Source organism: Meriones unguiculatus, chromosome 2 (assembly GCF_030254825.1).
Source record: "Meriones unguiculatus strain TT.TT164.6M chromosome 2, Bangor_MerUng_6.1, whole genome shotgun sequence".
NCBI lineage: Eukaryota > Metazoa > Chordata > Mammalia > Rodentia > Muridae > Meriones > Meriones unguiculatus.
In genome coordinates this window covers 12,012,258-12,144,112 of record NC_083350.1, presented here as the reverse complement: position 1 = coordinate 12,144,112, position 131,855 = coordinate 12,012,258, and the positions used below count along the sequence as shown (strand labels likewise).

Below are 131,855 nucleotides of genomic sequence, written 5' to 3'. Positions count from 1 at the left end.
GCCAGGTTTTCTGTAACCTTCAAATCATATTGTTAGTGCAGAAGGGCCAGTCTAACACATGTTCATGTGTGCATTCATTCATGTGTGCATTCATCTCTGTGAGTTCGAGGCCAGCCTGGTATACAGAGGGAGTTCCAGGACACTCAACTCCGACTATCTTCCAGACCTGGGAAATACCAGGACATTTGGAATTTGCAGTCTAAGAAGAATAACTCAAAACAATAAAATGAACTAAATCTTTCTTTTTGATATTAGTGTTGTGATCACTCAGAGAAAGGAAGATCACTGTCATAAGGAACAAAGTCTCTGACCCAACCGGCAAAGCTGGACTTAAAGTATAGCCAGGATTCCAGGGTGCTGCTGGGCTAGTGGGTCAGTGTCAGTGCAGTTGTGTAGCATGAGCACACCCAAAGAAAGACAAATCCAACTGGGCAACTGTGGCACATGCTTGTAACCCCAGCACTGGGGAGGCAGGCAGAGGTGGGTGGATCTCTGGCAGTTCCAGGCCAGCCTGATGTACAGAGGGAGTTCCAGGATAGTCAGAGTTACACAGAGAAACCCTGTTTTAACACCCACCCCTAAAAAAGAAGAACAAGAATCCAAACACAAACTGTTCCAGGCCTTTCCACAACGAACTGTCAAATTCATTTGTGTTCCTTCTATTTTTTGCCAAATCTAAGCTCTATGCCAAAATGAAGGTTGGAGGGGCAACCCAAACTGGAGGGTCCTGCCATGAACAGCAGGAAGCTTGCTTCTCCCCTGACAGGTTCTCTCTTTTCTCATGCAGCCCTTTTCCTTCTTGGCAGGGTGTTTTCACAGCCGGAAACCCTCAGATGATGGTGACCTGGAAGAGCCGGCAAAGGCAAGGAAGCTGACTGTCTTCCTGAAAGAGATTGCCCCTGGCTAACTTGGGGTGGGGATGCTCAGTCATTGCCAAGGCCAAGCTCTCTGCCAATGCCGGTCAGGCTAGCGGCAGAGGAGATATCACACCTCTGGTTTCACACCAACCCACTGGCAAGTCGCTACCCCAGCTCTGCTTCTGTGGTATCCCAAGCCAACAGCTCTGTTTCTTCCCTCCTGTCCCCATTTGGCTTTTCCCTCCTCTCTTCTCTTTGACCCCTGGTTGCCCCGTGTACTGCAGACTCTCTGGCTGTGTCTATGTAGAGACAAGGGTCTTCCAGGTCGCCATGCTTGGAAGCAATGAGAGGCCTCCATGTGATACTCAGGGAGGCCTGGTCTCTGTGACGGGAGGAGGAGGTAGCAAAGACAAGTAGGCTGTAGAGAGGACAGAGGTGCCTGTGGCTTTCAAGAGTCCCTGTGGGACAAAAATAATATAACAGTCTCTGCTATTCTTCCCTATAACCCCTGGTCCCCTGGTGGTAGGCCTGAGGCTAGCTGGCCACTTAGCCTTCAGATCTAGAGGTATCCAGCCTGACCTGCCCAGGCCTGCTGTGCTTGTTTCTGGGCAGGCCTTCCTCCGCAGCTGGCTGAATGTTATCTGTGCCATCCTCTCCCCTCTGGCCCTCAATTCCGGAACAACGGAAAGATTCATCAGTTAGCCCAGGCCTTTGGTCTCCAACTGGAAGCCCCTCTCCATTGTGCCTGGCTTGCCACAGGCCACAGTAAAGATGGCCACCATTCTGATTCAGGAATGACAAAACACTCCCCAAACTGGTGAGGAAAGATAGAGTGGATTCTGGGTCAGTTCATGATCTGTTTCTGCTTTCTGTGTGTGTGTGTGTGTGTATGTGTGTGTGTTAGGAGTGGGAGGGTGGAGCGGCATTTCAGGGAATAACTAGATATTCAGAATTCCTCTACAGTGGTTAATAATGTAGTACTCCAATTCATCCATATAAGAAATGTCACAATGATACATGTATCCACCTATCTTTCATCTATCTACCTTCTTGCCTATCTATCATCTATTTTTTTTTCCTTCCTATCTACCTACCTACTTAAATTGAGCAATCTATTCATCTATCTATCTGTAGTCTGTCTATTGTCTAGCTCTAAAGCTGGGAAAAGAACAATGCAGACTCTCACACACTCTCACACCTAGTTACCCTTGGTTCCTTCTGCCCAAGTCCCCAACACTCCGAGTCTGCAGCCTGGTAGTAACCTACAAGTGGGAGGGGTGGAGAAGAAGGCACTGGGAAACACAATGGAAAGACCAAATGCTGTCCTGCCACTCGTCCACGTAAGCAACACCTCATGGACTGCTGCTTGAGAGGCAAATGCCGTGCTAGGTGCATTGGGCCAGTCACCACTCATGAGAACTGGCTGCAGGGTTATAGACAGGCAAGCTCTGAAATGAGGATCAGTGCCAGCTGCTCCTCCCCAGCCACTCTTGTATCAAGCAAGTCATTTTTTTCCTTCCAAAAGAGGCAGGCCAGCTGGGCTGGAGAGATGGATCTGCATGAGGGTACATACTGGTCTTCCAGGGGGCCTAAAATCAGTTCTCAGCACCCACATCAGGCAGCTCATAACTGTAACTCCAGCTCCAGGACATCACATACCCTCTTCTAGCCTCCCTGGAAATCCATGTCCATACACAGAACACATAAATGAAAATAAAACCTTCTTCTTTCTGTTTATTTTTTGGTTTTTTGTTTGTTTGAGACTGGGTCTCACTATATAGTCCCAGCCGTCCTGGAGCTCTTTATATAGACCAGGCTACACTCCAGGCACCATCAAAAGTCACAAGCTCACCTGACATTAGGCTACCGGAAGCTTTTCTAGTGTCTGTAGTCTTTGCTCTGCAGCAACTGTCCTGAAAACTAACACAACTGCTTAGAGAGAGGGAACTGAGGTCAAAGAGATCCAGAGTGCAGCTAAGACCTCTGCAGGGGTTCCAAGCATCTGATACAAGGTGTGCTCCTGTTTGTACTTGTCCTGTCTAAGCTCAGCTTAAGGTCTGGGCCATAGGAGGTTATGATCAGAATGCAAGCATGAATAAATTAACAGCTGAAGAACTGGAAGACAAGAAATGCTTTTAAAAGATATAAGTGAAGAGAAACTCTTGAAACAATAGAGCAAGTGAACTCGGCATTGGCCTGAGGCGGCTGCCAGGCTTGAGCTCTGGCACCTGGCCCCATTCTCCAGGGATCTTTAAAGGCCATCTTAGGCTCCTTCCTCTCCTTCATCCCCATATCAAATTAGTTTCCAAGTTCTCTTGTTTCTCCTTTTTTTCCATCGCAGTGGCCGCATCCTGGCCTAGGTTCTTATCGCTTGGGGCCAGTCTGGACTCTGGCTGGCTGTGGTGAGCACAAAGCCTGCCAGGCAGCAACAAGGCCAGCTTACTGCAAAACGGTGCTGACTCTAAGTTTGTTCCCTCCCCGTTTGCAGCTCAGGTCTTCCCCTTTATCAGCTGCCGTCATATGTACCCCAGCTCCCCCTGTACCTCAGCCCCCTCCTGTGCCCTGTGCCAGCTCCTGGCTTGGCCAACCAGTCCCTGTGTGCTCAGGCTTTCTCTATCACTGCCCCTTCCCCCAGCCCCTTCCTAGAGTTTCAATTAACTAGCTGCCCATAGATTGCAGCAAATTTACTGTCCCCGAAATAGAAGTGGCCCATAACGAGGCTTAATGAGATCATCCCCCAAGGAATTTAATAAGGGACAATCCCTTTAGCTAGGCAGATGAGAGTTTAGCTATGTGTATGAAGGAGTGTTGGGGGAGGGGAGGTAGAGGGCTCCTGGGGTGAGTGGGTGGTCAGAGTGGGGGTGGGGGTGTTAGGGAGGGTAGGACTGACAGTCAGGGAGGTGGGATGCAAGGAGACATGGCAGTTGCCTGGGTGGGGAAACACAGAAGCACGGCCTTGTGGCTTCAGAAGCTTGCCAGGAGCCAACAGGAAATCTGACTCCAGTCCTCGCTCTGCTGCTCCAGAGGGCCCAGGTCAGTTCAAGAGGACAAGTCCAAGAGCTTCCAAAGCCTTGAGATGAGGCTCTCAAGCTGTGACCTTTTCCCTTTCCTAAGTTTGATGGACCTACTGTCTAGCACCATGGAACTTGCCTTCCAAGCAGGGAAAAGAGAATGTTTCTTTTTTTTCCTGCTCTTGAAAACAGACTCCCTCTGCAGCCAAGGAGCCAAGCCAGCTGCAGTCAGTGGCCAGCCTAGCAGACTGGTGGAGAGGCACCCAGCTGTCTGCATTTCCTCTGCCTGTGCATTAGCCACTTCAGCACCACGGCTCTTGGGTCACAACAGTCCCCTCTGCCCTTTCAGGACCCCCCAACACACACACACACACACACACACACACACAGCAGTGGTTTTCAACCTTCCCAATGCTATAAACCTTTGATATAGTTTATTTTCATTGCTACTTTATAACTGTAATCTGGCTACTGTCATGAATCATAATGTAAATGTGTGTGTTTTCCAGATGGCATTGGGCAACCCCTATGAAAGGGTCACGACCCACAGGTTGAGAACCCCTGTACTAGAGCCCTCAGCCCCTGGGCAGTACAGGTTCTCTGCAAAAGTTGAAGCCTGAAAGCCCTCCAGCCACGACCTAGACCAGTCATCTCCCTGATATACAGGTGAGCAGCTGGAACCTGGGGAGGTTAAAGGGCATTCCTGGCTCCTAGCTCCCAGGCTGCATAGCAATTGCCCCATCTAGCAGATTAAGCCCAAAGTCCCTCAGCTAAGTTTCTGGAGTGGAAGAGCCATGCCAGTGCCAGTTGGCACTGCCTTTAGCTCTCAAAAGCTGAGATCGAGGTGTAGAGACAGGGCTGCAGCTTAGGTGTCATGGGCACTCAGCTGAGGAAAGACACAGCCCCACCCCACGATTCCTTGGGCTGGTGGTCAGCTGGAGGTAATCAAAGATAAAGGCTGCCCACGAGTCCTCAACCACCTCCCATCAGTCTTCTTACAACTTAGCAGGAAGTGGCAGATCTATATTAGCAAGATTGTTCATAGGGCCAGAACAAATATGAGACAGACAGATCTAAAGCCAGCATGGTGGCAGCTCATTCTCATTGCCAACTTGACTGGATTAGTGAGGTTTACCTTGGCTGTGTCTCCGAGGGCAATTCCAGAAAGGACTGGCTGGGAGGAGACCTGCCCTGAGCTTGGGCAGGCTGTAGCATCCTCTAAGTGGGATCCTACTGTGAATAAAGGTGATGGAAGCTAGCGGAGTGCCTACACTTCCTTTCTGCTTCCTGAACTGCCCAGATGTGAACAGCATCTTCATATCCCAGTGCCACAGCTAACACAGCGTACAGCTACCCTCCATCAAGGTGCCTTCCCTACCACAGTGAAGTGTAGCCTCGACTGGGAGCCAACATGAGCTTTTCTTCCCTTCAGTCGCTTCCTGTCAGTACTTGGTTACCTCAGCAAGAAACTTAGCTAACACACATGCCTCTCTAGTCCCCACATTTTGGACCAGGAGAGCCTGAACGATGTGGGAAATCCTGTCTTACAAACAAAAACAAAACAGATACGAGGTCTACCAGGAGACTAGGTTAGCATTTGTGTGATTATGGAGGCTGCCTGCACTACAGTCCACATCCAAAGACCTTGGAACCAAATCTTAGCTTGAAGGTGAAGACCGGAGAACCTATGGGGACACAGCTTAAAGGCTAGAGATCCTGGAGTTCTGGACAGTTCATGGCAGGAGATAAGCATCCCAGCAGAGGGAGAGAGAGAATATATATATGTGTGTGTGTGTGTGTGTGTGTGTGTGTGTCCTTTCCACTTCTCTAGGAATGTCTTCACAGTAACTCTGAGTTCTCTAGGTACTTAATCCAGCCCAGCTGATTTCTAAACTGAACCATCAAAAGAAAGGCATCACTGAGCCTTAGGGCTACCTTGGAATCTACCCATCACACCTGTCATCTCATGGATGGACAATGGCCAAGGTAAGACAGAGAGCCTGATTTCATAATAGGAACAAGTTCCCAGGGCCAGCTCTGTTTCAAAATTCAGAATGTTTCAGACTCTAGAAAGCAGGTACTTGAACTATCAACTCTAATGTCCCACTGAGCTCAGGGTCAGCACCAGTCATTAAAAGTGTCAGTGGCCGGATTGTTCAAGTCTGCTCCAGTGGGTTTTTGTTTTTTTCTCTTGTGGTGTTGAGCATGGGACTTAAGGCCTCTAAGTGCTACATTAGTCTTTCCTTTATCGCTGAGCTTTCCCCGAAGTTCTCAAGACAAATAAATCCAGGTCAGGCCAAGTTCTGATGAGTTATGAAACTCTTCGGGGTTTGAGAGTCCTGGGAACTTTGGGCATTCCAGTAAGGGGGCATGAAAATGTCGTGTGCTCAGAGTGTTCTTGCCATAGGCCAGACGTAGGCCAAGGACCTGCCGTCTCAGTTCCAAGACAGATACAGTTCTGCTATGTCAACCATTTTCCTGCCTGTGTCTCCTCTCTTCCCTTCTCACTCCAGTGGGCTCTGAGCTCATGAGCATGGAAGAAAGAGGAGGCTGCAGGGATCCTGAATCTCTATGTTATATTTTCATCATCATCATCATTGTCATCATTGTCATCATTATAATTATCACTATGCTGCTCTGACTGACCTAGAATTTGCCATGGAGTCTAAGCTAGTCTTGAACTCACAGAGATCTGCTTGTCTATTCTCTCTTTATGTTTTTGTGGTCCATAGGATTGAACCTAGGCCCTAACACATGGTAGGCAAGGACTCTACCACTTACCTACCCCAGCTTGCTTATTTACTTTTAAAAAATGTTTGGACTAGGGGCTGGAGAGATGGCTCAGAGACTAGGAGCACTGGCTGCTCTTCCAGAGGTCCTGAGTTCAACTCCCAGCAACCACATGGTGGCTCACAGCCATCTATAATGAGATCTGGTGCCCTCTTCTTGTGTGCAGGCAGAACACTATAAATAATAAAGAAATAAATCTTTAAAAAATGTTTGGACTAGCATACAACTTATATAATACATAATGACATTTTCATATGTATATATAGTGGATTTTAATTATATTCACCCTCGCTGCCCTCTCTTACCCCTGTCCTGTTCTTCCGCTGTTGCCCTTTCTCTTCCATCTCCTACTTCTTCTAATTTCATGTCTTTTTTCCCCCCTAGTTAGTCTAACTAGGTTTGCTCACAAGAGCACAGGCAACTTATTAGTGTCTACCTCGCTAAAGGAAAAGACTCTCCCAGCAACCACTGAGTACCTATGAATCCATAAAGGAGGCTTCTCATGAGCCCCACCCCACGTCAGAACGTTTAAAGGTCCAGTCTTTCACAGGTGACAGGCAGGTCATCAGCTGCTGAGAGAGCAAGACTGCCATCCTGTGCTTGGAACGCAGTGCTCCTCAGCGTTCTGCTCCTACTCTGGCTCTTACGTTCTTTCTGCCATCTCTTCTACGATTTTCCTAAGCCTTAGAGAGGGTACTTTTTATTTTCCATTTTGAAACAGGTTGCCATTAAACCATCCAGGCTGGCCTTGAACTCCAGAGCCTCCTGCCTCAGCCTCTGAGCTGCCATGCCTGGCTCTGCCTCTCTCTTGCTTGTATTTTCCCAAAGCTGCCCAAGCCCTATACTCAGAGAATGTCAGGCTTTGGCAAAAACACTTTAGAAACAAACATCAACCAAAAAAAAAAAAAAAAACTAAACAGAAAGGACACTGGAAGTGGATGTCCTAGCCCAGGCTGGGTAGAAGGCTAGGCTTGTGGGCTACCAAGGCACCAGAGGCAAAGGCTCTGTTTAAACAGACTGAAATTTGGCCACATGGCAAAATTTATCCCCTTCAGTGGAGGGAAAGGGCATCCTGGCTGGGGCCACGCCTGGATGTGCTGCCAGCTAGCCTTTTCGCTGTAGCTAGAGCCAGTCTGTTTCTCCGTAGCCATTGCTTAAACAGCTGTTGCTCAAATGCTCTTGACTGACTCTCCAGTGTGAACTTGACAGGCAGCATGTCTGCCGATGCTCTAGGTACCAGCGCCCATAGGTTCCGTGCAGCTAACATCCCCAGGGCAAGGGCAGCAGGGGGGTGGGGCGGTGGATTGGGAAACTGTGACCTAGTTTGTTTCAACTGGCATCAGGTTCCATTGTTATCCTCCATTAGGGACCAGAGCTTCATGGTAAACTGGCAAAATCCCAGGCCTCTAGTAGAACAATAGATTGGTTGCTGGACTTGTATCACTGCTAGATTATGCCTCTTCCCCACATATCTACCCAGAGCATTTTCTGGACTGAGTTTGCCTTTTTTTTTTTCCTCCTCCTCCTCCTCCTCTTTGTTTAGAAGCATTTTAAACTTATGACCGCCCTCTGGTGTCTGAAATCATGTATGCCACTGCCCATGCCTTGGATCCCAGAAAGGGAGTATCATGAACCTGAAAACTGGAAGTTCCTTAAGTGTGTGGTAACAATCTTTTGTGTTTACTGGCATGAGAGTCAGACTTCAGTAGATAATTCGTGGGGTCATTTCAGGTTCACGTTTTCTGGGGTTAGGGGATGTTTCGTTTGAGCCAGTGTCTTATCTTAGCGCCTTGCAGAGTGCTGGCATGACAATAACCGCTCAGAGATGTCGACTCAATGACTGAATAAATGTCTGAATGAACTGGCCCCTTCAAGGGCGTGACACACTCCACTCATTTTCACCTTGTTTTTCTGTCTCTCCACAGATTTTTTTTTCTAGAAGGTATTTGAAAAAGATCTACATTTATTTTTTTTAATTGTCTAATTTAGACTAGATTAGTTTCTTTAATATGATGGAACCAGGCTCAAAGCAAAACTTACTTGGCAGAGTACTTTGTGCTTACCTCGGGAGCATTAGGCTCTTGCCTTTGGCAGATCTATGTCCCAGGAACAGCTACATGTTCTTGCTATATAATCCCACAATCCACTCACTGGCTGTGAAGACTGTGCCCTCTTGAGCGATCTGGAGAGATGGCTCAGCTGCTAAGGGTCCCCACTGCAGCAGATGCAGAGGTCTTGGTTCATGGCCCCATGTTGGCCAGCTCACAACCGTCTGCTCCTTTGTGGGTTCTTCTTTCTTCCACCTTCTCCATCCCTTTTTCTTCAACCCTTTCAACTCCCTAACACTAAACAGGAGATTTAAAAAAGAAAAAAGAAAAAGAGGATAGAGTGGAAAGAGATCCCTGAATAAAGTCAGTGGTGGAAAGGGGGCAATGTTATCATTAGACTTCTTCCTGCTGATTAGGGCTATGAAGTTTCTTAGAGCAAGTTTAATCTTAGTTGTCAGGATATCTAATTTTTCTTGTTGTTTCTTCTTTGTGCATGACTACTTAGCAATGCCCCTTGGGACCCTAGCATTTACATACCCTCTGAAAAGTCCCCAGAATTCCAAACATCACACAATCAGGAAACTATCTGCACCTGAAAAAATCACAACACAACCGTGATAGAGCATAAGGTAAATTATAGTCAGCTGCTGAAGCAGACCCATATCTCCACACCTGGGATTAAAACAAAAACATGTTCTTCCACTATGTCTGTGTGTTTTGTTTTGTTTTTAAGAAACCAAAACTCCAAAATTATCACTACACACAACCATGTTTAACTCCAGCCCCAGGTGAGCTGAAGCCTCTGGCCTTTGAGGGAACCTGCACACACATGCATATACTTACACACAGACACACACTCATACATACAACTAAAAATAATAAAAAATAAATCTAAGCTATGCATATTGGTGCACATCTTTAATCCTGGCACTTGGGAAGCAGAAGGAAGCAGGTCTCTGTGAATTCTAGGCCAGCCTGGTCTATATAGTAAGTTCCAGGACAGCTGGAGCTACATAGATTCTCAAAAAAAAAAAATCTAAGAAAGAAAAAATAGTGGTATAATAGCAACTACAAAATGTACATTTTTTTACATTTATTTATTTAGTACTTTTTAGTTTTCAAGGCAGTGTTTCTCTGTGAAGCCCTGGCTGTCATGTTGACCAGGCTGGCCTCAAACTCACGGAGATCCACCTGCCTCTGCCTCCCAAGTGATAGGATTAAAGGCGTGTGCCACTGCTGCCCAGCTCCGCTGTTTTGTTTTTGTTTTTCTTTGTGGTATGGAGTGCTATTTTAAGACAGAGTGTCTCACTCTAAGCCAAGATGACCTGGAACTCAAGGTGGCTCTCTTGCTGGGGTATTCTGAGGGCTAAGATCACAGTACCACCACACCTGACTGTTCTAAAAAAATTTAAGTAACAATGCTGAGGATTTATGAGGATGTGGGGCTGAGCAAAGTAGACATTACTACAGTCATTTTGGAAAACATATGGAAACTTCTGTGTTAACATACCAACAATTTTATTCTTAAATGTATACATATGTATACAAAATGATATAAATGATAATGTATGGTCGTTCACATGAGGGCTCTGCATGTGCAGATTCTACCGACCACGGGAAACATCTGTATTCACCTCTACAGGCTTTCCCCTTCTCATTCTCTATACAGTACAGTATAACCACTATTTTCACTGTATTGGATATTATAAACAAATAATCTAAAAGATATAAAGGCCAGGCATGGTGGTGTATGTGTTTAACCTCAGCACTTGGGAGACGGAGGCAAGTGGATCTCTGTGAGTTCTGGAACAGCCAGTGCTACACAGTAAGACCCTGTCTCAAAAAATAAATAAATATAAATGAATAAATGTGATTTAAAGTACATGAGAGGTATAGAGTTTATGAGAAATATAGACCCTATATTTCAAATGCAATTACCTTTGGAGAAGTGACAATATATAATGTTACTAGCTCATGCTGAGTAATCAATAGTTCTCAATACATTTCAGTTATATATGTGTGTTGTTTGTTTTACTTTGTATTGTTTTTGTTGAATGAGGGTCCCTGTAGCCCTGGCTGGTCTTGAATTTAATATTCATGTAACTGAAGATGACTTTGAACTCCTGATCATCCTGCTTCCACTTTTCTAGTGCTGGGATTACAGAACTGTGCCCAGAGGAAATTTTATATACTTAACAATAAATTGATACTCCAACCAAGGTACATTCATGGATATAACCTAGAACCCCTGGTCAAATGTAGCCCATGGAGATCAGTATCCAAGTGTGCTCCCTAATAAGGGGAACAGAGACTGTCTTTGACATGAACTCAGTGGCCGCCTCTTTGTCCACCCACCCTGAGGGAGGAGCAGCCTTGCCAGGCCACAGAGGAGGACATTGCAGCCAGTCCTGATGAGCCCTGATAAGCTAGGATCCGATGGAATCAGAGGTGAACCTCCTTTATTGTTGGACTTGGAGAGGGGGACGAGAAGAGATGAAGGAGGGAGGGTGGGGTTGGAAGGGAAAGAGGGAGGGAGCTACAGCTGGGATACAAAGCAAATAAAATGTAATTAATGTAAAAAAATAAAATTTAATTAAAAATAATTTAAAAATAAATTTATGTGTATGGTAGTTTTCTAAAAACTTTTTATGTATAGGTATATCTTACCCGTGTATATGTGGGTAATACAACATGCATGTAGTGCCCAAGAGGCCAAAAGGGATAGATAGGTCCCTGGGACTGGAGTTACAGACAGCTCTTAGTTGTCATGTGAGTGCTGGAAACTGAACATGGGTCTTCCGTGTGTGTATAATAAAATGTAATATCAATAAGCCAAGTCTGCTGATATACAAGACATTTGCACCATGTAAAAGGCATGTTTTACATAGCTTGCAAAACTAAGATTTAGCCTAGGCAGTCTCATAATCTCTGACTTTATAAGCTGCCTCTCTGAGATTGAGGGAAAATTCTTATTTATCTTTATAACCCCACCATACTATGCTTGGTGGGTATTAAGATACGAGCCCATGAGCAGTGAAGAAGGCCTTGCAGCTATGGGGTCCGACACCCGAGAGTCCCCTGCAGTCTTTACAGTCACACTGCGGGCAGCATAAGGATGCGTCTCTGTGCTCTGTGTTGAACATGCTAAGAATCTGGATGCTAGAGAGAAAGAGAGAGAGAGCAGTCCCCCTCCCTGCACTGTGGAGGCAATCTGTCAGCCCACAGCTGCCGCTGCAGAGCTTAAAGAAAGCTGAACATGTGGGAGCCGAGTGCCGAGAGATGAGCCTAAAAATACACACCTGCACAATGAGAGAGAAAGCAGGCTGCCATCAGAAGGGAGGCCTACATCATGCTCCCAAATAAGGATGGCAGATTGGCCTCTCGGTGGTGTCGCATCCAACCCACAATGTCAGCAGCCCAGGCACAGGGCCACAGCCAGCTGAGGGGAAGCCACCTCTCACGCGCTTCTGTGATAATCCACAAGAAAAAGCTCCCCTGGCAACCAAGGCCATCCAACACTGTCTTGCTCCTGAAATAGTAGCAGACACACCATCCCAGCAATGTTTCTCACTCATGCCTCACCTCTCAGCCAGCATCCAGCTTCCAGGGCCAGGGGGAGCAGCAGTATCAATATTCTAAGATCATCTCGGGCTATCTGCTAAGTTTGAGGCCAACCACGTTTACATGAGACCCTGTCCCAGAAAAGCAGAAAACAACAAACAGGACCATATGCAGTTTATGTTCCTGACGTGAGCAATTGTATGTACTGTGCATTATCAGGATAACTAGAGAAATCTGAGCATGGATCATAGAACAATAATATTTTATTAATATTACATTCTATGAATGTGGTTGTTTTACTGTGCTTACAAATGTTTGTTTTTAGGGGATGGATCTGGAAGTATCAGGAGGAAACCAGTCAGACATATAGTGTAGGGTCAGGCATGGAGACAAAAAACAGAGACCCCTCACACCACCTCCCCTGCACGTAGAACTGAGTTCATAGCAGAGAACAGTGCTTCATATCCTTTATTTATCTGTTTGCTTCTTTAAAAAAACAAAACAAAACAAAAAAAACCATTACTTTGGGAGGCAGAGGCAGACAGATCTTTGTGAGTTCAAGGCCTACGAAGTGAGCCAGGAAAGGCAAAGCCAAGGCTACACAGAGAAACAAAAAAACAGAGACCCCTCACACCACCTCCCCTGCACGTAGAACTGAGTTCATAGCAGAGAACAGTGCTTCATATCCTTTCTTTTATTTATCTGCTTGCTTCTTTAAAAAAACAAAACAAACAAAAAAAAACCATTTACTTTGGGAGGCAGAGGCAGACAGATCTTTGTGAGTTCAAGGCCAGCCTGGCCTACGAAGTGAGCCGGGAAAGGCAAAGCCAAGGCTACACAGAGAAACACTGTCTCAAACAAACAAACAAACAAACAAAAAACCAAAGCAAACAAAACATTTATTTATTTATTTATTTATTTATTTATCTATCTATTTATTTATTTGTGTCCGGGTGTACACATGCTGCATCGTGCATATGGAAGCCAGGGAACAGTGTGCAGGAGTTGGTTTTCTCCATCCACTATGGGGGTTGCCAGAACTGAATTCAGACTGTCCAGCTTGGCAGCAAGTGCCTTCCTTCACCCATTGAGTCCTCTCACCATCTGTGGTGGTTTGAAAGCGAATGAATATATTAGGACGCTCGGTCCCTAGGTGGTGGAACTGTTTTGGGAAGGATTTGGAGGTGTGGCCTTTTTGGAAGAGGTGTGCCACTAAGGGTGAGCTTTGAGGTTTTAAAGACTCACGCAATTCCTAGTTCTCTCTCTCTCTGCCTCTTACGGATCACCATGTGAGCTCTCAGCTGTTCCTGCTGCCATGCTTTTGCTCCATCATCACACTCTCTAACCCTCTGGAACTGCAACTCAGTTAAGCACTTACTTTTACAAATTGCTTTGGTTGTTATGTCCCTTTCACAGTGACAGAAAAGAACACAGTGGAGGGCTGGAGAGATGGCTCAGCAGTTAAGAGCAATGGTTGCTCTTCCAGAGGTCTTGAGTTCAATTCCCAGCACCCACATGGTGGCTCACAACCATCTATACTGGGAACCGATGCCTTCTTGTGGGGTGGAGATATACATGAAGACAAAGCACTCATATACATAAAATTCCTAAAAAAAAATAATTGTTAAAAAATATTTTAAAAGGGGCTGGGGAGGTGGGAGGTGACTGCTCTTCCAGAGGACCTGCGTTCAAATCCCAGCACCCACATGGCAGCTCACAACTGTCTGTACATAGGCATACATGCAGGCAAAACACCAATGCACATAAATAAAGTCAATAAAAAATAAAAATGTTTAAAAAAATGGTTTAAAAAAACTTAGAAAAAAGAAAAGAGAACATAGCAATAGAAAAAAGTAGAGAAGCTGGTACAAGGAATGGGCTATTTTTATGCGAGGCCTAGTCATGCTGGATCTCCTTAGAGGAGGAGAAGACTTTTGGGATGTCGTACTAGGAAAGCAGTGGATGCTATAATCAGACATGGCATATGGAAGACAGTATGCTGAGGGACAGGGAATCTGCAGGGAAACTCAAGAGGTTTTGGAGGGTGACAACACCAGCAGCGGAGCCAGGGACTAGTCCTGTGATATGTAAGACAGTGGCAGCTTTCTGCCCAGTCCTACGAATTTGCCTGAGGCAAAACTGAAAAGCAGTGGACTAATTTCTTTGGTGAAGGAGATTTCAAGACAGTCTATGCATAGCTCTACTGCATGGCTATTCATAATTGCACTTATGTAGGTCTACAATAAAGAAGAGCAAGTGGAGCAAAATGTAAAGTTTGAGGAGGGGGAAAGAAAAAAGAGTACCTGGAAATGTAATGTTGGAGCCAAGGTTTGTGCTTAAAAAAAAACAAAAAACAAGGGATCAGGGTGAGGCCTGGTCTGCAATACTACTAATTGCTGAGTAGTATTCCATTGTGTAAATGTACCACAATTTCTATACTGAGCCCTCAATTGAGGGACATCTTGGTTGTTTCCACTTCTGGCAAGATTGCACCCAGACAATCACAGAGTTTGTGAAAGCAAAAAGCCTAAGGAATTTAGACCAGCAAGGAGCAACAGCAAAGGAAAGCAGCTGCACATGTGACTCGAGGGGGCAGGCTCCGTCCCAAGGAGGCCAAGCTTGGCAGTGCTGTTGGCACACAGAGTAAGGGAGCTGTGGGATCACCTGAGGTTGAGGAGAGCCACTGAGGCAAGTGTGTGGCTGAAGAATCCCTGCAGGGAGGCCTGAGAAGCCACTGGGTAAAGCTAGGAAGGTGAAGTCTGTATTACACTGGAGACCCCAAGATGTTACACCTGCCAGAGCCATGGGTTTTCTGCTAAGGAGAACTGCGTGCAGGAAGCGGAACTTGCCCGAGATTCAGAGTTAGCTTGCAGGCAGCAGGCTGCTGGAAGGGTGCAGCCTTCTAAGCCCTTGGGTGTCAGACAGGATTTGAAATTTGAACTACTGTGTTTTGGTCTTGCTTTGGTCCAATACTTCTTCCCTTTGCTCCAATTCAATGTAGTGTACCTTTTGATTGGTTAGGAAATTGCAATTAATAAATTGCCTTGGCGGGGGTGGGGGGAGTGGAGAGACGGGTCAGTGGTTAAGAGCACTGTCTGGTCTTCCAGAGGTCAATTACCAACAATCAGTGGTGGGTGGCTCACAACCATTTATAATGTATCTGATGCCCTCTTCTGGCATGCAGGTGTATATGCAGCACTCATATACACAAAAATAAATACTAAAAAAGAAAGATTGCCTTGGAATTCAGAAGAGATTTGGGCTTTTAAACAGTGGGGACTGTGAAAGGCTACAGGGACTTTTGAAGTTGGACTAAGGGCATTTTACATTGTAATATATGACTAGCCTGTGTGGGCCAGGAAGAGGAATGTGGTGTTTTGAATGAGAATGGCTCCTATAGGCTCACATGTTTGAATAATTGGTCCCCAGATCTGGGAAGGTTTGGGACGTGTGGCCTTGAAGGAGGTGTGTCACTGAGGGCAGGCTTAGAGGCTTCAAAACACTCACGACATTCCCAGTATTCTTTCTGCCTCCTTCTTACAGATCAAGACATGAGCTCTCAGCTGTTTCTGCCACCATACTTTTGCTCTGCCATCACGGACTCTTAACACTCTAAAACCATTAGTCCAACTAAACGCTTTTATAAGTTGCCTTAGTCATGGCATTTTGCCACAGCAATAGAAAAGAACCACTACACAAAGGCAGAGTGAGAACCTGGAGGCAGGAGCTGATGCAGAGGCCTTGGAGGAAGCTGTTTGCTTACTGGCTTCTTCTCCATGGCTTGCTCAGCTTCTTCATACATCCTTAGTTTTAGATAACCCTACCATCCACCCCTACTCAAACCTGTAATCCCTTCTATTTCCATGTGTGTTCCACTAGCCCTTCTTCACTAAAGACCTCTCCCAGGCCCTTTTTAGCTTCTTGACCTCCACAAACACTCCAACTTAGACACACAAATCTAAAAGTTCAAAGATAGGATCTATAGATGCAAGAGAGCATGAAGCTGTCTTTCTGCTAACCATCAAGTGTTTCCTAGCAAGCTCTTAGCACTGGACTTGTAGGAAGAGAAGATAAAGTCTGGAGCAGAAGCCACCACAGCATGCTACAGAGACAAAGGCCATGCTAGATCACTAAAGCACACATTCCCTTACTTGCATTTTTTAGTATTATTTAATTTTATTCTTTGTGCACTGGTATGTAGGTGTCAGAATCCATGGAACTGGAGTTATAGATAGTTGTGAGCTGCCACGTGGGTGCTGGGAATTAAACTGGGGTCCTTTGGAAGAGCAGACAGTGCTCTTAACCACTGAGCCATCTCTTCAGGGTCCCCTTACTTGCATTTTTAATAGTCTTTGTTGTTGTAGTTTTGGAGTGAAGCCTATTTTGTTTTAGATAGGGTCTCAGGACATAGCCTGGGTTGGTTTTCAACTCTCAATCCTCCTGCTTTTGCAGCAGTGATTATAGATATGTGCCTCTAAACTCAGCCTTTTTTAATAGATTAATTATTGTGTTTACAATGTTCTGCCTGCATGTACACCTGCACACCAGAAGAAGGCACCAGATCTCATTATAGATGGTTGTGAACCACTGTGTGGTTGCTGGGAATTGAACGCAGGACCTCTGAAAGAGCAAGCAGTGCTCTTAACCTCTAAGCCATCTCTCCAGCCCTCCCACTGCAACTTTTGAAAATCAATTATCAATTAAACTATACACTCGAAATTGTCCCCATCACCTTTTCTTTTAGTGTGTTACTTCTCTGTATAGATCTTGCTCAGAACTTTGCTCAGATTTGGGGATGGCTTTGAGATCTCCCTGGGTAAACTATAGTCTAGATTTCCTCTTTGTTTACAGTTAGAGAGCGATTCTGCATGAGTTGAAAAATAGATAGCAGGGCAGGCACTTGATAACACATCTTCTCCCAGGTACTCAGGCAAGCATTTGCCAGTCACCATCTCACATGTGTTTAACATTCCACATGGGGTCTGCTCTGGCGTAGGCCAATACAGCTGAACTTCACACTCTGCCCATGGCTCAAGCAGTGCTAGACACTCTAAGAGCCCAGTTAATGCATCTAATAATGCTTTCAGCCCATCTCTGAGGGAAGTCAGGGCAGGAATTAAGCAGGAACTTGGAGGCAGGAGCTGAAGCAGAGACCATGGAGAAATGTTGCTCACTAGCTTGTTCAGCTTGCATTTACACAACCTAGCACCATGTGGCCAGGGGTGGCAGGACCCACAGTGGGCAGGGCCTCACATCATTAATCATGAGAACTGCCTAATGTGATGAAATGACTCTAGCTTGCATCAAATTGAGAAAAACCAGCAGACACGCACACCATGTTGAGACTGAACATGCAGCTTCTACAATCTAGTTACACTCCCAGGTTAGTGTCTTGTTTTTAAACTTTTATATAGGTCTCTGATCCTAATATACGGCATGAAATATAAATTTAGCATCATATGCTGTATTATTCCTTTTTCTGCCACTGGCTTAAAGATCTATTTTTTTTTCATAGGCTAAACATATTAACATCTGGAGAAAGGCCGCTTTATCTGCTGATCAGGAATAGAGGCAGAACCCTAGAGAAAGAAGCAGGTAGAGAAACTGGAACCACAGAAGATTGACCTAGTCAGTGAGTCTGCAGGAGAGCTGTCATGATGGTCACATAAGAAACTACTGGAGGGTTCCTTTCTTTCTTTTTTATGTATATGAGCATTTTGCCCACATGTATGTCTGTGTACATGTGTGCCTGGTGGTTGCAGATGAAAGAAGATGGTGTCAAATCCCTGGAACTAGAGTTATGGATGTTTCTGAGCCACTATATGGGTGCTGAGAATCAAACCTAGGTCTTCTGCAAGAGTAAAAAGTGCTCAAACTGCTGAGCCATCTCTCTAGCCCTTGCCCACTTTTCAAAAGATTTTTTTTTTTTGGGGTCTGGATTTTTTTTTTTTAAGATTTATTATTATGTATATAATGTTCTGTCTGTATATACACCTGCATGCCAGAAGAGGGCACCAGATCTCATTATATAGATGGTTGTGAGCCACCATGTGGTTGCTGGGAATTGAACTCAGGACCTCTGGAAGAGCAGCCAGTGCTTCTAACCTCTGAGCCATCTCCCCAAACCCCAATTTAATTTAATTTTTATTTTATGTGCATTAGGGTAAAGGTGTCAGATCCGTTACAGACAGTTGTGAGCTGGGTGCTGGGAATTGAACCTGGATCCTTTGGAAGAGCAGTCAGAGCTCTTTACCACTGAGCCATCTCTCCAGCCCTTTTCAAAAGATTCTTAACTGTCAGGTACACAGTAAGTAACAGGTAACAGTGTTTTTTCATATGAAAACTGTATTTAGGCCAAAAATATAAATGCATGACCAAAAACTGTTATTTTATCAATATGATATTATTATCTTCACTAAGAACAGTCATTTACTTCTTGGGAAAAGGATGTCTACTTGGCTGTAGTCACAGTTCCATCATTTCTACTTTCTTTGTAAGTTCAGCTTCAATGGCATCCTAGAGGAAAGAAATAAGCCATTAAGTGAAGACATGAAAGAGATGTCATCAACTCCTACTAATATTTAAAGAGAAGTAGAAAAGGAAAGTATTAAATATTTTATTTATTTATTTTTTGTGACTAGGGATCAAATTGAGGAACTTAAGTATGCTAACCCAAGCCCTCTACTGCTGAGCTGCATTGCCATCCCTATGTGTGTGCGTATGTGTGTGTGCCCATATATGTGTGCACATGTGTGTGCAAGTGTGTCTGAGAAATTGAAGTATACCAGCCAAGCCATCTACTGCTAAGCTACCCTGCCAGTCCTTGTGTGTGGATGTGTACTTATGTTTGTGTGTGTAGTTTTGTCTGGGTACAGTTTTCAGAGAGAGAGCCTCACTATGTAGCTTTAGCTAGCCTCAAACATGCAGTAATCCTCCTGCCTTGGCCTTCTGAGTACTGATTTTTTGAGACACTGTGTACTCCCAAGCAGTTGTATTTAATCATTCAACACAGCTTAGAAATCTTATTACCTCAATTTAATAATTGCTAATTTAAAAAGAAAAATTGAAGTAAGAAAACTGGGAGCTACTTACTAATTCTCTCTTTGCCTCTTCAATTTTCACTTGAGCAAGAGATGGATTCTTATAAAGAAAAACAAAACAAAGAAGGGGTCATTTTTTTTTTTTAAAGATTCATTTATCTATTATGTATAGTGTTCTGTCCGCATGTCTACCTTCGCACCAGAAGAGGGCACCAGATCTCACTATAGATGGTTGCGAACCACCATGTGGTTGCTGGGAATTAAACTCAGGACCTTTGGGAAGAACAGCCAGTGTTCTGAACCTCTGAGTCATCTCTCCAGCCCGGAATGGGCCATGTTTTGATGAATAGTTACATAGAGGCTCTAGTTGGGATGCTGCTGATGCTATCTGGGGAGGCTCTGGACCCTTCAGGAGGAAGAAGCCACTATGGGTGAACCTCTGAAGTTATAGCCTTGATTTAGTTTAGGCTTCTATTACTGTGATGAAACACCATAACCAAAAATGAAGTTGGGGACAAAAAGATTTATTCAGCTCACACTTCCATAGTGCCATTCATCATCAAAAGTCAGGACAGCAGCTCAAACAGAGCAGAACCCTAGAGGCAGAGCCTATGAAGGAGTGCAGTTTACTGGCTTGCTCCCCATGGCCTGCTCAGCCTCCTCCCATGGGCTAGTCCCTCCCCCATTAATCACTAATTAAGAAAATGCCTTACAGGCCCGATATAGTGGCTCATGCCTGTAATCCCAGCACTCAGGGAGGCAGAGGCAGGCAGATTTCTTTGAGTTTGAGGCCAGCCTGGTCTCCAAACCAAATCTAGGACAGCCAAGGCTACACAAAGAAACCCTGTTTCAAAATAAATAAATAAAATAAAATGCCTTACAGCTGAATCTTTTTTTTTTTCCCCAGAGACAGGGTTTCTTTGTATAGACCCCACTGTCCTGAAATTTGCTCTGCCTCCCAAGTTCTGGGATTCAAGGTGTACACCACCACAGCCTGGCTTATAGTGGAATTGTACAGAAGCATTTTCTCAACTGAGGTCCCCTCCTCTCGGGTAAACTCTAGCTTGTGTGAAACTGACATAAAACTACCCAGCACAAGCCTGGTCCCTAGTTTCTAGGTTGGTCCCTGCTTCCAGGTCTGCCATGGCATACTGACTCATTCTGCCTGCCTTTCCCACCACTATAGCTGAAACTATGCAAATGAGTCTTTGCTCCCTTAAGTTGTTTCTGTGAGGTGCCATGATTATAGTGATACAAAACAAATACAGAAAGAGGTTCACTCAAAGAGGACAGCCACTTCACAGTACAAGTCCTTCAAAAGACAAGGAAAGTTGGAGAGAGTACCCAGCATGCATACAATCCTGAAACTTACCAACAACTATTTGGGGACGAAGGTGTTAAAACAGGATCTTGGAAGGCTAGATGGTTGGTTTACTAAGTCATGGGACTTGCTCCCAAACCCCAGTAAGAGAACCAGCTTCTAGCCTCCATGTGTACTGTGGCACCCACACCCAAAATGAATAACCAGAGTTATGGTTACAGACATGGCCACCATGCCAAGCCTGCCGCCGACTTTATTTTTCTCTTATTCTTTTGGTGTTCTGGCACAAGATTTCATTCTGTCACCCGAGCTGTCTTAGAACAGTGATCGTTCTGCCTCGGCCTCTCAAATGTTTGAGTTACAAATTTGAGTCTCCACTCTCCATTCTGTCACTGATTTCACACCATTGAAACACAAACCCACTACGTCACTCCAGGAAACCCACACAATTACCGGCATTAAATCTAAATAGGACTCCAATTTCTTCTTCAGAGGTATAGTCTGTTGTTTTAGTTCCAATAGTTTCTGGAAATGCAAAGAGAGTTATAAAAAATAGCCACAAAACACCTACACAGTGGTCATTACTGAAATAAAATAAAGCATTACTATTTAGGTATTTACTTATTTGTGGTGCTGCTTGGCAAGGGATCTGTCACTGAGCTAAAGAATCAAACAACTTCATATAGATCACCTCATTTCTAATAGAAGCAATACTTTTCAAAAAATGTTTAAAGTAAGAATACTGTAATCCTACTTCTTTAGTATAAGACAATAGAAGCTAGCAAGATGGTACAGGGGTAAAAACACAGCCAAGCCTGGTAAAGTATGGTTTTTAATTTTATTTTATTTTACTTTAGGGTATAAATTTTTGGCTTGCTTGTACCTTTTGTACGTGCTTACACAGAGCAGAATGGGGCAATGAATCCCCTGAACCTGGCATTCCAGATGGTAGTGGATGGCCATGCAGTGCTGGGGGACAACCAGGGTCCTCTGCAAGATTGCAAGTGTCCTAGCCACAAAGCCATCGCTCCAGCCTGTTGTTTTTAAAGTTTATTTTATGTGTGTGGAGCTCATGGATGACAGAAGCTAGACAAGCAGCTCGGGAGTCCCCAAGCTCATCATATCACCTGTGAATCCTGTCCACACTCACATGTGTGGAAAAGATGGGTGCCACGTATAAGGGTTTGAATGCCTGACTTGACTCTGGAGCTGCTGCTCAGTAGTTGCATAACCTTAGGCAAGTTACAGATCTTCCCTGCAGTCCCTCATCTCGAGAGAGGACTAATAATATGGGAACTGCTTGTCTCTGTCATCTTCATTCCCCAGTGCTGGGTAACAGACATGTGCAGCCACACCCAGCTCTTATATGGCTGCCAGAAGTCCAAACTGAGGTAAGCACTTTCCCAACAACTGAGCCGTCCCCTCAGCCTGGGACCTGCACTGTTACCGTACATCTGAGACACAGCAGCAGAGGTCCCTCCACACCTGTAGCCCCTGGATCTTAGACTTTGTAGCCTTCAGATTCATGAACCAAATCAACTCCTATTTTTGACTGCTCATAAATGATCCAGTCTGTGGAAATCTGTTACAGCAGCAGAGGACAGGCTAGGACAAGAAGCTTACCTCTGAAAGTGCCACTAGTGACCGGTGAGACAGAGACGCATCCATGCCTCTGGCTGAAAGCTGCTCCTACAGTATGAGAAAGAGAGTCCGGCTGAAAGATCACCTTGAAGGTAACCACCATGAAAATTCTTTTAACATGTAATGAAGAATAGCTACAGATCACAAACTAAAAAGCACACATGCATCTAAGCTAGTTTATGTTACTGGGAATCCCATCTAGACTCACATGTGGGAGTGTAAGTACAAGGGTTTGAATGCCTGACTCTAAACATGGAGCTGCTGCTCAGCAGTTACGTAACCTTGGCAGTTAGATATTCCCTGCACTGTCCTCATCTACGGAGAGGACTGGCAATGCTTCCCACTGCAAGGACAAAGGTCTAAGAGCAGCTACACACAGGTCTTCATACACACCTCTGCAGCTTTGATTCCAAACCTGAACTCCGCTGCCTTTGCCTTCAGGAAGTCCATGTTCTGAAGACGACTGTCAACTTTGGTCCTTTCTGCAGACAGATGCAGCTCTGCCTTCTTGACATCTCTTCCAAAAGTAAAATTAAAGCATATTTTTCTTCTCAGTAAACGATTATTTGAAAAACAAGAAAATAAACTCGCTCTTTTGGGATTCAGCTCTGGCTTAGCCAGTGTAGAAGAGCTACTTGCCAGCTATTCCATCACAAGTTTACATCCAGACTACAAGGCATTCTTCAGGGCACTGCCCCTTCCATGTTGCCATGTGGGACTTTTCTCAATGAACACAAAATAACGTTAACATTAACCTATAACAATTACTCTTAGACAAACTAAAGCTGCTTTTCAAAAAAGTGATTTACTATATCCTAAGAACCTCTCCACTGTATGTGACATGACACAGTGCCTGACACACACATTTTCATTATTTGTTGAATACATCCGATATTACCAAATTATTCTGCATTTACATCAACACTGACCACTGGCTCTAATCTCTGGGGCAATAAGAACCTAAAGGCTCAGAGCATCAAAGAGAAACATTAAAGCTGTAGTAAAAAAGCATACCAAAATATGGACTTTATATGGTAGTTTGTGAGTTAAGATTTTTAAAAATTATAAAACCCCACATTTTTACTATTGCAACTACAAAGGACGATAAATTGTATAAAGTAAAATGTGAAAGTCTGCACCTAAGCACATCATGAGTTGTTCAGGCAGCCATGGACTTCTGCTGCTCCTGCCTCAGCCTTCCAGCAACTGGGATTATGGGTCTGTGCCATCATGCCCCACTTGACCAGGTCCTACTGAGGTTACTTTATAGTTCAAAATGGCAACATTTCAACTCACTCTCGTAGACGTTTTTCTAACACTAATGTTGCAGTCAGACTCTTTTCAAGTTTTCCCAATTCAAGCTTGATTTCTTCACTTTTGGATTTGGTACGGAAAAGGTCAGAGGTCAAATCATTCACTGCAGGGATAAAACTGAAAGAGGAACTTGGTCACGCAGATAGGCCCAGAACACGCACAGCCTAGAGTCAATCTTCTCTACAGGGTCTACATAATCACCCTGTTCCATCCTTACACTGCTGTCGCCTGCTGTTAGCACCGCCTGAAAACTCCCATTCCCTCAAAAGTTAGGTAGGGTGTGACGGCACACACCTTTTTCCCCAAGACTAAGAGGGGCAGGCAGATCGCCAAGAATCCCGGTCTATATAGTGAGTAGTGACTTCAAGGCTAACCAGGGATACATAATGAGACCCTGTTTTAACCAAACAAAAACTCTAAAAACCAAACAAACAAAAAACCCCAAACTTGTGACTTTTGTAGTCTTACAGTGCAGCTGTTACACTATGGTAGAATTCTCTCCATTGTCGTCCTCTCTCATTTGACTAAGCAGTTACTCTCTTTGAAGGTCATGTCTGCTTCCCTATACAATTATATTTGGTGCCTGTAGGACTGATTTGGTCTACACTGCTGCTGCCGTGTGGTCTCTATGTTCTTACAACACTGTTCTTCAAGCATTATATAAATCTCAAACAAACTTTATACTGGCAGTTATGCGCAGTGTTGTGTTCTTTTCTGATCATGGTCAGTTGCAGTAATAATCCTGGCTGAGAAATGACCACCAACAGTTGTCATGTGGACTTTGGAGCCAGATTTGCTTAGGCTCCCAACTCTGAAGAAGTTATTTAACCTTCACTCCCTGAGCTTCTGTTCCCTCTGGGGACTGGTGGAATTACGTCATTATATAGGTGTCTATCTAAAACAATGAGTATCCTTACCTTATTCAGTGTTGCACACAAACAAGATTTACCATGCTCAACCAAATCACTTAACCTACTACTTTTCCTGTTTGTTTATTTCTTGGGGGAAGATTCTCATACAGTCCGTACTGGCCTCAAACTCCCTAAGATGCAGAAGATGATGCCCTTGACCTTCTGATCCTCTGCCTCCACCTCCTGGGTGCTGGACTTATTACAGGTATATACCCACACATGCAGTTTCCAGCTAGTCCAGTTTGCTCTATAGTTATGTGATAAACACCAGGACCAAAAGCAACATAGAAAGGGGTTTATTGAGCTGGGTGATGGTGGTGCACGCCTTTAATCCCAGCACTCAGGAGGCAGAGGCAGGTTGATCTCTGTGAGTTCGAGGCCAGCCTGGTCTACAAAGTGAGTTCTAGGACAGCTAGGACTGTACACAGAGAAACCCTGTCTCATAAAAACAAAACGAAACAAGGGTTTATTTCATCTTGCAGGTCACAATACATCACTGAGAGCAGTCGGGGCAGAAACAATACTACTTACTTACTGGCTCCACCTCTCTGGCTTCTGCTCAGCTAGCTTTCTTATACAGCCATGACTACCCACCCTTGGTACTGCTGAGCTAACTAGAATTCAGCACACAAACACAAACCAACAAACAACAAAAAAAGTATACCCAAACCAACCAACCTAACAACCAACCAAACGACCAAACAAACAAATTCCTTCAACACTCTTGTATTTGTTGCTAATCTTTTATGCAGAATCACTGTGAGAACCAAAAGATCCTATGTCAAGGCCTTACAGAACATTCCCCTGTGGGAACAGACCAAAAGCATTACAATAATTACCTTGCTATTGAAGTATCCTTCGTTTCCAGGGCTACTGCACTGTCGACCAATGCATTCAGAAACCTGGAACCAGTGTTAGACAGATTAGCGGGGGAAAAATTCACACTCTCCATGAGGAAGTCTTGAAGACGTTTGGCTGAAATGATAAAAGAATTTCATGATATCTTAGATGTTTTGTCCTTTTTGGTTTTTAAACTTTTATTTTATATATATATATATATATATATATATGCATATATATATGTATGTATATATATATGTATGTATGTATGTATGTATATATATATTTTTGTTTTGTTTTGTTTGTTCAAGATTTATTTTGAGCCAGGTATGGTGGAACATACCTTTAATCCCAGCACTCCAGAGGCAGGGGCATGTGTATCTCTGATTTTTTTCAATTTAAATTTATTTTTATAATTTTTTATAATTTATTCACTTTACATCCCCATTGTAGCTTCCTCCCTCATCTCTTCCAGGTCTTACCCTCTCTGATTTCAAGGCTAACTTGGTCTACAGAGAGTTCCAGGACAGCCATGGCTACATACACACAAAAAACACTATCTGTGTGTGTGTGGGGGGGCAAACCAAATAATTAACTTATCTGTAATTATGTGTATATGTATGAGCATGTATACTTTGGGTACAGGTGCTCATAGAGGCCAGAGGCATAGAAACCCCTGGAGTTGGAGTTATAGGCAGTTGTAAAGCATCCAATGGGGTCGTTGGAAACCAACTTGTTCAATCTAAACAAAAGTAGAAACCATGAGAGGTTCCTATGGTGATGGAATTACTCTGCTCTCCACTGTGGGAGTATTCTAGACTGTTCAGATGGCTCACCAAGCCAGGCAGTGGTGGCACATGCCTTTAATCCAGCAGAGGCAGGAGGATTGTGTGAGTTTGAGGCCAGCCTAATCTACAGAGCTAATTCCAGGACAGCCAGAACTACACACACAAACAAAAAAAGTCTCAAAAACAAATAAACAAAAAAACATGGCTCATCAAACAGATTCCATGCTAATTTTAAAAGACACTATTGGAAAAAGTATATATGCATTAGAATTAAATATAACTGTACTATATTCAAAACATCATATACGGTCTGGAGAGACATCAAGCTCTTGAGACAAGATCTCTCTATGTAGCCCTGGTTGTCCTGGAATTCTATCTAGGCTAGGCTAGACTTGAACACATAGAGATCCACCTGTGTCAGTTTCCCCAGTGCTGGAATTAAAGGTGTGTGGCACTGTGCCCAGTTAGAGCACTTGCTCTTGCAGAGGACACAGCTCCTGGGATCCACATAGTGGTTTATAATCACACCTAACTCCAGTTCCAGGGGATCCAACACACTCTTCTGACCTCTACAAACACCAGGAGCACACAGAGTATATATACACACTTGTAGGCAAAACACTCGTACACAAAAAATAAATCTACATTTAAAAATTATATACAGCAAATGTCCCTGACTTGGCTAAACATAGGGCAAGTAGATCTTGCTTCCTCTGCTGTACTGTCATCCTCAAAAGTTTCTTATTTTGTTCAGGCAGAATGAGCAGAAATTTACTATGGAAAAATAAGACAGAACCCTTGAGTGGGAGGGCTTCCCCAGAAGGCATATCTCAGATGTACCACTGTTCTTACTCTTCACTTTCTCATACTACTTATGACTAACAAGAAAGAGGAGAAAGAAAAAAAAAACTTGTTTGAGACAGTCTTGCTATGTGATCCAAATTGACACTGCAGTCTCCTACTTCAGCCTTCTGAATGCTGGGATTACAAACGTGCACCACCACGCTTGGCTTAGCAGAACATTTTAAAGCAAGTCCTCGATATATAGCCTGTGGTGATTTGTCCAAGTCTCACACTTCATGGCTGCCACCTTTGGTGTCCCCCAAGCTATGTGAGGGGAAGAACTGCAAGTATCTTTTACGTTAGGCTAAGAGGCTTTTTGTTTTGTTTTGTTTTGTTGAACTCACAGATACCCTCCTGCCTCTGCTGGGATTAAAGGCATTCCTCTCCCAAGCCTTAACCCTGCAAATTTAATTATCTTTTAGGTTTCACTGTTTTAAGAAGACATGCTATACTGAAATTTCTAACTTGGAAGTTGTTATAACAGAAGAGAATCTAATTTGTCTAAAAGAGAATAATGATAATAATATACTTGTAGTATAGACTAAAACACTAACATTTTAGTGTTATAAAAGTTAGTTACTTCTACCTTTTTCAAAGCTTTAGGCGTCAACTCACCTTCTGATTCATATTCACTGGCTTTCTGTTTTAAGTCCTCTATTACCAGGTGGATGTCCCTGTCCCGAACCCTGTTGCGTTCTGAAAGGTGATATAAAATTTCTGTCGTCCGTGGGTTCACCTCATATGGTGGAATGGGATGGTCTCCAAATATTTTTTTCAACCACGCAGCAACCTTGCCATTAAAAAGTAAGCCTTGTTATAATAGCATCCGACAAACTGAGTGCTCCGCAGCAAACTAAACGTTTTCTGTGACTATTCAGGTGTCTTGCTGATTCACATCCTGACTTGTCAACAGTGAGCAGGCAAATGAAAAGTCTAAATTACCAAAGAACATCACTCTTCCCCAAAGCTGCAAACGAAGCACTGGCAAAAACAAACAACAAAAAGAACCTGCCTCACTTGGAAGGTCTTAATAATCGAACGTGAAAGCATCATAGACCGATTATTAGCACACGGTCTGAAAAGCTAGTCGTCCCCAACACACCCTAAACCCCGCCAGTGCTAGAAGGGTTCCGGACTTCAGTCTGGCTGCAGCCCAATGGTTTACATTCTTCACATTCTAGACTGAAGCAGCAGTGAATAAAGGAGGTTGGCCTGCAAGGTGGGTTTGTGTTCGGAATCCCACCCCAGCCCGAGGCCAGAAGCTCCAAACAGCGGCTGGGACACCAGGGGAAGGGAGGGCACAGCCTTCTCAGGGGGGTCCGGCCCCGCAAAGGGTCTCAAGGCCGCACCATGAGGTCGGGGCAGAAACAGCAGGGACAGCAAGCGCGGAGACCGGCCGGTGCGCGGCCCCGGGAAAGCTAAGCGAGTTCCCGACCCAGCTCCGGGTGTCACCTGCGATCCTCTATCTTCCGGCGCTGCCATGGCCGCCGCTCCCGCCAGCTCACTCTCAAAGCCTCGCGGGGAACGCCCAGGCTCCGCCCTCTCACCGTTGGGCCCACCCCTCTGGGCCGAGAATTCTGGGAGTTGTGGTTTTTACTCATTCCAGGACAATGAACCCGTGCTGCTCTAAGAGCCTGGTTTTGCTGCATAACCTGGCCCTGAGCCCTCTGTGTTACAATCATCAAAATGAGAAGAGCTCCTAGAAACAAGCTGGGATTTTTTTTTTTAATTTCTTATATTTCTCGCTTGAGCCAAGTTGTCTTAAAAAAATACCTGCAACTTTGAGTTTTTAGTCGGCAGATAGTGTTGATTCCACATTGATTGCATAAATCTAATAATTTCTTTCATGGACATTATGGCACACGCTTGTAATCCTAGCACTAGGAAGGCCGAGACAGGAGGATTGCCAAGATCTCAAGGCCAGCCTCTGTTATACAGTGATACTGTAAGTTTCATATCATCCTGAGCTATGGCTTTAGAGTGTCATAAACAAACACACTCAAAAAAACTCTCAGGGATTGGACTCTATAATTGGGAGTAGGGTGAGGGCTTGCCTGAAGAAATTGAGGAAGTCCTGGGCTGGATCCCCAGCAGAGCACACACTGTATGTGGTAGCATACACTTGTAATTCCAGAACTTGGGAGGTAGAGGCAGGAGGACCAGAAATGTAAAGCCATCTTCAACTTTGAGGCAACCAGAGTTACATAAGACCTAACTCAAAAACAACACAAAATTAACTTTCTATTCTACTCTGGCATAGGAGCTGCAGCAATCTTTTTGTTATTGTTGTTTTGTTTTTCAAGACAGGGTTTCTCTGTGTGTAGCCCTGGCTGTCTGGAATCACTCTGTAGTGTAGACCAGGCTGGTCTTGAACACACAAAGATCAGCTTGCCCCCAGAGCACGTTAGCACTGAGATTAAAGGCGTGTGCCACCACTGCCCAGCCAACTGCAGCAATCTCAACATTAGTTTCTGCTGTCAAGGGTTTAAATGTCCTCAGGATTTACTTATTTAAGTTTTATTACATTTTAATATGTGTGGGGATAGGGTGGGGATGTCAAAGCACAACTTTCAGAAATAGATTCTCCCCTTCTACCACATGGATCCCTGGATCAGACTTAAAGATGAAACTTGGGATCCAGACTTGAAAGCAAGCACCTTTGCCTGTCGAGCCATCTCTTTGGGATTTCTCATGTAGCCCAAGGAGGCCTCACTGTTGCTATGTATCAGAGAATGACTTTGAACTCCTGGTATGTCTTCCTCTTTATCCCATTACCTCCTGTCATGCTGCGATTACAGACCTTATACCACCATGTTCATCGTTAGAAGAATGTTTTCAGTGGTTAATAGGCTACATAATGAGACCTTGTCTCAAAAAAAAAGAAAAGAAAATTAAAGATGATTGACAGCATCTGTCTGTTGTGCCTTTCTTCTGATTCAGTTATTGCCATCTCTAAAGCTCTGACTTCCCTCCAGCACTCTGCATTTTACAGTATGAGGAATTCTTTACATTTATACATCAATGCCTGGTTTGCTATGCTTTTATATTTTTGTTCAGTGATCATTCCTCATGCCTACCTTGTTCTTTGAGACAAGGTCTCTCACCAGGACCTGGAGCTGGCCATTAGTTTGGCTGGTTGGCCAGTGAGCCACAGGAACTTTTCTGCCCTTGCTTCCTTGGCCCTGGGATTCAGGTGAGACCCATGACTGGCTTTTTTACCTGGGTGCTGAGAAACAAACGTGGATTGTTATTACAAATCCTCTGAAACTGGTGAACGTATTGTTTTTTTCTGCTTTCACATTAAAACACACAGGCTAAATGACTTGGCCCAGGTTAGGTAGTACAGCTAGAATTTGACCATCATGTCTGGCTCCACCTGGGAGTTTCACTGTCCAGGCAACACAACCTCATGGAAGCACCTATAGTATACTATGAGACTAATGAAGCAGATAGGCCAAAGAAGGATTCTTGCATTCAACTTTCTAGTATATGTGATCTATTTATTTGTTTGTTTGTTTTTATTTTTTATGTGCATCGGTGTTTTGCCACATGTGTGTCTGTGTGAGGGTGTCAGATCATGGCATTGTGAGCTGCCATGTAGGTACTGGGAATTGAACCCGCGTCCTCTGAAAGAGCAGTCAGTGCTCTTAACCACTGAGCCATCTCTCCAGCTCCATTGACAAGATTTCATTTTCTAAACTGTATGGACATTTTAAATGCCACTGGGCACAGTGGCACGAGCACGGGCTGAGGAAGGAGGGTATGGCTTCGAAGTGAGCCTGGGATACACAGCCTGACAGAGGAGAAAGCTCAAGATCTGCCTAGGCTCCGAGAGAGGTCACAGCTAAAGGTCAAAAGAAGTAAAAAGGAGCTTGGAGATAGAGTACAATGACAGAGTGCTTGTCAAGCATTCCAGAAGCCCTAGGCTCAGTCCCCAGTACCACCAGGGAAGAAAATAAGACAACTGATAAATATAATAATGGAGGGCTGGAGAAATAGCTCTGAGGCTAAGAGCACTGGCTGCTCTTCCAAAGGTCCTGAATTCAATTCCCAGCAACACTTGGTGGCTCATGACCATCTATAAAAAGATCTGGTGTCCTCTTTGGCATGCAGCTGTACATGCAGACAGAACACTATACATAATAAACAACTCTTAAAAAAATCAATATAATCAACGTTTCTAGCAGCCCAGCACTGTAGTTTGTGATGTCATCATGTGTTTTCTTTTCAGTGCTGGAGACTTGAGCCTAGGAATGTAGATGGCAGGCAAGCATTCTGTTAAGCTACTTTCAAAGCCTCCCTCCTTTATTCTTTGTGTGTGTATGCACACAAGTGAGTATGTACATGTCCACGTTCATGGGCTAATGGGTGCTTATGGACATATGAAAGTCAACCACAGTTATCTGTTGAATGAATGATTAATATTTAATATTGATTCATATAATTATTAAGGCAACAGTTATTCCTTAACTTGCATTTTATAAATAAAAGACACAACACCCTGTTAGATTTTGTTTGTTTGTTTGTTTTTCAAGACAGGGTTTCTCTGTGTAACAGTCCTGGCTGTCCTGACTTGCTTTATAGACGAGGCTGTCCTTGAATTTACAGAGATAATCCTGCCTCTGCCTCCTGAGCACTGAGGTTACAAGTGTGCACCAGCACCTCCTGGCTAACCTGTTAGATTTCTGATAAGACTTAATGCTCTGGGGCTGGGCAGGTATTATTAACCCTCTACGCTATCTTGTCTATGTCTCAGCCACAATCCCCATAAATACTTGTACATGTTTTCCATTTGGGCCGCTTCTCTCCATCATGCCAATCCTCAGAGCAAGCTCCTCCCAGCCACATGCTTCTAGTTCACGCTAACCCATGGTGACCTGCCCCTTCTTCTTCTTTCTCTTCTCCTCATGATCTCTCCCAGAACCTTGGCTCCTCCCTAGCCCAGGAGTAGGTAACTTTATTTGCCAACCAGGGACAGTTTGGCAGGTAAGGTTTACACCATGTCATTTTGGATAAGTGAGACTTTCCTTGTAAGGATCTTGGGGAGGGGCAAACAATTAACATTTGATACATAATAGCTCCAGATCAGCCCCAACAGTTATTCCTCAGGAGATGCCTACCACGTTCTCTGAGACAAGGTCTCTCGCCAGGACCTGGAGCTGGCCAATTAGTTTGGCTGGTTGACTGGTGAGCCACAGGAACCTGCGTGACCCTGCTTCCTCAACACTGGAATTAAATTGTGTGCCACCATGACTGATCATTGTAGTTACATGTCTATCAGTTTACCTAACGAGTTTTTATTTGTTTGGTTTTGTTTTTGTGACAGTTTCACATAGCTCAAGCTGTTCTCAAACTTAGTTTGGGGCTGAAGATAACTTTAAACTCTTGATCTTCCTGCCTCCCTCCACCTCCCAAATGCTTGCATTGAAAGTATGTTTTCAGCTTCTTCCTTACTCTTTTTGTTTCAAACATATCTCTGCTCAGGAAGTAAAATTTCAGGTAAGCTGGTACACCCCAGAATGTGGTTTGCCAGTAGCAAACAGAGGCAGTAGTCAGGTGGGAGCAGGGGCCTCTGGTGTAACAGGCCTTGATACGGGGACCCTTAACCCTGTGTTACAGTTTTTGTATAGAAATCTTTCTTCAGATGCTGCCCTTCTCTTTCTGTCCTGGCTACGCTCTTCACTTTACTTGGGGATTACCAGCATCTGCCACCACAGGTGGCTGTTGTGTAGGGGTCCCAGGAGTGACGGTGCTGGCATACTGGTAGTCTGGGTGGCTGTTTTTTGACTGATGGTCCTTTTGTACAAAGCAGCCAGTGCAGCCTGAAAGAGACCAACAGCACACGGTTAGGAGTCAATTGCTCTGTCTGCCTCAATTGTTGTTTATTTAGAGGAAAATTACCTTCAGAAGAGGTGCTTACAATACGAACTTTAAGAATGTATCACTAGGGGGGATGGAAAGATGGCTCAGAGCTTAAGAGCACAGTCTGCTCTTCCAGAGGTCCTGAGTTCAAATTCACAGCAACCACATGGTGGCTCACTGCCATCTATGAGATCTGGTGCCTTCTTCTGGTGTGCAGGTGTTATTGTCCCAGTATTCAGAAGGCTGGAGCTGGTTTCAAAAAAACTCAAAGTGAATAAGCAAAATAAATAAATAAATAAAATAAAAAAATTAATATTTATAATAATACTAATAGTGACTTTAATTCTTATTGCATTTATTTGGTGAGTATATGTGTTTCAGAGAAAGAAAGAGATAGAGAGAGAGAGAGAAAATGAATTATTTCCATTTTACTCCAAGACAAAGTATAACGGAATCCCCAGGGTCACAAAATCAGTTGTTGGCAGAAGAAAATCTGAGCCTTATCTGAACCTGAGTGGTGCTTTTTGATTTTGGACCGTGCTCTGCAGGTTTGTCAACCATTCTCCTGAAACTCCTGGTGATGGCTAGAATTTAGGAACCTATGTAATTTAAACAGGATTCTTCCTACTGCCCTCCCCGACCGGGGAATTAAACCAAAGCCTTCTGCACCTTAAGCAGGTACTCTACTATTGAGATTTGTTTTCAGCCCCTTTACTGATTGGTTGATTGACAAGCTCTTGCTTTTACCAGGCTGGCCTTGAATTTTGTTCATATTCATTCTTTAAATTCCCCATCTGGCTAGCTGGGATTACAGGCCTGAGCCCTCAGGCCCAGCTTCCCTGAAAAGATTCGTTTAGATCAAAGAACTTCAATTTTTTCATTTGTGCTGTCAAATCTCTTATAATATTTGGGTACTTGCGTTGGAGAGATGGATCAAAGATTAAGAGCAGTAAGCTGCTCTACTAAGAGGACCCAGGTTTGATTCCCAGCACCCACATGGTGGCTAAGAACCATCTTGTAACTCAAGTTCCAAAAGATCTTAGAGCTTCTCTGAAGTCACCAGGTATACGTGGTGCAGGGACATACATGCAAAGAAAACATCTAACTACATAATGAAATAAAACTTTCTAATTCAAGAAAAAATTTAGATATTAAAACCCAAATCGGGGTCAGTAAGATGGCCCAGTGGTTAAAGTGCTTGTACGCCAACGCCAACCCTGACCTGAGTTTGTTTTTCAGGATCCACATACGGTGGAAGGAGAGGACTGGCCTCTGGGCTGCACAAGTATGACTTGGCACACACACATACACATCACACACACTAATAGTAACAGGCACTTTAAATAGCTTCGAATTGTTCTCAGGACCTGAAGACTAACCCCTCTTGGGTGGGTGACTGCGCAGGAGTTCCACCGACCCGGACTGCCAGAGCATTGCAGGGTCACCCCACCGGCACTATTAATCCTGCTCACAATCTAAGCAGTCGGCCACAGGGTTGACGCCCACTTCAGGGACATTTCTCCTCTGGTTCTGCTACTCACGTGGTCGCCCAGGACAACCTCAAGGTCGATTCAACAGAGCAAAAATAAAAATGATGAATGCAAGGAGGAGGCTGGAAACAACTGATTCGTTCACTTTTAGTTCTAAATTTAAAAAGAAGAGTTATTATTACTTTTTTTAATAACCATTAAAAAAAAAAAGATTTGCGTCCGGAGGTGAGGGAGGGGGCGGTACTTCCGGGTCAGGTGGGCTGGCTGCCTTGACCTTCCTCCGCGCTCGGCCATTTTGTGCCAGTCGTCCGGAGGCTGCGGCTGCAGAGGAGCTCCCGGAGAAGCTGCAAGGATGCTGTCCGTGCGCGTCGCCGCGGCCGTGGCCCGGGCCCTCCCTCGACGGGCGGGACTGGTGAGCCGGGACGGGCAAGGCGGGCGCGGGCGCGGGCGCCGGCTCTCTGTGGAGCGCTGCGGGGCTGTGCGCTTCGGGGCTGGGGCGGACGGCGCCATCTTGCACCGTGGCTGCTCGGCTGCGCGGAGGGGCACTTCTGCAGGCCTTCGGAGCGCGGTGGTGCAGGGATCCGTGACCTCGGCGTTGCTGTGCAAAGGGGCTTTCCGAGGATCTGGTTTTGGGGTGGGGGCCGGCCTAGGGTCAAGGTCAGGGTTTGTGAGCGCTGCCTGTCTGGCCTGCTCAGAGGCTTGTTCCTGGGGTCTGGCTCCGCTGAAGGTCAAAGGAGCTGTCAGCAGCTTTGCAGGAGCGTGAGGAGAACTTGACATTGCATGAAGGTCAGCGGGCCCGAGCTTTTCACCTGTGCTCGGAGGTCAGTTCAAGGGGAATAAATGAAAGTGACCCTTTGAGTCGTCGGCTAGTTACTCGGTGCTGAATACGGAAAAGATCGTGAAATATCGCGCGGTGCGGAAACAGTTCGTGTGGTTTACACCGTCAACGACGGTGAAAAATTTGTAAATGGACTACATTAGGCATAAGACCTCGAGGTTCTTGGATATTTTAAAAGATTTTGTCCTTGAGTTGAGTTGTCTGCCTCATGTTTAAAGAGCTGTAAAATAGACCATAAAGTCGGGAAGTATCCCTGACAGTGTCCTTACTAATGATCTCCCATGATGCTGAGAATAACTCTTAAAAACAAAAAAAAAAAAGTACGACCTTTAAGTCCTATGTAAGTATTTTACCTTTTCATTATAAAAGCAATCTGGATTTAAAAGGCGAAATAATATACTGCTCTCCAACACTGGCAGTTTTCTGTTGGGGAAAAACATGTTAAGAAAAGATTTGTATTGGTTCCCATGAAAAACTAGCAGATTCAAAGCAAAATCACAGTGTCCGAAGTAGAAAGAAAAATTACAGGGGTCCAGGTTCCACTTTACTGCTGGATTTGGTCCACAGTGGGGGGAAAAAATGTATTTTCTAAACTAGCTGCAGCATTGATTTGCTCACCCAGTATCTGTTTGCCTGAAAAAAAAAGGAAGAAAAATAGGAACAATACTGAAGTTCTTCCCATTAGGTATCGGTTATCTTACTGATGTTTCCACAACTCGGTTGAAAAATAACATCAAAACAGTAATGCCTAGCTGTCCTTGAGAAAGAGTGCCTTAACAATTGTATTTGACAATAAGCTTTCTGTAGGCTGTGTACCAGCAATTGCAATAATAGATGCATGTATCGCATCATGCTTTCCTGTGTAATTGCACCGTCAACTTCAGCCTCAGCCCGTATTTAAGCTTGTCAGTTTTGTGGGGTCTCTGCTGTGTTTGAGCCTGGGTCGTGCTCTCCAGTTCTGGGTGGCCTGAAATAGCTGTGTGAACCAGTGTGGCTTCAAATTTCAGGTGGTCCCTGCCTTTGCCCCTGAGTGCTAGGATCACAGGCATGCACACCACCCCATGCAGCTCAGGGAGGCTGCGTGCGTTTAATGCCTGTGCAGGAACATGAGCATAGCTTATGTGTGATGAAAGCTTTTAAAGAGTCAGATTGGTTAAAGAATGTTTTTGTACTAGGTCTCCAAAAATGCTTTGGGGTCATCCTTTATTGGTGCAAGAAATCTCCATGCCTCCCACACTCGACTTCAGAAGACTGGTAAGTCGGGTTTTAAAACCTACATCGTGGAGACCCCCCACTTTGAATTTAATCATCATATACCAAATTTAAAATGCCTTATCTTGATAGATTCTTTTTGTCTAATGAAACTGTACTTTTCTGTTACGCAGTGTGGTCCCCCTCCCTCCCACAGTGTGGTTTTTAATGATTCCTTTTGGATGAAAACTATGCATACGTATAGGCACTCTCTGAACTGTAATTTTTTTTTGAACCTCTTGTAAAAGGTATAAGAAAATGAACAATTTTTTACTGATAGGTGTTTTAAAGACAGTCGCTTCTGTTTTATACCTGCGTGTACAGTAGGGAAGAGGGGAGCCGAGCATACATAAGAAGACACTGTAGTTGGGAAGTTTCTTTGGAGATAGGCTGGAGGGCTCTTTTTCTGTTCCTCTTAGAGGTGCTAGGGATGGAACCCAGGGCTTTGTAGGCAAATACTACTGACCAACACCCCTGGCCATGTATTGTAACGTTTAAGAAAAGGGTAAATATATACATAGTGTATTTATATAGTGAGGTGAGCACTAGTGCCTAGGTTCTTTTTTTAGAGATTTATTTATTTACATATGAGCACTCTGTTTGCATGTATGCCTGCATGACAGAAGAGAGCATCATATACCATTGTAGATAATTGTGAGCCTCTGTGTGGCTGCTGGGAATTGAACTAGGGACTGCTAGAAGAGCAGACAGTGCTCTTAACAGCTGAGCCATCTCTTCAGCTCATGCTTAGGATCTTTACTGGGGAAATTGTGTTTATTGATGTGTTTATTTTTGCACTTGTTATTGAACAAGCACTTGTGTTCCAGACATGGCATACATGTGGAAGTCAGTGGACAGCTCTCGAGCCAGTTCTCTTCTACCTTGTGGGTCTTGGGGCTGGAACTCTGTTTACCGGGCTTGCAGGCAACTTTACTCACTGACCATCTCAGAAGCTGCCATTTAGCCAAAAAGTCAGATTTTAACATAATTACAGATTCTTTAGAAATTAAGTGAGAAATGAAGGGAAAACATTAGGGCTGGGTAATATGTTACGATATTGTTTGACATGTGAAAAAGTTTTTCTCTTAATCTCTTGAAGTTTCAGTCATTTTGACAGTGACCAATATCAACTTTATAAAACACCTTTTTACATCTACTGTGTGTATGAGCACTTTACCTAGGTGTATGCATGTGTCTGTGTGTTGGTGCTCACAGGGGGCTTCAGATTCCCTGTAACTGGAATTTCATATAGTTGTGAATTGCCATACGGGCGATGAGAACTGAACCTAATTTCTCTGTAGGAGCAGCAAATACTTTTAACCACTGAACCATCTCTCTAGCTCCAAGATAGTCAACATTTAAAAATAAAATTTGTATTGTGCTTTAGAATTACTTTATTATTGTGAAACTAGTTTTTGTGAAATGGGTTTTGAGAAGCTATTTGGACGAGAGTATTAAGTTGAGTGACATGTTCTCTTAGGCACTGCTGAGATGTCTTCCATTCTTGAAGAGCGCATTCTTGGAGCAGATACTTCTGTTGACCTTGAAGAGACCGGCCGTGTCTTAAGCATTGGTGATGGTATTGCCCGAGTACACGGGCTGAGGAATGTTCAAGCAGAAGAAATGGTAGAATTTTCTTCAGGCTTAAAGGTAAATTATAAAGTGGGGGTTGTGTTATTTTAGGATCTGTGGCTTTGGTTTCTCATTTAGTAATTCAGAGGAGCTTGTCAAGCATTAAAAACATTTAAGTCACAATTTGCCTCATTTCTCCCCTATTACAGGTTGTAAAGAGAATAAGCTAGAAAGATTTTGATTAAACCAAGTCTCATAGTCTCCCTTCCCCTCATATGCGCTGATAAATAAGTTGCAGCCAGTGACAAGAAAATTGAAAATTTAGTCAACATTCACCTTGTTTCAGTAAGTTCACATCAGCTCCTTTGTAGCTGTGAAGATCATTTTATGCAAAAGCATTTGGTTATGTGAACTGAACTCTTTTCCCAGTAAGAGTAGATTCATTACTGAAAGCTAAGTCAGTGTGTAGCTGTCAGAATCTGCCGATACTTGGTGCATAGTTATTGAGGTTGTGGGCAGCACTGCAGTGTGCCACTGTGGAGGTCAGAGAGCATCATATACCAACTTTCTGGAGGTTCTCTCCTACCTGTGATCATGTCAGGTCAAGCACCCACCCACCTAGCTATTTCGTAAAGTCTTAACTGGAGAACATTAGTTGAAAGTAGTGAACTGAGCCAGGTGGAGGGGGAATATTACCCTCCTTGCTGCTCGCAAGCTGCCTACGTTATTACTTATTAGTATGTGGAAGAGGAGCCGTTCTGGCTTCATGGTTTACTTGTTTGTTTTGTGCAGGGTATGTCCCTGAACTTGGAACCTGACAATGTTGGAGTTGTCGTGTTTGGGAATGATAAACTAATTAAAGAAGGAGATATTGTCAAGAGAACAGGAGCCATTGTGGACGTTCCTGTTGGCGAGGAACTGTTGGGTCGTGTGGTTGATGCCCTTGGTAATGCTATTGATGGAAAGGTGGGTTAATGCTTATTGGCTGCTGATGTGGCAAACATCAAAACTAATTACTCTGAGGGTTTCTTTTTATTTGTTTGTTAATGCTTAATATGTTTTACAGGGTCCGGTTGGTTCCAAGACTCGTAGAAGAGTGGGTCTGAAAGCCCCTGGAATTATTCCCCGAATCTCAGTGCGGGAACCAATGCAGACTGGCATTAAGGCTGTGGATAGCCTGGTGCCGATTGGTCGTGGTCAGCGTGAGCTGATTATTGGTGACAGACAGACTGGGTAAAGACTCGAAAACCTTTTAAAAGTTCTAATCAATGATTATTCTTAGTAAATAATTCTGTTTTTGGGGGGAATAGTAAATGCTGTGTTTGTAGTCAGGCAGTAGCAGGTATAATGGAGACCAGCAGTGGCACAGTTGGGCCTGGAAATCCTGTATTTCCTGACATTTATGCCACTCTCTTTAAAGGAAAACATCGATCGCCATTGACACAATCATCAACCAGAAACGTTTCAATGAGGGGACCGATGAAAAGAAGAAGCTGTACTGTATCTATGTTGCCATTGGTCAGAAGCGCTCCACTGTTGCTCAGCTGGTGAAGAGACTGACAGATGCAGGTACTGGCATATTAGTCCCGTGGCCTCTCGTGGCTTCTTTATCACTGCTGAGCTTAGAACATCTACTTAACCAAAGCTGAATGTACTCTGCAGTGAACAGAACAGTCTAGTGTAAACAACAGAAACAAGAAGATGCTGTGAAGCACCGCTTAACTACGTGCTTTGTGTATTACTTCAGATTGTTTTTTGACTTCGGTTGATTTGTTTTTTTATTTTATTTTATTTTTTCTCTCTGTATCCCTGGCTGTCCTGGACTCCCTTTGTACACCAGACTGGCCTCGAACTTAAGAGATCCACCTGCCTCTGCCTCCCAGAGTGCTGGGATTACAGGTGTGCGCCACCACACCTGGCTTTTGTTTGTTTGTTTTATTTTTAAATTGTTTTGGGGGGTGAAGGAAGGGTGAGACAAGGTCTTGTCCCTGTCTATCCTAGAACTCACTAAGTAGATCGGCTAGCCTCATACTTAGAGAGATCTACCTGCCTCTGCCTTCCATTTGCTGAAATCAAAGGTGCGCACCATTTTAAATGTATATGTATTAGAAGTATATGTGTGCCCACTGCTTCCCTTAGAGCTGGAGTTAGAGGCACTTATGAACCTTCAGATGTGGGAACTGAATTATAAAGCAGTATGTGCTTTTTTTTAAAAAAAAAAAATAGTTGAGCCATCTGTGACCCCTTGTTTTTTTTTTTTTTGTTTTTGTTTTTTGTTTTTTTAAGATGGGGTCTCATGCAGCTCTGACTGACCTTGCTTTTCCCTGCCAGGTGCTAGGGACTAGAGATGTTATTCCACCATGCATGGCTTGTTATTTTACAGAGTGTGATTAGGAGTGTGGTGTCTCACTGGCCCCTGATTAGAACTGAATTTGTTATACAGCCAAGGATAGCCTAGAACTCCTGTTCTTCTGTCTCCCTCCTAGGATTATAAGCGTGCACCATTATGCCTAGTTTATTTGGTGCTAGGGATCAAGGCTGGGAATTGGACCCTGTTTTTAAGATGAGCTCTACCAACTTGTTCTCTCCTTTCACTTTTATATGGGTTCCAGGGATTGAATTGTTTTCAGGCTTACATAGCAAGCACTATTGCTCCTGAGGCCCCTCCCTTAACCCATTATTAGAATGAGGTGGTGGACAATTTTGTTGCATAGTCCCTAGTTTAAGGTCACACTTGATAGATTTGTAAATGTTAACCTTCTTTCCTCCTCAGATGCCATGAAGTACACTATTGTGGTGTCAGCTACTGCTTCTGATGCTGCCCCACTTCAGTATTTGGCTCCTTACTCTGGCTGCTCCATGGGAGAGTATTTTAGAGATAATGGCAAGCATGCTTTGATCATCTACGACGATTTATCCAAACAGGTCAGAGGGTATCTTTTTATAACCTGTGTGTTTGCATTACTGTGGAAGTTAACAGGTGCAGCTTGTCTAATGGGTGAATGTCACCACCTCTGTACCACAGGCTGTTGCTTACCGCCAGATGTCTCTGCTGCTCCGCCGACCCCCCGGTCGTGAGGCCTATCCTGGTGACGTGTTCTACCTACACTCTCGCCTGCTGGAGAGAGCGGCGAAAATGAACGATTCTTTTGGTGGTGGCTCTTTGACTGCCTTACCAGTCATAGAAACACAGGCTGGTGATGTGTCTGCTTACATTCCAACAAATGTTATTTCCATCACTGACGGACAGGTATTAGATTAATGACTGAAATTAGTGTAAAAATGGTTGATTGTTTGAGACTAATAAACATGAGCTGAATTTGTAAATTGCCTACATAGAACTGAAGAGAATAGAGGCTGGAAAGATGTCTCTGGCAAAGAGCACTTGCTGCTCTTGTAAAGGACCTGGGCTTGGGTTCCAGCACCTGTTAGACTGCACATAACCATCTGTAACTCCAACTCCAGGGCACGTGACTATCTGTGTAGCTAAGAATGACTTTGACCTTCCAGTCTTCCTGCCTCAGCCTCCCAACTGTCCTTGCTAGTCATTGTTTGGTTCATTTATTTTATTAATTTCTGGTCCTACATAATAAGCAAGTTATATAATTGCCCTTGTTTATTTAGTTTGTTGAGATTGGGATTCGGTATAGTGTCAACTGGTCTGGCATGTGCCCCTGTGGTGATCCTCCTGCCTCTGCTCCTAAGTGCTGGGATTCATGTTTTCTGAAAAGTCACTTAGTGATCTTACTCAGGTTTTGGGTTTCAGCTTTTGTCACAGTGTCTTAAATTTGGGGGAAAAGTGAAGCTTACTAATGTCTGCATTCTTGACTTACAGATCTTCCTGGAAACAGAATTGTTCTATAAAGGCATCCGCCCTGCCATTAACGTGGGTTTGTCTGTGTCCCGTGTAGGGTCTGCTGCCCAGACCAGGGCTATGAAGCAGGTAATTTTCCCTCACTTTAAGGGAGGAGTTTGTTACTAGGTTAAAATCTTAAACATGTGTGGTGTGATCTGTGCCATGTGTGATGTGCACTATTGAGTCATGGTAACACTTAACTTGTGTGTTTAGGTGGCAGGAACCATGAAGCTGGAGTTGGCTCAGTATCGTGAGGTTGCTGCTTTTGCCCAGTTTGGTTCTGATCTTGATGCTGCCACTCAGCAGCTCTTGAGTCGTGGTGTGCGTCTGACCGAGTTGTTAAAACAAGGACAATACTGTGAGTTCTTTTCGTTTGGTTAGGTTGGTTCCTGTTGTAATGTAGGGTCTTGGCAGGTCTACAACTCTTGTGTTGTACCACAAGGTCCTCAGTCAAAAGAAGCCAGCTGTTTTATTTCATTAATGTAGTCCACCATTTGTATGTAGTGTTAATGAAGTTAGTAACCAGGGAAACCAAATGTATTTAATACCTCTTGTATGAGTGTGGAATTGAGCAGATTTAGAAGGATATTAGTATGTTTTTTTTTATACTGCCTGAGCAAATTATACCACAAATACTGTGTAAACACTACCAGGTTATAAGCAGTGCTTACAGGTTGTACCCAAAGGTTACACTTCTGGTTTTTTAGAGGAGGGTGGGAAAGTCTTAAGTGGAATTTCAGTTCAGAATATCAGAGTGGGTGGTACTAGGCTCATGTTTAGTATTAGGAGAAAAACGGATTTCTGTGACTTTGGTAAAATGGCATCTAAAGAATTCATTTGGTAATTTGTTTTCAGCTCCCATGGCTATTGAAGAACAGGTGGCTGTTATCTACGCGGGTGTGAGGGGTTATCTTGATAAACTGGAGCCCAGTAAGATCACAAAGTTTGAGAATGCTTTCTTGTCTCATGTTGTCAGCCAGCACCAGTCCCTCCTGGGCAATATCAGGTATGAATGGAGTTGGTGGCCTTTATTGTAATGAGTTCAGTTTTAATACAGGGGTTGTGTTGGGATTGGGTCTTGCTGCGTACTAGCCTGCCTGGCCTTGGCACTCACTGTGGAGCCTGGAGTGTTCTCAGGATTTGGCAGTCCTGCCGCAGCCTTGCCACTGCTGGGGTCACAGGCATGAGCTACCCACCACGTTTAGGAAAGTTAACTGTCAGCCTTGTGGGTTGGCCTTGTCATTGAATCTTTGGTGGGGTCATTTGCACTAGTCATTGAATCATTTCCTTTTTTTTTCACACAGGGCTGACGGGAAAATCTCAGAACAATCAGATGCAAAGCTGAAAGAGATTGTAACAAACTTCTTGGCTGGGTTTGAACCATAAAGCCCTGTGGGTCCATGTCAGACATGCTTTGGTTTTGTCATTTATTCTGGTAAAATCAGCTCCATTTGTAGAGGATTACTCTTGTACTCCTGATGTACAGAAATCACATAAATAAAAGTTCCATATTGTGTGCTAGTTTGTGGGGTGGGCTCAGGTATATACTGTGGCTTGTGTGTGGATGTCAGAGGACAGCCTGTGGGAGTCAGTGTTCCTTTCTACCATGGGTTCTGGGAATATAACTCCGTTCGTCAGGAGCGGATAGCAGATATGTTCATCTGCTGAGCCAGCTTGCCTGTCTGGTGGTGGTATTTAAAGCACGACTTGATATTTGACTTCGAAAGTTTGTTTTTGTAAGACAGGACTCCCTTGAGTGGCCCAGGCTGCTCTTGTCGCAGTCTGCCTGCCATAGCCAGCAGCCATAGTGCTCTCTTCACCCATTCTACCTAACAATCAGCATGGGTAGATAATTCAAGGCTGACCCCTGTGAGATTCTAAAGTACTTTGTGATTGATTAAAAAGAGATATCTTCTCTGGGGATGTGTCTCATTTCATAAGTACCTAGCATCTATAAAGCTACGTTTGATCCCCAGAATCATGTACACTTCTTGGGAGAGGTGCATGCATATAATCTCCACAATATTTGAGAATTAAGGAAGGGGGATCAGAAATTCAAGGTCATTCCTGCTTACATAGTGAGTTAAGGCTGGCCTGAGGAAAATGAGACCCTGTCTAAGTTTTGTCCATTATAACCCTCATTTTCTTTCTGTTGTTACTGTGGTAGGTATTGGAGATTAACTTGGCCCTGCAAGGGGTTTACCACAGACCTTGAGTTTCATATCCCAGGTTGGCTGCAACATAGTATGTACCTGAGGTTGACCTTGAAGGCTTGCTCCTCCAGCCTCCTGCTTGGTAAATGTTAGGTATGTGCCACTATGTCAGATGTTATTTCAATCTCTTCTCCCCCTCAAGGCAGGGTCTACCTGTAGCACAGGCTAGCGTATTTTGAGGTTTAGCTCATTTTGTAGCAATTTGCATGCTGATGCCTTCTTATGGAAGGCTTTGACTACCATGAAATCACTCAGAATCTTCAATAATGAGCTGCTTGAGACACCTGGGTAGGAGTATACGTTGAAGTTCTCCTTAAGAAAAGCTGGCCAGTGGTGACACGCACTTAATCCCAGATGGCTCTCTCCAAGTTTAGAGATCTGACTGCCTCTGCCTTCTTATTCTGGGATTAAAGCTGTGGGCCACTACTGGCTGGCTAAAATCACATACTTTAAACATTAAAATGGGACAGTGTGCATTCCTATTTTAAAAGTGAGGATTGGAGTCAATGAGGAAAGCTTGGCCTAAAGGACCAAAACCTAGCAGGGCAGATCTCCCAACATCTGAGTCTACTGCAGTGTAGCCTTCAGCTTCACTCAAGGTCTCCTTGAAGGGGCTCTTATCCTGCCACACACTGTCCTCAACAGCAGGAGGAAGCACACCCACCTCAGTTTCCCAAAACCAGTTCTGTGTGAGAAGGCCAGGTTTAGCTGCCAGCTTGGGATGAACCCTTGAACCACATTTCCAGCAGCTTTTGTGTGTAGTTGCATTCTGGAAGCAAGAACTTCTTAGGTTCTTTCACAAAAACTTTAGCTGGTGGGGTTTTGCTTTGAAGCCACACCTTTTCCAACTTTTCAGGGCAATTCAGGTTTCACTTTAATGGCACAAATCTACATACTAAGCGTCCTAGTGCCAAACCACACTTTAAATTTCAGGGCTTGCTTTGTGTTTTTTGTGGTTTTTTTTTTCTTGGTGTTTGTCTTGCAGACCTAAGAGCAGTCTATTAACAACTATGCCACAGACTCAATGTGATGCTTGCTATCTTGAAATTTCAGCAATCTTTGTTCCCCTCTGAAACTCATTAGCTGGTCTCCACAGTTTGCATTACTCTCAGGCTCCTACTAGAATGGCCCATAAAGCTCTGCTTAGAGCATCCAACCATTTTCCTAGTTCCAAACAGGTTCCCCAGAAACCCACTTCTGGTACCAATACTGTAAGTGATTTTTGTTGCTGAATACTATGACCAAAAGTAGTTTAAGGAAGGAGTCATGAGATTCTGAGGCGAGGAGAAAAACATGACATGGTAGCAGGAGCAGGTTTTAGAAAGTGAACAGGAAGCAGGGCAAGACTTAGACCCTCAAAGCCCTGCCCATTGATGAGGTTCGTCCAGGAAGGATCCACCTCCTAAAAGTTTCATATCCAAACTGCCACCAACTGCAAGTGTTCAAATACATAAGCTATAGGGGCTGTTTTCCATTTGACTCAACCTAGGGGCACCATGCGTGCTGCCAGCTGTGGTTCCCGTGAACATCGGAGACTCACAAAGAGGAGAGGCATTATACTGGGAACATGAAGCAATATTTGATGTCCAGTTTTCCAGCATGGATAGGATCATGTACACAGAACCAAGAAAGGTTGGGTCAAGGCCAGTGAGTGGACTCCGTGGACAAAGGTGCTTGTGTAAACCTACAGGTTGACCTGAAGCTCTTGGAAAGGTGAAAGTGAATTCCACAAAGTTGTCCTCTGACTTCCACAGGCAGGTTGCACAAGACACTCCTCACACATCACATATGCATACTAGTAAGTTTAGAGGCCAGTAAGCAGACTCAAGAGGTAGACAGTTGCCAGACAAAGGCTGGTAACATGAGTTTGATCCTTAGAACCTATGTAGAGGTGGAAGAAGAGAACAGGCTATAATGGTGTCTTCTGACTGCCATACTTTCTGTGGCATGCATACACACACATGAATACAAAGTTTTTGCATATTAAAAGTGTTAATTTGGATATGGTGAAGCATTGTGGACTGCTATCTTCTTTCTGACCAGCACATAGCCATGGCACTCTTGAACTCAAGCAGTTGTGATTACCATACAAGATTAGGCCTGTCAGTATCCCCTAGTGGAGAGAATTCAGATTCACAAGGTTCGCCTTTCCCTGACCAGTTAGATGCAGTTCATAGCTGGTGGGGACAGAGGGAGACATTTGTTAGGGTGATGTGCTCCTATAAATAACCTGTCACCCAAGCATGTGTTTGCATCCTGTAGCTGTGATGAACACCATAACCAAAAGCAAAGTGTGGGGAGTACTGCTTACAGTCAAGGTCCATCACTGAGGGAAGTCAGGGCAGGAACCTGATCAGAATCAGGAGCCTATGGAGGAAATGTGCTCACTGGGTTGCTCCCCTGGCTTATTCAGCTATCCTGTGTGCTATAAGGAGCAAAGGAAGACCGAGTGAATGAAGTCCTAAGTGAATGTGTATCGTTGACATGGGCACAGCCATGTCAAGGACCCCAGGGCCTCAGCCCCATGGGAGTGGCAAAGGATGAAGCTTACTCCAGGGTCTGAGTGCAAGTGAATGACCTATGCATAAATATGCAACTGCATCTTCTCTTGGATGTTATATGCTAGGACTGCTCTCCTACAGAGCTCCTGCCAGACTAGCTAGCCCCTCCCCCTGTCCTGTACATAATAAATACCCTGAGATTCCAGGTAGTACATGCTGCTCCATCAGACCATGCAGCCCACCTGACCCCAGCTTTTGTACAGCAGTCTGTCCTTTCTTCATTCCCTCCATGACCCTTAGGGTTCTTGAGCTCTATGTGTGTGTGTGTGTGTGTGTGTTGTATGCCATGGATGCCATGCATGGCACCACCTATGGTGAATGGGGCCCTCTCAGATCAAACATTGATCAAGTAAATGTCCCCCAGATGTGTCCACAGGCCAATCTGACACAGAACATTTCCTCAATTGAGGTTCCTTCTTCCCAAATGACAGGGTCAAGTTGACAAAACACAGCACACTTTTGTAAGCAACCCTACTCAGATTCACTCACACACACACACACACACACACACACGCCATGTAAACAGAAGGGGGCTAATTGAGAAGAAGATCAACAGAAAAGAGAGACTATAGAAGGTAGTCAGGGTAATTATGATCAAAATACGTTATTTAGGTATGTCAAAATGACATAATGGAAGCCGTTGTTGTATACGTATCAGCATATGTATACTAACATGCTGATGGCTGGAGAGATGGCTCAGTGGTTAAGAGCACTGGTTGCTCTTCCATGGGACCCAGTTCAATTCCCAGCACCCACATGGCAGCTCACAACTGTCTGTAACTCCCAGTTTCAGTGGATCAAACTCCCTCACACAAACATACATGTAGGCCAAACACCAAATATACATAAAAATAAAAACAATAAATATTTAACATATGCTGATAAGGGCTGGAGAGATAGCTCAGCAGTAAGGAGTACTTGCTCTTGCAGAGGCCAGGTTTGGCTTCCAGCACCTATATGGCAGCTTATATAACCATTTTTAGCTCCAGTCCCAGGGGCTCTAGTACACTCTTTGGTCTTGGCAGGTGCTGCACACACATGCTGCATGCATGTAGGCAAAACACACATAAAAACATCTTTAAAATTAAAATATGCCAATAAAAATGTTTCTTTAAATACCTCTGGCTTTCCTGGAACTCATTATGTAGACCAGGCTGGCCTGGAACTCACAGAGATCTTGCCTTTGTCTCCCAAGTGCTGGGATTAAAGGTGCGTGCCACTATCCTCCCCCATCCCAATAAAATTTTAACAAGAAGAATCAAAGGGCCTTGAGAGATACTTCTTTTAAGAATATGCTGCTCTAACAGAGGACTGGAGTTCAGTTTCTGCAGTGTCCACAGAGGCCAAAAGAGGGCATCAGATCCCATGGAGCTGGAGTTAGATGCAGTTGTGAGTGGCCTGATATAGGTGTTGGGCACCAAACCTTAACTGCTGAGTCATCCTTCTGCCCTTTATTTATTTTTGAAAAAGGGTCTTGCTTTGCAGTCAAGACTTGCTTGTTTAGGCCTCAATCTGATAGGAGTCTTCCCAGTGCTGAGGTGCAGGCAGGAAACATCACATCCAGCTTAATCTTAACCTCTCTCTGTCTTTCTCTCTCTCCTCCTCCCTGCCTTTCTCCTTCCTCTCCTGTGTACATATTCATGAAAGTTTATATTGTGCATGTGCAAATGTGTGTGTGGGTGTAGAAGCCAAAGGTCAATACTGGGGGTCTTTTTCAATTGCTCTTCAGCTTATTTTAAATGCAGTCTTTCACTGAACCCTGGGCTCTTTGATTTAGCTAGACTGGCTGGCTAGTAAGTTCCAGGGGTTCTCTGATTTCCACCTCCCCAGGACTGAAAACCAAGTGCGTCCTACTGTCCCCCCAATCATCCCCAAACAAAGCCCACCTTACAGCCAACTCTGTCCTAGTCCTTCCTGAAGTAGGTATTTGTTGTTTGGGATCCATTTCTCAACCTTGTTTACCCTCCACTCCAGTCTTCAGAGCCTAGTGACAATACATAGCTTCTCAGATTTTGACACTGACTTGGCATAGCTGATACATGACTTACCCTTGCCCTCTAATGCTTGAGGGCCTCTGTCTGGCCAGTCTGACTTCCTGGGATGCATTTGGTTTTAGCTACATAGCTGCTAATTTCCCGTCAGATGTTTTCTGGAAGAGAGAGATGGAGCATGATGGCACTGAAACAAAAGTGAGTCCTGCAGTTGGACACTCTGTTGGCCTTCTCATCCTAATCTGCATGTTTGCAGGAGAAAAAAATTCCACCTTTATCTTGAGGTACTTGGCAGTCTTCTTGTGAGGTATGTATCTACTAGAAACAGGAGCTAGAGGAGAATATGAGCTTATAAGCAATGGTCTTTAAGGCTAATTTGATGAAGATGACAAGTTGTAAAAATTCAGGAAGTAAGAAAATATTGAGGACTGTTGGTAAGAGCTGTGCACAGCATGGAGGGCAGAGTGTGACCAGGAAACTTGCAAAGTACATCCCAGTGAGTGTGGGTAGGAACTGGAGTGGGATGAAAAGCTCAGGGTTTGGGGCACATGAAAAACAGGGCAGGGTCAGCTTTGGGAAGGTTGAAGAAGCCAGGTACAGACGCTGGGATTTAATTAGGGTGAGCAATGGGGCAACTCAGTGGCTGTGTGAGCAGACAGATATGACGAAAGCAGTGTTCTGTGGCTGAAAGCTTGAGAGTAAACTTATAATTAGTATATGGTTAGGCCCTTTATCCAGTGCCAGGGATGATACCTCCCTTTCATTCTTGGTCTGTGTGCTGCTGGCTGGCTTTTCATTCCAGGAGTGCGGCAGCTGTCCTTGGCGGACACTAATTACTTCCAGAGAGGAAACTGGAGGGCCCTTGTAGGGATGCTGAGCCAAGGTTTATTCAGAATGTCTAGGAGGAGAGAGTCTCTGTCCTGTGGGACCAGTGCAGAGCTGCCAGGTGATGCCATGTGGAGCTTGAATTGAATCTAACACAGCTGGGGCAGCCCAGAGGTGGAGAAGCTCACAGGTCTCTGTGACAGCCTGAGGTCTGAGTCCAGCAGTGGCCCAGCGTGCCTCTACAAACTCCCTCCACTCCCTCCCGTCGTCCTGTCCTTCATCTTCTCTCCTTTCCTTTCTTTTCTTCCTCCTCCCTCTTACCCTGTCTCTCCCTCATGACATCCAGCTTCGGCCTCTCAAGTGCTGGGGACCGTAAGTATGCAGCAGCAAGCCCAGCCTAGCTAGAGACTCTTCAATTAGGAAAACTATTATTTTCATTTTTGCCTTAGTGGATTTGATTTGGTCTCTGTCTCCCAATAGAAATGTCACAAACCGGCATTGAGGGCAACTAGGATAATTCCTCAGCATGAATTCCCAAGAGCCTTGTTCGGTTGAGCTGGTTTAAGGAAATTGCCTAGAGGTCAAACATGCATGGATGACCAGATATGGCTGGGAGAAGACATACCCAATGGATCTGCTGCCTGGGAGCCTCCATTTGGATCCAGAGCAGCCAGTGGATCAGGGTATGTGCTAGGTCGGAACTCCTGGCACTTGCTGGTGACATGTCTCAAAATAGGGTTTGAGATTAGGTTATAAAAATCATGTGGCTTCCCTATGAATTTCTGTCTCTTCCCCTTCCCTCTTAGCTCACTGGCTCTGGGGAAAGCAGGTTTCAGTGCTGGGAGAACCTTTGAACAGTGACTCCAGACTGTTAAGTGAATGTCAGGAAAGAAGTCATCCAATAACTAGCCAATGAGCATGGAGCCATCAGAAAAGTAGATTTCCCAGCAGCATTTGAGCCTGGAGTACACAGTTACCTACAGCCTGAAGACACAAAATCCAAGCCACACAGTTCTTAAATTAGCACTCAGAGTAACTGTGCAAAACAGTGTTTATTGTAAACTACTGAGCTTTTGTTTCACTTTATTTCATTTTATATTTTTGTGAGGCCAAGTATTGCTGTGTAGTCCACGCTGGCCTCAAACTCGTATGTAGCCCAGGGTGGCCTTGAATTTTCAGCATTCTCCTGCCTCAGCTGGGATTACAGGCATTTGCCACCACACTTTGCTTTTTAAAAATCGAAGTACCTATTTTGCAGCAATCGGCAAACTGGTTGAGGCTGGCAGTTGGGGGAAGGAGGTGATTTGGTTGAAGTCCTCTAATGCTTGGAAGGGGAAGACTGGTTAGACTGCTGCAGGGTTTTTCTAATCATGTTTATATTTCATAGAAAATCCTTCAAGGGGAAGGACTTTTGACCAGAAAAAGGTTACAGAACACACAGACAGATGAGGTTTCACAAACAGGAGAATTGAAATGAAATTGATTCAGTTCAATTGAATCTGCATTGCAGATGGAAAACTGATTAGAAAAAAATAGGCTTTTTTTAAAAAAAAAAAAAACCAAAGGGCAGACAGAGAGTATCAACGGTATACAAGAGAGTGAGAAACGTGCAGAACCTGATCAGTAGCTTAGAAAGTCGCGATCAAAGCTCGGATCATTAAAAACACACAGGCGGAATAATCCTCAAATTCACAAGGATGTGGAATGCCATCACCAATGTTTGTGACAGGGCCAAGGCAGAGGCTCCGGCACACCACCGCTCTACAGACTTCCAAGACTTTTCTGGAAAACAACTGGGCTCAGTACTTCGAGAACCGTAATGACGTTTCTTTCTTTGAGCCTCAAGTTCTTTATTAGTAATTTTGAAAACCCTCATCAACTCACGGAATAGAAAATCAAAGCTGCAAACGGCACACGGTGGACAGTGGGTCCGTCTTTCTTCCGTGCTGCCTGCCCCACCGCCTCTTGTCTCAGAGAGGACCACTGAAAATGTAGCTTTATTATTTGATCTCCCTGTTGAAACAGGAACTTGTTTGGCATCTTCCTCCCTCCCCCCACTTAAAAGTGTATTTGATATTTGATGGCACCTCATTTTCTTCTGCCTGCACAAGATTTCTTTGTATAGATATCCCACAATATGTTGAACTACTTCCCACAGATATATTAAAAAATTTTTTTTCTCAACCAGGTGGTGGTAGTGCACGCTTTTAATCCCAGCGCTGGGGAGGCAGAAGCAGGTGTATCTCTGTGAGTTTGAGGCCAGCCTGGTCTACAGAATGAGTTCAGGACAGCCAGGGCTACGAGGAGAAACCCTGTCTTGGAAAACAAACGAACAAATTCCCCCAAATTGCTACGCTTCTCTAAGCAACTGTTTAAATCTTTCACTTGATGTGTGTGAGAATATATTTAGAGTAAGTCATCATTTGACATGGGACCGTCGAGTAAAAAAAGACAGGCATATTTTATAGCTGAGTGATACAGCCAAATGTCTCTTTAAAGAGATTTTCAATTTTTACACACAAGAGGTCTATTTGCTCACACAGGAACCAGCCCTGTATAGAATCAAACTTTTTGTTAGGAAAAGACTTCAGAAGTCTTTATAAAATACTGTTAAGTTAAAAAGAAAAACTCAAAATTTTGTATACAGTATGAACATATCAGCCATGAAATGCATATTATTGGAAGGGATTATGTCCAAATACAGTAGTTATAATAAATGGTCTAGTCACTGTTTCATTATTGTATAATTTCTGTGGTAATATTGTTAAACTTTGTTAGCAAAAATATACAAGAAGTTTCTCATAGATCCATAAATAGAACAGGCAGCTACCTGTCTTTGTAGCACAATCCTTGCCCAGGTGATGAGTTTAAACACATTTGAGGAGGGGCTGGCGAGAAGGCTTAGTGGTTAAGAGGGCGTATTGCTCTTCCGTGGACTGAAGTTCATTTCCCAGTGTCCCTGTGGTGTGGTTCACAACTGTCTGTCACTCTAGCTCCAGGGTTCCTGCACCCTCTTCTGGCCTCCATGAGTATGCTCCACACATACACAAACATAAAAATAAAAAGTATTTTTTAAGACCCACAAAATGCCCCCGTGGGCTAGCCAGTGGGAAAAGTGCTTTTTGCTGAGTGTGAAGACTTGGGTTGGATCCCCAGATGAGCCTGTCTGTCACACATGAAGTGTCATACATAGGTCCCCACCTTTACCAAACACACACTTAATAGCTAAATAAATAAATTAATTAACAAACATGTAATAGACAACAATAGCAAAAAACACATTTGAAGCGCTTTTTAAGGAGATCTGAGTAATTTTCAATTTTCAACTGTACCACCAGGGGGTGGAAGAGAGTTAAAATTCAGAGCTCTTAGAAAACCGTGTCAGAAAAACAAGGGCATTGGCCCATGGGGCCTTGTTGAGATTGACTTAAAAGTAATGTAAACACTACAAATTCAAATATAAGCCAGGCGTAGTGGCACATTTCTTCAGCACTTGGGAGGCAGAGGCAGGAAGATCTCTGTGTGGTCAGCTTGGTCTATAGAATGAATTCTGTGATAGCCAGCGCTTCATAGTGAAACTCTTGAAAAACAAAAACAAAACAAAACAAAACAAAACAACAACAACAAAAAAACCAGAAAAAAAATTAAAATATAGATAATAAGAATTGCATCTAAGATATTTGTAACAGGCTTCCTGATGGGCATGGTGGCACATGCCTATAATTCCAGCAACTTTGGAGGCTGAGGCAGGAGAATGGCTAATTTAAGACCATCCTGGACTACAGAGTGAGTTCAAGAAAGATTGTGTTGCAAATACAACCAAGCAAGTAAAACTGTCCACAAACAACACTAGGACAGGAGACCTAAATTAAATGCCCAGTATTGAAGAGAGGAGCTGGGATGGGAGGGAGGTTGAGGAGAGGGAAGGGAAGGGAGAGGAGGCAAGAAAAGGGGAGGAGAGGAGAAAAAAACTTCCAGGGAAAGTCCCTCCCTCTTAGTTATTTATTTTTCCCTAGTTTCTGTGTAGCCTTGGCTGTCCTGGAACTCATTTTGTAGACCAGGCTGGCCTCTAACTCATAGAGATCTGCTGCTTTGCCTCCCAAGGGCTGGGACTAAAGGTGTGTGCCACCACTGCCAGGCCCCAGGGAAAGTGTTGATACTGTCTTGAGTGCTCCAGCTTCCTGAAGTCCAGCTTATCCTCATCCTCCTGGTGCCCACCTTGATATCTGCTATTCCTTGCAGGTGTAGCCAGTTTCCTGCCTTGGCCCTACTTCAACGTGTTTTTATTATTATTATTATTATTATTATTATTATTTGATCTATTTTTATTATTTTATGTGCGTGGGTGTTTTGCCTGCATGCATGTCTGTGCACCACAGCATGCCTTTGTTAGCAAAAACAGAGTAACTAACTGGGTGTCAGAGTCCCTGGATCTGGAGTTAGGGATTGTTGTTAGACACCGCGTGGCTGCCGGGAATTGAACTCAAGCCCTCTAGAAAAGCAGCCAGTACCCCTCACCTCGGCTTTGTGAACATTTAGGAAGAACCAGGTAAATAGACGCAGGTCCTTGAAGAGTAGCTGGGCTGGGGGCTCTCTCTCGTCTCTGTCGTTGGGGATGACCTTACTGGTAGGCCTTGGGGGTTAGAGAGGAACCTCTGTGAACTTCTAGACAGTTCACAGTTGCCATGCACTGTACCGGATCGGACTAGAACGTGCTCTGGAGACGCTTGCTTTGGACTGAGGGGTAAAGCGCTTTTTGCCAGTCTTGGTAGCTTCACCTTCATTCTCTTGCCTTTGAGCACTTCTAACCCAGGAAGACGTTGGGCAAAGTCTTTGGCCCTGTTAGGAAGACAGATCTCTAACTTTGCTCTCTTTATCCCCTAAATAAGTGTGAATCTAGGCCATCTTTCCGCCTCTCTGGAATTTCAGGCTGGGCTTTAGGCTCCCAGAATAGAGACGGACTTTGTCTACTACGAAGCAAGGAAGAATCTGCCAAGCCCTGGGGTCCTATTTGGTTTGTTTGTTTATGAGGTAAGGCCTCACACTGTAGGCCAGGTTGGGCTTGAACTCAGTCTCAGTTTGCTCAGTACCGGGATGACAGGGGTGAGCCCCCCCCCCCCCCGGTTTTATCTTAGAAGAGTTGGAGAATAGAGGGAGCAGATGCAGTTTTCACTGAGTTCAGGTTAAGATACTCAGTGAAACATCGGTAATACATTTTTCTTGGCATTTGAGACTAAAACTTGCAGCCACCCGCAGGATGGTCTGCGCCCTCCATTCCTTGTAGCATCCCAGGTTTTCAGCATCTTCAGGTTTCTACTGAACGGTAGTCCGGATTTCTCTGTCAAGCGGGCCGGGTGGGAAGGGCCCGGAGTGGGCTTTAAGAGGAAGGACTGGTTCTGAGAGTCCATCAGGCGTCCTGCGGGAAGGGGCTCGGACTGGCCGCCACCCCCAGCAGAGCTGCCCGCACGGGCCGCGCCCTAGGGCCGGGGCGGCGGCCCTCTGCAGGTGCGCGGCGGGGGCGGGGCGCGGGGCGGGCGCAATCGGGCGTGGTTTAGGACCCGGGGCGGCTTCCCGGAGCGACGGTGGAACTCCGAAGTTACTCCGGACCTTGGCCCCGACAGTCGGAGCTCTAGGCGCGATCCTGCCCGCCGTCCTCTGTCCTCGGTCCTCCGTCCGCGGTCCCCCTCTCCTCCGCGCCGGCATGACGGGCTCGCTGTTCAAGGGAAACTTCTGGGTAGGTCAGCGCGATGCCAGGCGGCCCGGGGGGCGCGCGGGAGCCAGGCGGCCCGGGGGGGGGGGGCGCGCGGGAGCCAGGCGGCCGGGAGGGGCATGCGACACCCAGGCGGCCCGGGGGACGCGCGGGAGCCAGGCGGCCGGGAGGGGCATGCGAGACCCAGGCGGCCCGGGGGACGCGCGGGAGCCAGGCGGCCGGGAGGGGCACGCGGGAGTGAGCCCTGGGACTGCGCCTCTATCCCGAGGGTCCGCTCCCGGGGATCGCGCTGCGCGGGGAGGGCGCGCTCCCCGGAACACCTGGGACCTGACGTCACCCCTCGTTCCCACGCTTGAAAACTGAAGCCCCAAAAGGAGGAGCGTCCCGGCCCCGTGGTTGCCCGAAGCGGAGTCCCGCGGAGCTGGGAGAACCGGGATGGGGCTGTGAGCAGTCACCCCGGGCTTCTCGGCCCGAGCTTTGCCGTTCCTGGCAGCTGCGCTTTCTGATTTCCCTCGCAGCCTGCGGAGCGCCCCAGGAACGCCAGCCCCACTGTGTGAGACCCAAGAGCTGGCGGTGTCTTCGCGGTGCAGGTCCTAGTCTTCTCCCTCCCTCACCGAGGCATCCTTTTCTCATTCCCTTTACCCTACGGTGACTCCCACCTTCCAAGTGTCCGTTTTCCCCTTAATTCGGAGGAAGCACCTTCATTTTAAGACAGGGCAAGAAGCCGTCCACCCGAGAGCTGACCCACAGCTACCGAGGTGCTCAGCCTCTTTCTAGGACCCTGCCTGTTCCCGGCTTCGGAGCTGCCTACCAGAGCACTCTCCTGCTGTGACCCCAGCGACAGTTAGAGCCTATTCGTGTCCCTTTTGCTTGAGGTTTTGAGATCCTTCTGGGGCACCGACCATAAGCCAAAGGAATGGGGTTGTATTACAGCGAAGGTTAGTAACCTTATACTTGGCTCTCTCAGGAGGCCTGGGAAATCGTCACCCTTTTTATACTGTGGGGGGAAAAGGACAGATCTTTATGCAGTTCATAGCGGCGTGCTTATTTTCTGGTTAACGAATTGAGGTACAGAAGCTTAAGCAGATAGTATGTTCGCACGGTCCCGGGCGTGCCTGCAGCGCATCTGGTCCTGGAGCAAGGTTATCAAGGGAAGATGCTGTCCTTCGACTCTGGATATATTAGCCTGGGTTAAGTTAAGGCCCCAGGACCCTTTCCCACCAGTCTCAGCACCCAGCAGCAAGAGCCAGTTTCTTACCTCATTCCCTAACTCTCCTTACCCTAAACAACAACAACAGAGACCAACCAACCATCCAAACAACAAACCCCAAAACAACAAAACAAAACCAAACCCCAAAAAAAACAGAGCTGGAAGTGATGGCTCCCAGCTCTGGGAAGGCTGTGTCACCATCCTAAGAAGCCATTGACAGCTCGCAGCCATCCCATGTACACTGTGGAGGAGAGGAGTAGAGTGGAGTCTGAGACCTACGGTGAAGGGTGAAGGTCACAGAGCAGTGCTGGCGGCGAGTTTCTGGTTTACTTTAAAAAGTTACCTGAGAGCCAGGGGGTGGTGGCACATGCCTTTAATCTCCGCGCTCAGGAGGCCGAGGCAGGCAGGTCTCTTGAGTTCGAAGCCAGCCTGGTCAAGAACGAATTCCAGGACAGCCAAGGCTACACAGAGAAACCCTGCCTCAACAAAACCAAAGGGGAGGGGAAAGTTATCTGAGTAACTGTTTGCAAAAGTACTGTTCATCTCTATAGCTCCAGGAGTAGTTGGAGTCAAATAATGAACAGGACTGGATTGTTTACTGTGTGGATTATTATGCCTCACACACATTTCTCCATTAAACCTTCCAGTTACCCTTGGAGGGAACTGACTCACCACGGTATTTTACTGATGAGGAAACTGACAGGGAGGTTAAGCAACAGTCTCAAGGCCCTGGAGCTGATGAATAGTGGCCCAGGGCTCTGCATGAACTAACCACTCTGCTTACTGAAGTGTTTCCAAGAGAGTGACATGGTGTGAGCATGCCCCAGAGCGAATGTCTGCACTGCCCTTTCCCACTGCTGCTGGGCGTGGGAGATGATGGAGTGTTAACTAGCATCTTCCTTTCTCACTGCTGCTGGGCTGGGAGTTCTTGGTGGGCTGGTCCTCCACAACTGCTACTATGCTTGGATTGTGGCTACCTAGGTACAGGCAAATAAGACTGGGGTATCAGGACCTGGGAGAAAAGGGGTAGGAGGAGCCGTTAGAGAAGAAAGGCCACTTACCTTTAGGTAGCCGTGCTTTTAGGGGAAGAAGGGAAAAAGCCTTTTGATGGAGTTGAGGCTTGTGACAGTGACTTTGTTTTAGGGATGAGAACATGTCTGGATGAGGGAGAAAACTTTGAAAGCACAAGCACGGTCTGGTTTCCTGGGTTTAATAAACTTGTATGAAATTCTTTTTGTTTTTTTCCTTTCTTTTTTTTTTTTTTTTTTTTTTTGAGACTGGGTTTCTCCGGGTAACCTTGGCTGTCCTGGACTCGCTTTGTAGATTAGGCTGGCCTCAAACTCACAGAGATCCACCTGCCTCTGTCTCCCCAGTGCTAGGGTTTACAGGTGTGCACCACTGTGCCTGGCTGTATGAAATTCTTTCTCTATGTAAAGTGCTCCAGGAGGTGTGGCATTTGTTGGGTTTAAACCAGTTGCAAGCTTTGCTGGAACATAGCTGTCTCCTGAGGAAGGGAAGTAGAGAATGAAGGTTTTAACGGCCTTAGGTGCTTGACCTCAAGAGTATAGAGGCAGGCTGGCTGTGGCAGCAAATGTCTATAATTCGGTGTGAGGCAGGAGGATTGGGAATTCAAGCCAGGCTGGGCTATACTGCTGGACTTTGTCTCAAAAATAAAAATGAAGAGTAAAGGGGAGAAAAAAGGGTCTGGGGATCGGGATTAGTTAGCAGGTGCCAAGGAAATTGGGGCAGGGAAGCCTGTTCTAGGTGGAGACCATGGAATAGAAAAGGAGGCAGATATAGAAACCACAGAGATCAGAGGCAATCACAGGCCTGGGCAGTTAACTGAAGGGTCAGAAGCAGACGGAAGGAGAGGAGCCTCCAGCTAGCTTCGCAGAAGGGGAACTGGAGAATGAGGTAGGGGATGTCCTGAAATAAGGAAGTCAGCAGGAGGAACTGGTTTGTGGAGACAGAAGGAGGAGGGAGAAGTGACAATCAGCAATATTTAGTCAGGTGTGGAACCTGTAGAGACCTGTTATGACAAAGCTCCCCTCTGCCCTAGGCCTCACTTCCTATCAGAGGAGAGTTTTCCAGGGAAGGGAAAGGGTGTCAGCGGGCAGGGTTTGGGAGTTATTCTAATATCTTTACTGTTGGAAACATATCAGTGAGTACTCTGTCATCTGCTGGCCAACATCTTCCGGCTGGTGGAGATGGCTCTGTTCCTTCGGAAAGGGTGTTTTGGGGAGACTACATGGAACAGCACAAAATACAAGTGTGTCATCTCCTGCCAGTGGGGCCTCTGAGGTGAACTTCTTCACAGGCTTGGTGGCTTTGTGCAGTTTGCTTAAGCCCCTCGAACTTCTGTTTCTCTATGTGGAATGGTGGAGATAGTGTTAGTCTCTTCCATAAGACTCTTGTGAGATTAAATGACAGAGCTGAGCACAGTGCCTGGTACACTGTACTTGTGAGCTGTTGTCACTATCAGCACAGGTGACAAAGGAAGTTAGGGACAGTTAGGAGGAAGGACGAAGAGGCAAGTCTGAGAGGAAGTGCTGGAGTGGGGGTGGGGAGTCCTGTCAAGATGGCTCAGTGGTAAAGGCACCTGGAGTGAAGCCTAAGGATCAAACTCAATCCCCTCATGTGATGGAAGGACAGAACCAACTCCCACAAGTTGATGTCTGACCTCCACACGTGTGCTGTGGCATGCTCACCCTGTCTCCAAGAAAATTCAAAAAATAACAAAGAAAAGAAGCACTAGCCGGGCATGGTGGCACACACCTTTAATCCCAGCACTTGGCAGGCAGATCCACAAGGCAGGTGGATCTCTGAGTTCCAGGCCAGCCTGGTCTACAGAGAGAGTTCGAGGACAGCCAGGGCTACCCAGAGAAGCCTTGTCTCTAAAAACTGGAGCCAAAAAAAAAAGAAAAGAAAAAAGAAAGGAGGAGGAGGAGGAAACAGCAGTGGATGAATGCCTGTCTTTGGGAAGGAGGAAGGGAACAGAGAAGGAAATAGGGACCAAAGGTGATAGGAAAGAGCCATCACAAGTTTCAGAGAGGTACATGCTGAAGTTGAGGGGCTCATGATTAAAATAAGTACTGCTCCTGAAAATTTAGCCAACACATCTTACTTAAATGTACTATGAAAATATTTATTTAAAGGAACCCTTTGAGCTAGTGAGACAGCAGTGTGGGTAAAGGTAAGCCTGATGGCCTGAGTTTGATCCCTGAAACACCCATGGTGAGAGGAGAGAACCAGCTCTTACAGGTTGTCCTCTGTTTTCCACAAATGTACCCTGGCAAGCCCGCATGCCTTCCCAATAAAATAAATGTAAAATACAAAATAAATAACTAATAGATAAAGGAAACCTTTGGTGGATATGCTTTACAAGAAAATCATATGTCAAAAGTATGTATATATAGATATATTAATATTTTATTTTATTTTGTGTGTATTGGTGTGAGAGTGTCAGATCACCTGGAACTGGAGTTACAGACAGGTGTGAGCTGCCATGTTGGTGCTGGGAATTGAACCCAGGTCCTTTGGAAGAGCAAACAGTGCTTAGCCACTGAGCCATCTCTCCAGCCCCCTCAAAAGTATATTTTAAGATTTACTTGATGAGAACGAGTGTTCTCCCTGCATGTATGTGTAAGCACCATGTGCATGCAGTTCTCTGGGAGGTGAGAAGAGGGTGTTGGATCCTTGGAACTAGAATTATGGATAGTTGTGAGTGCTGGAAGCTGAATTGGGTCCTCTTCAAGAGCAGCAGTTACTCTTAAAAGCTGAGCCATCTCTCTTGCCCCATAATCAGTAGTTTTAAAAACATGGTTCATGCTTATAATCTCACCAGTTAGAAAGAAGGCTGAGGCAGGAAGATTACTTTGAATTTCAGGTCACATGTAGGCTGTATTGTGAATTCTGGGCCATTTTGGGCTACACAGTGAGATCCAAGAAACATAACAAGAATCCAGGGCAGCAGCCCTGATGAAGTTTGCCTTACTATCTGTGCGCACTCTTCCGTATTTGTGACCTCTTGTGGCCCGTCGGGTAGGCAGCGCTGTTTGATTTATCTTGGTTGTCTTTGATGGTTTCTCACCAGAGTTAGACAGTGATGTGGTTTCCAGAGCTCTGGAGGAATAGCTGAGCCACAGTGGCGGGAAAGTCTTTAGCATAGATGAGCGACGGCGCTCTTCAGATGTGGGCATACTCAGACAAGTGCCTTTCAGCTGTGGGCACGCACAGGCGATTGTAGAACCAGTTCCAGGAGAGACAGATGGAAGTCCTCCTACCCCAGGGGATTTCCAGGAGCCTCCTTTGAGTTTCAGGTCCAGGCTGTGCCATGGGTCTATAGTAGCTTCCCAGTCACTGTCAGCACCTTATATCTGCCATGGGCAGGACCCCTCACTCTACCTGGAGGTTATCCAGAGGAAGTTTTGGGGACCTCATAATTAACTCCTTACCCAGCTGTCAAACCACGCTCTTCCTCTGCTCCAAACCTTTGGCCCTAGAGTGGGGTCACACATTGTCCGGCTTGTTCCAGGCTTTTCTCAATACTGTGTGCTTTGGAGCCATTTGGGACCCTGTGTTTTCCTTCCTTTATTCCTCTTTCCTTCCTCCCTCCCTCCTTCTTTTTTTTTTTTTTTTTTTTTTTTTTTTTAACGAAAAAGCTATACCACTCACTGCATACTGACTCCATGTGGTATTTTGCACATTTAGGATATTTTTCTGATTTTTTGTTGTTGTTGTTTTTGAGCTAGATTCTCAAATTAAAATCCTGCCTTGGCTTCCTGAATGCTAGAATTAACACAGTGTGCTTTGGCACCAGCTCTAATTAAAACAACAAACAAACAAACAAACAAACAAACTTTTAAAAAGATTTTTTAAGTGTTTTTGTTTGTCTCTTTCTGTTTATTTTTCATTTTTATTTATTTATTTATTTTTTATTGAGGCAGGGTTTCTCTGTGTAATAGACCTGGCTGTCCTGGACTTGCTTTTTAGACCAGGCTGGCCTTGAACTCATAGAGATCCATCTGCCTCTGCCTCCCAGGTGCTGGGATTACAGGGGTGCTGAGCTTGTCTTCTTTTTAAAAAGTTTTTATGTTTTGCCTGTGTCTACTTTTTATCTGACCTATGTAGATCTTGACTGCTTGACCTGGGATCTGAAGACCTGAAAGAATGGGGCAGACTACAATCTGATGCTACAATCTGATACTTCAGTTTCAGTGTATTTTTATGAATGAAACAAGGGAGCAATGATCCAAGGAAGGTTGTTTGAGTTTAGAAAAACATGTAAATAAATGCCAGTAAGCACATACTAAATATTAACGGAGCAGTCCTTTCCCAGAACTTTCTCAGGACAGACCAATTTAAGCATGATTGCCTAGCACATACTATAGATTAGATTATATTAAAGCATGAGGGCAAGGCCGAAGGCCATATCCAGATTCAGGGTACACTGACCAGATCAGACTCTATAGCTATATTCTGATATCCAACAAGAATGAACATGTCTTATAGATTGAATGTAAATGTTTGTCACAGGACGCATGAAGTCATGTCCAAGAACAATCTAAGAAACAAAATCCTCCTGAGATAAGAGGCTCTCCCCCCTGGAGCCTCTCTCACAGTTCTCCAAGGCATTGTTCACAGGCGTCATTCTTTTGACCATGTTTCAGCAGCCTGCATGTATGCATATGTTCTGTGTGCTTGCCTGTGCTTGGTATCCTCAGAGGTGTGCAGAGGGTGTGGAAGGCCCCGGGACTGCAGGTACAGACGGCTGTGAGTGCAGTTTGGATGCTGCAAGGGCAACAAGTACTCCTAACCACGGAGCTGCCTCCTCTGTGCCCAGCTCTGAGCTGTGAACACTCTTGGGTCTGGCACTCAGAGGGACTGAGAGGGCTTGTCTGTTCTGTTTTGCTTAAGGCAAAGGCCAGGAGAGGCATTGGCAAGCTGCTGCTCTCTGGTTCGTTTTTTTTTTTTTTCCCCAGAGCAGCTAGAAAAATGATCTTTAAATTACTTGTCAAGATTCCTTATTTTATTTGAAAAATTTAATAAGTATTTTATGGGAGTCTTTTAGTAGTTAAAAAATACCTTAAGAAATCCATAAGAAAAAATCTGAATACATGCAAAAGCAGAAAGGTTTTGCCTGATGAAAGTGAATACTTAAAAAAAAAGGGACAGTAACAAAAGCACCTGCTTTGAAAAATCTAAATACTTCCTCATGACAAAATGGAAACAGTGTTTTACACTGTTTTACACATATACCCACTCTAACCGCACAGTCTTTCCTCACAGTTCTTAAAGCTCTTACCTCCTGCACTCCTGTCTCCCCTCAGCCCCCCTTCCTCCCTCTCTCCCCTGCCCTCCCTCCTGTGGAATCTTGCTGTGTTGTCCAGGTTGGTCTCAAGCTCTTAGAGTCAAGAGATGCCCCTTCCTCAGCCCCCGAGGAGCAGGGTTTATAGATGAGCACCAGTGTGCCCATAGTGCACTTTTCTTTCTAACGAATTTATTTATGTTTGCTATACATGGGTGTTTTGCTTGCATGTGTGTCTGTACATACTGTGTGTGCAGTGCCTGAGGAGGTCTGAGGTATATGTCGGGTCCTCAGGAACTGGAGTTACCGATGGCCGTTAGCTGCTGCGCCTAGCTGCTGCGTGAGTGCTGGCTGCTGACCTTGTTCCTCCAGAAAAGCATCAAGTATCGGGTGTTCTTTGTCCTTGAGCTATCTCTCTGGCCCCTGCTTATGCTTTCTTCATGGAGCTACTCAGAGCATTATCTGTTGATGACAGCCGTAACTCTCTTCTACCACCGTCCTACTTCCCTGTGAAACTGTGCTGTTATTTTTAGCTTTTCATTTAGAAAGAAATTCAAAGCTCCAGAATTTTCAAGGTTATAAATAATTAAGGTAAATATTTCCTTCACTTAGATACTTAGATTCTTTATAGTTTAATACAATTTCATGTTATATATATATATATATTATATATGCATATATATTTTATACATAAAATTATATATATAATTGTATATATATGTAATTTCCAGCACTCAGGAGGCAGAGGCAAGTGGATCTCTGTGAGTCTGAGGCCAGCCTAGTAGTGAGTTCCAGACCAGCCAGGACTACATTGTCTCCGAGAGAGAGAGAGAGATAAAGAGAGAGAGAGAGAGAGAAGGAATCACTGTCACTGCCCACATTCTTAGGCTATAAGAGAGCTACGTATATACTCAGAGCTACGTCTATACTATAACCTCTTCTTTGTTCTTGGTTTTCCTGGACATTCCTTTTTCCTTATTCACCCTTGTCTGAAGCCCCACCTCACGCTTCTCCTTTTAAAATGAAGTATTTTAAACAAAACCAAACCAAACAAAACAAAAAAACCTTTCCAAGGTAGGTGTGCTACATGCATCAGCAATCCCAGTACATGGGAGGTCGAGGCACGAGGCCCTTTAATTCCAGGCCAGCTTGACCTACAGAGTGAGACAGTGTTCCAAAACAAACAACCAAAACCTTTCTCCTCATATCTTTCTGCAGAGACCTTCCGCAGGTGCCTTGGTCTCCCTTTCTGACCTGGACTGGTTATTTTCCAGGCCTGCTGTTCAGCTGCCATCCCAGACTTTCATTCCTTGTTCTTCTGGTTTGAGGTTGCTGTTTTCCAGACCCCAAGTCACCCAGAGAGCTCTTAAAACATAAACCAAGTCATGTTGTTCTTTGTGTAAACTTTTCCAGTGGTCTGTTACCACAACCACTGCCTCTCTGAACACATCACCTGCCATCGTCCACACCATGACTTCCTTGGATCACTTGTCAGATAATGAATTGTGACCCCAGCCCTGTCATGGGAGCCTATGTGTTCCCCTCAGTAAGGTACATCCATGTAATTATGACCACTGTGCACATACTGTTTAGTATTTCAATTAAAATATCATAATTTTATCTCAGATATTTATTTCTCCAAATAGTGAACACTGGGCTACATCTCCAGCCCCTAATAACTCTTTAAAACACAAGAGATACCATCCCGTTCTTGTTTGACAGGTGTGTAATTTCCAGAGTTTTCTACATTAAATAACATTAAGATGCATAAGGTATTTAAAGTTTGTGTTTGATGTGTAATTCTGGAAATTCACGACAGACAGGACCTGTCCAGCCCCATTGCTGTGTTCCTTCAATAAGACCATTTCTCTTGTCACAGTGATAATTTCATTGGAGTGGTGGACCTTGGTGGAAGACCTTACAGGCTTCTCTGGCTGACATAGGCATAGGTGCCCTTATCATCTGTGGGTGAGGGGACCTCTGTGCCATGGTTTATTTTTTTCCCTTATTTTTCATTTTGTATGCCTGTGTCTGAGTGTGTTTGTGAGTGCAGACATGTGTGCACAGAAGCCACCGGAAAACTTTGTGGAGTGTGCTCTCTACCAGGAATTCAAGTCATGAGGCTTATAGGGGAAGCACTTTGCCTCTGGAGCCGTCTCACTGGACCTGTCAGCTCTAAGAAAAAAAGGAATGGGTAAGCTGCAGACTCAAAACACTTATGTAGGATGTGAGGCTGGTCTGGCTGCGACAGCTGTTGATTACCCAGGGTTGATTTGGCTGATCCAGCTGGTTAGCTGGGTGTCTCCTTCCTTCCTCACTGTTCTATGTGTGTTCCTTCTGAAGCTGGTCAGTGGAAGAGGACTACCTTTCTGGAATAGAGGAGGATGGGTTTTCAGTCAAGGGTATATGAGTAGCTGCTCCAACCCCTACTCCACTCTCAAAGCACGTGTAGGAGCTCATTACCCCTCCCGGCAGAAACCACCCCAGAGGGCCCCGCCAGCAGGAAGCGTGTCTGCTTTCTGAGGGCCAGGAAATGAGTCCTGTGGTTGAGGTTTCAGATGAGGAAGCTGGAAGCCTGGAAGGACTTGGGCCTGAGAGAATCTGGATTTGCAAAGACCCCCACCACTCGGGAGGGACTTAGTCAGAAAGAACAGCACCTGGGGAAAACACGGTGGTTTGTCAAGAACAGCGATAGCCCACCTGATCAGGGGTCACTTGAAACCTCTAAACCGTTTAACTCAGTGGGGAGTGATTGCCTGAAGGCATTCTGCAAGCCACCCTTGGCCTGAGCTCTCTGTTGTACTGGGAAGATAAGAGGTTTGCAGACCCAGTGGTACTCTGGTGCACTCAAATGCTAATATGTTTACTCTGTGCACTGGAGTGTCAGCATGTAATGCCTTTGAGTTAGAGTAATGAAAGAAATTGAGATGATAAATGAGAAGTGAACCACTTTTAAAATTTAAGGAATTGGGGCTGGAGAGATGGCTCAGCGGTTAGGGACACTGTCTGCTCTTCCAGAGGTCCTGAGTTCAATTCCCAGCAGCCACACAGAGGCTCACAATTATCTACAATGGTATATGATGCTCTCTTCTGTCATGCAGGCATACATGCAAATAGAGAGTTCATATATATATATATATATATATATATATATATATCTTTAAAAAGGTAATTGTTTGAACAAATGAAACTTAGTTCCTAATCTCTTTCCATCATCTGGGTCAGGGGATTGAACTCAGCGCCTCAGGCTTGGCTGCAGGTGCCGTTAGCTGTTGGGCCACCTCATAGGCCCCATTCATAGAACTTATGACTCTCTTGCCTCATTCTCCCAAGTGCTAGAATTACACGTGTGCACCATTACCCCTGGCTCAGTGTGCAATTTTGAGGACACATATTTATTCCTGTGGTAAGAAAAGGCCTATTAGAAAACCAGACCTTTGAGCATCCCAGCATTTTGTGTGTTTTCTGGTTTCTGAGGTTAGGAACTTTTTTCTTTTTTACCAAGGTATTTGTTGCAGAAAATCAAATATTCTGTAAGTTAAAAAACAAAACAAAGCAAAACAAAAAATAAAGCAAAAACTGGGTGTGATAGGCCTGTAATCCCAGCAATTGGGAAGGCAGAGGCAGGCAGATCTCTGTGAGTTTGAGGGCAGCCTGTTCTACAAAGCGAGTCCAAGATAGCCAAGGCTACACAGAGAAACCCTGTCTGAAAAAAACAAACCAAACAAAAACTTTTTAAGTGTACCCCAAGAGAGGCAGTGGTGAAGTCACACGTACCTTGAGAGCTCAGTGGAGGCTCTCATGGAGGAAAGCAGCTACTTGAATGCTCCTGACTGGAGGCTGGTTCTCCTCCATGCCCAAGTCTTCCCTTGGCATCTTCAGCAGAGGCACCCAGAGCGGCGAGGGAGGAAGAAGGTGGAAGGCTGCCCAGCCAGCCAGATCAACTGAATCCGCCCTGGAGAGCAGTGTCATGACAGATGTTGTGGCCAGATTGCTCTCAAATCTGTCAAATGCATCTCGGTGTCATTTAGCCATCTACCCTTCCAGGAAGCTCCGTGGAAAGAGCAGTCTCTGGAGTGGGGGAAAATGGCAGGGCCCGGGCTAGCATGAGAGGAGCTGGGGTCAGGATAAACTTTAAAGAGGTGCAAAAAAGCATTAGAAATAATTCTGTTTTTTTTTTTTAATTTAATATGTGTTGGTGTGAGGTTGTCAGTACCATTGGATCTAGATAGTTGTGAGCTGTCATGTTGTAGGTGCTGGGAATTGAACCCAGGTCCTCTGGAAGGTCAGTACTCTTAACTGCTGACCCATCTCTCCAGCCCTTAATTCTATTTTTATAAATAAATAATAAATATTATAAATAATTCTTTAACACGGAAAGTAGCTCATGATGAACAAAGGTCAAAGGTCTGACTGGCACTTGCCTCCACCAGTCAGGGTCGTCTGAGAGAAAGTGGTGCATGTGTGGAGGGCTGCTGTAGAAGCTGGGCAAGTCAGGTCTTTGGGGACATACAGATAGCATAAGGATGCTGGGCGTTACCTTGGAGCAGAAGGGAATTTCATATCCCCACCTACTTCCTTATCCTGACTTAAAAGTCATTTCCGTAATTCACAAAAGAGAATGAGAGTGAATTGTATGAGGAAAAATGTCTGACCCCACTCATAAAATTCAAATTTAAAAATTCAAATTAAAACAGAAGTGGTGTGGTGGCTTATGCCTGCAATCCCTGCACTCCAGAGGCTGAGGAATGAGGCTCCCTGTGAGTTTAGAGCCAACCTGGGCTACACAGTGAGTCCAGGTCATCCTTAGAGTTGAGACCCTGCCTCAGACAAACCAAAATAGAGGTAGATAGTTCAGCAAATAAGGCACTTGCTGCCAGGCTGGATGACCTGAGTTTCGTCTCCCGGACAGGTGTGGTGGAAGGAGAGAACCCACTCCTTGTCTCCTGAGCTCTGCTCACAGGCTGTGGTAATGTGCCACCCTCCATGAACCTGTGTAATAAAGAAAAGAAAACAGCAAAGTAAGTCAGTGCATAGCCAAATCCTTTTCAAAAGACCCCAGCAGTTCACCCCGTCCAGGGATTGATAGGTGAAAATTGTAACTCTACTATGGATAGATTTTCACCTACGAAAATCAGCAAATTAGGAAAACACCTCACTGCTAGCCCCCTGCTGTGGGAGAAGGCACTGCTCATTGGCTGTGGCTGGGGAACCCTTGGGTGTGTTTAGGAAAGGGTTTGGCTGTATGTGTTAGAAAAACTCCACTCAGGCAAGAGCGGCATTACTTGTCTCAACAAAAAGTTTGGGATCATCTGGGGATAAACAGTCAGGTGCCGTTGGGTTGGTGGCACATGTCTGCAGTTCCAGAGGAGGCAAGACAGCATGGCTGGAGAGCTAGCCTAAAGTACGTAGCAAGGCTTTGCCATTAAAATAAAAGGAAATACAAAAGCTGGGCAAGAGGTCCAGCCTGTGGCAGAGGATCAGGAATGTACCCATCCTTTGTCAATCATCATAAAGAACAAAAGTGTCATAAAAGGCCATTTGCTTGTGCCCAGCCTGGAGGAAGCTTGCTCCCAAGGATTTCTTATTCAAAACCATATTAATCAATGGGATCCAAACTGTGCTTCCTCTTGGCCTTCACCTTTACACCTCCCTGCAAACCCTATGCTTTACATGATAGACTCCAAATTTCAAATTTCTAAGCAAAATAATGTGCTAGATGCCTGCACCCCCCCTTTTTTTTTTTAACCGAGAACATTTCTTCTCAAGGTTTCCAGAATGCTCTCTGCTGTGTGGTCTTGTGCACCTCATGGTGCTGGGCTCCTTTGCGTTTTTGTTGACATGGTTTCCTGTAGCTCAGGCTGGCCCTCAACTCACTGTGTAGCCATGGATAGCTTGAATTACGGATCTTTCTGCCTCAGGACTGCAGGCATGTGCCACAATGTGGACTGGATTTCTCTACTCCTGCTGTCTGATTGTCCAAGGTCCTGGAGTCCCGAGTGACACAGGCTTTGGCTCTGTGTGGCTGTGCTATTGCTATGCTGTTGCTGGTCCACCTTGGGCTGGTAGCACAACTTTCTGAGTCTGTGTGTTTGTATTGTGGCATTCGAATGACTCCCCCTCTATATAGGGTCAAAGGTCTACCTTTATGAAGACCTCTTTTGTACTACATGATTGCAGGAGCTTGTATCCTAGTATGTGAGACTCCTTGTAGTTAAATAAATATACTATATAATATAAAAGCCTGGTGATTACAGTGGGGGAAATAGAGTATATCAGTCTCCTATCCCTGCTTTAACAATTTAGCAGAGACATACTGGCTTAAAATAACACAAATTTACCTCAGTCTCCTTCCCACCTTTTTCATCTCCTCTCTTACCTCTCTCCCTCTTTTCTTCTTTCCTTCTATGCTTGGGGCCAAGGGGCTCAAACTTAGGGACTCACAAATGCCTGTCTGTACTCCTGACGTGTATTTCCAGCCCCTCTTACAGTCTGTAGGTCTCCTGAGTCTAAAGCTGGCATGTTTCAGGAGCGAGTTTCTGGGAGAAGACTGGAGGGGAGGAGTCTGAACTTTTGCCCATTCTCTAGACCAGCACTTCTCACACCCGTGGATTGCAGCCCCCACAGGGCTTGCACTAGGGTTGCATGATACCCTGTATATCAGACATGTATACTGTAAGTCGTAACGGTAGAAAAATTACAGTTACGAAGCAGCAACAAGATGATTCTATGGATGGGGTCACCACAACAGGAGGAACTATATTAGAGGGTCGCCGCATTAGGAAGGCTGAGAACCAGTACTGTAGACCGCCTGTAGGACTTGGCTCATGGGCCATTTTTGTTTTCATTTTAGAAAGTAACTGACTAATTTTTGTGCATGTGTATATGGTGTTTGAGCATGTGTAGGTATATGTATTGGTGTGTGCTGGTATGGAGGCCACAGGTTGAAGGTCAGGTGTCTTTTCTCACTCAAACATATATATATCTCACTGTGTGTGTGTGTCTGTGTGTATGTGTCTGTGTTTCTTTGAGACAGGGTCTCTGTTTCTCTTTCTCACAGAAGATGATGGAGTTCACACACTGATTGGCCAATGAACCCCAGGGCCATCCTATTTCAGCTCCCAGTTTCAGGATGAGGCAAACCCAGCTTTTCCTGCATGCTAGGGGTGAACTCGGATACTCAGGCTTTTGAAACTTCACAATTGAGTTATCTCCCCAGTCCATCACTTTCACGTTCAGACATGGTGGCTCGTGCCTGTAATCCCAGCATTTAGAAGGTTGAGGCAGAAGATTGTTTTGAGTTTGAGGCCTAGGCTACAATGTGAGACCCCAACTCGAAAAACTCAAAGCAAACAAAAAGAACCCAAACCCTCAGCAATCACATTGGCCTGTTCTTTAGGTTCCCTGTGATTATATCGGGTCCATAAGGATAGTTTAGAATAATCTCAAAGTCCTCAATTTAATTATAATTGCAAAACCTGTCTCACTTGTTTAATTATTAAGTAATTCTGGAGATTAACCCCTCCCCCAGGGCAGGTATACCATTTTGCCTGCCACACTGAGTAACTCACACTGAGTAACTCCTTGGAGACTTACTGATAAGTGTGGGTGACAGTCTGATCGCAGGCGATGTCCCTGAGAAGGTGACAGGTGGCTGAGAGGTGAAGGATGAAGCAGAGCAGCCCAGTGAAGGGCTGAAGAAGGGGGTGGAGAATAGTAGGGTCGGAAGTGGCTAGTGCTTTCAGAGGAAACTCAATGACCTGTTTGACCACCCTTTCCAGAAAACCTAATGTGCTAAAAGATCAAGCCACTAAAGCCTTGTTTCTAGTAATTACCCAGAAAGCCACCGCATCGCATTAAGTCATTTCCAACAATTTAATTAATAGTTATTTTAGTCTCATGTAGTCTGGGATGTCATCTAGCTTTCTATGTAGCTTCAGTTTTTCAGTGCTAGGATTTCAGGTATGTACCACCACACTCACCTGACATTTTCAGCAGATTTTAATGATTAATAGGACTTGGTGAGTGTAATTGCTCATGCCTGTAATTCCAGTGGAAGCAATGCTGGAATTTGCACCCCCTAGGCTAGACAGCCTACATAATGGACTCTGTCAAAAACAAAAACAAACCAAAAAACAACCAACCAACCCCCAAAAAATAATAAAAATGCCCAAACCAAAACCAAAACCAAAAACCCATTCACTGGTTGAGGAGTTTTACTTAAAATATGTATATATATATATGTTTCCCATATGTCCCCACTCTCAATCCTCCATTTTTAACATCGTACTTTAGTGGGATACAAGTGTTTCAGGTGGCACACTAATTAGGAACACATGGTTGGCCAAGGCCTATAGCTTATCCAGGCTTCCTGTGTTCTGTGGCTTTAGATAACTGAAAAATCATGTCTCCACCACTGTATCGTACTTGGAATAGCCTCACTACCTGTAAATCCATGTAATGGCATTCATTAATGTTCTCAGCTTTTATAGTTTTGCCTTTCCTAGCACATCGCAAAATCAGGATCATGTTGTAGACGCTGGTTCCTTTCATCCAGCCGGGTGTGTGTAAGATTCCTCCGTGCTTCTGGGCTTGATGCCACAGGCTTGAAGGAGTTGGGGATAGGGAAGGAATTCCTTCTCATCTCTGTGGCCTGGTAATTCATTTCTCCTCATCTCTGAACAGCACCTCGCTGTATGGATGTAGCACATCTTGTCTGTCTCTTCACTTATTGAACATTTTGGCAATCACGAATACTCCTGTTGTAAAGACGTGTACAGTTTCTGTGGGAATAGCTTTCAATTTAGGGTCAACAAGGCAGCTGGTGTAGGTCAGTTGAATGTCATTTTCATGTGATTTACATCTAAGATGCTTACTTGAGTTGTCTGTGCTCAGAGGTCATGTGAGCTGATCATCGGATATGTCCAGATAGATGAGTGAGCTAGAGGAGACAAGGCAGTGGACTTTGACAAAGCATATTAAAAGAATACTTCCTGCAACTTTCTTTTAAAATTCTGACATTTATTTAATACAGGCCTAAGTCTGAAATTTGAATATATTGAAAACACCCTATTCCTGTGGGTTATGGGCCTGAAGTGTGTGGAAAACCCCAAGTACACTGAGCTTTAGATGGTCTCAGCAAAATGGCAACAGTGAGCCTAAAATAAACTGGGCTGGGAATGTAGCCCGGAGGGTAGGTGCCCTTGCTCAGCCTGCACAAAGCCCTGGGCTCTGCCCCCAGCAGTGGCACCAGCACCAAATGCCAAAACTAGACTAAATCTTAACGAAGCTTAAGTGAAAGTATTTGAAAAAAGTACTCCAGGACAACAGAACTTGTAAATGTAAAAAAAGGTTTATTTTTATGACTTTAAGTTATGTGTGTGTGTGCGTAGGTGTCCTTGAAGGCCACAGTCATCAGATCCCCCTACAGCTGGAGTTACAGGGGTGTGAGCTACCGAAGAGGAAATGGGGACCTGAACTCTGGTCCTCTGCAAGGACAGTCTACACTCTGACCCAGGGAACTGTCTCTACAGCTTATTGCAAACTTTATAAAGAGTAAAGGCTATTAGTCTTAGAGGACAGTTTAGGGCTTCGAATTCGCAGAGATCTGCCTGCTTCTCCCTCTCTGAGTGCTGGGATTACTGGCATGTGCCACTGTGCTTGGCCTGGAGGCCTTGTTTTTAAAAAGGAAAACAACCAAAACAACAACATCAACAACAACAAAACCAAAAAACAACCAACCCTACCCCCCAAAAAGGAAAAAACAAAACAAAACAAAACAGAAAACAGGTATGAAGAGTCTATGCAGAGTTTGAGGCCAGCCTGAGCTAACAAGGGCATGCCTCAAAATAAATAAATAAATAAATAAATAAATAAATAAACTAACATGAAATTTAAAAATTAAGACTTTGATCAAATTGTTTGTTTTGTTTTGAGGTAGGGTTTAGAGCGGTTCTCCTGCCTCAGTCTCTCAAGCCCTGGGATTTATGAGCATGTGCCCTCATAACCAGCTAGTCTTTGGCCATGTGTAATCTAGGCCTCAGTTCACTGTAGAGGTGGAAATTATGTGGTTTCTCTGTAAGATGTTTTAGTACAGTAGCACCTTAGGACCACAAACTGTAGGAAAGCGCAAAGACCCTTTGATTCTGGAATGTTTAGGAAATGGGATGTTTTGTACTTTGTGATTGATTGATAAGTAGCTCTGAGTAATTTTTGGTTCACAAGAAGATTATAAACCCACCGTTGCCTGGGAACACCCAAGTTCAGATTGGTGAGTCCAGGGGTGGAGGTCCCTAAGAATGAAAATCAGTATGCTCAGGCCTGTTTTATCTTAGGACAAAGCTTGCTTTTATGAACAGGAAATATATTGTATTAACTCACCGTTTCTTAGAGTGAAAAGTTGAGCGAAGGTTCTTCAGTTAGCAGCTGTGCAGCGTGTGGTAGATGTTGTTTCTTCCGACCTACTGTTGCTGTCCACACAGTTAGTTTCTTACAATTTACTACAATTAAAGCTAGGTAAACAGTGAATTGCTGAGGAGGATCACAAGTTCAAGGTCATTTCCCCTACAGAGTGTTTGAGGTCAGCCAGAGCTTCATGAGACTTTTGTCTTAAAAAAATGAGAAAAGGGGCTGTAGAAATGGCTTGCCCTGGCCAGGTGTGGTGCACGCCTGTAATCCCAGCACTCAGGAGGCAGAGGCAGGTGGATCGCTGTGAGGTAAAGACCAGCCTGGCCTACAGAGCAAGTCAAGGACAGCCAAGGCTACTCAGAGAAACGGTGTCTCAAAAATCAAACAAACAAGCAAACAAGAAAAGAAAAGAAAAAGAAATGGCTTGCTCGTTAAAAGTGTTTCCTGCCTCATCTGAGACTGGTGCTTGGATGCCAGTCTCGCACCAGGAAGCTCACAATTGCCTTTAGGCTCCAACATTCACTTTTGGATTTCGAGGACCCCTCATGCAGACACACGTAAATACAATTAAATAAATCCTACCCCCCTCCCAGACTGTGTAGCCTTGCTGTCCTGGAACTCTCTCTCTGTAGACCAGGCTGGCTGAGATTAAAACATGTACCATTATCACCCTGCAATTAAATAAATCTTAAAAAAAAAAAAAAAGTTTAATCCTAGCACTGGAAGGCAGAGGCAGGTGGATCTCTGTGAATTCAGCTCTATCCAGCCTGGTTTCATAGAGTTCAGGCCATCCAGGATCTTGTCTCAAATGAAAAAAAAAAAAAAAAGTAGAAGATTTATTCTCCTTATTAGTCACCTCCTTCACGTAGCATGATGCACTGAAGGTCGTCAGAGCTGTAATGCAGTGCTGTAGAGGGGATGTGACGGGGAGGAGTGGTTGGGGTTTTGTGGACTGGGCTCCAGCCTTTCCTGGACTGAGAAGGAACGCATATCAGTTGGTGCAGCGACTCTGGACATTGTCTTAGCTTTGACCTGGATTCCTAACTCCTGGTTGTTGTTGTTGTTGTTCTTCAATTACCTAGTTTCTAGTTAGCATCCTTGGTAGTAGGTTTCTTTGTGATGTTGGTTATCATCTATGTAATCATCTGTACATAACGTCACACTTTGTTCTGATCTGCTTCTCCACCGCCTGCCCCTCCCCCGCTGGCTCCCGCGGTGTTTGCTTCTGGCTGGAGTGGCAGAACACTGGCTGATCTGCCTAGCTGGCTCTCTTGGTGTCTGCACAGATGAGGTTGGTGTCTCTCTCTCTTCCCTTGGTCCTACATATGGGTACTTCATTCTGGTCTTAAGAAGGGCTGTTTCTCTGTGCTCGCCTGCCTCCTCAGACTTATGGGGCAAGGTCAGGGGCTAAATTTGGGAGAGTCTCAGGGAATGCCACGAACCCGGATGAGAATGTTGGCACAGCCCGGATTTTCCCTATGATGTCATGCTCCTGTTCGGTAAGTGCCAGACCTTCGATTGCATTTACTAATGTACGTAAACATCAATTAATCAATTGGCTGGAGAGATGGCTCAGTGGTTGAGAACACTGCTCTTCCAGAGGACCCAGGTTCAGTTCTCAGCACCTTCATGGCAGCTCACACCTGTCTGTAACTCCACTTCCAGGGCTTTTGACACCCTCACATAGGCATACATGCAAACAAAACACCAATGATCATAAAACAAATAATAAAAAACGAATTAGTCAGTTGAGATGGGGTTTTAATCTCTCTATAGCCAGGTTGGTCTCAGACTTGTGTTAATCCTTTCTCCTCAGCCTCCCAAATGCTGGGATCATAGGCTTGAACCACCATGGCTAGCCCAGCAGGTTCCTGTCAATTGGGAGAGTGTCAGCACCAACACCAGTTGGTTTAATGTTCCTTGGGAATCGAGACACTCTCCCTCAATTCTTAGATTCCCTCTCCCTGGGGACTTGTAAATGTTCTTCTGAAATTTGGAGATTAGATAGGTAACACTGACCATTAGCCATTTCTGAGTATGAAATCTGCTCAGTCTGTGGCTCTGTGAAGTGGACAGGGACCAGGAGCTCACCATATGTAGCTAGCTGGCACTCAGTAAAGTGTGGAGGACTTTCTGCACCGTGTCCAGTTCTGCCATTGGAACTCCATCAGAAAGCTGGGCTGCTGTGTGTGTGTGTGTGTGTGTGTGTGTGTGTGTGTGCGCGCGCGCGCCCTGTAATGTACGCCAACACAGATGGGCTTACATAGAAACACCTTTCCTTTTTCCTGAAATGCTCTACAGTGACTATTCTCAGGATGGGGCATATTCTTTTACACTTGTGGTTAATTTCCTTTAAAGCTTCGTTGCCGGGCATCAGGCTGCTAAGGTACTTGTCACGACAGTGTTTCAGTGAATGGCTGTGTGCATCTTTTCATTTTATGTTGTTACTCTTGTCTAACATGAATTCTTAAGGCGTATGGAGTTAAAATTTTCATGGGAGTTGTGATTTTCTTTTCTCAAAGATTGTGCCAGTAGCAAATGACAGTGGCTATTTTTCTATACTTCCCCACCATTGTTGGAGACACTCAACTGTTCTCTGTATGATGCCTGAAAAATTATGTCTAACTTGTCAGCACGCTCTCTGATAGCAAAGAATGATTCTCCTACTTAAAAATGCGTATTCGAGGTGAGCATGGTGACACACAGATGTAACCCCAGCACTTGGGAGGTTGAGGTGGGAGGATCCTGAGTGGGAGGCCAGCCTCCCTGTCACAAACAAGCAAGTGTGTACATTTGCTCATTGGCCATTTGGTTAACTTCTTACAGAGCCGCTTGCTTCTGCACCTTAGTCATTTGAAGAAAACTGGCTGTTCCTCTGGTGTGAGTGACTTTACGTTCTTATTTATCACTCCCTCATTAGATGCTGCTATCCTCCTGTTTGTCACTTGTCTTTTTATTTTGCATGGGAAATATTCTGTTATAATTCATTTTAACCTTAAAAATAATTTTAGGGGCTGGAGAGATGGCTCAGAGGTTAAGAGCACTGTCTGCTTTTCCAGAGGTCCTGAGTTCAGTTCTCAGCTACCACATGGTGGCTCACAACCATCTATATGGGGATCTGATGCCCTCTTCTGCCATGCAGGTGTACATGCAGATAGAACATTCAAATATATAAAATAAATAAATAACATCTTTAAAAAATAATTTTAGATTTCCAAAAAAATTGCAACAACAGCACAAAGTCCCAGGTACTCTTTACCTATATTCTTCATATTTTTTTTCCTCTCCCACTCCTCTTTCTTTCTTTCTTTCTTTCTTTCTTTCTTTCTTTCTTTCTTTCTTTCTTTCTTTCGGACAGGGTCTCATGTAGCTGATGTTGACCTCAAACTTGCTGTATAGCTGAGGATGGCCTTCAGTGTAAGATCCTCCTGCATTTACCTGTGCTGGGATTTCTGAAGAATATCCAGATCTAGTTTCATGGTGTGCAGGGAATCGAACCTGGGGCTATGTGCATTTTAGTAGTGTTCTACCAACTGTGCTATATCCCAGCCCAAGTCCCCCTCTTTCTATGCAAGTGCTGTATTTTTGAGCTGCAGCCTTAATTCACCCTGCCCCCCTTTCTGAGAAGTGGTCTTGTTGTGCTTCTAGACTGGCCTCACATTCCCAGGTCTGAGCCATCTTCCTGTCTCAGCCTTCCCAAGTTGATAAGACCAAATATGCACATTCTCCCCATCCCCTGAACCTCTAAAAATAAAAGGTCAGGCGCAGTTTTGCTTTCCTCCATAAACATTTCCATAGTGCTTTCTAAGCAGATGGGTGCTTTCTCACATAATCACAGTCCTGTGATTGATAAAAGTCTGGAAGGCCAGGTGGGGTATTGCATTCCTATGATTTCAGAAGACTGAGGCTGGGAGATTGGGAATTTTGAGTCCCTACCTAAAAATTAATAAATAAATAAACGAACGAATGAATAAATAAATGGAAATAATATAAAGATAGTATTATTTGCTAACGTCAAACGTTAGTATTTTTTCTAACTATCCAAATAAATACCCTCCTTTATAATGGGGAAAATGTTTCCCATCGAGGGCCTAACATTGTGTTTAGTTAAGTTGCTATAGTTGCCTTTAATCTGGAGCATTTCCCGAGCCTCTATCATTTATGATGGACACTTTTGAAGAATATAGGACAGTTACTTTGCAGAATGGCCCTCAGTTTGGGTGTGATTGTTTCTTTATGGGTAGGTTCAAAGAGCACATTTCTGGCAGGAATGTTGCAGAGGAAATGGTGAGTTACTCTCAGCACCCGGAGGGCTGGGATGTGGGGTTCTCCTGTGGAAACTTTGGTCCTTCAGTGAAAGTGTCTTTGTTAGCAACCTGCTGAAACTAATTACCACAAAGTGAACTGAAATAACACTCTTCCACATTTTGGAGGTCAGAAAGTCCAAAATGGGGCTCCCTGGGCTAAAATTAAGGTGTCAACAAGACTGGTTCTTCACAGAGGGGTTAGGCCATCTCTGTCTACATGAGATTCATGGATTTATCCAGTGAATTATGTTAGCATCACTACTAACCTTGATGCTCACGTTTGAGGAGTTCATTTAAACTGGAAACTTTCTCCTTGCTGTATCCCCACCACTCTTTGGACACTTCTGTGGTTTTTTGGCCCCTTCTCTTACAGGTTTGATCCTTATCCCAGTTGAAGGATAAACCATTTCTTAAAGTCCTGCTTCTTTTAAGGAAGGAATAGTGTTTAAAAACGAAGATTTGTGCTAGACCCTGGTTATTGCCATTTGGTTTTCGTTGTTTCTAGGCTCCTTCAGCAGAGAGAGCCAGGAAGTATATGTACGGTGTCTCCAAGTCTGTCCCAGCACCACAGGGCTTATTCCAGCTTCCTTTGCTTGCTGTAACCTTCATTCCCACCCAGTGACATGCTGCTGAGTGTTTAGTGACCAGCCCACCGGAGAATAACATATCTGATGGGGGCCCAGTGGGTTAGCTTGCTTGTTTTATGCAAGCCTGAGGAGCTGAGCCAAGTTCCCAGCATTCATATGCTTATAAACCTGGCATGTGAAGTAGAGACAGGCAGATCCTGAGAGTTTTCTGGCTAGCTAAGCTTTTACTTTAGAGAGAGACCCTGTCTGAAGGCAATAAAGGACAGAGTGACAGAGGAAAAGAACCATTATCTTCCTCTGCCTTCTGCATGCATATGTGTGGGCACCCATATCCACACATTCAGGTGAATGCCAGTTATCCACGGTGTGAAAACCCCTTTTATATGGCCAATGTCAGTCTGCCAATGTAGCGTTGCCCACAGGTCAGTAAGGATCAGTTATTATCAGCTGGTGTGTGCTGGCCCCAGCATGTCACTTTCCCCTTTTCTATGAAAATCTTGGTTCTCACTTTCTGTGACTCTCAATTCTCAGATTCATAGAAAGCTCTTTCACAATTGTTTATGATATAATTGTGAAACAAGCTGGACTTTAATATTTGTACTTATTGGCTCGTTAAGAAAATATAATAAAAATGCTGTGTCCAAAGTTATTTGTATTAATTTTTTTTTTACCCTTTTCATAGTCATTTGAACCCCAGCATTCAGAAGGTTGCTCTGAAGGATGACAAGTCTGAGGTCAGCCTGCACTGTAGCAAGACCCTGTCTCAAAAAGAGCCTTTACTTGGGGTTGTAGAGATGGCTCAGCGGTTAAGAGCACTGTCTGCTCTTCCAAAGGACCCGGGTTCAATTCCCAGCACCCACAGGGCACATGGCGGCTCACAACTGTCTGTGCCACCATTTGCAAGGAATCTAACACTCTCACACTAATGAACATAAAATAAAACTAAATAAAATAGAGCCTTTACTCATTAAAACACCTTACTAAGACACTGCATGTAAGTCCCAGGCAGGAAGAAAAGTGTTTAAAAAAAATCTGTCTGTTAAAGGACTCAGAAATAGAATATATAAACATCTCTAAAATTAACAAAAATATGAAAAATCCAGTGAAAAATGGGAAGAATACTTGAACATCCTAGAAATAAGGGGAGTTTGTCAGTGAGTTCTGGGATCAAGTGAGAGATCCTGCCTCAATGAATAAGGTAGAAAGTGATTGAGGTGGACCTTGATGTCAACCCTGAGTCCCCCCAACACGCACACACACGTACACACACACACATACACGCATACAAACATGCACCATGCAAGCATGTACACCACAGATACAGACATACCAGAAAGACAAAAAAGGATTCCTTTTGCCAAAAAGTTCTTGAAAAGTTTCTCAACATCAGAGTCATCTGGAGAATTCAAATTTCCAGATGGCCGAAACCGCAAAAACTAAGCATAGTGTTTAAAGGCCAAAGTGAGAAGATGGTTAATTCCATGTTGAGGCCAGTCCTGGCTACACAGTGAGACTCTATATCAACTCTCCTATTTCAACTTTCCCCTCAAAACAAACACGCCAAAAAAAAAAAAAAAAAAAAGATTAAAAAGAAAAAGAAAATGTCAGTATTGACATGAGCAAGGATGTAAGGCCACTGGAACACCAGTATGTTGTGAGAGAGAGTGTAAAATAGTACAGCCATTTTGAGAAAGGTTTATCAGTGTCCCAGCAAGCTGACCATGCTCATAGCTGATTACCCAGAGTCCAACTCCTAAGCATTTACCCAACGGGAATGAAAACATACATGCAGAAAAAGACTTGTACAAGCATATTTGTGGGGATTTTATTTACAAAGTCCCAGATTGAGAACAACGCAGACACATAACAACTGACTAATGGATAAATACTTTGTGTTATGTTCATATGATTGAATATTTGTTACCCAACAATAAACAAGAAGAAAAGCTAATGACTCTATTATAAAGGAAATCAAAACAGTGAAGGCATAAGACCCAGGGAGAGATTGCTAGAGCTGAGTGTACACTCATTATACTTCAAGAAATTAAGAGACAAAATAAGCCAGGTGGTGTACACCTTTAATCCCAGTACTCAGGAGACAGAAGTAGGCAGATATCTGTGAGTTTGAGGCCAGCCTGATCTACACAGTGAGTTCCTGCCTTAAAAAATAAAAAGACAAGCTGGGCATGGTGGCTCATGCCTGTAATCCCAGCACGTAGGGAGGCAGAGGTAGGCAGATCGATATGAACTGGAGGCCAGCCTGTTCTGCAAAGTCCAGGACAGCCAAGTCTACAACAGATAAACCCTGTTTTGTTTTGTTTTGTTTTGTTTTGTTTTGTTTTGTTTTGTTTTTGGTGGGGGGACAAAACAAGATTAGGATTCAGAGGAACAATGGGAGGGGACCAGTTATTGGGGAAAAGCCTTAGGAATGAGTCTGGCCTTGTTCTTAGGTGAGGGGGAAGAGGAGTGAGGGGAAGTTGGAGGACCTTCATCTATCTGTGCTTTAAATAAGACCTATGTGTCTTCAGCCCTTCCAAAAACCCAGAAGGCAAGACTTAGCAGTATACACAGCAAAGAAGTGAATGGCATTCTAGTTTTGGTGGCTGGATTAACACTTTGGCCATGGAGTCACTTAAAAACTTTTAAGACAAAAAAACTTTCTAGAACCGGCAGTGAGCTCATGTGACACACATGAGACATGACATGTGAGCCAAAGAATAATGAGAACAGTCTTGCTGTGCACAGGCCACGTGGCATGCAGGGGAGGCGGCATTCTCTGTCCTTTGTGCCCAGCCCCAGCTCTGGCTTTCAGCCTGGCTTTCATCTGGTCTTTGAGGCATATGCACTTTACTCCTAGCACCTGTCCAACCTGTACATACGCTATGCAGCAGGGCCTTCTGAGGACTTTTCTCTTTGCCCCTCCCCACCTCTTCTACCGATTGTGTGGCTTGAGGGTAGGAGGTGTAGGGATCAAGCTGGAGGCAAGTGGAGCCACCCTCAGGGCTACAAGTAGTGCACTGAGCATCCTCACGTTTGTTTCTGTGCTGCATCCAAAGTCTGTATCTGTCATGTCCATCACACACAGCATCTCCAGGCACAGGCTCTGAGAACCTCTGAGGCAGCTCTTAACTGCAGATTCGTCAGCCCCAGCGCAGGCCTGCTAATCCGAAGCTGCAATGGGCCTGTTTAGTCCTTCAAGAGGCCGGACTGCATCGAGGTCTGTTACAATAGGAAACAGAAAACTAGTGGGTCGTAGTGAGTCCTGTTTAGAGGAGATTTCAAGAACGTGAGAACATGTGTGGTAAGGATGGGGAGATAGGAGAATGATCTCGAAAAGGGAAGAGACTAGAGAAGACTCTTCATGGTTTGCATTTCATTTTAAAACCTCCAGTTTTGAGTAAAACATGCAAATTGGCATTGGTGCCTTTTGGAAGCCTAGAGAGCCCCCCGGAACAGGGAGGCCAGGTGCTTGGCGCCTCACACAAAGGCTGCATTTGTGTGAGGCCTGGGCGTAGAGGGCACAGATGTGCAGTGCTTTGCATCAGAGACCACAGCATGCTCCATAAAGAGTGTGATGCTGCCATTTCCATGCTTCATAAGGGGAGAAAGTGAGACACAGGAAACAACATTCTTACTGCTGCCTCTGACCACAAAGACTTTTACTGTCCACCCACAGTGCCATCATAATCCTTCAGTTATTCATTAAGAACTAAAACACAACTGTAGACTTCGGATATGGACTGGAGAGTTCACTTACTTCGTTGTGCTTTCAGCATTGACCTTCCTTTCCTATGTATTTAAAGGCTAAGTGGATCTAACTCTGCAAATATGGATGAATTATTGCTGATTAATGCTAACACAATGCCTACCAACTCTGTGGAATATCTTATTCAAGCCTTACAATAATCTTACTATATATATATATATATATATATATATCATTATTATCTTCATTACATCTTTAAATTGTGTGTGTGTGTGTGTGTGTATTTACAAGAGTGCCACAGCACTCAAGTGGAGGATCCTCTGAGGACAACTATGGCAGTCATTTCTCTCCTTCCACCATGGAGAACCAGGGATTGAACTGAGGTTGCCATCCCTGGGAGGAAAGTGTCTTTACTGATGAGCCATGTTGTTGCTCATCTTTGTTGTGCCCTTTATCTTCATTTTATAGGACAAAAGCTGAATATCAAAAATCTGTATTGTGAAACAGACTGAAGTCTGCTTAAGTCACTTGGCCACACAGCTCTTTGCATTTATTTATTTATTTCTCTCTCTCTCTCTCTCTCTCTGTATGTTATATGTGCATGGACATACAGTGTTTGCATGTGTGTGGGTGTGCTTGCACATGAATGTGTGTGAAGGACAGAGATGGATGTCAGATGTCTTCCTTGATTGATCTTTGGGTTGTTTACTGAACCAGGGTCTCACTGACCCTGGAACTTGCTGATTTGCTTAGTCTAGCTAGCTACCTTGCCTTGGGGAATTCCCTATCTCTGTCTCCCAAGCTCAGTTTATAGACAGGCCACATTGCCTGTCTTTAATTGGGTGCTGGGACTAGGACTCTTGCCCTCATGCTTGTGTGGGAAGTCCTTTATCCCTTGAGTTGTCCCCCAGCCCAGCTTTTCTTTGTCAAGTATAGGCTCCTACCTAATTGGCCCCTTAGTCCTTTTATTTGAAGTTCTAAGAGTGAAACACCCATGCCATGTGAATTTGATCCCCAAGTCTACCATTTAAAAGCACGTAAGTTTGGGCAAATAGTTCTGTCAATTGACTGACTGGTAGATTGGGATGAAGGAGATATTGAAAGGATTCAATGTTCTTTGAGTTTGCCAAGTGCTTCGTAGACCAGATGAGATGAAGACACATTCAGAAAGTTGTTTAAAACTGGCCACATAAGCAAAGAAATATGAACATAAGAATTTCTTCATTGAAAGCAGATACCGACGGAATAAACATAGCTTGTTATGCATTCAGAACTTTGGTTACAGTCAGATGGAGAAGTATCAGAGAAACCTTAGCAGATGTGAAAACTGCTACCCATGTCTTCAGCCACATTCTCCTAAGCACAAGTCAGTATATTGGTTGTGTTCCTCAGCTTTTTCTAATGAAGTGGTAATAGCTGGTAAAAGGCAAGAATGACACTCCACCCAAGTTCCTGCTCCAGCATTACTTTACCACCCTATTGTTGTTTCACCTTGCCCCTAAATCCCTCACATAGCTCTTTCTAGGTGAGAGATATGTTTGACATCCACACATTTCTAAATGTCCCTCCTTTCAAGCCAGCAGGTCAATGGAAAAGTTGGTATCAATGGTTTGTAAATAAGCGAAAGCAGAAGTAAGCCATGTGTGGTGGCCCGCGTCTTAGCATTCCAGAGGTTGAGGCAGGAAGGAGGACTGAGACTTGGAAACCAATCTAGACCACATAGTGAGATGCTGTCTTAAAAATGAGAGGGGGTGGGGGACATAAGTATGCACCCAAGTGGTGGCTGTTTTGGAATTTTTAGCTAAGCATTTACTGTCTAAATTTCTTGCCATATACATATGCTGCTTGTATAATCTGAGGCCATTCTCCCAGCCTCCATCCCTGAGTGGGAAATCAAATGCTCTTGTTTATCAGTCATCTGTTCTCTAGCCACACTAAAATAGCAAATGATACATGGCAGCATTAGAAAACAGAAAGGCCTGTTGGTGAACTGTAGATTGTGGGAAATTCTGCAGTGTGAAAAGCGGATAGAACTAGACAGAGGTCGGAAGAAACGTTCCCAACCCAGGCTAGACAGAGAATAAAGGGTGTAGATTCTCCACACCAAGCCCGAGAACCTTTGTGAGAAGCCCTGGGGCAGCTGAAGTGGGAACAGCCCTGGAGAGATCAGTCAGAGGACACTGGGAATGCAGCCAGCGGCCTCCCCACATGGGTGAACATGGAGCAGCTGCTTCTGGTAGTTCTGCCAAAGAGTGAGCTGATGTCACCCTGAAGCAGGTGTCTGACGGCCCCCAGCAGCAGGGCTTGCTTCTAGCAGTCTTCAAGGAAAAAGGTTAACGAAGCTCTGGGGCCCTCTGGGTGCTCTCCTCTCAGAACACTTTCCTACTGCTCTCACTCCTTGCAGCCATGCAGGAGCAGAAGCATCAGAAATGTAAGAGGTTATCAAAATACTGGGAGCAGAACACACACACACACACACACACACACACACACATACACACACATACGCATACACATGCCCCACACCCCACAGAGGCAATCTGGTGAGTTGGCCAACTTTTTTTTTTTTTAGACAAGTTCTTCCTGTGTAGCTCTTGCTGGTCTGGAACTCACTATGTAGACCATGCTGGCCTTGAACTCACAGAGCTCTACCTGCCTCTTCCTCCCTAGTGCTAGGAGTAAAAGTTTGCTGTAGTATCATATATATCACAAATTGCGACTTAAAACTGTAATTTAAAATACAGAGCCAGGGTTGGCATATGAGTGAGCAGGGAAGAGTGTTAGCTATAAAAACATGAAAGTGTGAGTTCAAATCCCCAACAGCCATGTAAAAATCAGGTGTGGTCATATGCATAATTGTAACCCTAACACTGTTAAGGGTAGAGTCAGGAGGCTCTCTGGGGCTTGCTGGATACAAGCCTTCCTCTAGGTATAGTAAGAAACTCTCAAATGAACAAGGCTGGGTATACTGGCACACACCTTTAATTCCAACACTCGGGACAGATACAGAGAGAGATCTGTGAGTTCAAGATCGCCCTGATCTATACAGAGAGTTCTAGGACAGTCAGGGCTACATAGTGAGAGCCTGTCTAAAAACAAGCCAAAACAAGTCAGAGAGTAGTAGAAAAACACCTGACACTGCCCCCCCTCACCCCCCAGACCCTGGGCACCTTCATACAAATGGGTGCACACCTCTCTCTCTCTCTCTCTCTCTCACACACACACACACACACACATCGCTTGTATAACACAAGGACCAGGGCTAGGTATAGTGGCGCACATCTGTAATGTCAGCACTATAGAGATGGAAGGTTCAAGGCTAAAGCCAAAAGTGGGCCAGTGAGATGGTTCATCAGGGGAGGGCGCTCGTTACACAAGCCTGTGAACCTGACTTTAGTGCCCCAGTCCCACTGAGTGTGGAAGAAGAGCTCCAGTTCCTGAAGTTCTTCTGTGACTTCAACAAGCACACTATTGCAGGAGTGTGACAAATCACACCTGGCATTTTTCATGTGTGTTCTGGGCTCGAACTCAGTTCCTCATGCTTTCCAAGGCAAGCACTTTATAGATTGAGCCATTCCCCAGCCCGTTATGGTTCCTTTCTGATAACCTCAAGTTCCTAAAGAAAATGCTCTATGTTATCTTCTGAAAAACATGTTTTAGCTTTACATATAAGTACATGTTTGGTTCTAATTGGCTTTGTATATGGTAAAAGGTGGATGCAGGCTCTCCCCCATCCAGCTTACACAGCTGTTCTGGAAACATCTGCTCAGAAGAATTAACGGCTTTGGCCCCTTCTCAGAAAGTCACTTGGTTACAGACAAATGAGTCTATTTCTGTATCACTTTCTGTTCCATCATCTACTTGTTTATCTTCAGGTGTCTGCTATGCAGTCTGATAATTGTAATGTCACGGAAAGTTCTCAAGTCAGGTGGTGTGAGCCTTCCATCTTTTATGTCTTGAGTAGCCCAGGCTGGCCTTCAGCTTGCTCTGCAGTCAAGGCTGTTCTTGATCTGATCCTCCCGCCTCCACTTCTCAAGCACTGGCCTACGGTTGTGCATCACCATGCTTGTGCTGACTGTGTTTTTCAAACAAAACAATCCACCAGTTGATGCTTGCACTTTTATTTTGTGCCTCGTCCAGGCTCTTTGTAACTCCTCATGGATTTTATTATTCACAGAAGAGGATTTGGGAATTCTGGTGAGATTATGTTGACTGTGGGAGAAAACCAGCTTTTAACAGTACCCACTCCTTCAAATAAGATGCGTGTTGACCTTTATTTAGGACTTCTTACATTTCTATCAGCAGTGCTTTTTTGTGTGTTTCCAGTAATGAAATTTTGCACCAACTTCAGTGTTTATCCCAGAAGAGTTTATATTTTTTATGTTACTGTAAGCAGTATTTAAAATCTGTTCTTTCCTTGGCTCCTCTCTCCTCTCCTCTTTTCTCTCTCCATTTCCTTCCTACCTTTACTTTTTCATTCCTTCTTTCCTTTCTTTCCTTTTTTTGAGACAAGGTTTCTCTATGTAATTCTGGCTGTCCTGGAGGAACTCACTATGTAGACTAGACTGGCCTTGAACTCTCAGAGATTCACTGCCTGTGTCTACAGAGTGCTGGGATTAAAGTGCCTTGCTTTGGGTCAGTTTTCTTTCATTGTGAGAGAGCTTTAAGTTTTGTATTTTTGTAAAGATACAGGGCTATTCAGATATCTATTTCTTCTTATGCTCAGTTGTGTTTTTAAAAGACTTCTTATTTCCTTTTTTCTCCAGTAAAAATTTTTTAATTATGTATATGTATCTGTGTGTGTCTGTGGGTGTGTCCATACACATGACTGCAGTTACCTGGAGAGGTCACAGGCTGGTTAGATTTCCTTGGACCTGGAATTCCAGGCATGACCAGTGAGCTTCCTAGTGTGAGTACTGGGAACTGAACTTTAGCTTTGTGAAGACATCATGCTCTCTCAACTGCTGAGTCATCTCTTCAGCCCCATCCTTTGGTTTTTTTGAGATAGAATTTCGTGATGTCTTTCAGGTTGGCCTTGAACTTGAATTTTCCTTACCTGAGCTGCTTAACTGCTTGGAATTACAGCTGTGTGCCACCACACCTGTTATGTTTGACTTGTAACACTTGTGGAATCTGCACTGATTGAAATCTGTATTGATGCTTGCATTTTCATTGATAGTGGCAATTTGTATTTTATTCTTGCCCTTCTTGTTTTTTGAGTAACGTATCTTATCGATTTGATTTAACTGTTCAAAGGATAACTTGGTTTCATCAGGGTTCTCTATTGTCTGCTCCTCGTTATCTCATTCCACTATTTAAAGAATGTTCTACCACTTACCATAAGTTTATCTAGCTCTTTTTCTTGAACTACTTAAAGTGAAAGCTTAGGTCGGTGCCTTTAAGGCCACCCCTCTCTCTTTTTCTTTGGTTCACTTGTATTGTTTGTTGCAGCCACTCCTGATGAGACCTAATTGACTAGGATCAGAAGGAAGGAAAAGAAGACCTCCCCTATCAGTGGACTTGGGGAGGGGCATGCATGCAGAGGGTGGAGGAAGGGAGGGATTGGGATGGAAAGAGGGAGGGAACCACAGGGGGGATACAAAGGGAATAAAGTGTAATTAATAAAGAATTTACAAAATGAAATTGTTAATTAATTAGTTAATTAGAGAAGAGGTCTGGTGTACTCCAGGTTGGCTTCCAGCTCACGATATGGCTAAAGCTGACCTTGAACTCTTGATCCTCCTTCCAGAGTGCTGGGAGTACAGCTAGCTGTGTGCCACCTCATGTGGCTTATGGAGTGCTGGGGACTGAACCAGCCTTTTTCATGCCAACTACACCAGCCGCCTTCCACTTGAGCCCTGTGTCATAATTCTGATATTTTCATTGTCATTTCATTTGAAGCGTATTTTTATTTTTCACGTGAATCCTGGTTTTTTAAAGGACTCGATTTAAACCTTATTCCTTGGCCAGTGGTGGTGACACACCTGTAATTCTAACCCCTGAGAGGCTAAGTTGCGAGGGTTGTCAGTTTCAGGCCAGCCTGTCGAATATGGCAAGACCCTGCCCCACCTGCTCCCCATTGTTTTATTTCTCGTTTTCTCTTTTGACCTAGCTTACCTTTTTTTTCTGCTGTATTAACGATACATGTTCTTCATATGGCCATCTAATAGACTGTCTTCACCTCTGTCTTTCCTTGGACACATGTATTTATTTTATATATATGATTTTTACTGACTCCCTGGAATAAATGGTAGGCTCCCTGATTGCAAGTACACAGTCTCAGGCTGGCTTTATAAATGTTAGTATTTTGTGTGTAGTTGGTATAAAAAATTTTAAGATTTAGTTATTATGTATACAGTGCTCTGTACATGCAGGCCAGAAGAGGGCACCAGATGCTATTATAGATGGTTGTGAGCCATCCTGTGGTTTCTGGGAATTGAACTCAGGGCCTTTGGAAGAGCAGCCAGTGCTCTTAACCTCCGAACTACCTCCCCAGCCCATGTTGGTGTGCAATTAAAATATATGTCAAAAGTTATTAATGTGAGTGATAAAGTTTGGGCATAATCCAAAAGACCTATAATGAGTTAACCATTTTATTAGGAGATATAATAAACCATGGCTGCGGATATAGTTCAGCTGGTAGTGCTTCTCTAGTGTGCACCAGCTCTGGGTTTGATCCCCACATAGCCAGGTGTGACAGCTGTAAACCCAGTACCACACAAGCCAGATGTGGTTGCTGGACACTTAGTACTCTATAAACTAGGTGTGATGGCTGCAAGCCCAGTGCTTGGGAGGCTGAGGAGGGACGGTCAGAAGCTGAGGGCCATACTTGGCTCTGAAGTAAGCTAGAGCAATCTGAGTTTCATGAGACCCAGCCTCAAAGGTGGTACGGGGAGGAGAGTGATACTTCACAACACAAAACAGTATATGCTAATAGCCAAGGGACAGTCAACACTCCAGGTGACAGAGGACAGTAAGCTCTTCCAGGAAGATGCCATTCAGAGAAGAAGAGGGGTTTGAATAGGCTCTGCACCAGAGGCAGAGTTTAAGAGAGGGAGCCATGTCATTCCCGTGGAAGGAAAAGCGTGTAGAAAGATCTTGGGGTGGCCATGTACCTCATTTGTCCTGGAGATGAGAGAGGAGAGCAGTGTGGGAGGAGCTGGAGGATGGAAGGTGTAGACAGGCACAGAAGGCTCCGATTATGGCATTCCCACTTCCACTGGCAGATTCTAGTACTCGCTCCTTGATTTTTTTTTCTTTATTTTGATATTTATATATTGACATTTATTTTTGAAAGATTGTCTCTCTCTCTCTCTCTCTCTCTCTCTCTCTCTCTCTCTCTCTGTGTGTGTGTGTGTGTGTGTGTGTGCCTGCCTGCAAAGGTCAGAAGAGAGCATCAGGTCTCCTGTAGTTACAGGTGGTTGTGCCTGGTGTGAGTTTTGGGAATCGAACTTGGGGCCTCTGGAAGCGTAATAAGAAACTCCAACCCCAACAGTTATATTTTTATTCAGTCAGTTTTCCCTTCCCTCCTTCCCCCTTACTCCCTTCCTCCGTCCCTTTGCTCTCTCTTTGGGAGTGTGTATAGGGGCCAGTGTGTATAGGGGCCAGCCTCTGGCAGTCGCCCTCGGGAGCTGTCCTCTTGGGTTTTGAGGCAGTCCTCTCCCTGGGACAGCCTCTTCCTGGGGCTAGTCAGCAAGCTCCGGGAATCTGCTTGTCTCTGCCTCCCCAGGGCTGGGATAATGAGCGCGTGCTCCTACACCTGACTTCTGTGTGGGCTGAATTCAGTTCTTCCCATTTCTGTGGCAAGCCTTACACCTACTGAAGTCTCCCTCCAGGCTGCTCTGGTGCTCCCTTGGTTCCCTTGGTTCTGTGTGTCTTGGTATATCGTGGATTGCATGTACATTCCTTTGTTTTGCGTCAACCTCCCAGTCTTATTTCTGTCATTCAGTTTACTGCTCATGTTCTCTGACTGGCATAGGCTGGTCTTCTACCCCCTTAGTCCTGGTGTTGGGTACATTGATTTACCTTGGAGTTTCTTTTCTTAGATACTTTTTACTTGGGTTTCCTTTCTTCATTGATCCAGAGTGACTGGCAGCTGTTCTGTTTTGTTATTGAAACTGGCAGCTAGGAGGTCTGTGTTTTCAAGAAATGCTTCTTTGCCCACCAGACCTAAACTATTTGTACTTTTAATTAAGGCACATCCCAGATGTCATAATACAGGAGAAGTCAAGCATTATTTTTTTTAAAGATTGTGTTTATTTTATATATGAGTACTCTATCTGCATGCATGCCTCCATGCCAGAAGAGGCCATCAGATTCCAGCATAGATGGCTGTGAGCCACCATGTGCTTGCTGGGAATTGAACTCAGGACCTCGGGAAAAACAGACAGTGCTCTTATACACTGAGCCATCTCTCCAACCCAAATCAAGCATTTTTTTTTCCTTGAGTTTTTTGAGACAGGGTATCTCTGTGTAGCCTTGGCTGTCCTGGACCCACTTTGTAGACCAGGCTGGCCTTGAACTCAGAGATCTGCCTGTCTCTATCTCTCAGAGTACTGGGATTACAAGCATTTGCCACTATGCCCTACTAAGTCAAACATTTTTTTTAAAAGATCTATTTATTTATCATTTATACAGTGTTCTGTTTGCATGTATGCCTGTTCACCAAAAGAGAGCACCAGATCTCACTATGGATGATTATGAGCCACCATGTAGTTGTTGGGAATTGAACTCAGGAATTGGGAATTGACCTTTGGGAAGCACAGCCAGGGTTCTTAACTTCTGAGCCATCTCCCCAGCCCAAGTCAAGCTTTCTTAATGAGTAGGAATGGAGACTTCTATCTACCAAATGATGCTGACAATGACCCTCTGAATTCCTTTGTTCACTTCCCCAGGAGGCTTTGTTTCATTGTCCTATTCTTATGAGTTTGGATGGGCCTGCAGGAGACCTCTCACCCTGCACATTTCTGCTGTTGGCCTCTGAGAGGCATAACATTGGGGAGATTTTTCAGGGAGGGTTTCAGGGGTGGTGACAGTAGAGTTGGAACAGAAAGGCCACCATCCATGTGAGCAGTACAGAGACCCAAATTCAGAGAACTCAGAAGACAACTGGGCTACTCGGAAAACATGAGTGTTGAGAGACTGGCTTTGAATTTTGCAAAGGATGATGTAAAATACTGTATTGAAGAGGAGGAAGTAAATTGCTACTTAAAAACTAAATATTGTTTTCCCCAAACTAGGACCAAGAATCATGTGCAACATGATTCCAGCAGGGCAGTGGCCACGTTCTTTCACTCTGGCTTGCCTCCTTGCTCTTGCCTTGGGGTTCAGGACTGCTTGCCTTTGGCAGATATTCCAGTCTTTCAAGAGGGCCAACTGGCTGTGGAAGATGTCAGAGTGGCGGGTTTAAAGACAAACTGAACTTTGCATAGCCCCTGGTTAAAATGGGCCTGCAGCCCAAGGCAATTTACCAAGCAGTGTGAAAGTGCACACAGCGAGAGGCTGCAGTGGCAATCTCCTGGCCTGACTTGGGTGTGAGTGGAGGCCCAAAGAGGGCTTGAGTCGGCCTTGCCCCTCATTCTCACGTCTCTGATTCCTGCCTTGTCCTTCCCAGTTAGTGGCTCTTCAGCTATATCATTTGAACCATTCTTCCCAGCTGCTTATTTTTAATTCTCTTCTTTTAGGTCACATGTCTTTGTAGAAGTGGTTCACTGAAGCCTCACTGTGGGCTTCCTGCCACTTCTGCCCTATCTGCTCTTCATACCTCTCCCTGGTCTGACGCTGTGCTGTTTATTTCACCAGAGCACGGACATTCTCAGCACTGTTGGCTATGACAGCATCATCCAGCACCTGAACAATGGCCGCAAGAACTGCAAGGAGTTTGAAGACTTTTTAAAAGAAAGGTACGATCAGGGCTCAGGCCCCGTTGGCCGGATGCTCCCACCTCCCCCAGATCAGGGATCAATTGGTTTCTCTTTTCTTTCTGTTTTAGAAAAGTGGTTTCTTGTTAGTACGTGGGCACGCGTGAACCACAGTGTGTATGTGGGCATCAGAGGACAACGTTGTGCAGTGGTTCTCTCGTTTTGGGGCGAGCTCCCGCTGTCAGGCTTGCCTAGAAAGCACTCCACCCTGAACTGTCTCAGCCGCTTTGCACTTGTTGTTTTGGTTGTGTTTACCAGTTCTGAAGATCTGCTACAGGGTGTCAAATAATCCCAGAAAGTATCTGATATTATGCTAGAGTTAATGTTAGAACTCCTTCTCAGTGAGAATCCACTATACACGTTTGTTTAGAGATTAATAAAGCAGCCACAAAAGCGTTATTAGTTGTCAGCTTTGTTAAGGAATTAACTAATAATTAAATTTTGTTTTTTTCAAGACAGTTTTTTTTTTTTTTTTTTAATGTGTAGCCCTGGTTGTCCTGGAACTTGCAGAATTCTTTCTTTCTTTTGTTTAAATGTTTTTCAAGACAGGGTTTCTCTGTGTAGTCCTGACTGTTCTGGGACTCACCCTGTAGACCAGGCTGGCCTCAGAGATCTGCCTGCCTCTGCCTCCCAAGTGCTGGGATTAAAGGCGGGCGCTGTCACTCACTGCCCAGCTGTAGAATTACGTATATCAGTGTTGTACTTTTCCAATAGTCATTACCCAGGTCACCTTGCCCACTTGGAAGAACTATTCTTTTTTGTGTAAGAGCACAGGAGAATAAAGGCGGACCCAGACGTAGTCATGAGGGTAGTCAGGAGGATGTAACCCTGTGCTCACTCCTGGAGCTGCCCCTTTCAGTCATGTTCTTTGATATGGAGATGAACCTAACAGCCATCTGTAATTAGGGCTTTCTCCTTTTGCTGTGTGAATGTAGGCTAGTTGGAGGTCAACCTTTGTAAACAAACACTTACATCCTCACATCCCAAATCTCACTTAGCTCAAACAAGCCAGGTTAGCATACTACTTATCTTTGGTGTATTTTGGAGGTGGTGCTCCATTAGCTGCTTTGGGTGACTTAATGCTCCTAAGCAAATCTATTCGTGAATTCTTTATAGCATCAGTTCTCATCACTTCAAGTTTCTTCTATATTAATACTTATCCTAAAATTCTTAAGAATCAACCTGAAAAACAGGATTTGTGAATGTAGCAGCAGAATGTGGCAAGCACACAAACATATTAAGAAAGCATGGTATCAGTAACACTGAAGAAGCAGACTAAGAATCGGCAAAGCACAATAAACAAACCACTAAAACAACCACAGGCTAATTCTTTGGCAGCTTCATGGAATCCTTGCAGGGCTCTGGCAGGACAAGGAGCCCCTGACAGCTGTGGGAGGCAGTGAGCAACCCAAATGGCAAGACAGAGACAGGACTTCATTCAGACAGGAGCTGTGGGGAGAGGTGGGAACAGGACCTTGCTCTCTAAGGAAAATGTGGTTTGTTTAGCATCTGGTGTCATGAGGATCTCTGCTGTGCTCTGGCCTTCAGCTCCCTAATTTCCACTCTCCCTCCGTTACCACAGGGAGTTCTTGACTTGCGTCTTCATGCTATCTGCTATGCTGGCTTAGGGACTGACCCTGATCAAGGATGCCCTTATCTCAGCTGATTATACCTCTAGTGACCGTTCCAAAGAAGAGTGCAGCTTGAGACAGTGGGGACTAGACTTGGATGTGGTGAAGGGAGACAGACCATTCCACGCAAGTGGAATAGGCAGGAACCTGAGACCTCCAAAGGAAAGAACGCTGGCAAAAGAGTCTAGACATGCTTTCTTCTGAGCCTGCTTCCTTGGTAACTTGCAGGGAAACACATCAGGGGCATGTATTTTTCCAGGTGTCTGTTTCCTCCTCCGTAAAAGGAAGCCATGTGCTCATGTTCTGTAAAATCTCTGAGCAGGGAACCCAGGTCTTCCTGAGAAATAACTCAGCGGAGGCAGGGTTTGGGGGATTTCGTTTTGGCTACTTGCCGTGACCCGGGAGCTTCCTCCAGCTCTAGGCAGGGTGTCATCAGATGCAGCTTTCATGCGAGATGGGAAAGGCTTTGTCTGATTATGCTGGCCGTGAGCTGTTGAAGGAGGGCTGGCACATAGATTATTCCTGGTTTGGGAAATTTGGAGGGTGAGATCAAAGCAAGCAAAGGAAGAAGCAGGTCTACTCAAGTATTGGGTTTTCAGGAAAATAGATGAAACTGGAGATCACTGTCACATTTAAGTGAGATAACGCACACATGGAAGGACAAACATAGCATGCTTTTTCTCATGCACGGAAACAAATGAGACCTGGATGTAAAAGGACCAATAGATAGGAAGGGAGAAGGAAGGGCGAGAGGAGCTGGAAGTACATGGGGAAATAGCACAGTGAAACCTGGTAAGTTTTGTAGCTAATATGAATGAATTTCTCCAGTAACAAATAAATTAACAGAAGTAGAGGAACAAGACCCCTCTTGCGTGTCTTGTACTATTTTTTACATTTCATTTGGCCCTGTTGTAGCCGACTAGAGTACTGATTTACACACCCACAAGGCAGCTCTTTTGTTTCAGTCATTTGGTATTCCTAGCACCCAGAAGGATGCTGGGAATGTAACAGATGTTCTATAAATGACAGCTTAGGGCCTGGAGAGATGGCTCAGAGAATAAGAGTACTTGAAGCTCTTGCAGAAGATCAAGGTTCCATTCCCAGCATTACATGGCAGCTCACAACCATCCATAACTTCAGTTCCAGAGGGTCTTTGTGACCTTTTTGCTCTGAACACACAGAGTACACAGATACACACCCAGGCAAAACACCCATACATAGAAACTAGGAATAAATACATCTTAGAAGACAAATGGATGAACAGGTAAGAGGAAACACTGGGTGGGAGCTGATCTAGGTAAAGGTCCTTTCAGTCAAAGGGGGGTTGCTTCTGAGTCCTCCTGGTTCCTCCCTTGGTTTTGGCTCCAGGCCCCAGCACTTCCCGCATGCTGGGGATCTTCCTCTGTATGTCATTGGTGGTTCCCGCGGTTGCAGAGCATGATGCTGGAGTTTCACTTCAGTAAAGCTCCCTCTTTTCTCCAGAGAGCCGATCACCGCGCTTGCTGGGGGTGGGGATTCTGTCCACAGTTGCCTTAATGCTAGCGTGCCTCCTCATGGAAACCACTGGGGGAGTCCCAGGGTTCTTCATGAGTGTGCAGGAAGGAAGACAGAGGACAAGAGGCAGAGGGCTCTGCTACGCTCTGCAGGCAATACACAGAGGATACTGGCGTTCCAAGTGCTGATGTTTAGTTATTGCTAGTTTCAGCGCCAGAGTAAAGTAGGGAACTTCCCAGAGCAGGAGACAAAGTCCTGGGGATTGATTTGGTTTAAGGAGCAAGTCCACTTCCAGCAAGAGGAAACAGCAGGTGATAGGAGTCATGGCTTAACACAGAGAGGCTCGGAAGATCTGTGCTTTCGGAGTTAAGCACAGAGAACAGGGAGAAGCCAGACAAGGGATGCCGAGCAGCACTGACAGAGAGGTGGAGCCTCCAGGAAAAAGTCTCTTCTCAGCACAAGGCAGACTTGGGATATCAGTTTTAATTAGACTTCTGCGGACTTGATGGTGATGGTGGCCAAGACCTCTTAGGTCTTGCTCTTAGGAAACCCAGAGCAAGTGCCATGGGACTGTGCCGAAACCTGGCCAGAATGCTTCTGGACTGGAGGAAGAAACTTTGATCAGAACTATGCAGTATTTGGTGGGATGGACACCTAACTGGAGCAGAGTCTGCAAGAGAATTTAGATAGACCCATGGTCCAAGCAGCAAACTGGACACTGGGAAGGACTACACTGGGGCATTGTCAGTGGGACTCCTGGAGGGCATAGGTATGAGTGACATCAGTGACCCAACCTTACAAATAAATGCCTAGGGGTGTAACAGTCCTCTTAGCTAGAGAGAGAGAGGAACGTATGTGCGCTTGCACATGTGGTTGGAAGTCAGAAGGAGAATCAGTGTTTCCTTCAACCATGTGGTTTCTGGGGGGATGAACTTGTGTTGTCAGGTTTGGCAGCAAGCGTCTTTACCCTCTGAGCCATTTCACTGGCCCTTTACCTTATTCTTTGAGGCAGGGTTTCTTCATCAGTTTTGGCAGGCTGGCTGGCCAGCAAGCTCCATGGTGCTCCACGGATGTAATTATGGAAATGTTCTCCCTGCTCCCCCAGCTCCCCTTAGCTCCCCGTGCTTCCCCCCAGATCCTCCCACTACCCCCAGTTCCCCCCAGCTTCTCCCAGTTCCCCCAGCAGCCCATACAGGGTCTTCATTGGATAGTCCTTGCTCGCCTAGAACTCACCAGGCTGGCCTCCATCTCATAGAGATCCGTCTGCCTCTGCCTCTCAAGTGCTGGGATTACCACGCCTGGCCAAGTACTGTGTTTTCTGTGTGATGCACTTTACCCATTAAGTCTCAGGTCTCAGATGAATTAACTTTGGTTGATATAATTTGGGTAAGTTAGTATTTGTGCTTTTTTTTTTTTTTTTAATAATGAAAGGTGGGCCAGTGGTTCAAAGACTGTAATCATAGCAATTTGGGAAGTTGCTATGAAGATTGAGGTTGGTGTTGGTTAGAGTGAGATGCTGTCTCAAAATTAAAAGGCAAAGGGGGCTGACATATATAACCCAGTGGCTCGAATAAATAAGAAGCGAATAAATCAAAAGACCAGGAGGGGACAGGAGCTCCTAAAGGAGACCAACAGAGCCAAAAAAAAAAAAAAAAAAAAAAAAGCCCTGGGGTCCCTGCAGAGACTGATACCTCAACCAAGGACCATGCATGGAAAGGACCTAAAACCCAAGCTCAGATGTAGCCCATAGACTCAGTTTCCAAGAGGGGTCTCTAGTAAGGGGAGCAGGGACTTTCTCTGGATGAATTCAGTGACAGGCTCTCTGATCACTACCCCCTGGGGGTTGCAGCCTTATCAGGCCAGTCCTGATGAGACCTGATAAACTAGGGTCAGATAGAAGGGAAGGAAGACCTCATCTATCAGTAGACTAGGAGAAGGGTCACAGGGGGAGAAGAGGGAGGGAGGCTGGGATTGGGAGGAGTCTAGGGAGGGGACACAGCCAGGATATAAATTGAATAAATTGTAATAAATGATAATAATAAAAGACATTTTTTTAAAAAAGAAAAAAAATGTTGGCTGTGACATTTATTTGTGGAAGGGGCTTCCAGCCTGGGAGTAGCTAGAGGCCAAGGCCACTGTGCTTCTTTGCCTTATACAGCGGGGATTTGGTGGGGACTGAGCCCAGTGAAAGCATGCTGGCCTAGCAAGTGCAGGGTCCTTGGCTCAGTCTCCAGCACCAAAACGGAAACAAACAAGAGCCATTAAAAGCAGACGTCTTGGGCTTGTATGTATGTGTGTGTGCATGCATGTCCATATGTATATAAAATCTGTTTTTAAGACTTACTTTTATTTATGTGTATTGTGTCAGTATGACATATATGTGTGGGGCCAAGGAGGCCAGAAGTGAATGTCTGATCCTCTGGAGTTATAGGGGTTGTGAGCTGTCTGATGTTTGTGCTCTGAACCAAACTCAGGTCCTCTGGAAGAGCAACAAGTGCTTTTAACCATGTGCCGTCTCTCTAGCCCCTACATTTGTTTTCGAAACAAGGTATTGTGTAGCCCAGGCTCCCCTCAGACTCACTGTGTAGCTCAGGCTGATCTTGAACTCCCAGTCTCCCCACCTTTACCGCCCAGTTCGGAGATTGTAGGTGTGCATCACCATGCCTGGCTCTGACTTTTGTTTTGTTGGTTTATTTTTAGTTTTTTTAAAAAATTATATCTGAGTCATATCTTAGACAGTGACACTCACTACATTTGAACTTCAATAGTAAATGAACAACTGTCCTTCAGAGCAGCATCTTTTTTTGTGTTTTAGCCAAGAACTCTAAGCCAGACCTGTGGCCTTCTCTTCTGTTTTCTCTAGGGCAGCAATTGAAGAGAAGTATGGCAAAGATCTGTTGAGTCTCTCCAGGAAGAAGCCATGTGGACAGTCTGAGATCAAGTAGGTGCCAGCATCCTTCTGGCTTCTAGGCTGCCTTTGCCCAGTATGCCCCTGCCCCTTGTTTCAGCACGCACAATTGAGTGGCACTTGCAGTATGTTAGATTAAAAGAATTAAGGGGACACAGGATTTGTGGTTACAAGTTACCGTGTTTTTTTGTTTGTTTTTTTTTCTCAGTACAGTCTGAAGAATCACAAGCTAGAGATTTAAAGTGGTCCTGATTAAGGGCTCTGCTTACCTGGCAGACATAAACACAGACCCTTGCTAAAGAAGCACAGTGAAATGAAATATTTGCTGTGCATATGTACACACACTGGCAAATATTTAAGGAAGCACATACTAAGCATATATGTATACACACAGGCACAATCACACACAGGCACATACACTCATAAGTACATGCACATATACAGGTATGTATACACACAGGCACATATGTACACACAGGGGCACATACACACAGGGGCATATACACATAGGAGCACATATGTACACACAGGTGCATACAAACAGGGGCACATACACACAGGGGCACATATGTACACACAAGCACATACACTCACAGGCACATACACACACAGAGAAGTTACTGTGAATACAATCCAACAATGCAATAACACAATTAGATGTAGATAGATTTTTTAGTGCTGTAATGAACAGATTTTTAAAAAAAACCTCAAGTGTATGGTGTGTTTATGAAAGAGTAAATTAAAAGCTTAAGTGAGGAAATTTTTAGAAATGTCCTAGAAATTTTGAATAAGAATCAGATAGGAATGGAATCCCCAGAAGTTGGGGCCAAGGTTGGGGAGCCGGTTACTGAGAGCTGGGAGAGGGCTCAGTGGTCGAGTTGCAAGCTGGAGACCACAGCCCAGTCCGCTGAACCTAAGGAAGTGCTGGCTGAGCGTGGAAGCCTGCCTGAGAAGCTGGGGGCAGGGGATCCCCAGAGGAAACTGATGGAGAGATCAGTCACATTGGTGAACTCTGGGTTTGATTGAGAGACCCTGTCTCCGTGAATAAAGCAGAAGAGTGACGGAGGATGATTCCCAACATCAGCCTTCAACCTCAGGCCTTCACATGCACATGTGTGTGCACTCACATACGTGCCCACACGTGGACACAGGCATGTTTACACACATGTACAATACACATGCAAATGGAAAAGAAAAAGGGCATTAAAGTTCTAGTTAGGAGAAAAGAGTTAAAGAGATTTATGGTATAGCGTTGTGACTGTAGTTCTCAGCAATGTATTGGATTCTTAAGAAGAACTGAAAGTAGAGTGTAAGTGTAGCACTTGAAAACAGGCGAGGATGTGAGGCAGTGCATGTTAACTGCTCTGCTGAGCCATTCCACAGTGCATAAAGATTTCAAAACATGTTGCACATGGCAAACATGAACAGTTTTATTTGTCTATTAAAAGATAAAATTTTAAAAAGGAATAAGGTTGGCCTGTAGTTTCTGATCAGTAAGTACATGCTGGGTGTAATGGCACATTTAATCCCAGCGCTTGGGAAGCAGAGGCAGGTGGATCTTTTGAGTCTGAGGTCAGTCTAGTCTACAGAGTGAGTTTCAGGACAGCCAAGACTATGTAATGAGACCCAATCTCAGAAAAAAATTATGATGATTATCTGAAAAAGGAGTCAGTTAAGAGCCAGGGTTTGAGCTGGGGCCTGGTGAGACATGCCTGTAATCCTAGCACTTGAAAAGTGGTGGCAGGAAGCTTAGGAGTTTAAGGCCAGCTTCATAGTAAGCCTGAGCTATGTGAGATGCTGTTTTCACACACACACACACACACACACACACACACACACACACACACACACACCAGCACACCACATCACACCACAGCACAGCACAGCACACCACAGCACAGCACACCACAGCACACCACAGCACACCACATCACACCACATCACACCACATCACACCACACGTGCACGCACGCATGCACACACGCACACATGCACACACGCACACACACACAAGTACCACCGGTGCTCACCCAGTTTGCAAACCAGGATTTGAGCTCTCTCTTTGATTGGTTTGTTTTCATATTCAAATGACAACATGTTCTACAATTGCTACCTGCCTTCGGGGAAGGTGAAATGCAGAGCTTTTGCATTTTGCTCTGCTCAGGGCACACAGTGTAGAACTGTCTGTGCCCGGCACTGAGGACGTTGGTCTTAAGAAGTTTTGGTCTTTGACTGTTTCCTGAAGCTCAAGGGCAAAGGGAACCTGGAGTTTTCATTTTAAGATGTAGGCAGAGAGAAGCACGTGAAAACGTTCTAATATAATTATACAGATGATTTCTAGAAATTATGTATGTATTTGTTTTTCAGTACCTTGAAGAGAGCCCTTGATGTCTTCAAGCAGCGTAAGTTAATTATTGAAGTTATTTTATTTTCCTTTATGTGTAAGGGTATTTTGCCTACATGTATGTCTTTGTACCATGTGTATGCCTGGTATCCACAGAGGCCATAAAAGGGCATCAGATCCCCTTGAGCTGGAGTTACAGTGGTTGTCGTTGGGAGCTGGGAATTGAACCTGGGTCCTCTGGAAGAGTAGCCAGTACTCTTAACTGCTGAGCCATCACTCCATCTCCTGGTGTAAAACTGTATTTACTGTCCTTGGCAAGCTCCGTGTCTTTCTTCTATGGCAAGTTCTAATTTGAACAGTAATTGGGTTAAAAAAAAACTTTAGAACAACCATAAAGTGAGAACTAGCTCTGCAGAGTAGCCGCCTGGCCCTGGGAGAGTTGTGGGTCACCCAGGTTCATGGCCATTGCGTGTCTGGCTCAGGGCGTTTGGAGGGGGGCCAGGGATTCTGCATGCTCTCAAGTTCCAAATGGCACCGTGCAAGAATATCCTGTCCTACCCGAACTCAGAGACTCAGCACTTCCGTTCATTCTCATTAAAATAAGCGTGTAAAATATTAAATATAACGTAATTTAATGTAACATTTATAATTAAATGTAATATAATATTTAATGTTAAAGTGAGACAGAACACAGTGAACACTGAAATTTGTATTTCTCAATGTAAAGTAGTTCTTGGTGATTATTTTGTGTGGCATTTAAATGCATTTTATTTTTCAATGCATTTAGATACATTTACATAATAGATGTGTGCCTATTCATATGCATAAGTAGTAACATATTATGAAAGTGGCTTAGGGGGCTGGAGAGATGACTCAATGTTTGTTTAAGAGCACTGTCTGCTCTTCCTAAGGGCCTGGATTTGATTCCTAGCACCCCCATGGCAGCTCACAACTCTCTGTATTGCCAATTCCAAGGGATCTGACACCTTCACACTAATGCACATAAAATAAAATTTAAATAGATTATTAAAAAAGAAAGTGGTTCAGAGTCTCTTTGGGTTGGTTCTTTTTGAGTTTGTGTGTGCATCAGCTCTGTTGTATCATCCACCACCTCTGGCCCTTAAATCTTTCCATCCCCAATCCCACATAGATCCCAGACCCTCGGGGAGAGAAGAATGTGGTACAGACACCTCACTTAGGGCTGGGCATTTGTGGAAGTGTTTTCTTAAAATATAGCTCTTTGCTATTTGATATATAAGTTGCTAACTTTGCTAACTTTGCTAACATGTTTGTGTGCGTATTTTCTAGCTTGCAAGGGTGTTTTTTTTTTTTTTTAAAGATTTATTGTTATGTATACCGTGTTCTGCCTGCATGTTTGTCTGCATGCCAGAAGAGGGCACCAGATCTCATTATAGATGGTTCCCTGTGGTTGCTGGGAATTGAACTTGGGAACTTTGGAAGAGCAGCCAGTGCTCTTAACCTCTGAGCCGTCCCTCTAGCCCTTTCAAGGTTATTTTAACAGTCCAAGTTAAAGCTTTTTTCTTAATGGCCTGGAGGGATGGCTTAGTAGGTGCTTGTCAAGACCCAAGTTCCTATCCCTGGAACACACATAAAACCAGACATGATAGGGCCTGTCTGTGATCCCAGGCAGAAGCAGAATTCTCAGAAGCTTATGGGCTGAGTGGTGTGGTGTGCATAGTGGCAAAACCAAAGAGACCCTGTCTCAAACAAGGTGGAAGGTGAAAACCAATGTTCAAATTTGTCCTCAGATTTGTCCTTTGACCTCTACACATGTACCCTGCACACACAAGATTTTAGAAAAATTAATGTTTTGCTGGGCGTGGTGTCGCATGCCTTTAATTCAGCACTTGGGAGGCAGAGGCAGGCACATCTCTGTGAGTTGAGGCCAGCCTGGTCTACAGAGCAAGTTCCAGGACAGCCAAGGCTGCTACATTTAGAAATCCTGTCTCTAAACACACACACACACACACACACACACACACACACACACACACTAAATTTTTTTATAGGTCAGTCTTTCTAGCTTTAATGGCATGCTTCAGCTTGCTTGTTTCTGTCTGTGAAGGTCTGGCTGTCCTGGAACTCACTACGTAGATGAAAAGAGCCTTGCATCTGTCTCAGCTTCCCAAGTGCTTAGATTAAGGGTATGCACAAACCACACCTCTCCTAGTCTGGTTTTTTCCTTTCCTTTCTGTTATAAAGATAAGTAAGTGTCAGAGGCCAAAATGTTGCATGAACTTCTGATAAGTGTTTAAGCTCATGAGCTGGAAAGCACCCCGAGATTGTGCAGAGAGGACAGGGAATTTGAACTCGTGGTGCTCTGAGTACTGCTCTCGTTCTTCTTGCTATGGTAGACTATCCTGACAAAGATCAATTAGGGAATAAGAGTTTACAGCTGACAGTTGCAGGTTGCAGCCGTCATGGCGGGGAAGTCATCATACCCATAGGCAAGAGCAGAGAGGAATGGTCCTTACGTGCTTGCTTGCTTGTGCCCAGCTGGATTTCTCCACTTTTTAAGAGTTCAGGAACTCCCTGACTGGGGAATGGTGCTGTCCACAGTAGGTTCGGTCTTTCCACATCCATTAACCTTAGACAACCACCCACAGACATGAGCATAGGCCAGCTGGTGTAATCAGCCCCTCACCCAGACTCTTCCCAGGGGATTTTAGGTTACGTCAAGTTGATAACTGAAGCTAAGGTCTCAGGAGGTAAGGTTATTTACTGAATGGGAACCTTGACCACATCCCTACCCCAAGCCCCAGCCCTGGGCATACACTGGGTTAGTAGCAGTTAGTGGCAAGAGGCTGAGCTAAAGACTTAGCCTTGGTCTTGGTGGCCAGGGCCATGCTAGGCAGAAGGACCTCAGCGGGTGTTGGTGACCAAGAGAATTATTCTTAATTTTGCTTCTTCCTCCAGATTTGTATGTGCGATTTTGAATAGTTGTGTGTATTGAGTTTGGCACATGTGGACCTTGACTGTTTTATTTACAAATCCTTTCTACAGAAGTAGACAACGTGGCCCAGTGTCACATTCAGCTTGCACAGACTCTCCGAGACGAGGCCAGGAAGATGGAAGAATTCAGGGAAAAGCAAAAGCTACAGCGGAAAAAGGTTAGTTTTGTGCATGTGTTAAAATATCACCCTTTTGCAGAAAAATCTCAGGCATGTCTGTTACTAAGTTGCTCAACTTGCTGGGCGTGGTGGTGCCCGCCTGCCTTTAATCCCAGCACTTGAGAGGCAGAGGCCATCAGAGCTCTGTTGAGTTTGAGGTCAGCTTGGTCTACAGAGTGAGTTCCGGGACTGCAGGACAGCCAGAGCTGTTTGGTGACTTAAAGGAATCAAGAAATAGGTCCTGGTTTGTATTATAATTTTTTTTTTTTTAAACCAGAACAGCCACAACTCTGATCCTTTTTTATTTTGTTCCTGGAAAACTTGTACATGCAGGTTGACCTGTTAGCCAGGGAGAGAGCCTTTCAAGAATGAATGTCTTTCAAGACTGGAAAGCTCTCTGGTCCCTATGGGCAATTGGGGACCTGTCATCTTTCCTGGAGGCCCCTGTGGAATCCTTCCTGCCTCCCAGCTTTTGCCTGTAGCTGATGCTCTTTCTGCAGTCTGTGCCCATCCATCCACAGCCAGTATTAAGGCTGATTGGACCCTACTGTCTTGAGATGAGCAATTTGGCCTGCAGTTTCAGGTTGGAGTCTGGGTTGCTACGAGTGTGTCAGGTTGCCCGCATCATCTTAAGGACCAGCCTGTCTTAAGGCTGCCATAATTTCATGAGCTGCTTTTTCCATTTGTTGGAAACAAGGCCTCATAAAGCCTAGGCTGGCCTCCACCTCCCGAGTGCTGGGACTAGAGACATATGCTGCTATGCCCAGCTTAAGAGCTGCTCTTGGCACATCGCTGCCTTTTCCTATTTCTTGGCCAGTGCTTGTGCAACGTCTGCTGCCGTGAAGGAAGGGCAGATGCAGTCAGTTAAGGAATGCCATAGCAAACCCTTTCACATGTTCTCCCAAGCTGTGTCTCCATCTGAGGGTGCAGCTATACCAAAGTTTTTCTTTCAAGCAGAATTATCATGTGTTCTTTGCTCATTGGATAACAAACCCTTTTGTCTGACATTGGCAGGCCTGCCTTTTTTTTTTAAAGGAAATTATAGGTTGTTTTTGTTGTGTTTTGAGATGGGGTCTCCCTGTGTAGCCCTTTTTGCTCTATAACTCTTATGTATTCAGGCTGGCCTCTAACTTGTGTCTCTGCTGAGACTAAAGGCATGCACCACCACTGCCTGGCTTATTTTAAATGCTTTTAACCAAAATAAAATTTCATCACTCCCCTGCTCCCTTTCTTTCTCCAGTCTCTCTTAGCTGCCTACCTCAGACCCCTTCCTTGCCCCCCTCCACAAAGAGTTATTCTTTAGTTTTTAACTATGTGTACACATGTGTGTCCATGTATGGATTTGTGCACATGTATGCAGGTGCCCAAAGAGGCATGGCGTCTCCTGGAACTGGAGTTACAGGGGTTTGTGAGCCACCTGGCGTGGGCACAGGAAGCAACCTTTGGTTCTTTAACCTTCCTTCCTTCCTTCCTTCCTTCCTTCCTTCCTTCCTTCCTTCCTTCCCTCCCTCCCTCCCTCCCTCTCTCTTTCATTCGTTCTTTCTCTCTTTCATCCATTCTATCTCTCTGTCTCTCTGTCTCTCTCTCTCTCTTTCTTTCTTTTCATGGTCTCTTTGCATAGCCCTGGCTGTCATGGAGCTCACTACACAGACCATGTTGACCTGGTGCCCATAGAAATCCACCTTCTTCTCCCTTTCCAGTGCTAGGATCAAAGGGGTGCACTGCTACACCTGACTGAAATGACAGCAAAATGGAACGATGGCTGATGGCTCAACAGTTGAGGGTGTGCTGCCATTGCAGGGGATCTGATTTCTCAGCATCCATTGCAGATGTCTCACAACCACCTGCCACTCAGCTCCAGCGGCACACGGTCCTTCTGGCCTCAGTGGGCATGCACATTCTCACACACAGACAGGCACAGACATACAATTAACAAAAAAAAGTAGAAGCTGGGTGTGGTGGCATCTGCCTTGAGCACCCTGGAGGCAGGGGCAGACTGGTCTCTGTGGATTCAAGGCTAAGGCTCGTTCCAGGCCAGTGGGAGTTACCTAGTGAGGTCTTGTTGCAAAAGGGCAGAAAGAAAAAAAAAATTAAAATGTTAAGGAGCTATCATGTCTGGTGTGGAGCAGTTCAAAAAATTTAAAAAGAAGCATAATGTCTCAGTCAACCGGGCTCTGCATACATGATTCTGCTAAACAAGGGTTGTTTCCTCACACCCTAGGGTGTCGATAGTAGCTCTGGCTCTTGCAGGGAGACCTGGCAGCTCTGCAAGGCTTCTGGACCACTACTGCTAACGTTACACAGAGCCCGTGGCTGGCTCAGAAGAGCAATAGATCAGCTAGAGCTCAATACAAGTCCATTGTCAGCAGTAGGCACTTTTGAAACGTTGAAAAGTCCAAAGTTTATTAAGAAAATTGTAGTTATATGTTTCACAATGAACTCTGGGTGACTTTGAGTAACCTATTTTTTTTTTTAAAGAACATATTTTTTTCGAGGGGGGGTTGTCAGTGCTAACTTCCTCTTTGAAAATTGTTACACTGCATGCTCTGGTCTTCCCTTTCTTGGAAATAGAGCTATTTCCACTCATCAAAGGAACTAGTCAGCTGTTTTCTTTTTTCTTCTTTTTATCTCACGCTGCTGGTTGAATCCAGGATCTTGGTTAGGCTATGCAAGTACAGTATTATACTTGAGCTGTGTCACCACACATAATTTACTAATTTATTATTTATTTGAAAAAGATTTATTTGCTTATTATTTATACAGTATTCTGCCTGCATGACAGAAGAGGGCACCAGATCTCATTATAGATGGTTATGAGCCACCATGTGGTTGTTGGGACTTGAATTCAGGACCTTTGGAAGAACAGGCAGTGCTCTTAACCTCTGAGCCATCTGTCTAGCCCCAGTGATTTATTTTTTTTAAAGCCCAATACATTTTTATGTAGAATGTTTTCTGCCTTTAATTTTTTTTTTAGATTTAAAATTGTTTTATCTTAAAAACATTGAAAAAAACAATAGGTTACTCAAAGTCACTCAGAGTTCATTATGAAACACATAACTACAATTTTCTTAATAAACTGTGGACTTTTCAAAAGGTGTTGTAGTTCAAGCCTTTAATCCCAGCACTTGGGAGGCAAAGGCAGGTAGATCTCTGTGAGTTCAAGGCCAGCCTGGTCTCCAAGGTGAGTTCTAGAAAAACCAGAGCTACAAAGTGAGACCCTGTCTCAAAAAACAAAACAACAACAACAAAAAATCTTTATCTTCCATCTGTGTGTGTCTTATCTGCATATGTTTTCATGTGTGTACATTTAAGCTTGTGATGTATGTGATGCCACAGTGTATATGTGACAATCAGAGGACAACGTGTAAGAGTTGGTTCTCTTCTCCCACTGGGTCCTGGGGATTGAATTCACGTTAGCAGCCTTGGCAGCAAGTGTCTTTGTCTACTGAGGCAAATGACTGGATTCCTAATTGATTTCTTTGGTAAACTGGGGCACAGGAGATGTGGGAAGGAAGTTTAGCTGCTCACTTCTACAAGTAGTGTTCTGGAGGATGAGGACCACGATGGACATGCTATCCTGCCACTAAGCACAGCACTTAGCCAGGCAGACTGATGTGCGGTAAAATGAGGGTAGAGCATGAAGAGTCTTACACAGTGGGAGGGGCAGGCAAAGTTCCTTCTGAACACCTATGGGCATGTGGCCTCACTTGGGGTTGGTGAAGCCTTCAGGAGGAAATCATCCTTATGCTAAAGCTGGCAGTTAAAGGCTGCTGCTGAGGTAATGAAAGGCTTGCCTCTCATTCCTGGGGGTAGGCAGGGCAAGGAGGAGGCTTTTGGATCTCATTCTCAGTAATCTACCTCAGAATTACTTGGGTTCTTCTCAAATCTCTTACTCCCTTTCCCTTTTATCTTTGTTCTTCCACCTAATAGATGAGATAGTTGAGCTTTTGCAGCCCCTGTGTTATCAATAATAAATACATTCACATTAGATTTGGTCTGAGCGTAAACCCGAATCCTGGAAGAACATCTCCTCCAAAAACATCTTCAGGAGAATTTAAAGTCACTGAGGTCACCATGAGTGGGTCACCCTGGAAGTCAGCGTGGACACCTGGAGACTTATGTCAAGACTGCTTAGCAGATAGAGATGGAAATGCTGTGCCACCACTAACTCCGAGTGGGCTTGAGCAGTGCACATCACCCCCGGGACTAGAAATTCCCCGTGTCTGCTTACAATCAATGGCTGCTTTTTAAGATCTTGGCAGTTTTCAAGTGCTGGTAGACTTGTGAAGGCAGAGGGGGAATGCCGGGAAATGAAGAGGTAGTGTAAATCTCTCAGCACCTGACAGGTGTCTAAAGTAGATACCATGCAGAACTTGGAGATGAGGAGACATGTTGGGCTATCAGTTAGAAACTAGTAGCAACCATTAACTAGATGTAGCAGAGTGGACATTTGAACTGAAAGGGCCAGGGCAAAGCCCAGCATGGCCAATTGATCTGCATAAGTAACCTAGGAAAACCAACTGTAATTATTAAAGGAGAGAAACTCTCGTTGGAGGAGGAACCTAGTCAGCTACATGAACCTCAGCTCCCTGGCACCCTGGCCTGCCATATGGGAGCCATGTCTGTCTACAGCATCTTCCTCATTAGCTTTCTGAGAGGGCTAGAAGGTGAATCCTGGGTTCCCTGAAGCTCCCCAAGGGAATTTTATTTATCCCATTTGAAGTGAGACCACACTAAGTATTTTGTCCCCTTATCCTGAAAATCCATCTATGCTTGTCTGTTATGGTGATACATAAAAACTTAAATTTTTATTTAAGTAGGAACTGCATTTGTATTTCATATTCATTAATAAATAATTAAACTCATTGGTGAAAATGTCAGTTTTTTTTTTTTTTCAAGACAGGGTTTCTCTGTATAGCTTTGGCTGTCCTGGAACTCACTCTGTAGACCAGGCTGGCCTTGAATTCAGAGATCAGCCTGCCTCTGCCTCCAAGTGCTGAGGATAAAGGTGTGTGCCACCGCTGCTCAGCTATGTCAGCTTTCTTATTTGCTGACTGTCTTAGTTGCTTTTCTACTGCAGTGCAGACACCATGAACAAAAACTTACAGAAGAAAAGGTTTATTGCTGCTTACAGCTTTACAGGGTGATTCCTGACTCATGGCAGGGAAGGGAAGATGGCAACAGGAAGACAGGCATAGCAACTGCAGCAGTAGCTGATGCTTACTGTTGAGACAATCGCGAGGCTGAGAGAATGTAACTGGGAATGGTGTGGGTTCAAAGCCCCGTCCCAGTGACACACCTCCTCCAAACAAGGCCACACCTCCTAATCCTTCCCAAACCGTTCCACCAGCTGGGCACCACGCAGTCACACATGTGAGCCTATGGGGGTCATTCTCATTCCGACCCCAACACTGACTTTGTTTCTTTGGGCTCACAAAGTTCATTGCCATCAGAAAAACGGAGATGTAGCGCTTACACAGAAATGGTACTGCTTTGAAACCGATGAAGTGCTGGATAGATGAGAGCCAAAATATTTGTGTCTGAGTGGTAGGTATTTATTGTAAGGAATATGTATTATTATTTTTGACTAACAAATGGGCAGCCGCTATAACTACAGTGAAGACACTGTGCTCAAGCGAACTACGTGGAGTTTGCCCTGCTGGGTTAGACGGTTTGGAGGATTGTGGAGCAGTTTCTGTTAGCAGTGCTGCAAACACTTCCTTTGCTCTCTGGCGACTTGTAAAACATTACTGAAGATAGCACTCCGTGGTGACTGGTGGGCTTCTGGTCATGTCTTGAGTGTTCAGGACTGGGTGTGTGAGTGCCCAGGTTAGCAGTGTCCCTAACCAGCTGTGAGCTTTTGAGCAGAGGTTAGCCTCTGTTCTGTACAGTCCTCATTTGTGAAGTGGGGATAGTAAATAGCACATCTGGCTTCTGGGTGATGTGAGGATTAAACCGGGTAACCCGGTGTTGAACGCTTAGCCCCCAAGACAGGCTGCTGTTAGCACTACTTGTGGTTTCTATTGACAGTGCTTGTGTTCTCTTCACAGACAGAAACTATAATGGATGCTGCCCACAAGCAAAGGAACTCGCAATTCAAGAAAACCATGGACGTGAGTCACATTTGCCACGGCTGTCTTTGTAACAGTGACATTACCTGACATTCTGTACTGTGCATGAACGTGTTCCTACTCAAATGATGGTTTGTCAGTGTGGAGTGAAGGGAAACACATGGATTTTCTTCCTGTTAAGGCCTTGGGAAGCTTGAAGATGGCAGAGTGTGGGCACAGTGGTGCTTTGTCTCTGGCGAGCTGGTGCAGAACTCTGTCCTCTGGGCATGGCATGGCTATTGCCTTCTAAGTCAGAGTAGCTATGCCTATCAACATCCCTGGCAAATCTGGACCCAGTAACATTCTCTCCTGCAGGAGAGGGAGATTCACAGGGCAGCAAATGAGTGACAAGCAGGATAAGGGCCTCACAAACAAAGCCATGCCTTCAACAAGGACAAATGGGTAGATGACAGCTCTGGGGATGGGAGACTCTTCCTTTGTGGTGTAATAGGTGTCCATGCTTCTGTACACACACATACACACACATGCATTCATGTATATATGCATGTACATACGCACACATGTATGCATACACACACACACACACACACACACACACACACAAAATCTTGTATAGGAAGTTTTTACCCCATGGCAATTCTGAATCATGACTGTTGTTCATTTTACTGAATGATCTTGTTGTACTTTAAGGTATCTGAAAATTATAAAAGCCCCCTTTCTTTTAACTGATTTGCATTAATTATTTTTCCCTTAATTAATTAATTTAAATTGTTCCCTTTAACTTATTAACAGTGCCTGGCAAGCTAGGGATAAGCAGTCATAGATTCCGTCTGAGCTTTTCGTTAGTCTATCAGTGCTCAATACAACAAACTCTTCTCTTAGAATGTACACTGCTATGTAGGTCGATGATCCATGACTGTGACATAGCGTTCAAAGGGTCGCTCTGAGGATGGCACATGCAGGTCGTTGTTCTGCTTGCTCTGCTTCTTGATGGAAACCACATCAGGGGGGAATGCTGCCTGTAGAGTGCTGAAATAGTGCTGGGAGTGTGTTGTTGTTATTATTAATTATTTAGAAATTATTTTTAGAGACTTAGTTCTAAATAAAAATTCATCTTTTAATTGTTTCCTCTACCTATATTTAGACTTTTGTTTATGCTAGTCAGCTTTCTGTTGTGGTAAAACATCAGAGAAAACAACTTAAGAGGAAGAAAGGCTTGTGGTCCCCGGTCCGGAGGCTGCTGTCCATGGTGGCTGGTTACTGAAGGGAGGACACTGTGCTGCAGAGTGGGTGGTAGAACAAAGCTGCCTAGGAAGCGGGAGAGCGGGAGGAAGGAGATGGGACAGGATGCAGCCCCCAGGACCCGCCACCTTCCAAAGCAGCCCACCAAATTATGAACTCCTTGATGGGTTAACTCAGGATGAGGTCAGAGCACCCATGGTGTAATCACTTCCCCCAAAGTGTTATCTCTGAACATTGGTGCATTTTAGATCAAGCAGGAAGATCTGGGCCAAAGTAAACATTATCCTTAATTGTTTTTGCTTCCACCAGCAAAATAATTTTTAAAAATTAAGGGAAAATGTCAAAATAATTTTTAAATTTTGTGTTTGACATTTTTCCTCCCACTGCTGTAGTTTCTAGTCTTCTTTCTAGGATAAAACACTCTGCCAGAAGCAACCAGAGGACAAACAGGTTTATTTCCTGTCATAGTTCATTAGCCCATCATGGTGGGGGAAGTCAAGGCTGAGGAGCCTGAAATGGCTGGTCACAAAACACGTGCTGTCAGGAGGAAGAGCCGTGAATGTCTGTGCTCAGAGCGCTCTCTCATTCTTATACAACCCCAAACCCACCTAGGGAATGGTGCTACCCACCGTGGGGGCCCTTTCTGCCCCAGTTAACCTGATGAAGACAGTCCCCAAGGGCAGCCCAGAGGCCCATGCCCCTGGCAAGTCTAGATCTTATAAAATTGATGATTGAGGTAAGCCATCACACTAACCATGCCATTTCGTTTTTTTAACGTTCCATTGTTTCTTTTGGTATAGTTTCGTTTTGTGTAGAGAGCCTTTTAGCCTCAGAATAGGTCTACTAGTGAACATTTTACTAAAAAACTACTTACTAAGGTTGTTTACAAGATGAGGGACTAGTCACAGGAGCATGCACACCTCACCAGTGCTCTCCCATTGAAGAACACACCTCTCCCTGCAGCAACCCCTAACTGCCCATGGCTCCTCAAAACATGGAATCTTGCGATCCACTCCCCACTCCATGACAACATGAGCCCAGTCTTACACAGGCCTTGTGCAGGTAATCAAGGCTGTCGTAACTGTTTGTGAATGGGCAGGTCAGTGACATTCAATGTATTTATAATGCAGTGTAGCCACCATCACCGTTCACACCCAAACCTCTGGTCTACATAGTGAGTCCAGGACAGCCAAGGCTACACAGAGAAATCTTTTCTCAAAGGAAGGAAGGAAGGAGGGAAGGAAGGAAGGGAGCGAGGGAGGGAAGGAAGGAAAATATAGAATGAAAGTCCTGCTTTGAGGCGGTGGTGGCACTCGCCTTTGATACCAACACTTGGGAGGCTGAGGCCAGCTGTTCTACAGCACAAGTTCCAAGACAACCAGGGCTACACAGAGAAACTCTGTCTTGAAAAACAAACAAACAAACAAACAAACAAAACAAAAAGAATGAAAGTCTCACCCTGAATGTGCTGACACCATCCTATGGCCTGGGCTCTGAATCTGAATTAAAAAGGGGAAAAAGGAAAAAAAGCCAGTTGAAGGCCAGCACTTCTGTTTCTCTACTTCCTGGTCCAATCCACTGAGTCTCATGCTCTTTTGCCATGGGCTCCAGCATACCTTCCTGGCCATGAGGGACTGTGAATTAAAGTAAATCCTTCCTCCCACAAGCTTCCCTTTGATCTCAGTGATGAGAAAATACCAAATGCACTTTTGGTCACACTAGGTGACATTTACTCCTTACTGTACTTTTGGTCCCCTGTCTCTTCTGTTCTTCATGGGGATTTTGTTTTTAACCTACTTTCAGTTCTGAGATTTCATTTGAGTTTTTTTTTTGTTTGTTTGTTTTTTATCTTCTATTTCTTTGCTTAGCTTTTCTGCACCTTTGCCATGCTGTTCTGCTTTGGTTTGTTGCGGTATCATTGTTTGCTGAATACTTTTGCAGTCTTTGTCAGGCGATTCTAACATCTATCATCTTGATGCTGGAATTGTTGATTGCTTGTATCCATTAAGTTTGATTTTTTTTCCTAGTTCTTGGTTTGGGTGATATTCAGTTGACTTGGATATTTAGGGCATTATTTAAAACAAACTTTGGATTATTTAAGTCATACTTTAGCTGGTTTCCTGTGATCACACTCCAGCATGAGGTGAGGCAAGTGCCTCGTTTCTGCTATCTCGGGGTAAGAGTTCAGCTTCCCCCTCTGTCCTCACCAGAACTTCTGACTTTCCAATGCACTTCCTCTGCTACCACCCCAGGAGGGGAGGGCCCTGACTGCTGCCAAGTTGGTCAAGGTAAAGGTTCAGGTTCCCCCTATGGTGTCCATTGCTTATTCCTGGAAGAAGAGACACTGTAGTTTCCTGTCACTGATAATCCCTTAGCAGGGAACTGGTGTTACACATAGCCTGGGAAACAGATGCCCTTGAACTCCTGACCCACATGGCTTTTCCCTGGTACTACTTATCATAAATATGACCAATATTCCATCAATGTTATGCTAAGAATCTAAAACATTTTTGTTTTTTTTTCGAGACAGGGTTTCTCTGTGTAGCCTTGTCTGTCCTGGACTTGCTTTGTAGACCAGGCTGGCCTCAAACTCACAGAGATCTATCTACCTCTGCTTCCCAGAGTGCTGGGATTATAGGTGCGTGTCACTGCGCCCTGCTAAGAATCTAAAACTTTACATTCAGGAATCATCCAAAAACCAGAAAGATAAAGGCAGAACTGTTCATTAACTGAAGTAATGAAAGCTTTAATGGTTTAGTGACTGACTGTTGGAGAAGGGCTAAAGTACAGTTAGAGCCAGGCACAGTGGCACACACCTGTACTCCCAGCACCCTGGGAGGCAGAGGCAGGCAGATCTCTGTGGGTTTGAGGTCAGCCTAGTCTACAGAACAAGTTCAGGACAGCGAAGGCTACATAGAGAAACCCTGTCTCACTGATACTCCCCCCCAAAAAAAAAATGGAAAAAAAAATACAGTTAGAGAGAGTCATGTCTGGTGGCTCATGCCTTTAATCCCAGCACTTGGAAGGTAGTGGTAGGTGTATCGATATGACTTCAAGGCCAACCTGTGCCAGGTCGGTACCCAGCAGGCGGAACTGAGAGGAGGGTGGCCAGTCCAGCTGGACGCCCTCCTTGGCTGAGCGGGATGATGAGTGTCAACGGCCTGGACCTCCCCAGATGCCCCAGGGAATAAAACACCACCGAGCAGGGAGCTCTATCGAAGCAGGAACTCGGTTTATTGAATAAAGCTGTCCTTTTTATAGGTTTGGGTCAGGAGGCAGTGTTAAGGAAGTGAGATAAGATGATGTAGAGGTTAGGTAGTGCAAGGAGAGGTGGGCCAGCGACAAAACTCCACGTAACAGTTACCAGGCAGGGTTGCTTTTAAGGTGGATATGCTAAATCATTTTTGCCCGGACGTGGCACCTCTTAAGCTAAAGACAGGTCTCCAAACTCGAGCCAGGCTCAGGTAGATGCAGCAGGCCTTATCAGGCCCAACAAACCTGGTCTACATACAAGTTCCAGGGTAGCCAAGGCTACATGGTTGTAACAACCAGTTATAGGGGCTGGCTAGATGGCTCAGCAGTTAAGAGTGGTACTGTTCTTGCGGAGGACTTTGTTCGGTTCCCAGCATCCTGTTGGGTGGCTTCTGACTGCCTGTAACTATGGCACCAATGTACCCTATGCCCTCTTCTGACCTCCAGAAGCCCTGCACTTGCAGGCATTTCACTCAGCTGCATACCATACAGACACACACTGTTAAAAATAAAATTAAAATAAAACAATCCATGAAAATACACAATTACCACCAGGCATGGTGGCGTACACCTTTAATCCCAGCACTTGGGAGACAAAGGCAGCAGGTGTCTGTGAGTACAAGCTCAGCCTGGTCTACAGAGTGATGTCCAGGACAGCCAAGGCTACAGAGAGGAAAAAAAATCCAAAAATACAATTATGAAGAATATGTCATGACAGGGCAAAAACTACATAACATACTATATTAAACAATAAAAATAATCTAAATAACATTAAAATTTAAGACACCTTTTAGTAAAAATGGTATCACTTTCTCTGTGTTCCAGTATTTATTTATTTTCTTCTTGTGTGTGCATGCACACATGAGGTAAGAGGCCATGCAGCAAGCAGACCTTCTCTCTCTCCACCACGTGAATTTCAGGGATGGAACTCAGGTCATCAAGCACTTACCTGCTAGGCCACCTTGTGACCCTACTTTTGTGTACTTCTGTGATACACAAATGGGGGTGTTTGTGACTTATGTCCCTTTCAGATGCTCAGTGTTTCTAATGCACGCTGCGCCTTTACAAAGCAGTTTAAAGGGCTTGGGCTATAGTTCATTTGCAGGCTAAAGGAGACCCAGCTTCAATCGCTAGTACTAAAAAGTCCATGAAAATCTTGATACTCATAGTAGATTGTCAAATATAATTTCTGAGAGCTTTCATAGCTTAAGATTATTTTGATAACATTATTTACATGTTTAAAAGAATGTTATTATTATTTTTGTTGGATAAAATAACTTGAGATAAATATTATCAGTTTAAAAAACAAAGTAAAAGGTGTGCAATAGATAAACAGGTAAAAGACATGAAATAGAAATGTTCCACTTTGGTAATGACAGAAGATATGAATAAGTTGTAAATAGTAATAAGACAACAGACTAGTGTCTCAATTAAAGTTATTATTGCTATGGTGAAACACCATGAGTAAAGCTGGTTGGGAAGGAAAGGGTTAATGTAGCTTACACTTCCACATCATTGTTCATCACTGAAGGAAGTCAGGGCAGGAACCTGGAGGCAGGAGCTGATGCAGAGGCCATGGAGAGGTGCTGCTTACTGGCTTGCTCCTCATGGCTTGCTCAGCCTGCTTTCCTATAGAACCCAGGACCAACAGCCCAGGGATGGCACCACCCACAATGGGCTGGGCCCTCACCCATCAGTCACTAATTAAGAAGATGCCTTACAGCTGGGTCTTATGGAGGCATCCTCTCAATTGAGTTCCCCTCCTCTTAGATGACTCTAGCCTGTGTCAAGTTGACATAAAATTAGCCTGCACAATGAATATTTTAATGTCAGTACTAAGAAAGATAAAACATGCTTCCTGTACTTGGTGTTGGTAGGGACACACAGACTTTCAAACTATTTTGGGGAGGAATAACTTGCAACAGCCATTTTGAAGAAAGTCTGATATACATACCTTTAAACATTAATTATTTTATATTTATTATTTTCATTTTATTAAACACGTTAGTCTACACATACCATGGTGTGCATGTGGAGGTCAGAAAAAATTTTAGGAATTAGTTCTCTCTTTCCACTATGTGGGTTTCAAGAATCAAACTCATGTTGTTTGGCTTGAAGCAAGGGCCTTTACCCACTGAGCCATCTTGCCAGCCCAGCTATATATACCTTTTTGCCAGATAATCACACTTATATCAATTTGTCCTATATAAAGAAATTTATATTGCTCAAAAGACAACGTATTGAAAGGTACACTGATAAATGTCTAACATTTTAGCATATAGTATAATACATTTTGTAGCTATATTCATATGTAAAATAAATTAAATATGTGCATTGTTTTACAACCATTGAAAGTATCATAGGCTGGGTGTAGTGGCACATGCCTTTAGTTCTAGCACTTAGGAAACAAAGGCAGGAGGATGTCTGTGAGTTTGAGGCCAGCCTGGTCTACATAGTGAATTATAGGCCAGTGAAGGCTATATAGAAACTAACCAACCAACCAAACAAAACAAAACAAAAAACAGTGTGGTGCTACATGTATGTAATCCCAGCACCCAGGAGTCTGAGGCAGGAGGATCATGAGTTTGAGGCCAGTGTAGGCTACGAAGCAAGTCCAAAGCCAGACTGAACCACATAGTGAGACCATGTCTCAGAAAACCAAGGGCTTAGGCAGAGCCAGTGGTAGGGTTTGTCACTAGCCACAGAGAGCCACTCTACCATCCATCCTCAGTACCACAAAGAAGTATGGAGCTACAGTGAGCATGCTTGAAAGCGAGAAATATCTCTAAGGCATTGTGTAAAAAGGAATTGTTTATGTGCACCTTTTTGCAAGATTGTCACATGCTTTTATAATTATGAAAACTAGGAACTTACTATTTCCGTACATAAAAATTCATATGATAACATAACAACATAACATGCAGCATGTGGAGAAAGCGTGTGAAAGACTAACCCTAACTTATGTATGGCAACTTGAGGAATGTAGGGAAGTGTGTACAACAGTGAGTGCAAACTATCTCTTCAAAGGCGCCACCATCCTTTGGAAACCATCACTAATGGAATTTTATTGGTTTTGTGGGTTTAATTTCACATATTGATGTATAATAGCTATAAAAATACAATTTACATCTAGTTTTGTTTTCATATGCCTTTGAAGATAAATATATAATATATGTAAAACATAAGAATCCTTGCTTTAGCTGGGCACTTGGCATATGCCTGTAATTCCAGCACTTAGGGAGGCAGAGGCTGGTGGATCTCTGTGAGTTCAAGGCCAGCCTGGTCTATAAAGCAAGTCCAGGACAGCCAAGGCTACATAGAAAAAAGAAAAAAAAAAAAAGAATCCTTGCTTTATTGGTAGAAAAACAAAGACACAGAGATGCCAAGTAATTTATTTGAAAAAACACATAGAGGGCTGCAGAGATGTCTCAGAGGGGGTTAAGAGCACTGACTACTTTTCCAGAGGTCCTGAGTTCAATTCCCAGCAACCACATGGTGGCTCACAACCATCTATAATGAGATCTTGTGCCTTCTTCTGGTGTGAAGCTGTACATGTAGACAGAACATTGTATATATAATAAATAAATCTAAAAAATAAAATAAATATTCTTATTATAAAAAACCCACATAGAGAAGGGGAGGTTAGGATTTGAACTTCTGCAGTCTGGTTCTAGCATTTGATCTCTGTTTCACCAGCAGCCACAGAGAAATAACCAAGAAAAGACTTATAGTTTTGGTTGTGAGTTTAGCCTTTACTGTCCGAGCCATGTCTCTGGCCAAGAAAGGACATCTTTATTCTCAGTCAAGTATAACTGTCATATTTATTTATTCTCTAATTGTTTGATTCGTAGCTTTAATAGCGTTTGTAAAGTGATTCCATAATCCTGGGAGTGAAACTGACGTAAGTAGGCTGTTGGCTACTTTAAGCTCTGTAGAAGAGAAGGCTTTACAAAAGAAACATGGGGCAGGGAGTGATAGTGCAGGCCTTTAATCCCAGCACTCAGGGAGGCAGAGGCAGGGGGATCTCTGTGAGTGCAAGGCCAGCCTAGTTTACAAAGTGAGTCCAGGACAGCCAGGACTCTGTTACATAGAGAAACCCTGCCCCAGAAACAAACAAACAAACAAACAAACAAACAAACGATGCATGGCTCTACTAAAGTGAACGAGATGATAGCATTGGTGTGCCCCTCACTGTGTATGGCAGTGGCTCGGGACTCTAGCTTACTGACAGCTGTTTAGAATGACAGCGAGTTGTTTCCAGTGACCAAGTGACTACATATAGACTCTAAGGATTATGAAAGTTTTTTAAATGTTGGTTTACACATCTTAGAAGTTATATACATCAGGATGAATATGATCACATTTCATTGTATAATTGTATGAAAACTTCAGGAATTAAGAAAAATTACAAAAACCAGGTATATACATTTCAAATCCCATTTCTTAGTCTTTAGAGCTCACATGCTTTGTGCCAGCAAATGGCAGGCATTATTCCTTTGGCCAGGGGCCACTCCATGGATAGTTTGGAAAATGGCTAGAACTAAGGAGACTTCTCAAAAAGCAGCGAAAAGGGCACCTTCCCTCTGAGCCTGATCTGGTGGTGACTCCAGCATTAACCAGATTTGGATGGTGGGCCTGTCCCTGCTTAGAGGTCTGGGTCAGTCAGTGTTCTGACTTTATGCGCTGCTCACCATCTCCATCCTGTTTGTAACAAAGGCCAAGAAGAACTATGAGCAGAAGTGCCGGGACAAGGATGAGGCGGAGCAGGCTGTCCACCGCAGTGCCAATGCGGCTAACCCAAGGCAACAGGAAAAGGTACCTAATGTGGCCTACAACCCGAAGGATTTAAGATCCACTCATGTCAGTTTAAAGCCAACTAAGGGGTGGGCGCGATGGACATGGGTGTCATTCTCAGAAGTGGGTATGGGGCAGCGGGTCATGAGTTTGGTGCTACACTGGGCTACACAGTGAAACCCCCATCTCAAAAGATAAAAATAAAGCTAACAAAAAATGTTAAATTATTAAGAGACAGACAGACAGACAGACAGACAGACAGACTGAGACTTGTGTCCCAAGTTTGGCTCTAATCTTCAGAACCAGAAAAGGCCCTTGTAACATTTTGAGGTTAGAAGCTCACGATTGGGGAACAGTGGTTGGAATAAGAGGCTTGACCTTTTTCTTTAATGTCTTCAAAACTCGGCTCCTGTGTTCTTCATTGACAGCATGCTTCTTTAGGGCTAGAATTATGCACTTAATAACATGGGCTGGAATGATACTATTAATAGATTAAACAATTAATTCAATAATATGGCTGGAGCGATGCTCAGCAGTTAAGGAAACCCACTACTCTTCCAGAGGACCTGAGTTTGATTCCCAGAACCCATGTGACAGCTCACAACCACCTATAACCCCAGTTCCAGGTTACTTCTTCTGGCCTCTGCAGGCAGTAGGTATGAGTGTAGTATACAGACATACATGCAAGCAAAACATTTAACACACACAAAATAATAAAATAAAATAAATTAACATGTATAATCTGAATATGTTACCCACAGCTTGGGGGTAGGGAGCTGTGTCTTGGAATATGTAGCTATTTTTCTGATGAGACAATTCAAGATGAAAGATTTGCTTCTAAGGGGAATGTATATAGGACTTGGACCAGACCTCACCCTCCATCGATGTTGCTTTTTACATGTATTTGTTCATGGAAGCCTGGATCAGCTTTCTTAATCTCTTTCTGGTTTTGGTCCTTACAGCTTTTTGTGAAACTGGCAACTTCAAAGACCGCAGTAGAGGATTCAGGTGAGGGGGAGAGGGTGGACGGGGAGGGTTGGCTGGGGGCTGTTCACATTATGCTGAATGTGCAGGACAAAGGAGCATTAGGAAGGAGCAGCTCTAACAAGCCTTCCTAGTTGCTAACCTAGCTCCCCTCTCCCCCGTCACTGCAGACAAAGCGTACATGCTGCACATCAGCATGCTGGAGAAGGTCCGAGAAGACTGGCAGAGTGAGCACATCAAGGCCTGTGAGGTAGGTGCCTGGGGCTGCGAGCAGCTCAGGTGGGGACACCTCCCTTCCAGAACCCGAGAACCTGGTTCTCATGGGGGCGACTTAGAGATCCAGTATTTACGTGAAGAATGGAAGGGGTTGGAATAGTTCCCTCCCATCCTCATCTTTTTGCCTCCTCTCCATCCAGACCACCCTGACCAGCTCAGTTCAGCGTGTTAGTCTAGTACTTGGTTAGTAAAGGCATGAAACAGCTGAGCCCTGTGCTTACTCTGAGAGTCTTGCCTGTATGGTCTAAGTTCTAAGCGGGGAAACACAGGACTCCATAAATGTCAAGAGAAAACAAAAGACACAAGCTAGAAAGTTCCTCTGCTTTCTTTTTTCAAATTTTTTTAAAATTTATTTTTAAAATTTTATTTTAAAATTTATTTTTTATTTATTACAATTTATTCACTTTGTATCCCAGCTGTAGCCCCTTCCCTCATCCCCTCCTAATCCCTCCCTCCCTCTTCTCCTCCCATGCTCCCCTCCCCCAGTCCACTGATAGGGGTGGTCCTCCTCCCCTTTCCTCTGACCCTAGCCTATCAGGTCTCATCAGGACTGGCTTCATTGTCTTCCTCTGTGTCCTGATAAGGCTGCCCTCCCTTCAGGGGGAGGTGATCAAAGAGCCAACCACTGAGTTCATGTGAGAGACAGTCCCTGTTCCGATTACTAGGGCATCCACTTGGACACTGAGCTGCCATGGGCTACATCTGTGCAGGAGTTCTAGGTTATCTCCATGCATGGTCCTTGGTTGGAGTATCAGTCTCAGAAAAGACACCAGATTTGTTTGGTTCTGTTGCACTCCTTGTAGAGCTCCTGTACTACTCCGAGGCATATATCCAAAATATGTTCAAGTATACAACAAGGACATTTGCTCAAACATGTTCATAGCAGCTTTATTCGTAATAGCTAGAATCTGCAAACAACCCAGAGTTCCCTCAATTGAGGAAGGGATACAGAAATTGAGGTACATTTACACAATGGAATACTACTCAGTAGTTAAAAACAAGGAAATCATGAAATTTGCAGGCAAAATGGTGGAAACTAGAAAAGGTCATCCTGAGTGAAGTATCCCAGAAGCAGAAAGACACACATGGTATGTACTCGCTTATAAGTGGATATTAGACTTATAATATAGGCTAAATGCACTAAAATTGTACACCTAAAGAAACTAAGCAAGAAGGGTAAGATGCTCAAGCCTCATTCAGAAAGGCAAATGGGACAGACCTCAGAAGATGGAGAAAACAGGGAACAGGACAGGAGCCTACCACAGAGGGCCTCTGAAAGACTACCCAGCAGGGTATTAAAGCAGATGCTGAGACTCATAGCCAAACTTTGGTCAGAGTGCAGGGGATCTTATGAAAGAAGGAGGAGATAGAAAAGTCTTCTGCTTTCTGACAGCAGTTTTTAACAGCATCTCAGGACCAGCAGAGCCAGTGTTATCCAAAGACTGGGTAGAAATGGGGATTCTCTTCCTCTGTGGCCTGTTAACACAGAGGAAGACAATGTAGACAGTCCTGATGAGACCTGATAGGCCAGGGTCAGATGGAAGGGGAGGAGGACCTCCCCTATCAGTGGACTAGGGGAAGGGCATGGGAGGAGAAGAGGGAGGGAAGGTAGGATTGGGAGGGGATGAGGGAGGGGGGTTACCAGCAGGGATACAAAGTGAATAAATTGTAATAAATAAAAAAATAAAAAATTCTAAAAAAAGCAAGAAAAATAAAATGGGGATTCTTAGCCCAGTCCAGCCTATGGAGTCAGGAACTCTCAGGGTAGCAGCCAACAGTGTTTGTGAATTCAAGAATTAGAAGCACTGACTCACAGCCCTCCTGAAAGTAGAGAAGGAGCTGCTCCCTGCCCTATTGAGGTTTTAGGCTGTCCAGCTGGCTTGTCTCTACACCCTTTGGTACAGTCTCCTCTCTTCTTGGCTATGTGCACACACTCTCTTTTTCTCTTTGTCCCTGTCTCTGTCTCCCCGCCCCTGTGTGTGTGTGTATGTGTGCTGGAAATTAAGCTTAGGATCTCACGCTTGTACATGCTCTATCACTGAGATATGTTCCCCACCCCAGCCGTGTTTTTGGAATTTGTTTGCAAGCCCCAAGATCCAGCCTGTCTCAGCCTGAAGGTTACTTCTCTACTCCTGCTTTCTCCTCTCTCGTGGGTGCCAGGGATGCCCTTGGTGTGAGCTCCAGTGGGACTTTGTGCTTTCCTTTTCTTTCCTTTGTGTGGTGCTGGTGACCAGGGTTATGGATGCATAACATTAGGCCAGCACTGATCCATTGAGCCATGCCCCTAAACCAATTTTGGTGACTAAATTTATCCTATTTGATTGATCTTATTTGATGAATCTGATTTATTTATCTGTACAGTTAAATATTATGGAACTGAATGGCCATGTTCAGCACTTTCTTCTGCTTTAATTTTTAACTCTGCCCCTTGATGGAGGTTACAGTTATTTAAGTCATTGCTAGGCTAAACGCTGCCCCTTCTTTACATGTACATGTAACTTTTTCTGTAGGTGTTTGAGGCTCAGGAATGTGAACGAATCAACTTCTTTCGGAATGCATTGTGGTCACACGTGAACCAGCTGTCACAGCAATGTGTCACAAATGATGAAGTAAGTCAGGAGCATTCACGGAATTTTGTGCTCTGCATGTTCGAACCGTCAGAGCGGAAAGAACCACGAGTGTTTGTTAGATCCCCCCCCCGCCCCAGACTCCCTGCTCACATTTGAGGTACAAAGAGATAGCGACTTCAATGTTGCTATCACTTGCTTGACTCTGGGTCCATTTTAACGCCACGATTCTCTAATTAAGAAGCTGAGAGCCGGGGGTAGAGAGCAGATGATGAAGCCCAAGAACGGCTGGACCTGCGGAAGCCAGTGTAGAAGGCCAGTCCTGCACCAAGCATTAGCAGACCGAGCCATGCCCAGGCTGGCGCCCACTTCAGGGTGAAGTCATGCTCAGTATCCTCATGGCGCTTATCCAGAAGTGACTTGTGCACAGCCAAAGTACTGGGTCCCCAGATACCAGACGCCAAATTCGGTTGTCACAGCCTTTGCTAAGACATAGCCCCACTCATTCATATGGGACACTGTTTGCATTTGTGAGAGGGACTCTCACAATTCATGGGAGTTGTATCATGGGACTTGGCATATAATTTCTTAGTTCCATCAAACCTTAAAAAAAAAAAAAAAAAAAAAAAAAAAGAAGCCGGGCGAGGTGGTGCATGCCTGTAATTCCAGCACCCAGGAAAGCAGAGGCAGGCAGATCTCTGTGAGTTCAAGGCCAGCTTGGTCTACAAAGCGAGTCCAGGACAGCGAAGGCTACACAGAGAAACCCTGCCTTGAAACTCCAAAAACAAAACAAAACAAAACAAAACAAAAACCACCAAAAACAAACCAAACAAACAACAGAGTTTTGGTCTGGCCAGAAAGAAACATTTCCTTGTATCTTAATTTTTTTTTTTTTTTTTCATTTGAAAAAGGCAATAGTTCAAATGTAGTAGGAAGGTACTCTTTTTATCAGTCTTGGACTGGGTATGTTTTCTGCTTTCAAAACAAAAGTTGCAAAGGAGTCAGTTCATGAAAGTTCCTTTTATATAGAGTGATGACATAATTATCATCAATAAATGTCTACATAATGCTTTCTCTTGTTTTTCTCAGATGTATGAGCAAGTCCGTAAGAGTTTAGAAATGTGCAGCATTGAGAAGGACATCCAGTATTTTGTGAACCAGCGTAAAACTGGGCAGACTCCACCAGGTGACCGGGTGGCATGGTTGGCGGGACCCTCAGGCAGCAGTGTACTCTCTCTTGTCAGATGTCACAGAGCATTCTTTCTGTATTACTCAGCTTTTGCTGCTGGAACAAATACCTAATGTAGATATGGCTATATGAGAAAGGTTCATCTTAGCTGCAGTTTTTGAGGCTTCAGTTCAGGCATTGATACTGTTGCTTTTGAGGCCGTATTGAGGCAGCACACTATGGCAGAGTGGCTGGGCAGATTGCCCATCTTATAGCTAGGACATGAAAGAAGAAGAGAGCAGGGCATGCCTCTAATGACCTTTCCTGGTCTGTTCATACTCGGTTATACTCCTTTTGTTTTAATATTTTTTTGTTGTTGTTGTTGAGACAGGGTTTCTCTAGGTAGCCTTGGCTGTCTTGTACTGGCTTTGTAGTTCAGGCTGGCCTCGAACTCCCAGAGATCCACCTGCCTCTGCCTCCCAGAGTGCTGGGATTACACGTGTGTGCCACCACTCCTGTCGGCTGGGTTCTACTTCTCAAAGGTTCTATCACCTTCCGTTAGTGCTAAGCTGGGGACAAAGTCTCTAACATATAGGCTCTTGGGGACCATTCTGGATCTCTCTCTCGAGTCAGGGTCTCATGTATTCTAGGCTAGCCTTAAACTTGCTGCTCAGCTGAGGATGAGACTGAGCTCCAGGTTGTTTTGCCTCCATCTCCTGAGCACTGAGGAACAGGCACGTGCACCCAGTACCTTATGTAGCGCTGGGTGGTGAGGCCAGGCCTTTGTGCACGCTGGGCAAGTGCTCTACCTGTTTCTGATGGCTTGTGTCTTCAAAATTGTAGCACCCATCATGTATGAGAATTTCTACTCTCCTCAGCGGAATGCAGCCCCACCAGGAAAGACTACAGGGCCCAATATAGCAAGGTAATGACCAGCTGCTTTTCATGTGAAAATACATTTTAAATAACTGTTTATACTATTAATCATTTAAGACATTACCCTTTATTTTTAATTGACAAAACGTGCGTATTTTGCCTAGCAACGAAATAGCATTTTTAAGTGAATGGAAAACATCACAAGGATACCCTTTAATGATGTGAAAAACTGTATGAAATTCAAATTTTGGTGTTCATGTAGAAAGCTGTTGGAGCATATAGAAAGCTATTGGAGCTAGTGGATCATGCTTTTTGTCTGGCTGTTTCTGCTAGACCCGAGCAGAAGTACACCAGAGAGACTGAGGCCAGCAAAGCTAAGCCACTTTCATTGGGTTTATTGCATGGAAAACGTGCCACTCCTAATTTAAAGGGCCTTGATGGGAAAGAAACTTCTATTTCATACAAAGCCAATGGTGGGGGTGGGGGGGTAGGGGTAGGGGTAATGGTGGGATCTCCTCTGCTTTCCACCCAGTTTTAGGAAAAGTAGAGAGTGTTTGGGAGAAAACAATGTATACTGTCAATAGTAAGGGCCATTCAAAACAGTTAATATGAATTAGCTGACTTAATTCTCACAGAGAGGAGGGAGTTTCTCACTGTCTGTACAAAGATTTTGACGTTCCAGTAAGTTTTGTTACAACAGCTGAGATGAAAGTCCTGCCAGCGGGCCCTGGGCAGGGCTCTGCATTTTGACTTCTGTGCATCATATATGTATGCCTTCTGGGTTTCTGCAAGTCAGAGCTTTAGAGCTGTAGGTCCTTTGCCTCCTTGACTCTCCAGGATAGAAGGCAGCTGATTACAGTATGATATGTTTGTAGCATGAAGTAGAAAGATAAAAGAAAAGAAAAGAAAAGAAAAGAAAAGAAAAGAAAAGAAAAGAAAAGAAAAGAACTCACCTGAAAGTCTTTGATTTTCATCTCTTACAGGAGAGGACCTCTCCCAGTTCCTAAACATATACCAGGTATGCCACCGGGAAGAGCCTCTTGGAACTTTTAGGTCAGATGTTCTTTAAGATTGAAAAGCTAGAATATGAAGATAAGAGCCAGGGTCGTCTGACTTGTTGACAGTGGAATGTGGCTCTGTCATCTACAGAATTTATGCTTGAGAACAATGCATTTGAATTACCAGAAAAAAAAAATGTAAAGAGTCTCCGTGTTTTGAGTAAGTTTTGAGTTTGTGTTGGACCACATTCTATTCTGGGCTGCTTGTGGCTCATGGATGGCAGGTTGGACATGCTTGATAAGATCCAGTTCCTAAGAGATTGTACCTATATTTGAATCTCACCACAAGACAGGGTCTCACTCTGCAACCTTCAGTTATAACATTGCACGCTGCCTTGAAAGGAATTGTCTTCTGGTCATGTGATGTCCCTTTTCCACTGCAGCACCTCAGAGAGATCCATACCTAGCAACATTTTTTTACAATTTATTTTTAATTTATATATTTACTTCACATCCAGATCATAGCCCTCTCCCTCCTCTCCTCCCAGTCCCTTCCTCCCACCCTCTTCACCCTATCCTGTCTCTTGTCCTCAGAAAAGGGAAGCCCCATCCACCCCAGCATGTCAAGTCACATCAGAACTGAGTTCCCCCTCATCACTAAGGCCAGCCAAAGCAGCCTGGCTAGGGCAAAGGGATCGAAAGCAGCCGAAGCAACATTTTGTTGTTGTTGTTGGTTTTTTTTGTTTGTTTGTTTGTTTTTTCAGTTGCATTCCCTGGTTAATTACAACACCTTTGAAGAGGTGCTTTTTCCTTCTGTCATTTCCAAGCCTTAGAATAGTGTTAGATGCATTGCAGGTGCTTATAGATTTATCAATCCAGGCAAAAACTGTTTGAATGTCTGTGTTCAAAGGGGAAGAAGGGAGGGAGGAGTTGGCCTAGGCTGATTTGGCATCTCAGTAAAAATGTAATGACTGTTAAAAACTTAACGGTCAGCAAGACGGTTCAATGGGCATCAAGTTTGGCAGCCTGAATTCAATGCCCAGAACCCACATGTTGCAAGGAGAGCATTGACTCTTACCAGTTAACCTTTGACTCCGTGTGTGTGCTGAGCACCTGACCATCTACACAGATAAACACAATAAATATTAAAACGTTTAAAAAATAGTAATTGAAATATTATTTTTAAATAGCATTTGTTATTTTATTTAATGTACGACTTCACCTTTGTCAGTTTTTGAGATACCTTTACTGTGGACTCGGATGTGGGGCACGAATGAAAAAGGGCAGCGAAATCCTAACAGTGCTCTCTAGAGTGCTCTCTGGTTTGTAGTCATGACTACCAGTATAGGCTTTGGGGCCCATATTTTGTATTTTGATGTATCTAGTCGTTATAAAAGGGCGGTTGACTGAATCTTGAAGTGGAGTGCTTTGGTTTGAAAGGGGCTAGGGCAATGGTTCTCAACCTTCCTAAAGCTGTGATCCTTTAACACAGTTCCTCATGCTGTGTGACCCCCCCAAACCTAAGATTACTTTTGTTGCTATTTCATAACTGTAATTTTTTTTTACTGTTTATGAATAATAGTGTAAATACCTGGTATGTGAGCCCTGTGAGGGGTCACAACCAACAGATTGAGAACCACTGGGCCTGAGGTCTTTGTCAAGAAAACCGGTTAGCTTGATTCTGTCCTGTGTTCTTCTATTTGCAGATGACCCTGATTACTCTTTGGTTGAAGACTACAGTTTGCTCTATCAGTGACAGGAGGGGTGGTAAGACTCTTTAATCTTCCTGTAACCCTGTTGTTCCCGGGTGATTTGCATTTCCGGCCAGCTTTCTGGTAGGTGTGGTGTCCCTTTCAGGCTTAGCTCTCTTGGAGTCTACAACTGCAGGCTGACTGGAAACCTTTTGGAATGAGGACATTTCCCCACCATTTTTTTTTTAATTATTATTTTTATGGCTGTCTTTATTTGCTTAGCCCTTTTGTAGTTTTTTTTAAATTTTTTTTTACAATTTATTTATTATATATCCCAATTGAAGCCCCTCCCTCAACTTCCCCCAGCCCCATCCTTTCTCCCTCTTTTTTTTTTTTTTTTTGGTAGCTTTTACACACCTCCATTTCAGCATTTTCAGAAACATAACACATGATTATCAGTCTTTAAACATATCCCTTATTCCCCGAAGAGGAGAAATCAGTGAAAACTGTGTAAATGGTATCACACGCACCAAGCACAGAAGAGGATCATAGGAGTCACCTGTACCAGTTCACAGGCTGACGCCTGGACTAGCAAATCACAAGCATTCTTGGAGGAGAGCTCAACACTGCTAACCAACTGCAGCCACAAAGGGCACCACACAGTGGCTAGTTCTCAGGGCACTCAGCCGCTTGGCGAGTTTTCCCTATGTGGGAAATACATCAAAAGCCTAAAGTCATACTAAATGAAACCGCTTATACATTGTACTTCCTGCCCAGGTGGGCTGAGCCTGGCATGAAACTGTACAGGGATTATAACAGCGAAGAAAAAGGGGGGGATCTACTCCCAAGTAAATATTTTTATTTATGGCTTGTCTTACTCTCTCATTTGTCTGTCACGAGACAGTCTTACTTCTTCGGTAAAAACTATATTGAAGAGTTGGGCCATTTGCATTTTTGCAGGGAGAGTAGGTGGATGGATACAGGGAGTCTTGGCAGACCTGGAAAAGTGTCACTTCTGCTCTTCCTGGTATTGGTGACATTTATTGTCAGTTATGAAACAAGACAGGTTTTCTCAGTGCTCTCTGTTAGGCCAGTGTCCTTCCCGCCAAAAAGCACCAGGAGGCTAGGATATCAAACATTTCTTCAGGCCCCCAAACCACCTACCTGCTGACTCATCCCCAATTAGCTATACAGGGCAGGAGCCAAGTTGTCTCAATTAAATAGATCAATTAGCTGGTATCAATTTATATTAAATATGTGACCTTAAATTGCTTCATAACTATGTTTAAAATGTGAATAACTTTGCTTTAAAAGAGATTAAAGCTGAAGGCAAAAAATTTTCCATTCTCTAGCTAGGAGTAAATGTAAAATAAATAGTCTTTACAACCTGTCGTAGTTTCTTCTTCATAAGACTGCCTCTTTCCCAGAGCCCTGGTTAGAAGCACAGCAGGGACGTGGTACATGTATCGTCCTCAAGCAGAGCTCCTCTCCACTATAGTGTAAAGGATGGCTGTGGGACACAGCATTGTCCCCAGAACATATTTAATATGTATTATACATATATTTATGTATTGTATGTTTATATAAAACATGTATTTTACATTTTTGTTCCTGCTTATATCTGGATAGGCCCAGATGCTGCAAGTTTAAGATTAACATTTGGTAATGCTAGCTCTTGAAGTCCAGGAGTCTGATGTGTGATAATGCCTATGTATTTAATGGGCAGTCTCTCTCAAGCTGTATAATTTAAATACCTACACTAGCTCAGTGGATAGGGGTTAGCATGTTCATATACGATTGACCGAATTTCGGAAAAATTTAAAAGCGCTCTCTCCTCCTCTCCTCCCTCCTTTTGTTCCTCTCTCTCCTGTATCTGTGCAGTTGTCTGCAGAGTCCAGAAGAGGGTTGTATGCCCTGAAGCTGGAATTACCGGCAGCTGTGAGCTGTGGGACATGGGTGTTGAGAACTGGATTTAGGTCTTTTTTCTTCTTCTTTTTTTTTTTTTTTTTTTTGAGACAGTGTTTGGCTATCCTGGACTCACTTTGTAGAGCAGGCTGGCCTTGAATTCACAGCAATCCCCCTGTCTCTGCCTCCCTGAGTGCTGGGATTTAAAGGCATGTACCACCATGTCCTGGTGAATTTAGGTCTTAGGGAAGAGTAACAAGTTTTTTGGTTTTTGGTTTTTGGTTTTTTTTTTTTTTTTTTAGGCAGGATTTCTCTGTGTGGCCATGGCTGTCCTGGAACTCACTCTGTAGGCTGGCATTGAACTCAGAGATCCACCTGCCTCTACTTCCTGAGTGCTGGGATAAAAGCCATAAGCCATCACTGCCCGTCATAACCAGTGTTCTTATCTACTGGGTCACCTCTCTAGCCTCAATTTCAGAGTTTAAGGAAAAGAACCTGGTTTGAGTAATTCAGTTAAGCAATGCATTACACTATTTGTATGTTTGAATGTACCTTAGGGGTTGAATTTTCACAGGAGACTTTAGGCATAAGTAACCCGTTCATTAATTGCTGATTTTAGGCACCATTTCTGTTTTGAATTCTAGCATGCTTAATAAATACAGATTATAATTATTGAATCAAAAACATGTGAATGAAAAATGTCAGTGCACGTGTTATTACCATGAGGAACTTTGGCGGTGACTGTGGCTCTCTCCTCACCATTTGTTTTCCTTGACCAAACATACTCCTACGTTGGCATGAAGAGGTCATTTGGATGAAATGTCTTTGCTATTTTCTTTCAGAAAAGGAAGCTTTCCCCAGTCACTGCTTCTATGACGTGAGGAGAGGCCTGAGAGCAGCCCAATCCAGAACCAAATCATGTCAATCATGAAGATGGCGATGTGAACCCTTGTTGAAATTTTTGTTTTGATATTTTAAATTTATAATAGACATCTGACTCAACCTAGCCAAGTAGAATTCTGCAGAGTTTTGTTTTGTTTCTGTTTTTCTCAGAAAGTTTACGTACTGCCCCAGAAGAAAGAATTATTATTTCCTGGCTAGTACTAAGGTTATGCTAAGGTGTTGTTTCCTGTGGGGTAGCAAGGCCACTCTGGATTCTGAGTGTTGGCTCGAGCAGGCCTGCAGAGGGCTGTGCCAGGTTTCAGGATGCTCCTTGGGCTGTGGGAAGTAAGACCATGGAAACAGCGTCACCCTCTGTCAGTGGTGCAACGTTTAAAATTATCCCTGTTCTTGGCTGGAAGACGTAGAAGCATCCAATGGACTTGCTCATTTTACAGTTGGAGAAACAAGACGCCGCAGTGTGAGGTCGATTTCTTTACAATTCTGACAGCTATCGAGAGGCAGAACCAGACCTGGAGCATCAGTTCATTGTACAGTACTGTTCTTCTGGTCCTCTGTGAGGCTGCTGTGCTCATGCTCAGGTTAAAGAAGGACAGGCTGGATCAGGGAGTAAGGGTACCTGTGCAAATCTAACAGCCTGAGCTCCATCGCTGGGACACACAGAAGGGTATAAGGGGGCAACCACTCCAGAGCAGGCCTCTGCATGAGCTGGAGCATGCACACAGCTGTGACTGACATGCATGCGTGCATACACACACACACATTTATGAAGGGTATTTGGCCAATATTTTTTCAGCTAGTAAAATTACTGGGATTAAAGTGTCAGAATCATTTTGATAAAAATTGCTGTGTATTGAATGAACAACAGTTAAGAGAGTATTTAATCTGTGAGGCTATGGATTGTAAGATACACTTTTATTGTGTGTATCTAGGAAGGTATGGCAGGGAGTTGCCAATTAAGCTGTTGTAGTCTGTAGATTGCCAACCTCACTTGATTTTGGGACAGTAAAGTTGAAAAAAAATTACATTCAAAGAAATAGGTTATTTTAACTATTCTTCAAGGAAATTCAGAATTTCAAAGCCCTCTTCAATCTCGGGTTTTCATAGAAAATCCCTTGCTGTGCTCTGGGAAATTTAGACAGGCATCCTTACTCTTTTACAACTGTTTGTTGCTCCCTTTGCTACCCCCACATTGCAGGGAGATCATGTACTGTTTACACCTCAGAAGGTGGGTACTTCAGTTATGACGAGTTACATGGCACCGTTCCTTATTTGGCATGTTGTAAGTATCTGTGTCACCTTGAAGGGCAAGCAGGTTCCTCTCCTCTGTGCTGTAGCTTTCCCAGGACTTTGGACAATTGGCTAAAATAAGACTGAAAGCTGGGCATGGTGTAGATCGCCTATAGTCCCAGCATGCTGGAGGCTGACACAGGAAGATCGTGAGTTTGAGGTTGGCCTAGGTACATAGCAAGAACCCATCTTAACCCCTTTGCCCACAAAAAGGTTGATTATGTCCCCTCTCAATAGAAGATGCCCCCAGCCATGGAAGCTTCTTGGCATCGCAGGAAATTTGCACCAGTTTGGCATCTTTTGAGAAACTCAGGTTTGCAAAAGCACATTGACTTCCCCAAACTAGACAGCCTCAGGAAATTGCCTGTTGCACACAGAACGTTCTGTTTTTAAGTATATTATTTATTGTTGGTCTTCAGTAATTTGTATTTTCTATCAATCAGCATAATTGATGTAAACATGTTTTATGAGTGTAAAACAATATTAATTTTATTGCTTTGTTTCTGCTTGACATGAAATAAAATAAAAGTTTCTGATGATTTGAGATTTAATTTGTATTCCTGTGTTAAACATCTCTTCTGAGCTTTACATACTCCCTTGTGTGTGTGTGTGTGTGTGCATGTGTACCCGAGTGTGTGTGTGTTCATTGAGTTCAGACCCCTGCCACTGTGCATGTGTGGAGGTCAGAAGATGACCTTGGGTGTTGCTCATGGCCTTCCACCTTGTTTGACATGGGGTCTTCTGTTCTTTGCTAC

At 44.4% G+C, this 131,855-nt stretch overlaps 3 protein-coding genes and 1 long non-coding RNA gene across 9 annotated transcripts; 2 read left to right on the top strand and 2 right to left on the bottom strand.

The window, feature by feature from the left end:
• Nucleotides 1-18,592: 18,592 nt before the first annotated feature.
• On the bottom strand, nt 18,593-28,492 carry Haus1 (HAUS augmin like complex subunit 1). 2 transcript variants are annotated; one of them, XM_021645500.2, is made up of 9 exons: nt 28,418-28,492; nt 27,581-27,755; nt 25,334-25,469; nt 23,566-23,700; nt 22,663-22,786; nt 22,252-22,317; nt 21,082-21,153; nt 19,360-19,407; nt 18,593-18,783 (listed from the first exon to the last, which is right to left on the bottom strand). In XM_021645500.2, the coding sequence occupies exons 1-9, from the start codon at nt 28,445-28,447 to the stop codon at nt 18,733-18,735; spliced, it is 837 nt and encodes a 278-aa protein (XP_021501175.1). In that variant the 5' UTR covers nt 28,448-28,492; the 3' UTR covers nt 18,593-18,732. The 2 variants fall into 2 exon arrangements, with proteins under 2 accessions (XP_021501175.1, XP_021501177.1); XM_021645502.2 differs by lacking the exon at nt 23,566-23,700.
• A 1,555-nt stretch (nt 28,493-30,047) lies between these two features.
• Nucleotides 30,048-34,506, bottom strand: LOC110553538 (uncharacterized). Of its 5 annotated transcripts, none has more exons than XR_002476721.2 (4): nt 34,369-34,506; nt 32,867-33,076; nt 32,665-32,787; nt 30,048-30,191 (listed from the first exon to the last, which is right to left on the bottom strand). It is a non-coding gene; the product is annotated as an uncharacterized LOC110553538 (long non-coding RNA). The 5 variants fall into 5 exon arrangements; XR_009589740.1 differs by having other exon boundaries at nt 32,886-33,076; XR_009589742.1 differs by lacking the exon at nt 34,369-34,506 and adding an exon at nt 34,207-34,342 and having other exon boundaries at nt 32,886-33,076.
• Atp5f1a (ATP synthase F1 subunit alpha) lies at nt 34,379-43,355 on the top strand. Its single transcript, XM_021645489.2, has 12 exons — nt 34,379-34,729; nt 36,331-36,409; nt 37,887-38,056; nt 38,771-38,944; nt 39,045-39,211; nt 39,399-39,547; nt 40,752-40,903; nt 41,004-41,228; nt 41,814-41,921; nt 42,048-42,192; nt 42,690-42,840; nt 43,139-43,355. The coding sequence occupies exons 1-12, from the start codon at nt 34,670-34,672 to the stop codon at nt 43,218-43,220; spliced, it is 1,662 nt and encodes a 553-aa protein (XP_021501164.1). The 5' UTR covers nt 34,379-34,669; the 3' UTR covers nt 43,221-43,355.
• An 11,585-nt stretch (nt 43,356-54,940) lies between these two features.
• On the top strand, nt 54,941-131,651 carry Pstpip2 (proline-serine-threonine phosphatase interacting protein 2). Its single transcript, XM_021645503.2, has 15 exons — nt 54,941-55,158; nt 91,460-91,560; nt 97,567-97,644; nt 99,979-100,013; nt 102,980-103,086; nt 109,137-109,199; nt 118,368-118,466; nt 119,408-119,453; nt 119,600-119,679; nt 122,216-122,314; nt 123,362-123,458; nt 124,284-124,365; nt 125,300-125,334; nt 127,021-127,081; nt 129,753-131,651. The coding sequence occupies exons 1-14, from the start codon at nt 55,126-55,128 to the stop codon at nt 127,068-127,070; spliced, it is 1,005 nt and encodes a 334-aa protein (XP_021501178.1). The 5' UTR covers nt 54,941-55,125; the 3' UTR covers nt 127,071-127,081; nt 129,753-131,651.
• Nucleotides 131,652-131,855: the final 204 nt, after the last annotated feature.

Excerpts from the sequence above, each read along its gene's own strand:
- Atp5f1a (XM_021645489.2), top strand. The coding sequence starts at position 34,670 with ATGCTGTCCGTGCGCGTCGCCGCGGCCGTGGCCCGGGCCCTCCCTCGA. Across the intron at positions 40,904-41,003 it reads ACGACGATTTATCCAAACAG|GCTGTTGCTTACCGCCAGAT; the intron begins GTCAGAGGGTAT and ends TCTGTACCACAG. Across the intron at positions 42,841-43,138 it reads TCCCTCCTGGGCAATATCAG|GGCTGACGGGAAAATCTCAG; the intron begins GTATGAATGGAG and ends TTTTTCACACAG.
- Haus1 (XM_021645500.2), bottom strand. The coding sequence starts at position 28,447 with ATGGCAGCGCCGGAAGATAGAGGATCGCAG. Across the intron at positions 22,787-23,565 it reads TTAGAAAAACGTCTACGAGA|AGATGTCAAGAAGGCAGAGC; the intron begins GTGAGTTGAAAT and ends TACTTTTGGAAG. Across the intron at positions 22,318-22,662 it reads TTGGAATCAAAGCTGCAGAG|GAGCAGCTTTCAGCCAGAGG; the intron begins GTGTGTATGAAG and ends CTCATACTGTAG.
- Pstpip2 (XM_021645503.2), top strand. The coding sequence starts at position 55,126 with ATGACGGGCTCGCTGTTCAAGGGAAACTTCTGG. Across the intron at positions 55,159-91,459 it reads TGTTCAAGGGAAACTTCTGG|AGCACGGACATTCTCAGCAC; the intron begins GTAGGTCAGCGC and ends TTATTTCACCAG. Across the intron at positions 109,200-118,367 it reads AATTCAAGAAAACCATGGAC|GCCAAGAAGAACTATGAGCA; the intron begins GTGAGTCACATT and ends TTTGTAACAAAG.